This window comes from Zea mays, chromosome 1, assembly GCF_902167145.1.
Source record: "Zea mays cultivar B73 chromosome 1, Zm-B73-REFERENCE-NAM-5.0, whole genome shotgun sequence".
Lineage (NCBI taxonomy): Eukaryota > Viridiplantae > Streptophyta > Magnoliopsida > Poales > Poaceae > Zea > Zea mays.
In genome coordinates this window covers 274,079,679-274,223,206 of record NC_050096.1, presented here as the reverse complement: position 1 = coordinate 274,223,206, position 143,528 = coordinate 274,079,679, and the positions used below count along the sequence as shown (strand labels likewise).

General features: G+C 45.8%; 5 protein-coding genes, 2 long non-coding RNA genes and 3 pseudogenes across 28 annotated transcripts in view; 7 read left to right on the top strand and 3 right to left on the bottom strand.

The window, feature by feature from the left end:
- Positions 1–23,360: 23,360 nt before the first annotated feature.
- LOC100384351 (coatomer subunit alpha-3) lies at positions 23,361–28,871 on the top strand. Its single transcript, XM_008648034.3, has 3 exons — positions 23,361–23,899; positions 24,728–25,222; positions 25,633–28,871. The coding sequence occupies exons 1-3, from the start codon at positions 23,692–23,694 to the stop codon at positions 28,584–28,586; spliced, it is 3,657 nt and encodes a 1,218-aa protein (XP_008646256.1). The 5' UTR covers positions 23,361–23,691; the 3' UTR covers positions 28,587–28,871.
- Positions 28,872–66,279: 37,408 nt separating this feature from the next.
- Positions 66,280–72,898, bottom strand: LOC103643894 (uncharacterized). 18 transcript variants are annotated; one of them, XR_004855577.1, is made up of 9 exons: positions 72,352–72,781; positions 69,591–69,643; positions 68,649–68,800; positions 68,398–68,454; positions 67,762–67,916; positions 67,405–67,474; positions 67,048–67,108; positions 66,733–66,957; positions 66,280–66,553 (listed from the first exon to the last, which is right to left on the bottom strand). XR_004855577.1 is itself a non-coding variant. In XM_020546894.1 (8 exons), exons 4-8 carry the CDS (start codon positions 68,404–68,406, stop codon positions 66,401–66,403), a joined length of 390 nt encoding a protein of 129 aa, XP_020402483.1. In that variant the 5' UTR covers positions 68,407–68,454; positions 68,649–68,800; positions 69,591–69,643; positions 72,352–72,797; the 3' UTR covers positions 66,280–66,400. The 18 variants fall into 18 exon arrangements, 5 of the variants coding, with proteins under 5 accessions (XP_020402483.1, XP_020402484.1, XP_020402485.1 ...); XR_002266531.3 differs by having other exon boundaries at positions 67,431–67,474; positions 72,352–72,510; XR_002266538.2 differs by lacking the exon at positions 66,733–66,957 and having other exon boundaries at positions 67,048–67,094; positions 72,352–72,795.
- Positions 70,062–70,951, top strand: LOC103643895 (uncharacterized). The gene is made up of 3 exons (XR_002266542.3): positions 70,062–70,219; positions 70,312–70,374; positions 70,923–70,951. It is a non-coding gene; the product is annotated as an uncharacterized lncRNA (long non-coding RNA).
- An 89-nt stretch (positions 72,899–72,987) lies between the features above and the next one.
- LOC100279548 (Pentatricopeptide repeat-containing protein) lies at positions 72,988–76,748 on the top strand. Of its 4 annotated transcripts, none has more exons than XM_023301935.1 (2): positions 72,988–73,859; positions 76,252–76,748. In XM_023301935.1, the coding sequence occupies exons 1-2, from the start codon at positions 73,192–73,194 to the stop codon at positions 76,382–76,384; spliced, it is 801 nt and encodes a 266-aa protein (XP_023157703.1). In that variant the 5' UTR covers positions 72,988–73,191; the 3' UTR covers positions 76,385–76,748. The 4 variants fall into 4 exon arrangements, 3 of the variants coding, with proteins under 3 accessions (XP_023157703.1, XP_008672721.1, NP_001146017.1); XM_008674499.4 differs by having other exon boundaries at positions 72,992–74,814; XR_004857096.1 differs by having other exon boundaries at positions 72,999–76,119.
- An 829-nt stretch (positions 76,749–77,577) lies between these two features.
- Positions 77,578–78,798, bottom strand: LOC100275265 (uncharacterized). Its single transcript, NM_001149394.1, is given in 2 exon segments — positions 77,578–78,521; positions 78,625–78,798. Coding segments are annotated over 2 exon segments (684 nt in total). The 5' UTR covers positions 78,700–78,798; the 3' UTR covers positions 77,578–77,912.
- LOC103645571 (auxin-inducible protein superfamily pseudogene) lies at positions 81,105–81,708 on the top strand (annotated as a pseudogene).
- LOC111590103 (transcription factor PIF5 pseudogene) lies at positions 81,992–83,365 on the top strand (annotated as a pseudogene).
- Positions 84,548–86,864, top strand: LOC100217226 (Noc2 pseudogene; annotated as a pseudogene). The gene is given in 8 exon segments (NR_146576.1): positions 84,548–84,600; positions 84,685–85,188; positions 85,268–85,311; positions 85,388–85,478; positions 85,662–85,762; positions 85,875–86,189; positions 86,279–86,334; positions 86,587–86,864. The product of NR_146576.1 is annotated as a Noc2 pseudogene (transcript).
- Positions 86,865–98,654: 11,790 nt separating this feature from the next.
- Positions 98,655–116,093, bottom strand: LOC103643892 (putative serine/threonine protein kinase IREH1). The gene is made up of 18 exons (XM_008667063.3): positions 115,197–116,093; positions 114,473–114,540; positions 114,194–114,379; positions 112,733–114,067; positions 109,225–109,397; positions 108,858–109,092; positions 107,652–107,744; positions 107,438–107,578; positions 107,274–107,366; positions 106,431–106,638; positions 106,249–106,334; positions 105,760–105,848; positions 100,545–100,596; positions 100,399–100,455; positions 100,137–100,307; positions 99,902–99,979; positions 99,339–99,502; positions 98,655–99,149 (listed from the first exon to the last, which is right to left on the bottom strand). The coding sequence occupies exons 1-17, from the start codon at positions 115,822–115,824 to the stop codon at positions 99,419–99,421; spliced, it is 3,777 nt and encodes a 1,258-aa protein (XP_008665285.1). The 5' UTR covers positions 115,825–116,093; the 3' UTR covers positions 98,655–99,149; positions 99,339–99,418.
- A 26,173-nt stretch (positions 116,094–142,266) lies between these two features.
- LOC103643891 (uncharacterized) overlaps positions 142,267–143,528 on the top strand; it is a 3,272-nt gene continuing 2,010 nt past the window's right edge. Inside the window, exon 1 of the long non-coding RNA XR_002266529.1 lies at positions 142,267–143,528. This exon is cut by the window's right edge and continues 1,400 nt beyond it. This is a non-coding gene — a long non-coding RNA (uncharacterized lncRNA).

Here is a 143,528-nt window from a genome sequence, read left to right as displayed (position 1 = left end):
AGCATCTTGTTCTTCCTCTCTACCACACCGTTTTGTTGTGGTGTGTAGGGAGCGAAGAACTCGTGCTTGACGCCTTCCTCCTCAAGATACTCCTCAACTTGTAGGTTCTTGAACTCGGAACCGTTGTCACTTCTTATCTTTTTCACCTTTAGCTCAAATTCGTTTTGAGCCCTACTTAGAAAGCGCTTTAGGGTCCCTTGGGTTTCTGATTTATCCTGCAAAAAGAACACCCAAGTGAAGCAAGAAAAATCATCAACAATTACTAGACCATACTTACTTCCCCAGATGCTAAGGTAGGCAACGGGTCCGAAGAGGTCCATGTGAAGAAGCTCCAGAGGTCTAGATGTTGTCATCACATTCTTGCCGTGGTGAGTGCTTCCCACCTGTTTCCCTGCCTGACATGCTGCACAAGGCCTATCTTTCTCGAAACAAACATTGGTTAGTCCTAACACATGTTCTCCCTTTAGAAGTTTATGAAGGTTCTTCATCCCAACATGTGCTAGTCGGCGATGCCACAGCTAGCCCATACTAGTCTTAGCTATTAAGCATGCATCTAGATCGGCCTCCTCTTTCGAAAAATCAACTAAGTAGAGTTTGTCGTCTAATACACCCTTAAAAGCTAATGAACTATCACTCCTTCTAAAGACAGATACATCTATATTTGTAAATAGACAATTATAACCTATGTTACATAATTGACTTACAGATAATAAGTTGTACCCGAGCGATTCAACTAAGAACACATTGGAGATAGAATGCTCGGATGTAATGCCTATCTTTCCAATCCTTTAACCTTGCCTTGGTTCCCATCTCAAAAGATGATCGAATCCTGGGAATCCTTATTCTTGACGTAGGAGGTGAACATCTTCTTCTCCCCCGTCATGTGGTTTGTGCATCCGCTGTCGATAATCCAGCTTGAGCCCCCGGATGCATAAACCTGTAAGGCAATTTACGCTTGGGTTTTAGGTACCCAACTCTTGTTGGGTCCTACAAGGTTAGTCACAATAGCCTTTGGAACCCAAATACAAGTCTTGTCTCCCTTGCATTTGGATCCCAACTTTCTAGCAACTACTTTTTCATTCTTACATAAAAGCGCAAATGAAGTATTGCAAGCATGGTAAATGGTGGAAGGTTCATTGCACATTCTCCTAGGCACATGAGGCACAACATTACTTCTCCTAGGCCTACTTCTACCATGCACAAAAGTAGAGCTAGAGGCAAACATAGCATGTGAATCATTATAAGAAACATGAATATGACTCTTATTATGACTAGCAATTTTCCTATCATAAATAAAAGCATGGTTTCTTTGAGGACTACTAGCCATAGGGGCCTTCCATTTCTCCTTGGTGAGAATGGGAGCCTTTTGGCTTGTTAAGTTCTTGGTTTCCCTTCGAAAATCAAGTCCATCCTTAATTGAGGGGTGTCTACCAACAGTGTAGGCATCCCTAGCAAACTTTAATTTATCAAAATCACTTTTGCAAGTCTTAAGTTGAGCATTAAGACTTGCCACTTCATCATTCAACTAAGTAATGGAAATAAGATGTTCATTACATGCATCAACATCAAAGTCCTTACATCTATTACAAATACTAACATGCTCTACACATGAATTTATGTTACTAACTTCCTCTAGCTTAGCATTTAATTCATCATTTAAACTCCTTAAACTAGAGACAGATTCATGGCAAGCAGACAATTCAAAGGATAGCACTTCATTTCTTTTAATTTCTAAAGCAGGAGATTTTTGAACACTAATAAATTTGTCATGCTCTTCATACAAAATATCTTCTTGCTTCTCTAGCAATCTATCCTTTTCATTAAGGGCATCAATTAATTCATTAATTTTGTCTACTTTGTTTCTATCTAAGCCTTTAAACAAATCAGTATAGTCTACTTCATCATCAGATGACTCTTCATCACTAGAAGAAGTATACTTGGGAGTGTTCCGAATACATACCTTCTTTTCCTTAGCCATAAGGCATGTATGGCGTTCGTTTGGGAAGAGCAAAGATTTGTCGAAGGCCGAGGCAGCCAATCCTTCATCATCGGAGTCGGATGAAGAGCAGTCAGAATTCCATTCCTTTCCAAGATGTGTCTCGCCCTTCGCCTTCTTGTAATTCTTCTTCTTCTCTTTCTTCCCATACTTTTCTTGTTCCTGGTCATTATCATTATCGGGGCATTGAGCTATGAAATGACTAGTCTTACCGCATTTGAAACAGGAGTGTTTTCCCCTTGCTTTGTTCTTGTTGGGGTACTCCTTGCGTCCTTTCAGTGCGGTCTTGAAGCGCTTGATGATTAGGGGCATCTCATCTTCGTTTAGCCCGACAGCCTCAACTTGTGCCACCTTGCTTGGTAGCGCCTCCCTGCTGCTTGTTGCTTTGAGAGCAATGGTTTGTGGCTCGTAAACGGGTAGTGGACCATTAAGCGCATTGTCTACGTATCCCGCTCACGAATTTTCCAAGAATCTCTTCGGGCGTCATCTTGGTGTACTTGGGATTTTCATGAATAAGATTTACAAGATGGGGTCAATAACTGTAAATGACCTGAGCATGAGTCTGACGATGTCATGATCCGTCCATCTTGTGCTTCCATAGCTTCTAATCTTGTTGACCAGGGTCTTGAGCCTGTTGTAGGTTTGTGTTGGCTCTTCTCCCCTGATCATGGCGAATCTCCCTAGCTCGCCTTCCACCAACTCCATTTTGGTGATCATTGTAGCATCATTTCCCTCATGTGAGATCTTGAGGGTGTCCTAGATTTGCTTGGCGTTGTCCAAGCCGCTAACCTTGTTGTATTCATCCCTGCACAAAGATGCTAGCAAAACAGTGGTAGCTTGTGCATTCTTATGAATTTGTTCATTTATCATCACAGGGTTATCCGTACTATCGAAATGCATTCCATGTTCCACAATTTCCCAAATGCTAGGATGGAGAGAAAATAGATGACTACGCATTTTATAACTCTAAAATGAGTAATCCTCTCCATCAAAGTGTGGGGGTTTTCCTAGAGGAATAGAGAGTAAATGTGCATTCGAATTGTACGGCATGCGAGAATAGTCAAAAGAGTAGTTTTGATTAACCGTTCTCTTTTTCGACGAGTCATCGTTGTTGTCGTCTCTTGGTGAAGAAGTGGAGGCGTCGCTGTCGTAGTAAATGATCTTCTTGATGCGCCTCTTCTTCTTCCCGTCCCTCTTCTTGTGACTCGATCCTGAGTCAGTGGGCTTGTCGTCCCTTGGCTCGTTGAAGAGGGACTCCTTCTCCTTGTCGTTGACCACCATCCCCTTTCCCTTAGGATCCATCTCTTCGGGCGATTAATCCCTTAGATGAAGAGTACGGCTCTGATACCAATTGAGAGCACCTAGAGGGGGTGAATAGGTGATCCTGTACAAATCCAACACTAATTGCCACAAAACTTAGTTATGAGTGTTAGTGTAGTCAAGTGGCTAAGAAACGTTCTCGTGCAAACAAGGCAATCACAATAAGCAGCACACGAGACAGGGGTTTTTATCCTGTGGTTCGGCTAAGTAACACTTGCCTACTTCTACGTTGTGGCGTCCCAATGGATGAGGGTTGCACTCAACCCCTTTCAAGTGATCCAATGATCAACTTGAATACCATGGCTTTCTTCCTTAGTCTTTCTCCCGTTTGCGAGGAATCTCCACAACATGGAGCCTCTCGCCCTTACAATGATGATCACAAAAGAAGCACAGAAATAAGGGAGGGGAGAGCAACACACACAAGACTCAAATCCACAGCACAACCACGCACACAAGTCACAACTTGAGCTCGAAGTACAACACACGGAGTTCGCAACTCAAATGGAGCTCAAATCGCTAACACAGAGAATCAAATGCGTGGGAGCGGAGTCTGGATGCTTTAGAATACTCAGAGAATGCTTGGGTGACTCCTTCATGTGCCTAGGGGTCCCTTTTATAGCCCCAAGGCAGCTAGGAGCCATTGGAGGCCAACTTGGAAGGCCAAACTTGCCTTCTGTCGGGTGGTGCACCGGACAATCCAGTGCACCACCGGACAGTCACTATAGTTGTCCGGTGCGCGATCTCCTTCCTTTTCTGGCGCATCCGACCGTTGGTCCTTGGGGGCAGTTGGCGCACCGGACAGTCCGGTGCCCCCTACCGACCGTCGGCGCGACCACGTGTCGCACGAAGATTGCGCGGCCGACCGTTGGCGCAGGCGACCGTTGGCTCACCGAACAGTTCGATGAATTATAGCCACGTCGCCCCTTTACTTTTCCCGAGGGCAACGAGTTCGCCGCGGATGACTCACCAGACAATCCGGTGCACCACCGGACGGTCCGGTGAATTTTAGCCGTATGTCGTCGTCGAGTCCTGAGTGCGGCCTTTTCACGCGGACCAGCCTGGCGCACCGGACACTGTCCGGTGCACCACCAGACAATCCGGTGCGCCAAGCGAGCTAGAGTTGGCTGCATAGAGCCAAGTCTTTTTCCAATTCTTTTCTACGTGTTTCTAGTACTTAGACAAAATATGTTAGTACTGAAAACAATGTACTAAGTCTAGAAACGTACCTTTTCTTTGATTTGCACTTCTCGCTTGTTTGGCGCAAAGCAACTCACTTACTATGTGTTGGACACTTAATCACCAAAACATTATTGAAATTGCCCAAGGGCACATTTCCCTTTCAACATTCCCTTAGGAACAACTTTGGAGCTTCGTGACTTACTCTGCGTCCCTTTAGGAACAACTTTGTAGCTTCTTCACCTCCTTAGGTGACATGTTAGCTCTGCATCCCCTTAGGGACGACTTTTGAGCTTCTCCATGGCCTCTTGCACTCGATGGTGCGATCCCTGTTGTTACATTTTACATGTGGGGGAATTTGGGCCTTGTATTGCATAGGACTAAACAAAAAATGAAAATTACAACCTATGGCCCTATTAAAAACCTTTCTCCCCTCTTGAAAGGAAAAGGGTGCCATAGGAAAAATAATAAAATTACATTGTTTACACGTAATACCGACGAAGCTCATCCGCATTCCAAGACCTTGGTATGTCGTTGTCGTCCATGTCTTTCAATCTGTAAGATCCAGATCTTGACGAAGACACCACCAAAAAGGGATCTTCCCACTTGAGCTGAAGCTTCCCCACTATATCAGGGTTGGCCACTCTTCGAAGCACCAAATGTCCTGGTTTAATATTCTTCAATTTTACCTTTCTGTCATGCCATTTGATTGTTTCGGCCTGGTACTTATTTATGTGCTCTATTGCTTGTAGTCTGGTCCCTTCTATGGTGTCTTTTGTTACTTGGCAATCACCTTCATCCTCTGTCGAGGCTAAGGTTCTTAATGAACCCGTTCTTGCTTCTTCTGGTGTTATTGCTTTGTCACCGAACAGAAGCTTGAAAGGAGTAAATCATGTTGATCTTGAAACAGTAGTGTTGTGGTTCCACACCACCTTTATTAATCCGTCTGACCGCTTCCCTTTGGGTTGGTTGAAGATTGACTTCATTATTCATGTTATTATAGTTTCATTTTCCCTTTCTACCAGTCCATTTGACTCTGGATGCCTCAGTGATGCGAAGTGTATTTTTGTACCAATCTGGTTACAAAAGGTTTTGAATGTTTCGACATCGAACTGAGTTCCGTTATCAACGGTGATAGCCTTCGGCACGCCGAAGCGACAAACAATATTCTGCAAGAAGAATTTCTGTATTGTGGCCGAAGTTACTGTAGCTAAGGGCTTTGCCTCAATCCACTTAGAAAAGTACTCCACCACCACCACAATATATTTCAAGTTGCCTTGCGCTGGTGGAAGTGGACCTAACAAATCCAAGCCCCATCTTTGCAATGGCCCAGTTGGCAGTATTAGCTGGGTTAGAGACGAAGGTTGCTTATGTTCTCTGGCGCATCTTTGGCAATTTTCACATTTTTGAACCAAATCTGCTGCATCCGAAGCTGCCTTTGGCTAGTAAAAACCTTGTCTAAAAACCATCCCCAGCAGAGGCCTAGACCCAATATGAGCCCCACATAACCATGCATGTATTTCCTTCATCAATTCTTGACCTTCGACTCTGGACAAGCACTTGAGCAATGGAGAGCAGACTCTATGCTTGTATAACTCTCCATCTATGATTACATATGGTCTTGTCCTTGCTTCCATTCTTTTATTGTAAACTTCATCATCCGAAAGACAGTTGCCTTGGAGGAAAGATACAATCTCAGTCCTCCAATGTTCACTATGTACTGGTGAAATTATGAGAACCGCTCTTTCCATGAGCTCAGCCAAAGGTGCTTTTATTATTTCGAAGAAAACCTCCGAAGATAACGAAAGCCCTTGTGCCGTTCACTTAGCTAGCAAATTTGTGTGCTCGTTTTCTCCTCTCGGAATATTTTTTACAGAAAAACCTTCGAAGGAGGCTTCCAACCTTCGGACTGCATCCAGATATTTTTCTAGCTTTGGATCTCTTGCTCTGCTGCTTTTATCAACATGGCATGTGATGACCTGAGTTAGATTTGAAAATTGCCCTTCTTATTCCCGTCGCCATAAGCTTTCGAAGCCCCAAAAGAAGGGCTTCATACTCTACAATATTATTTGTGCACTGAAGTCCAATCTTGCTGCATAGCAGGTTTCAATTTTTGATGGTGAAATCAAGACAGCTGCTGCTCCTTCGCCAAAGGTTCCCCAAGACCCATCACAAAATATTGTCCAGGTTTCGGCATCGGTTGTTTTCTCTTCGTCTTGAGCCCCTGGCATCCAATCAGCAATAAAGTCTGCTAACGTCTGTGATTGGATCGAAGATCATGAACGAAATCAATAGTGAATTCGTTCAGTTTTGCAGCCCATTTTCCAACTCCTCCTGTGGCCCCTCTATTCCTCATTATGTCCTTGAGAGGTTGCGAAGAAGGTACTGTGATGTGGTATGCTTGAAAATAATGTCGAAGCTTCCTGGAAGCCATTAGTACAACATATAGTACCTTATCTATCTCTCTATAATTTTTCTTTGATGCACTGAGCACTTCGGAAACGAAGTAAACTGGAACTTGTTTTCTTGCCTGGCCCTCTTGCTTCTCTTGCACCAATGTTGCACTAACCGCAGCATGAGAAGCAGCTACATACAACAGCAACGAAGTTCCTGACGAAGGTGGAGTTAAAGTTGTCAGCTCTATTAAAAATTGTTTCAGTTTTTCGAAGGCTTTCTACTGATTTGGTCCCCATTGAAAGACTTCGGCTGACTTCAGCACTTCGAAGAATGACAAGTTCCTCTCTGCTGACCTTGAAATGAATCTGTTCAATGATGCCAGCCTCCCTGTCAATCTTTGGGCGCCCTTCATTGACTTTGGTGGATCCATTCAAAGTATGGCTCCTATTTTACTTGAATTAGCTTCGATACCCTTTGTTGATACCAATTAACTAAGAAAATTTTCCTTCTTCACTCCAAAGATGCATTTTTCTGGATTTAATTTCAGACTAGCCTGTCTGAAGTTGGCAAATGTCTCTTGCAAATTAGCAACATGGTTTTCTTGCTTTGTGCCCTTTACTATGATATCATCAACATATGTCAGCACATTTTTGCCAATTTGGGAATGAAGAACTTTGGCAGTCATCCTACTGAAGCTTTCTCCAGCATTCTTGAGCCCCTCGGGCATCCGAAGGTAACAATAGGTTCCACTAGGAGTTATGAAGCTTGTCTTCGGCTCATCCTCCTTCTTCATCCTGATTTAATGATAGCCTGAGTAGCAGTCCAATAAGCTCATGAGCACTGAAGTAGCTACTGCATCCACAAGGGTATCTATTATTGGCAATGAGAATTCATCCTTCGGGCATGCCTTATTGAGATCTGTAAAGTCAATGCACATTATCCACTTTCCATTGGCTTTCTTTACCATGACAGTATTAGCCAGCTACTCTAGGTATGTCACTTCTTTGATAACAGCGGCACTCAGAAGTCTTTTCACTTTGTTTCGTGCACCTTCGACTTTATCATCGGACATTTTCCAAAGCCTCTGCTTTCTTGGTCTGAAGGTCGGGTCTATATTGAGTGAGTGCTCAATAATATCTCTGTTGACACCACAGAGATCATTGGTCGACCAAGCAAAAACATCTTTGTTGTTGAACAAAAATCTCAACAAGGTTTTTTCTTGTTCATCAGATAATTGAGAGCCCAATAGCACTTTTTTCTCGCTATGTATTCACACAAAAGCATGGGCTTTGGTTGATCTGCTGAAGCAACCTTTTCTCTTTTGTGCTTATATTGCTGATGAGCTTCGGCTTCATCTATATTGTGAATGGCCTTCGAATCCGTCCAGCTTCCTTCGGCTCTCCTGGTAGCCTCTTGGCTTCCATGCACAACAATGGGCCCTTGTTTCGAAGTTATCTTCATGCAAAGATATGCTGGGTGAAGTATTGCTTCGAAGGCATTCAGTGTCCCTCGTCCAATGATTGCATTGTAAGGATAGTCCATATCGACAATGTCAAAGACAACATGTTCTGTCCTTGTGTTGTGAACATAGCCAAATGTGACTGGCATAGTTATCTTGCCAAGCGCCACGATCTGTCTTCCTCCGAACGCAAAGAGGGTGTGTTGCATCATGCATCTTGTCATCCGAATCTTGCATCTGCCTGAAAGCCTTTTGTGAATATGATATTTGTCGCACTACCCGTGTCCACTAGGACGTTGTGGACCAGAAACCCCTTGATGACACAAGATATGACCATTGCATCGTTGTGGGGATAATCCTTGAGCTAAAGGTCTTTCTGGGAGAAGGTGATTGGTATATGAGACCACTTGGACTTAATGAAGGGTCCTTGCACCCCAACATGTGTACCCTTCTCTGTGCTTCCTTCTTCTGCTTCTTGTTGGCTGGTTTAGAACCTGAGCCACCTGTGATCGGGAGCACCAGCTTCGTAGCCAAAGGTGCCACAACTTGGTTGACTTGCGAAGTCATTGTCGCAATTGTGGAAGTGAGTTCACCAGAGGTGGGCGCCAATGTTGGTCACTTGTTCTCAAATGCTGTGAGTCAAGAACAAGGCAATGCAATTGTTAATCATTAAGAACCTTCGTCCTTCGAAGCATTATTTCCTTACGGGTATAATGCTTTTCAGACGAATGTCAAGAAATACATACCTTCATTATATTAATGCAAGGATAAGAATGCGAAGGAATAAATATGGTAATTATATCTTAATAATTCATTTATTCTTGCATTCCAATAAACATATATGAATATTAATGAAAGTCGCCTAGACGGGGTGGATAGGCGAAACCTGAAAATTAAAACTTTATCCCCCAACTAGATCCCTTGATTAGTGGTTAGAACAAGATATACAATTATCGGAGTATAAAAACTAAGTCCTTGCTTGTAAAGAGTATCAAATAATGCGGAATTGATAAATCAATACTACTAATAAGTCTATAAGAATAAATCACGAGGGCTTAGATAAGAAGAGCAATAACACAAGTTCTTTCTTGCAAAGTGTTGCTTCACCAAATGAGAACTTAACTCAAAGCAACACCAAATAATATTAGCAAAGAGAGTAGTGCAAGAAAAACTTAGAAAGGGGAAGAACAAACAAATCACAAGTAATAAGCACACGAGACACGGGTGATTTGTTTTACCGAGGTTCGGCCCTCGAAGGCTTAGTCCCCGTTGAGGAGTCCACTAAGGACGGGTCTTTTTCAACCCTTTCCCTCTCTCCACCGATCACTCAAGACCGGCGAGCTCTTCTTCTTCTCAAGGATCACTTAAGACCCCACAAGGACCACCACACTCTTTGGTGTCTCTTGCTAGCTTTTACAAGCCTCCAAAACTTTGGAGGAAGTTCAATGGGAGTCAAAACTCCACGCGCAAATGAACACAAAGATGTAGCACACACTATCTCTCAAAGAATCTCACAAGGCACTAGTGCTTAAACTCAAATGAGTAGCTCTCTCTTTCTTGCTTTCTCTTTTGTGGCACTTGTGTTGGTTGTGGTGGTCTAAATCTTGTGTATAGAATGGATCAATGAATATATGTGGTTGGGAGGGCTTGAGTATGTCAACTAGATGACTTGGAATGTTGCTTGGGCTCCCACACCTTGAAGTGGCCGATTGGGGTGGTATTTATAGCCACCAACCAAATTGTAGCTGTTGGACAAGGCTGCTGGCGATGGGCACACCGGACAGTCTGGTGCGCCACCGGACAGTGTCCGGTGCGCCGCCACGTCACCTCGTCGTTAAGCCTCTGAGCTGGTCGACCGTTGGAGGCTTTGTCCTCATGTGGCACTGGACAGTCCGGTGTCACACCGGACTGTCCGGTAACACTGAACTGTCCGGTGTCACACCGAACTGTCCGGTGCCCCTCTGACCTCTGCTCTGACTTCTGCCGCGGTACTGTTCATACGTCAGAGTCGACCGTTGCGCGTAGGTAGCCGTTGCTCCGCTGGTGCACCGGACAGTCCGGTGAATTATAGCGGAGCTGCGCCTAGAAACCCGAAGGGGAAGAGTTCGAGCTGATTCACCCTGGTGCACCGAACACTGTCCGGTGGTGCACCGGACACTGTTCGGTGGCACACCGGACGGTCCGGTGCGCCAGACCAGGGCAGCCTTCGGTTTCCTTTTTGCTCCTTTCTTTTGAGACCTAACTTGTCCTTTTGATTGGTTTCTGTTGAACCTTTGGCACCTGTAGAATGCATAATCTTGAACAAACTAGTTAGTCCAATTATTTGTGTTGGGCAATTCAACCACCAAAATCAATTAGGAAAAGGTTTGATCCTATTTCCCTTTCAATCTCCCCTTTTTGGTGATTGATGCCAACACAAACCAAAACAAATATATAAGTGCATAATTGAACTAGTTTGCATAATATATGTGCAAAGTTTGCTTGGAATTAAACCAATCTATATTTCATAAGATATGCATGGATGCTTTCTTCATATTTAATGTTTTGGACCATACTTGCACCATTTGTTTGTTTTTGCAAACTCTTTTGGAAATTCTTTTTAAAGTCTTTTGCAAATTAGTCAAAGGTATATGAATAAGATTTTGAGAAGTACTTTCAAGATTTGAAATTTTCTCCCCCTGTTTCAAATGCTTTTCCTTTGACTAACCAAAACTCCCCCTCAATCAAATCCTCCTCTTAGTGTTCAAGAGGGGTTTTAGATATTAGTTTTGAAAGGGTTGTACCAATTTGAGATTCTATCAAAAATAAGATACCGATTGATAAATCACCAATTGAGAAATCTTTTCTTAACTCAATTTTTTGAAAATTGGTGGAGGTGCGGTCCTTTTGCTTTGGGCTAATACTTTCTCCCCCTTTGGCATGAATCGCCAAAAATGAATACTTGAGTGAAATATAAGCCCTTGTACTTTCTCTCCCCCTTTGGCAAATAATATATGAGTGAAGATTATACCAAATTGGAGAGCTGGCGGAATACCGGCAAGGAAGGATAATACCAATGGAGTTGAGTGGAAGCGATGTCTTTGCCGAATACTCCATTTCCCTTTCAATCTAAGACTTAATACATGAGATGCTCATGAAAACATATTAGTCTTAGCCTTGGCACAAATAGAGATAAGAAATACGCAAATGTACCAAAGGAAAGAGACATGATTAAAAGGATATGTCAATTAAGCTTAAACAATTCTATATAATATAGATTGCTCCCCCTAAATATGTGCTTTGAGAGGAATACAAATTTTTGGTCTTAAATACCAAGTGCAAATAATTAGGTTAATGAGATCATGTCTATATCATAGAGAATGTAAAGTGCATTGTGTCATAGTATAAGTGTGATGCTCATGACAGTTTATGCACTTATGAAAGCATGTTATAAACATCTCAAGCATTTACCTTTAAGGATTTCAAAGAGGCTTAAGGACCATCCACCTTTGGAACAAAGGCAGCTTATCCTCGTTACAAGGTTAAGCTTTAAGTTCTTTGACAATAAAATTACTTCACCTAGTTTTAACAAAGATGCATGAATAAATGTTTGATAAGTTAAACTAGGTATGAAGCAGGGATAATGCATGGACATGCTTTCTCTTCCTTTTAAACATGATATGCAAGGAATGTAGGAAGATTTAGGTACATGTATGAATGAGATGGAGTAGTTTTACCCTTTTGTACCTTCACATAGAGATGCTCTCTTCATTGTGCTTTGTTCTTAGTCTTAGTCACTTAAGACCTGTATTCAAGACATAGTATGGAAATATTTTGCACAAGAGAGAGTTCTACAACTAGTGATCCTTTTCTAAGTCAGTGTTATTATATATCAAGTAGATCACAAATTGCATAAATATATCATGAATTCTCCTTTTAACTTAGTGCATATCAAGAGAGATATCCATTGATAGAATATGCGCCACTAAGAGACATAAGTGTTAATTGAAGTTATTCAATGATCAAACAAATATCAGATGTGATCAAAATAACAACATATGCATTAGATTATCAAATAAGCTCAAAAATAGGAGAATCCAATAAATATGCTACTTTAGCAATGAAAGCAACAATCCTTGATAAGAGCGACATTATTTTAACAAGTTGGATTGTCATGTAGTAGCATACATCATGAGAAACTTATTCTCGTGCAAGAGACTATATAAGATTACTAGGATAAAGCAATAGTCTCAACATAATCAAGATATAGACATAGGCTCCCCCTAGAGATATGCATCAAAGAATTTTAATGAGATGAATAGATGCATTCATTTTAGAGATGTGTAGGGAGAAGCATTATACATCTTGATCAAGGCTTATAAGATTTGCAATAAACAATTTATGCCTGGTATTCTCACAATGAAAAAGATTTAGAATGCTCACAACCACACCATGAATGTTTTGAAGATCTCATTATCCAAGTAGGTGTTGTTGCTCTTGATGTCTTTCTCTTTCATGTGAGTGTCCTCCCTTTGTAGTTGTTTATTTTTCCTTCCAAACTTATTGAAAATACTCAAGAAAGATGTTAATAGCACAAGGGAGTATATGATGAACAATGATTTCTTTAGATTGAAAATAAAAACAATTCATCATCCATAAGTCACATAGACATGAAGTAAACTTCTTAACATTAGTGCACATCTTTAAAAAGGAATATGCACTTTTTAAATATTTTGATCAAACATAGGAAATTTACTTCTTCATATTGAATTCATTAATCATTTCTTAGAAGCAAGTCAATATGAGAACATATATAGCAAAGGCATGAAATAGATTCTAATGGACAAGTGCATTTTATGAGAATGAGACTGAATGCACATCTAGCCGACTTTGGTCCAATAAAGAATCTATTCTTCACATAGGTATAATTAGAGTAAACAATCATTGATGGGAACTATATTTGATTAAGAAGATGAGTTCCCATACCTTTGCTTTTACCTTTCTTCCTTTGGGTGAAGATCAACCCTTTGAGGCTTGTGGCATTAAACTTGCACTTACTCTCTTGTAGATTTTCATAAGTAAGCTCAAGAGAGATGTTAATAGCAACACAAGCACTAGTTTCTCTTTTTGTAATCATTTTGATAAGGAATGAAAAGTGGATTACTAAACCATGGAAACTTTATAATATGAACTAGATTATTCCTTGAAGTATGCTCAGTTTTAACTTGTAAAACAAGCATAGTTAGTTCTTTAAAGATTATGGGAATAAATCTAATTCATAACATGGAGAGCGATAAATGAAGAAGAATCATATCCAATAGGCATAACAACATAAGTCATTGGATTGATTTTTCTTTTTATGTTATATTGCGCACTTCCAAAGAGAAACTTATTCTCTACTAGTGAGATTACATGGGTTACTTAGATAAAAGCATTAGTCTCACTATTCTAGTTATAGAGAGAATTTTCCTTTTATAAGTGTCCTAAGGATTTGAATTTCTTACATGACACCTTATTCTTTTACGAACTTGGAATATCTCTCTATATCCAGAATCATGGCAATAATAAGATAATTAGTGTAAAACATGCCATGGGGTACTTACAACAATTTAAAGTATGTAGATTGCTATGGTATCGAAATGATGAATGTACAATCTACCATATGAGAGGAATTTCTTCAAAGAATGGTGACATAAGTTAAAAACAGTTGAAGTGCTTTATTTTTCTATGTGACTACACAAGACACATAAGAAATGATAATTTAATATACTTGCATTAAAAACATAAATGTTACCATCCTTTGGCTTTCCTCCATGTTGTAGGCCTCGACTTTTTGGCATAGGATTAATTCCTTAATTCCTACAACAACAATATCTTCCCCGAGATGATATGAGTTTTAGATATAACAATTCAAAATAACTTTGGGTCAATCTTGGATATAGATCATTGAAGATTGATAACTTGAGTAAATAAAAATTGAATTGGCTTTCTCAAGCACCCAAAGCTTCATATCATCTCCTTTTCCTGTAAAGCTTGTCAAGCATATTTTGGTACCCATCGCTTGATGGGTCCATTACGTTTAGTCACCAAAGATCTAGGAACCCAAATGTCCTTTGTGTTAGCGCTAGGTAAACTCATTACCTTTCTAGCACAAGTTGCAATTTTGGGTTGCCTAGTTACATGAGAATCAATTAACAAGCTAGGAGTGAGGTTGTTACCAATGGGACAATCTTTGCATTGATGTCCCTTCTTTCGGCATATGTAGCATAGGCGATCCTCAAGTCTTGAAGATTTCTTCTTTCCTTGTTTCTTTCTTGCTACATGGTTAGTGAATATTTTCTTTTCTAACACTAAGCCTTTTTGTTTTAAATGGGGACAAGACCTAAACAAGTGTCCCTTCTTAGAGCATTTAAAACAAAGTTTATCATCCTTGTTTATAATCAAGTCATTTTTAATATAGGGACATGACCTAATAGAGTGCCCCTTTTCAAAGCATTCACTACACTTTTTACTACTTTTAGTGTGAAGTGTGACTTGATTATTACCTTGGATGTTACCTTTTATGGAGGCGTGGTTGAGGCTTTTGGAAGAGGTATTGATTTTATTCTTTTGTTCCTTCCTCTTGACAATCCTCAAGTCCTTGACATTTTCTCCAAGGGATTTAGTGCATGCCACGATTGTTCCCGTCTCAAGCTTCTTCACCATGTGATCACAGTTATCTTGAGACGGTTGAGCAATGCACTTCCCTTCTAGTTGTGTCAAGCTCATTTTTAGCCTCTCATTTTCTTCTTTGAGCTTTTGATATGAATCATCGTTTGTTCCTGCAAATTCTAGCTCAAAGGAAGATTTGCTTGTCGACGGACAACAAGCATTAGCACATGGTAATGTAGTTTCAATTTGAATACATGTGCATGAGTGAGGTTGTTGGGATTTGAAGTTTTCTATCATAACCTCATGAGCAATATTTTATATGATATGATCATTCATAAGATTTTCATGAGAACAGAGAAGCATATCATATTTTTCTTGAAAAGCTAGATTTTCATCTTTTAGCTTTTCTACTTGGTCCTTAAGCAAGGCATTCCTATTTACTAATTGAGCGATACAATGTAAAGCGTTATCTTGCTCAATTGAAATGGTTTCATACCTTTGGACCAAATCAACATGAGAGCACTTTAGCTCCTCATGTTCTTTAGTCAACTCGTCAAAGTATAGCATTTTCAAGGAGAGAACATTCTCTAGTCTTTGACGAGCTTCGCTTTGCTCTCTTGCTCTTTCTAGAAGTTTGAGCATGACCGCCTTATCTTCTTGGCTTAGGCGAGCATAGAGTTGCATGAAGCTCCTTTCTTCCTCCTCATCCTCATTTGTGCTTCCGCTATCATTTTCATTAGCCACACAACATATGTGGGAATCGAAATGGGAAGACAAACATTTTGGAGAGGTGGATTCATCATTTGGTCTCCATCGGTCATTTTCTTCTTCTTCCTTGCAAGGGTTAGTATCACAAAGACCAAAGGAAGTAGAAGTACAAAATGAACTATCATGTTTGGACTCATCAAATTTGCTTTTAATTCTAGTCCAAATATCATGCGCATCATGAATGGATTCATCATAATTTGATATGAAGGCACGATAATCTTCATTGCTAAGAGAATTACTTAAGATGTCATAAGCTAGGTAGTTTAAGCGAAAACATCTTTGATCCTCCCTGGAAATGATTTCTCCATTATAACTAGAGGGGAAGATACTCTTGTCTATAATTTGTTCTAATTGTGGATCTACGATTCTAAAAGCATTTATCACTCTAGTAGACCAAGAATTATAATTAGAATAATCGGAAAGTAAAATTTCAAGAGTTACCTCATTGTTCTCCTTCGGAGTTGTCTTCTTGTTCTTTTGGGATCTTCTATGAGCCATCACTTCGAGTTGTTAGACTCAATATGAAGTGCCTACCTCCGATACCAATTGAAAGTCGCCTAGAGGGGGGTGGATAGGCGAAACCTGAAAATTAAAACTTTATCCCCCAACTAGATCCCTTGATTAGTGGTTAGAACAAGATATACAATTATCGGAGTGTAAAAACTAAGTCCTTGCTTGTAAAGAGTATCAAATAACGCGGAATTGATAAATCAATACTACTAATAAGTCTATAAGAATAAATCATGAGGGCTTAGATAAGAAGAGCAATAACACAAGTTCTTTCTTGCAAAGTGTTGCTTCACCAAATGAGAACTTAACTCAAAGCAACACCAGATAATATTAGCAAAGAGAGTAGTGCAAGAAAAACTTAGAAAGGGGAAGAACAAACAAATCACAAGTAATAAGCACACGAGACACGGGTGATTTGTTTTACCGAGGTTCGGCCCTCGAAGGCTTAGTCCCCGTTGAGGAGTCCACTAAGGACGGGTCTTTTTCAACCCTTTCCCTCTCTCCACCGATCACTCAAGACCGGCGAGCTCTTCTTCTTCTCAAGGATCACTTAAGACCCCACAAGGACCACCACACTCTTTGGTGTCTCTTGCTAGCTTTTACAAGCCTCCAAAACTTTGGAGGAAGTTCAATGGGAGTCAAAACTCCACGCGCAAATGAACACAAAGATGTAGCACACACTATCTCTCAAAGAATCTCACAAGGCACTAGTGCTTAAACTCAAATGAGTAGCTCTCTCTTTCTTGCTTTCTCTCTTGTGGCACTTGTGTTGGTTGTGGTGGTCTAAATCTTGTGTATAGAATGGATCAATGAATATATGTGGTTGGGAGGGCTTGAGTATGTCAACTAGATGACTTGGAATGTTGCTTGGGCTCCCACACCTTGAAGTGGCCGATTGGGGTGGTATTTATAGCCACCAACCAAATTGTAGCCGTTGGAGAAGGCTGCTGGCGATGGGCGCACTGGACAGTCCGGTGCGCCACCAGACAGTGTCCGGTGCGCCGCCACGTCACCTCGTCGTTAAGCCTCTGAGTTGGTCGACCGTTGGAGGCTTTGTCCTCATGTGGCACCGGACTGTCTGGTGCCCCTCTGACCTCTGCTCTAACTTCTGCCACGGTACTGTTCATCCGTCAGAGTCGACCGTTGCGCGTAGGTAGCCGTTGCTCCGCTGGTGCACCGGACACTGTCCGGTGGCACACCGGACAGTTCGGTGAATTATAGCGGAGCTGCACCTAGAAACCCGAAGGTGAAGAGTTCGAGCTGATTCACCCTGGTGCACCGTACACTGTCCGGTGGGGCACCGGACGGTCTGGTGCGCCAGACCAGGGCAGCCTTCGGTTTCCTTTTTGCTCCTTTCTTTTGAGACCTAACTGTCCTTTTGATTGGTTTCTGTTGAACCTATGGCACCTGTAGAATGCATAATCTTGAACAAACTAGTTAGTCCAATTATTTATGTTGGGCAATTCAACCACCAAAATCAATTAGGAAAAGGTTTGACCCTATTTCCCTTTCAATTAACAATGTTAATACTACATTGATACCTTCGGCTTGCTCGAAGGCGAGAATGCGAGAGAGTGAATACAATGCAGCGTGAATAATACGGGGGTACTGTTCATCTATTTATAGGCACGAGACGCAGCCCGGATAAAATTACATCCATGTCCTTGAACATTAGTTTACAAACAATTTAAACTAAGAAGGTCTAACTAGTTCTTTTTCCTTCTTTGCTGGATCTGAACCAAAGCAACCGAGCTTCGGCATTCCGCATTGTTACTTCTACGTAGGATCTTCGTCTTGAGGACCTTCGGCAGAGTAGAAGACCCCCAACAAGGGGCCAAAATGATACAACTTCACAAGTTTAGGGATATGGATGTGCACTTTATGAGTTTAGGACCGAGATGATACAACACTATAAGTTTAGGTATGAGCAGTGTAATTTAGGGGGTATTTGGTTTCTAGACTAATTTTTAGTCACACTATTTTATTCTATTTTAGTCTCTAAATTGACATAGTTTTGGTATTTAGTAATTTAGGGACTAAAATAGAATAAAATGGAGGGACTAAAAATTAGTCCCTAAAAACCAAACGCGTCTCTATCTCTACTATATTAAAGCACCAGTTTCAACGGTCGTCTAACGTCATATTTTTACAAATAACCCCTCACATCTATTTCAAATTAACCCACTGCACGCCCGTTCCCTCCGCGCAACTAACATCTACATCGCAACCACACCTCCGCCGCATATAGATGGCCAAACGATGGCCCGGCACGGGCCCGCTAGGCCCAACGCCCGTGGGCCACAGCTCCGGCCCAGGCACGGTATGCCAGCCTGCTGACCGTGCCGGGCCGACTCGTTAGACCGTCGGGCCATTTGGTTAAATCAACGTAAAATATTCCCACGCCCTAATGGAAGAAGGGCAGGAGACACTGGGTGAAGTCGTCTAACCAGTAGAACATCATGCTCAGGTGTTTTAAATATTAATATAAATTATATATATATATATACGATTTTTTGTAAAATAAAAAATATATAATCATGTTGTGCAGGGCTAGCACTGTGGTCCAAGGCTATGACCAAAGCACGACACGACGCACGTGTCGGGCTAGCCCAGGCACTACTAAATCGGTCGTGCCTCGGGCGAGCCCACCAGACACGGTCCATTTGTCCATCTATACCTCCGCATGATAATGATGGTCCTCGCCTTAGTTGCCGCCACCTCGTTCACCATCCTGCTTCTTTTCTCTCTCCTCTCACGCCTCCGCCTCCGCGCCACTCGGCAGCCCGTATTCGTCTGACACCAGCCCCGACACCGACCCGCGCAGTGGCTATTGCACGCCCATGACGACGTTTCATAGCATGTGCGCACCATCGTTTTCGCCGTCATTGGACGTCCCGTTTGTATTCTCAGCCTTCGCCCTGTTCTTCCTCCCCAACCTGCTACCCACGCCTACTGTCGCAATCGCGAGCCGACTAACGCTCGTCGACGCGGGTACAGGGTGAGTCGGTCTTGCTCCTGGCCTTTCTCCGTGTGTGCCGCCGAGGAGGACATAGTGGCGCCTGCCACGCTTAGGTTATCTTGGCGATGAGGAGTCCAGGTCTGAGATATTGGACAACCAAGGCCCGTAGCGTGGCAACAGTCGGCATATGCTACGGAGTTGGTGGTGGTGTTGTGTTGCCTTGGCGGGTCGAGGGCTGGGAAGGAACTCACATTCTCTTGCCCTTCTCGGACTGACGCCTGGTGCGGGTGCCTCTAGGTTTGGAGTTGCTCTAGCTGGGCTTTTTTCTCTGCTTGCATGCTCTCTCCCTATATGTATCTAGCGGTATACTACCTATGTCGCCTCTAGATGCCCAGGTCTTCATTGTGTTCTTCTCCGGCAACAAACAAGTATGTCTGCCTCTTCCCTTCCCTTCCAGCTCTACGAAACCTTGGAAGTGGGGGAGGCGAGGGATGGGGGTCCCTGATTTGCTACCTATGTTATCCGTTTGATGGCTCGACATTGCTTGTCTACATGGCCTTTCCCTTACCATGATGTTGACTCGGTAGCCTTCTACCACTTCTATGTACCTATCACCCATCCTTACGTCATTGAAAAAACTATTGTGTTGTTCCTATGTTGTTTTGGGTGTTAGTTTTTTGTTGTGCTAAGGACTAAAACATAATTTGGATGTGTTAATACTTTATTTATTGTCTGCACATGGTTTGTGTTCTTCTGATGATGGCTCATGGATTCTGCAAAATATGTGTTAGGATTTGGAGATCCATGGGGGCACTACCACAGGGTGCTCGTCCCTTGTGTTCTTGGCTCTTGCATGTATTTGGTCGTTTCTAAGATCACATTAGCGCAATGGACTCCATGGTGTTTGAGGTTGCTGAAGTGGATGGAGCATCAATGATTTGTCACGCTAACAGTAAAAGGAAATGTTATTTGTTGGTTTTAAACATTAGTAATTGCTACGAAGTACCATAATCTGTATGAAGCGCATCCAGTTTTTATTGATGCATGACTTTAGCAACCACTCTATATTTTGATTTATCTTTTTTTATAAGTTTGAGTTCATGTGACTTATTTTAGAAACTTGAGCTCACAAACTTACTCTTATTTGGTCTCTGTATGGTGGAATTATGTCATTCTATAATCTCTGTTCGTTTAGTCAGACGTTGTGAACTCTCTTCTAATCGCTTCCTTCATTGGCTGTGTTGTACCAGGACATATTGGATGTAGTAAACAACAACATCAGTTAGTCAAATAAAAATATTATGTGGAGAGCGGAGACAGACAATGAAATCTTGAGATCTTTTTGGTGCAGAGTTTGCATGGGTATTGTTGTGAGCCGTCGCAATGCACAGACAACCGACTAGTCTCTACTATATTTAAAGCACCAGTTTCAATAGTCGTCCCGCGTCATCTTTTTACAAAAAGTCCTTACATTTCTTCTAAATCAACTCAGCGTAAAATGTTAAAAAGCGGTGCACGAGGTGGGGTTTGAACCCACACCTTGATGGAAGAAGGGTGGGAGACACTAGGCGAAGTTGTCTAACCAGTAGAACATTATGCTCAGGTGTTTATAATATTGAATATAAATTGTACATATGTATATATGATTTTTTGTAAAATAAAAAAATAATCGTGTCGGGCCGGGCCAGCACTACGGGCCGAGGCTACGGCCCAAGCACCGCACGACGCTCGTACCGGGTTGGCCCAGACACTATTAAATGGGTTGTGCCTCGGACCGACTCACCAGACACGACCCATTTGACCATCTATACCTCCGTACGATAATGATGGTCCTCGCCTCAGTTGCTACCACCTCGTTCGCCATTCTACTTCTTTTCTCTCTCCCCTCATGCCTTCATCTCCGCGCCACCCCATTCTTGGCAGAGGGCGTAGGAGCATGCGCCTCCTCCCTGTATTCGTCCGACACCAGCCCCGACACCGACTCGTGCAGTGGCTATTGCATGTCCACAAGGACGTTTCACATCATGTGTGCACCATCGTTTTCGTCGTCGTCGGACATCTCGTTCGTCTTCCTGGCCTTCACCCTGTTCTTCCTCCCCAACCTGCTACCCCCGCCCACGGTCGCAGCCGCGAGCCAACCGAAGCTCGTCGGGACGAGTCGGTCATGCTCCTTTCCTTTCTCCGTGCGTGTCGTCGAGGAGGACATGGTGGCGCATGTCATGCTTAGGTTATCTTGGCTATGAGGAGTCCAGGTCTGAGATATTGGACAACCAAGTACTGTAGCATGACAGCAGTCGGCATATGCTACGGATTGGTGGTGGTGGTGTGTCGCTTCGGTGGGTCCAGGGCTGGGAAGACACTCGCATTCTCTTGCCCTTCTTGGATTGACGCCTAGTGCGGGTGCCTCTCGGTTTGGAGTTGCTCCGGCTGGGCTTCTTTCTCCGCTTGCGTGCTCTCTCCCTATATATCTAGCGGTATACTACCTATGTCGCCTCCAGATGCCTAGGTCTTCGTCTTATCCTTCTCCGGCAACGAACATGTATGTCTGCCTCTTCCTTTCCCCTCCTGCTCTACGAAACCTTGGAAGTGGGGGGCGAGGGATGGGGGTCTCTGATTTGCTGCCTATGATACCTATGTGTTCATAAAAAATATTATGCGAAAAGCGGAGACAATTAATAAAAATTCTTGAGATCTTTTTGGTAGATAATTTACGTGGGTATTGTTGTGAGCCGTCGCAACTCATGGGTAACCGAGCATAAAATGTTAACAAATGTTGCAGAAGGTGGGTTATGTTAAAAAGCGGTGCAGGAGTTGGGGTTTGAACCCACACCCTGGTGGAATAAGGGTGAGAGACACTAAACGAAGTTGTCTAACCAGTAGAACATCATGCTCAAGTGTTTATAATATTGAATATAAATTATATATATATATATATTTGTAAAATAAAAAACAATCGTGTCGGGTCGGGCCAGCACTACGGGTCGAGGCTACGGCCCAAGCACCGCACGACGCTCGCGCCGGGTTGGCCTAGGCACTATTAAATAGTTCGTGCCTCGGACCGGCTCGCCAGACACGATCCATCTAGCCATCTATACCTCCGCACGATAATGATGGTTCTCGTCTCAGTTGCCACCACCTCGTTCGCCATTCTACTTATTTTCTCTCGCCCCTCATGCCTCCACCTCCGCACCACCCCATTCTCGGCAGAGGCGTAGGAGCACGCGCTTCCTCCCCGTATTTGTCCGACACCAGCCCCGACACCGACTCGCGTAGTGGCTATTGCACGTCCACGAGGACGTTTCGCATCATGCACGCACCACCGTTTTCGCCGTCGTCGGACGTCCCGTTCATCTTCCCGACCTTCGCTCTGTTCTTCCTCCCCAACCTATTGCCTCCGCCCACGGTCGCAGTCGCGAGCCGACTGACGCTCGTCGACCCGGGTACGGGGCGAGTCAGTCATGCTCCTGGCCTTTTTCCGTGCGTGCCGTCGAGGAGGACATGGTGGCGCAACGCTTAGGTTATCTTGGCGATAAGGAGTCCAGGTCTGAGATATTGGACAACCAAGGCCCGTAGCGTGGCTGCAGTCGGCATATGCTACGAAGTTGGTGGTGGTGTTGTGTCGCTTCGACGGGTCCAGGGCTGGGAAGACACTCGCATTCTCTCATCCTTCTCGGATTGACGTCTGGTGCGGGTGCCTCTCGGTTTGGAGTTGCTCCGGCTGTGCTTCTTTCTCCTCTTGCGTGCTCTCTCCCTATATATCTAGCGGTATACTACCTATGTCGCCTCCAAATGCCCAGGTCTTCGTCGTGTCCTTCTCCGGCAACGAACAGATATGTCCGCCTCTTCCCTTCCCCTCCTGCTCTACGAAACCTTGGAAGTGGGGGATGCGAAGGATGTGGTCTCTGATTTGTTGCCTATGGTATCCGTGCGTTCATAAAAATATTATGCAAAAAGCGGAGACAATCAATAAAATTCTTGAGATCTTTTTGGTGGATAATTTACGTGGGTATTATTGTGAGCCGTCGCAACACACGGGTAACCGACTAGTGTAACGTAACATAACAGTATAGTCCTATGATCCTATCATCAAATGACTTTAATGTGTCATTACGGAAAAGCAAATGCCTCACTGACAACCAGGGCACACACCTGACAATTTCCAACGGTTCAGATCATCATGCCCCAGCATCGAACGGTTATGACCCCTTGCAGCTCTGCTCACCCCACGGCGAGGCTCATCAGTCATCAGATCCCCTGCTCCGAGATCTAAAGCACCTCTCTCCCGTCGTCATTGCATTCTCCCCCCTCTGCCCTTCTCTCTCCCTCTCTCGCGAGTCCCGAGTCCCGACTCGCACCTCCAGATCCACCTCCTCCTCCCTCTTCCAGATCCACCATCTCTTCTCCGTTCCTCTCCGCAGCTACAGCTGGGGAGCTCAGCTTAGCCGCCGCCGTGGCCGGGCACGCCGGGCCGGGAGGATGCTGACCAAGTTCGAAACGAAGAGCAACCGGGTGAAGGGCCTGAGTTTCCACCCGCGTCGGCCATGGATCCTGGCGAGTCTCCACAGCGGGGTGATCCAGATGTGGGACTACCGCATGGGCACCCTCCTCGACCGCTTCGACGAGCACGACGGGCCGGTTCGCGGCGTCCACTTCCACGCCACACAGCCGCTCTTCGTCTCCGGAGGTAATTTGCTAGATCCTTCTGTCTCGCCCGTCTGGTGCGCTCTTCGCGTGTTCAGCTCATTTCTCTCGCGCGGATTGGAGGTGTTCCCGCAAGTTACGTGGATGTTTGATGGTTCTGCGATTCGTTGTTTGTGTAATCGTGGGCGCTTGGACTAGATTGCTTTGCAAGTTCGTTGATGAGATCGCTTTTGGTGGGAAGTGCGGTGGTTAATAAGGATATATGTAACAGTACGGTGCGATGGGTTGGTCGGAACTCGGATCTGGTGCTTGCTTTATCATCTGTGCGTGCGATGATCTGTATGGTAAATAAGTCCTAGTGCTTGATTTTTCCTGTGTCTATAGTTAGTGGATTCTGTGATCTTTGAAACATTAGGTAGAACACCTTCAGTCACAAATCACAAAGGTATTCTCATTAGCACACACAAAAAAAAAACACTTCTGTAATCGTGCTGTCAATCATCGAATTAAGACTAAGACATCCCTAAGCAGAAACAACTACTGTGTAAGCAGACCCTAGGTACATGTGTGCAAGGGAGTCTCCTAGGTGCGTACAAGCGAGTCTCCTAGGTCTGTAGATCATGATCCAACCGTAGGTGTAACTTTAGTTTGTCAAGGGAGTTTTTGATAAAGCTGTGCTAGCTAGTGGTGGAGGGGTTTAAGTGTTAAATGTGACCTACGGTTGGATCAAGATCTAAAGACTTAGGATGCTTGCTTGCAGGCTTGCACCTAAGGTCTACTTGGTACTTGCACAACAGTCGGTAAGAGCGTTACCATTGTTACTTGTAAAACTTACTAATATTCTGGTTTTGCTTACTGTCATATGATGCAGGTGATGATTATAAGATTAAGGTCTGGAATTACAAGACACACCGTTGCCTTTTCACACTTCACGGACACCTTGACTACATTCGCACTGTGCAATTCCATCATGAGTATCCATGGATTGTAAGTGCTAGTGACGATCAGACAATCCGGATCTGGAACTGGCAGTCACGCACCTGTGTGGCTGTGCTGACTGGGCATAACCATTACGTCATGTGTGCATCTTTCCATCCCAAAGAAGACCTGGTTGTATCGGCATCACTTGATCAGACTGTACGTGTCTGGGATATCGGAGCTCTGAGGAAGAAGACAGTGTCACCTGCAGATGACATCCTCCGTCTCACCCAGATGAACACAGATCTTTTTGGAGGTGTTGATGCTGTAGTGAAATATGTCCTGGAAGGCCATGATCGTGGGGTCAACTGGGCCTCATTTCATCCCACTTTGCCACTCATTGTTTCTGGGGCAGATGACCGGCAGGTGAAGCTATGGAGAATGAATGGTAATAGTCTTATTACTCACTTTGCAATTTGCATGTCTTGTTTGTAGTTTTTACGTAGTAAAACAATAACTATTCAATATGTATAATTTGATGTTTTCACATTATAGAATTGCCTAATAATATGTTTTTAATCATGGGTATTTTTTATTTGTTTTCTATAATCTTGCCTTCACAGAACTTTGTACCATTTAATGATGTAACAGGTTGCTAAATACAAGAGGCACAAGCACAATTAGTAACTTGATACTTTTGATTTATGTTTAAAATATTACAAGTAAAATGGCTCTTGGAGGTGAAGCTTATCACACAATTTAGCAGATCAATTAGTACTTAGCATATGTGAAAAAGAGTATACATTCTACAAGGAAATGTTTGAAATGCAATAATCTATATGTGTTCTTTATGGACAGATACCAAGGCTTGGGAAGTTGATACTTTAAGGGGCCACATGAATAATGTGTCTTGTGTGATGTTCCATGCGAAGCAAGACATCATCGTGTCAAACTCAGAAGACAAAAGCATTCGCATTTGGGATGCCACAAAGAGAACTGGTATTCAGACATTTAGACGGGAGCACGACCGTTTCTGGATTCTTGCTGCTCACCCTGAAATGAACCTTCTTGCTGCTGGTCATGACAGTGGCATGATTGTGTTCAAATTAGAGAGGGAACGCCCAGCCTTCTGCGTTAGTGGTGACACTGTCTTCTATTTGAAGGATCGGTTTCTCCGGTTCTTTGAATACTCCACCCAGAAGGAAGTTCAAGTGGCTCCAATAAGAAGACCTGGATCAGTCAGCTTGAACCAATCACCCAGGACGCTGTCCTACAGCCCAACTGAGAATGCTGTCTTGATTTGCTCTGATGCTGATGGGGGTTCATATGAACTCTACATTGTTCCCAAGGATTCTGCTGGCAGGTCTGATTACTTGCAAGAGGCAAAGAAAGGAGCTGGTGGTTCTGCTGTTTTTGTAGCGCGCAACAGGTTTGCAGTCCTTGAGAAGAGTAGCAATCAAGTTTTGGTGAAGAATCTTAAGAATGAAATTTTGAAGAAAAGCCCCCTTCCCATTGCGACTGATGCAATATATTATGCTGGGACCGGTAACCTGCTGTGCAAAGGTGAAGACAGGGTGGCCATCTTTGATCTTCAGCAAAGGTTAGTTCTTGGTGAGCTCCAAACACCTGCTATCAAATATGTTGTTTGGTCTAGTGACATGGAATCTGTGGCACTACTGAGCAAGCATGCAGTGGTTATAGCTAGCAAGAAGCTTGTCCATAAGTGCACACTGCATGAAACCATCCGTGTGAAAAGTGGTGCCTGGGATGAGAATGGTGTGTTCATTTACACTACACTGAACCATATGAAGTACTGTCTTCCCAATGGAGATAGTGGGATCATAAAGACTCTCGATGTTCCTATTTACATAACGAGGGTTGTTGGGAACAACATTTTCTGCTTAGATCGTGATGGAAAAAACAAGCTGATTGCAGTTGATGCATCAGAGTACATTTTCAAGCTCGCCCTTCTCAGAAAACGCTATGATCATGTTATGAGTATGATTAAGAACTCCCAGCTGTGTGGGCAGGCTGTGATTTCTTATTTACAACAGAAAGGTTTCCCAGAAGTTGCTCTACACTTTGTGAAGGATGAGAAGACCAGATTTAACCTAGCTCTCGAGAGTGGTAACATTCAAATTGCAGTTGCTTCTGCAAAGGAGATTGATGACAAGGATCACTGGTACAAGTTGGGAATTGAAGCCCTGAGGCAGGGAAATGTTGGTATAGTGGAATATGCTTACCAACGAACAAAGAATTTTGAGAGGCTTGCTTTTCTGTATCTTATTACTGGTTACTTGGACAAGGTGGGCTTCATGTGCAAAATTGCTGGACAGAATAACAATTTGATGGGACAGTTCCACAATGCATTGTATCTTGGGGATGCCAAGAAGCGGGTTGAGATCCTGGAGAATGCTGGACAGCTACCTCTTGCTTATGTTACTGCTGTCACTCATGGGCTCACAGAAATTGCTGAGAGGATTGCTTCTGAATTAGGCGAGAATGTTCCTTCTCTGCCTGAAGGAAAATCCCACTCACTACTGATCCCCCCTGCACCTCTCACAGCGTGTGGTGATTGGCCATTGCTTAGGGTAGTGCGCGGTATTTTTGAAGGTGGACTGGATGCTACTGGAAGGGCAGATCTTGAGGAAGACGATGAAGCTGCTGGTGCTGATTGGGGTGATGAAGACTTGGATATTGTTGATGTAAGTGAGGTGGTGGCAAATGGTGGTGATGGTGTTGATGTAGAAGAGGGTGAGCCAAATGAGGAGGATGGTGAGGAGGGTGGCTGGGACCTGGAAGATCTGGAACTTCCGCCTGAAACTGAGACTCCAAAAGCTGTTGGCAATGCTCGATCTGCTTTATTCGTTGCTCCTACACCAGGTATTCCTGTCAGCCAAATTTGGACCCAGAGATCTTCTCTGGCTGGGGAGCAAGCGGCAGCAGGGAACTTCGACACAGCAATGAGGTTGCTTAGCCGCCAGTTGGGTATCAAGAACTTTGTTCCACTGAAGCCCTTGTTTATTGATCTGCACATGGGCAGTCATACATATATGTGTGCGTTTGCCGCTGCGCCTGTTATATCAGTTGCAGTAGAGAAAGGTTGGAATGAGTCTGCAAGTCCTAATGTGAGGGGCCCTCCTGCACTTGTTTTCAGCTTCTCACAAATGGAAGATAGACTCAAGGCTGCCTACAAAGCCACAACTGAGGGCAAGTTCCCCGAAGCACTGAGACAGTTCCTTAGCATCTTGCATACCATTCCAGTTATTGTGGTGGATTCGCGGAGAGAAGTTGATGAGGTGAAGGAATTAATCGAGATAGTGAGGGAGTATGTTCTTGGTCTGAGGATGGAACTCAAGAGAAAGGAATTGAGGGATGATGTGACCCGTCAGCAGGAGTTGGCTGCTTACTTCACGAACTGCAAGCTTCAGAGAGTTCATATGAGGCTTGTGCTCGCAAGCGCTATGGCTCTTTGCTTCAAGCAGAAAAACTATGCAACTGCAGCACACTTTGCAAGGATGCTTCTTGAGAATAGCCCTCAGGAGGCCCAAGCAAAGAAGGCTCGACAGGTGCTGCAAGCCTGCCAGGACAAGGACGATTCTCACCAACTGAACTATGACTTCAGAAATCCATTCGTTGTTTGTGGTGCTACATATGTTCCTATCTATCGTGGCCAAAAGGACGTTTCCTGCCCATACTGTGGATCCCGATTTGTTCCTTCCATCGAAGGGCAGCTTTGTACCATATGTGAGCTTGGTGCGGTTGGGGCAGATGCTTCAGGTCTCCTCTGCTCTCCTACACAATCGAGATAAGCCATGGTAGTTAGAGCCCCCCTATATTCTTTCTAGTGTCTTAAGTTCCAAGACTTAATCATATATTTTACCAGGGAGTTTAGTGATTGTAAGGAATAAGTATTATACATGTTTTTATCAAGTTTTTTTTTTCTTTTTTCGTGTTCTGTTACCATAATTTTTGTTTGCCTAGAGGGTGCTGTCATCACCTGCCGTATGGTTTAGACTTCTGATCAACTTTGGAAGCTATGCTGGAAATTGATGTATGAGATGTCTCTTTCACTCTTTAAAATTCTTTTTTTGGGATGTCTCTGCGTTGCTTTTTAGTTTATAGTCTGGAGGTATTCTTTGCTCGGTACGCGGGCTAATGTGCTTTATGTCAAAATACATTAAGCATGGAAGAGTTTACCTGCTAGGGTGCCAATCCCATCTAAAGAGCAGTGTCTTCAGAAAAACTTGATATTATATGAACTGTGGAAAATCTTCTCTGTGATATGTGGTGTAATAAAGTCAAAACTCGTTTGGCTGGGTGTGTTTGGTTTAGATTTTGGTTTTGCTTTTTGCTCTCTAAAAGTCAAAATCAAACCAAAAGACTGGATCCAGAAAGCATTTTTTCCCCTAAAATCGGACTTTCTCGCAGTGTAAAACTGAAATGACGCTTGGACCCGCTTTTAGTGACTTTTGCATGAAACTATGAAAACATATATTGAAGAACTTTTAATGACTTTTAGTGGTTTTAACAAATGGGTTTTAGCTTTTTAATAGCTCACAATCTACAACTTTTTATAGCTTACAACATTTTTTTCACATCCTAAGAGCATCTCCAACAATGCATCAAACTAGTGCCTCAAATTGAAATATGGGGCTCTACACAGGAAAAACTACTCCAACAGTGCCCTATTTCATAAATTTTTGTCAAAAAACTATAGGACACCCTCTCAAGTGACTCAAATATACTATACCCTAGTTGGCTGCCCTATAATCTAGATTTAGGGCTTTACTGTTGGAGCGAGGTATTTTGTTGGTGCTCTAAATTCTATAAAATATACTTATTTTTAAATTATAGGGCATTTTTATAGGTCACGTTGTTGGAGATACTCTAACCAAACAGAACCTAAATCTCTCGCTAAGCCCTGCCGTTTTAGGATGCGCACGCGCAAAGTATATGTGCACATGACGAATGAGTGCGTGCAAAAAAAGAGGACGCTGCGCCAGTAGAGCGCATATGTAGATACGAATGTAGACCCGCGGAGGAGAGGGAACTTAGATTAAATTTAAAAAGAAACATGATCAACTAGACATGGTGGTATAATCTAAAAAAATTTATTAAGAGATGTTTTTTAATATGCGAGTGGCATTTTCTAGATGAAGCATGGAACCAAGGAACGTGCCGTTTCTTCCCCCTCTCTCTCGGTTAACTAAGCCAATCTACAACCATCCCCTCCTAAATCCCTCTATTCTCATTTTCTATTCATATTTAAATATCCCCCTCAACTATCTTTCTCATATTTCTCCCCTCTCCAATCATTCCTCCTATTCAGTTCTATCTTTACTCTTTAAATGAGCTATTTGCCTTATATATATATATTGTATATTAGGAGCCCTGGGCTTCCAATAACTAAAGAAAGCCCGGGCCAGACAGTGCAATCCGGTCGAGCCGGACCACATCCGGACGTCTATAAAACAGGACCCGGAGTGCTAGGGTTCAGTTTTTCATGCCCCATCTTGATTCATTAGCGACGACGGTTGCCTGATAGCGCGCGCGGCGGTGGACCCCGACCAGTGGCTGCGGTGGCCGTGACTCCCCGACCTCGACATGCGGTGGCGGCGGTTCCCAGGCCGGCGGTGGCGGCCCCCGATCCAGATAGCTTTAGTAGGTTGTTATTACGATCCTATTTTTATGATAGATCTGAAAAACATGGCAGCCGCATGCATGCGGTTTCTATTTTTATACAGATCCAAAAATTATGGCAAAATCGTGGGAGTTTCCATTGCATGCGCGCAAATTAAGAACAGCATAAATCAAGGAATTGTCTTTCCAATGTGCATGTAGTAAACTGATATACGAACTCTGTGTTAAAGCATAAAATCGTACAGTTTTTAGCGTAAATAATACATGTGGTAGGCATAAAACACAATAAACGAAAAGAAAAATGCGCCGGATCGGAGGATGTCACGCGCGATCATCGCTGCGCGCATCTCGCCCCTTCCGTGACGTCGCTCGCTCGAACATCGCGCCTCATGCGTCGCCGTCGCTACTCGCACGTCGACGGGCGTCGCTTGCTCGCCGGCCTTAGAAGTGCCGCCTTCTCGGGGCTTCGGGGACGCCGCCGCTTGCCTGCACAAGGGCCTCGCTGCGGATCGAGGAACCTCCGCCACCGCGCGTCGAGGTAATGGAGTTGCGGCCACCGGCCTGGGATCCGCCGCCGCCGCACAAGGGTGCTGCCGCCGCTCGCCCTCTGGATCGGGGGCTGCCACCGCCGGCCTAGGAACCGCCGCCACCGCATGTCGAGGTCGGGGAGCCACGGCCACTGCAGCCACTGGCCGGGGTCCACCGCCGCACGCGCTATCGGGCAACCGCTGTCGCTAATGAATCGAGATGGGGCATGAAAAACTGAACCCTAGCACTCCGGGTCCTATTTTATAGACGTCCGGATGTGGTCCGGCTCGACCGGATTGCACTGTCTAGCTCGGGCTTCCTTTAGTTATTGGAAGCCCAGGGCTCCTAATATACAATATATATATATATATATATATATATATATATATATATATATATATATATATATATCAATTTTTGAAGTTTTAAAAATACTACTATATTTATAGTATCGTAATACACATTGTTATCTGGTGATTAAATTTAATTTTGCAATTATTATCATTGTTTAGTGGAGAGAAGGAGATTAGAGCTCCCCGCTCCACAGGGGAAACTGTATATATGGGATGTCCGGCACGACATAGACCCACAGAGACATGGCCCGCAAAAACACATCTCTAATCCGGTATACCTGTAAATGTTTCTCTCATCGGCCTGTACATGGGGAGGGAGAGTTGAGGGAGCTTAAGAGCATCTCCCAGAGCTCCCTAAAAGTCTCCCTAAATTATTTTTTTGGAAAACAAATAAAAACATGTCTCCAACAATTCACCTAAAGAGCTCCCAACTTTTTCATAGCCCTTAATACTCCCTCAGTTGTTAGAGATGAAAACGGGACAGATACAGTCGGATACATGGTCATCCTGTATCCTACCCTAATGTATTTCTCTCGGATACGGGACCAAATACTGAAAGTCGCCTAGAGGGGGGTGAATAGGGCGAACCTAAAATTTACAATCTTTAAGCACAACTACAAGCCGGAGTTAGCGTTAGAAATATAAACGAGTCCGAAAGAGAGGGCAAAAAACAAATCACAAGCAAATAAGGACGATGACACGGTGATTTATTTTACCGAGATTCGGTTCTTGCAAACCTACTCCCTGTTGAGGTGGTCACAAAGACCGGGTCTCTTTCAACCCTTTCCCTCTCTCAAACAGTCACTTAGACTGAGTGAGCTTCTCTTCTCAATCAAACGGGACACTAAGTCCCCACAAGGACCACCACACAATTGGTGTCTCTTGCCTTGGTTACAATTGAGTTGGAATCAAGAAAGAATGAAGAAGAAAAGCAATCCAAGTGCAAGAGCTCAAATGAACACAAGTATCTCTCTCTCACTAGTCACTATTTGATTGGAATTGTCTTTGGACTTGGGAGAGGATTTGATCTCTTGTTTGTGTCTTGTATTGAATGCTATAGCTCTTGTATGAGGTGTGAAGGCTGAAAACTTGGATGCAATGAATGGTGGGTGGTTGGGGGTATTTATAGCCCCAACCACCAAAGGAGTCGTTGGTGGAGGCTGCTGTCGCATGGCGCACCGGACAGTCCGGTGCGCCACCGGATACTGTCCGGTGCGCCAGCCACGTCACCCGGCCGTTGGGTTCTGATCGTTGGAGCATCTGACAGCTGGGCCACCGGACAGTCACTGTTCATTGTTCGGTGCGCCTTCTGGCTCTGCTTTGACTTCTGCGCGCACTGTAGCGCATTAACTACTCGCTGCAGACGACCGTTGGTGCTGTGTAGCCGTTACTCCGCTGGTGCACCGGACAGTCCGGTGCTACACCGGACAGTCCGGTGAATTATAGCGGAGCGACTCCCAGAATTCCCGAAGATGGCAAGTTCAGACTGGAATTTCCTGGTGCACCGGACACTGTCCGGTGGCACACCGGACAGTCCGATGCGCCAGACCAGGGTACACTTCGGTTGTCTTTTGCTCTCTTTGTTTGAACCCTTTCTTGGTCTTTTTTATTGGTTTGTTGTGAACCTTTGGCACCTGTAAAACTTATAATCTAGAGCAAACTAGTTAGTCAATTATTTGTGTTGGGCAATTCAACCACCAAAATCAATTAAGAAAAGGTGTAAGCCTATTTCCCTTTCAATCTCCCCCTTTTTGGTGATTGATGCCAACACAAACCAAAGCAAATGTATAAGTGCAGAATTGAACTAGTTTGCATAATGTAAGTGCAAAGGTTGCTTGAATGAAACCAATAATTATTTATACTAGATATGCATAGATGGCTTTCTTCTAATTTAAAATTTTGGACCACGCTTGCACCACTTGTTTTGTTTTGCAATGTTTTGGAAATTCTTTTTCAAAAATCTTTTGCAAATAGTCAAAGGTGTATGAATAAGATTTTGAGAAGCATTTTCAAGATTTGAAATTTTCTCCCCCCGTTTCAAATGCTTTTCCTTTGACTAAACAAAACTCCCCCTTAATGAAATCCTCCTCTTAGTGTTCAAGAGGGTTTTAGATATTAATTTTAAAGAGGGTATACCAATTTGAAATAATATCAAATATAAGATACCAATTGAAAAAATCTTTTCTTAACACAAATTTGAAAGACTACATTTTTTGAAATTGGTGGTGGTGCGGTCCTTTTGCTTTGGGCTAATACTTTCTCCCCCTTTGGCATGAATAGCCAAAAACGGATACTTGTGAGTGAAATATAAGACCTTTTAACTAATTTCTCCCCTTTTGGCAAGTAATATATGAGTGAAGATTATACCAAATTGGAGAGCGGTGTGGAGCGACGGCGAAGGATGAATAATTCGATGGAGTGGAGTGGAAGCCTTGTCTTCGCCGAAGACCCCAATACCCTTTCAATCTATGACTTAGCATGAAATGCACTTGAAACCTCATTAGTCATAGCACATGAAAGAGACATGATCAAAGGTATATAAATGAGCTATGTGTGCAAAATATCAATCAAAATTCCTAGAATCAAGAATATTTAGCTCATGTCTAAGTTTAGTAAAAGTTTGCTCATCTAATGGCTTGGTAAAGATATCGGCTAATTGTTCTTTGGTGTTAACATATGCAATCCCGATATCCCCCTTTTGTTGGTGATCCCTCAAAAAATGATACCGAGTGGCTATGTGTTTAGTGTGGCTATGTTCAACGGGATTATCCGCCATACGGATTGCACTCTCATTATCACATAGAAGAGGAACTTTGGTTAATTTGTAACCATAGTCCCTAAGGGTTTGTCTCATCCAAAGCAATTGCGCGCAACAATGTCCTGCGGCAATGTACTCGGCTTCGGCAGTAGAAAGAGCCACAATAACTGGCAAGTCCCTGATGTCCTCTTTCTATTAATTTTACACCCTGCCCAATCAGCATCGGAATAACCAATTAAATCAAATGTGGATCCCCTGGGGTACTGAAAGGGAAATGTGCCCTAGGGCCATTTCTAAGTATTTTGGTGATTAAGTGTCAACACAAGTGGACTTATGCAAAGTGATGGACAAAGTGCAAATCAAGAGTAAAGGAATGTTTCTATGACTTAGTACATTGTTTTAGAGACTAATGTATTGTGTCTAAGTGCTGGAAACATGAGAAATCAAGTTGGAAAGAGATGGCTTTGTTCAGCCAAAGACATCTCGGTCTAGGTGCACCGGACAGTGTCCGGTGCGCCAGGCCGGAGTCTGTCAACTGGCTGCTCTCGGGAAGTAATTAACGGCGTACGACTATAAATCATCGGACTGTCCGGTGGTGCACCGGACTGTCCGGTGAGCCAACAGTCGGCCGGGCCAACGGTCGGCCGCGGAATCCGCGCGCGACGCGTGGCAAGAGCCAACGGTTAGAAGTGGCACCGGACTGTCCGGTGTGCATCGGACAGCGTCCGATGCGCCAACGGCTCCCAAGTGCCAACGGTCGGCTTCGCCAAATAAGGAAGGAGATCCGCACCGGACAGTGTCCGGTGGTGCACCGGACTGTCCGGTGCGCCAGGCGACAGAAGGCAAGAATTGCCTTCTTGAAATGCTCTCAACGGCTCCTAGCTGCCTTGGCGCTATAAAAGGGACCCCTAGGCGCATGGAGGAGAACACCAAGCATTCCTTGAGCATTGTTGACCACTCACACTTCATTCTTGTGCACTTGTTCGATATTCTTAGTGATTTGAGCTCCGTTCTAGTGAGAACCTCGAGAAACTGTCTTGAGCTCAAGTCTTGATCTTGTGTGTGCGTATTTGCTGTGGTTTTGAGTGTGTTGCTTCCCTCCCTTACTCTTGTGCTTCATATTGATTCTTGTTGTAAGGGCGAGAGACTCCAATTTGTGGAGATTCCTCGCAAACGGGAAAAGAGTAAAAGAAAGAAGAACACTGTGGTATTCAAGTTGATCATTGGATGACTTGAGAGGAGTTGAGTGCAACTCTTGTCCGTTGGGACGCCACAACGTGGAGTAGGCAAGTTTTGTACTTGGCCGAACCATAGGATAAATCCTCGTGTCTCTTGTGCTTGTCTTACTGTGTCTATTGTGTTTTACAAGAGCTCTCCTCTCTACTCACTTGATTCCATTGCTCTAACTGTTAATCAAGTTTGTGGTGTTAAGTTTTGAGTTTTTACAGGATCACCTATTCACCCCCCCTCTAGGTGCTCTCAATTGGTATCAGAGCCGTTCTCTTCAAGAAAGGGACTAATCGCCCGAAGAGATGGATCCTAGGGGCAAGGGGATGGTGGTCAATGATAAGGAGAAGGAGTCCTTCGTCAATGATCCAAAGGATGACAAGCCTACTGACTCAGCCTTGGCCCACAAAAGAAAAGACGAGAGGAAGAAGAAAACAAGGCGCATCAAGGAGATAGTCTACTACAACAGCGACGAATCTTCCTCTTCCCAAAAGGATGACGACATCGACTACGAGAAAAAAAAGACGGTTAATTCAAACTTTTCCTTTGATTATTCTCGTATTCCGCAAAGTTCCAATGCTCATTTGCTTTCCATTCCCCTCGGAAAACCCCCCACTTTGATGGAGAGGACTATGGATTTTGGAGTCACAAAATGCGTAGCCACTTGTTCTCTATCCATCCAAGTATATGGGAGATAGTAGAAAATGGAATGCACTTTGATAGTACGGATAGTCCCATGTTCATTAATGAGCAAATTCACAAAAATGCACAAGCTACTACTGTTCTTCTAGCTTCATTGTGCAGGAATGAATATCATAAGGTGAGCGGCTTGGACAACGCCAAGCAGATTTGGGACACCCTCAAAATCTCACATGAGGGGAACGACGTCACCATGCTCACCAAGATGGAGTTGGTGGAAGGCGAACTTGGGAGATTTGCAATGATCAGGGGCGAGGAGCCAACCCAAACGTACAACCGGCTCAAGACCCTCGTCAACAAAATAAGGAGCTATGGAAGCACGCGATGGACGGACCACGACGTCGTCCGCCTAATGCTAAGGTCTTTCACTGTCCTTGATCCTCATCTTGTGAACAATATTCGTGAGAATCCTAGGTACACCAAGATGACACCCGAGGAGATACTTGGAAAGTTTGTAAGCGGGCGGATGATGATCAAGGAGGCTAGATATGTTGATGATGCGTTGAATGGCCCAATCCAAGAGCCTCAAACCATTGCTCTCAAAGCAACAAGGAGCAAGGAGGCGCTACCTAGCAAGGTGGCACAAGTTGAGGCGGCCGGACTTAATAATGAAGAAATGGCCCTCATCATCAAGCGCTTCAAGACGGCGCTAAGGGGTCGCAAGGAGCATCCCAACAAGACTAAGACAAAGGGGAAGCGCTCATGCTTCAAATATGGTAAGATTGGTCATTTTATCGCTAATTGTCCCGATAATGATAGTGACCAGGAACAAGGGAACAAGAGGGAAAAGAAGAAGGCTTACAAGAAAGCTAAGGGCGAGGCACACCTTGGAAAGGAGTGTGACTCGGATTGTTCGTCGTCCGACTCCGACAACGAAGGACTCGCTGCCACCGCCTTCAACAAGTCGGCCCTCTTCCCCAATGAGCATCACACCTGCCTCATGGCAAGGGAAAAGAAGGTAAGCACTCGTGATACTAGTACTTACGCTTCCTCAAGTGATGAAGAATCTAGCGATGATGAAATAGACTATTCATGTTTATTCAAGGGCCTAGATAGAACTAAGGTTGATAAAATTAATGAATTAATTGATGCATTGGATGATAAGAATAGGTTATTAGAGAAGCAAGAGGATCTTTTGTATGAAGAACATGATAAGTTTGTAGAGGCACAAAAATCCCTTGCTTTAGAAATTAAAAGGAATGAAATACTTTCTTGTGAATTGTCTTCATGCCATGACTCTATTTCTAGCTTAAAGAGCATAAATGATGATTTGAATGCTAAGTTAGAAGTAGCTACTAAATCAACATCTTGTGTAGAACATGTTGCAATTTGCAATAGGTGTAAAGATTTCAATATTGATGCTTGTAGTGAACACCTAGTTTGCATTTCTAAACTAAATGATGAAGTGGCTATTCTTAATGCTCAACTTAAGACTAGCAAAAATGATTTTGACAAACTAAAATTTGCAAGGGATGCCTACATGATTGGTAGACACCCCTCAATTAAGGATGGTCTTGGCTTCAAGAGGGAAGTCAAGAACTTGACAAGTCATAAGGCTCCCATCTCCATCAAGGAGAAAGGGAAGGCCCCTATGGCAAATAGTATTCAAAAGAACCATGCTTTCTTATACCATGATAGGAAATATTCTACGAATGTTCATCATGATAGAAGTTGCAATGATGTTGTTTCACATGCTTATGATTCAAATGCAATGTTTGCTTCAAGTTCTTCTATGATGTATGATAGAAGTTTGGCTAGGAAAAATGTAATTCAACATATGCCTAGGAGAAATGCTCATGTACCTAGGAAAACAAGTAATGAACCTTCTACAATCTATCATGCTTTAAATGCTTCCTTTGCTATTTGTAGAATGATAAGAAGATAGTTGCTAGAAAATTAGGGGCAAAATGCAAGGGAGATAAAACTTGCATTTGGGTCCCTAAGGCTATTTTGTACTAACCTTGTAGGACCCAACAAGAGTTGGGTACCTAAGACCTAAGCCTAAATTTGCCTTGCAGGTTTATGCATCCAGGGGCTCAAGCTGGATTATCGACAGTGGATGCACAAACCACATGATGGGGAAAAAGAGGATGTTCTCTTCCTACGTCAAGAACAAGGATTCCCAAGATTCAATCATATTCGGTGATGGGAACCAAAGCAAGGTGAAAGGGTTAGGAAAAATTGCTATTTCATCCGAGCACTCTATTTCTAATGTGTTCCTAGTTGAGTCGCTTGGATATAACTTGTTGTCTGTGAGTCAACTTTGTAATATGGGATATAACTGTTTATTCACAAATGTAGATGTGTTTGTCTTTAGAAGAAGTGATGGTTCATTAGCTTTTAAGGGTGTATTAGACGACAAACTTTATTTAGTTGATTTTGCAAAAGAGGAGGCCGGTCTAGATGCATGCTTAATTGCTAAGACTAGCATGGGCTGGCTGTGGCATCGCCGTTTAGCTCATGTAGGGATGAAGAACCTTCACAAACTTCTAAAGGGAGAACACGTAATAGGTCTAACAAATGTTACTTTCGAAAAAGATAGACCTTGTGCAGCTTGTCAAGCAGGTAAACAGGTGGGAAGCTCTCATCATGCCAAAAATGTGATGACAACATCAAGACCCCTGGAGTTACTTCATATGGACCTCTTCGGACCCGTCGCCTATCTAAGCATAGGAGGAAGTATGGTCTTGTTATAGTTGATGATTTTTCCTGCTTCACTTGGGTATTCTTTTTGCAGGATAAATCTGAAACCCAAGGGACCCTCAAGCGCTTCCTAAGGAGAGCCCAAAACGAGTTTGAGCTCAAAGTGAAGAAGATAAGGAGCGACAATGGGTCCGAGTTCAAGAACCTTCAAGTGGAGGAGTATCTTGAGGAGGAAGGAATCAAACACGAATTCTCCGCTCCCTACACACCACAACAAAATGGTGTGGTAGAGAGGAAGAACAGGACGCTACTAGACATGGCGAGGACGATGCTTGGTGAATTCAAGACGCCCGAACGGTTTTGGACGGAAGCCGTGAGCACGGCTTGCCACGCCATAAACCGGGTCTACCTTCATCGCCTTCTCAAGAAGACTTCATATGAGCTTCTAACCGGTAACAAACCCAATATGTCTTACTTTCGTGTATTTGGGAGCAAATGTTATATTCTAGTGAAGAAAGGTAGAAATTCTAAGTTTGCTCCCAAAGCTGTAGAAGGGTTTTTGTTAGGTTATGACTCAAATACAAAGGCGTATAGGGTCTTCAACAAATCATCTGGTTTGGTTGAAGTCTCTAGCGACGTTGTATTTAATGAGACTAATGGCTCTCCAAGAGAGCAAGTTTGTGATCTTGATGATGCAGATGAAGAAGACGTTCCAACGACCGCAATACGCACCATGGCGATTGGAGATGTGCGGCCACAGGAACAAAATGAGCGAGATCAACCTTCTTCCTCAACAATGGTGCATCCCCCAACTCAAGACGATGAACAGGTTCATCAAGAGGAGGCGTGTGATCAAGGGGGAGCACAAGATGATCATGCAATGGAGGAAGAAGCGCAACCGGCACCTCCAACCCAAGTTCGAGCAATGATTCAAAGGGATCATCCCGTCGACCAGATTTTGGGTGACATTAGCAAGGGAGTAACTACTCGTTCTAGATTAGTTAATTTTTGTGAGCATTACTCTTTTGTCTCTTCTATTGAGCCTTTCAGGGTATAAGAGGCCTTGCTAGATCCGGACTGGGTGTTGGCCATGCAGGAAGAGCTCAACAACTTCAAAAGAAATGAAGTTTGGACATTGGTGCCTCGTCCCAAGCAAAATGTTGTGGGAACCAAGTGGGTGTTCCGCAACAAACAAGACGAGCACGGGGTGGTGACAAGGAACAAGGCTAGACTTGTGGCAAAAGGTTATGCCCAAGTCGCAGGTTTGGACTTTGAGGAGACTTTTGCTCCTGTGGCTAGGCTAGAGTCAATTCGCATATTGTTAGCCTATGCTACTCACCATTCTTTCAGGTTGTTCCAAATGGATGTGAAGAGCTCTTTCCTCAACGGGCCAATCAAGGAGGAGGTGTACGTGGAGCAACCCCCTGGCTTCGAGGATGAACGGTACCCCGACCACGTGTGTAAGCTCTTTAAGGCGCTCTATGGACTTAAGCAAGCCCCAAGAGCATGGTATGAATGCCTTAGAGACTTTTTAGTTGCTAATGCTTTCAAGGTTGGGAAAGCCGACCCAACTCTTTTCACTAAGACATGTGATGGCGATTTATTTGTGTGCCAAATTTATGTCGATGACATAATATTTGGTTCTACTAACCAAAAGTCTTGTGAAGAGTTTAGCAGGGTGATGACTCAAAAGTTCGAGATGTCGATGATGGGCGAGTTAAGCTATTTCCTTGGGTTCCAAGTGAAGCAACTCAAAGACGGCACCTTCATCTCCCAAACGAAGTACACGCAAGACTTGATCAAGCGGTTTGGGATGAAGGACGCCAAGCCCGCAAAGACTCCAATGGGAACCGACGGACACACTGACCTCAACAAAGGAGGTAAGTCCGTTGATCAAAAGGCATACCGGTCTATGATAGGGTCTTTACTTTATTTATGTGCTAGTAGACCGGATATTATGCTTAGCGTATGCATGTGTGCTAGATTTCAATCTGATCCAAGGGAGTGTCACTTAGTGCCCGTGAAGCGAATTCTTAGAGATTTAGTCGCTACGCCTTGCTTCGGGATCTGGTATCCAAAGGGGTCTACCTTTGACTTGATTGGATATTCAGACTCCGATTATGCTGGATGTAAGGTCGATAGGAAGAGTACATCGGGTACGTGCCAATTCTTAGGAAGGTCCCTGGTGTCATAGAGTTCTAAGAAACAAACTTCTGTTGCCCTATCCACCGCTGAGGCCGAGTACGTTGCTGCAGGACAGTGTTGCGCGCAACTACTTTGGATGAGGCAAACCCTCAGGGACTTTGGCTACAATCTGAGCAAAGTCCCACTCCTATGTGATAATGAGAGTGCTATCCGCATGGCGGATAATCCTGTTGAACACAGCCGCACAAAGCACAGTGACATCCGGCATCACTTTTTGAGAGACCACCAGCAAAAGGGAGATATCGAAGTGTTTTATGTTAGCACCGAGAACCAGCTAGCCGATATCTTTACCAAGCCTCTAGATGAGTCGACCTTTTGCACGCTGCGTAGTGAGCTAAATGTCTTAGATTCGCGGAACTTGGAGTGATTTATAGCATACATGTGTTTATGCCTTTGATCATGTTCCTTATGCATTTTGTTGTTTATTTATGGTGCTCAAGTTGTACAATCGTCCCCGGACCTCACAAGTCCTTTTGCAAGTGATGCACACATTTAGGGGGGAGATGTGCTACAACTTGACCCTTTGAGACTAACCATGTGCTTGAGTTTGCTAGATTTAGTGGATTGAAAGGGAAAAGATGGACTTGGACCATGCAAGACTTCCACTGCACTCCGATGAGAGAGTAACTCACTCCAAGTTCATCTATGTACTCTTATTGCCTTTTTACTCTTAGTTGAAGATTTTGGTGAGACAATGGGGTTAAAGGGCCAAAATTGATCCCGTTTTGGTGCTTGATACCAAAGGGGGAGAAAATAAGGCCAAAGCAAGAAACGGATCAGCTACCACTTGAGAATTTTGAAAATAGTAGAGTTAGAGCTTTTGTTTGTCAAAATACTCTTGTTTGTCTCTTATTGTCAAAAGTTGGTCTCTTGTGGGGAGAAGGCTTGATTATGGGAAAAGGGGGAGTTTTTGAATTCTTGATCAATTTCTCGTGAAATATCTCTCTTTATGTTCCAACAAGTGTGTTTGACTTAGAGATAGGAAGTTGAGTTTGATTTGCAAAAACAAACCAAGTGGTGGCAAAGAATGATCCATATATGCCAAATTTGAATCAAAACAATTTTGAGTTCTCATTTGTAGTGATGTTGCACTTCTTTAAGTTGCTTTTTGTTGTGTTGGCATAAATCACCAAAAAGGGGGAGATTGAAAGGGAAATGTGCCCTTGGGCCATTTCTAAGTATTTTGGTGATTAAGTGTCAACACAAGTGGACTTATGCAAAGTGATGGACAAAGTGCAAATCAAGAGTAAAGGTATGTTTCTATGACTTAGTAAATTGTTTTAGAGACTAATGTATTGTGTCTAAGTGCTGGAAATAGGAGAAATCAAGTTGGAAAGAGATGGCTTTGTTCAGCCAAAGACAGCTCGATCTGGGTGCACCGGACAGTGTCCGGTGCGCCAGGACGGAGTCTGTCAACTGGCTGCTCTCGGGAAGTAATTAACGGCGTACGACTATAAATCACCGGACTGTCCGGTGGTGCACCAGACTGTCCGGTGAGCCAACAGTCGGCCGCGGAATCCGCGCGCGACGCGTGACAAGAGCCAACGGTCAGAAGTGGCACCGGACTGTCCGGTGTGCACCGGACAGTGTCCGGTGCGCCAACGGCTCCCAAGTGCCAACGGTCGGCTTCGCCAAATAAGGAAGGAGATCCACACCGGACAGTGTCCGGTGGTGCACCGGACTGTCCGGTGCGCCAGGCGACAGAAGGCAAGAATTGCCTTCATGAAATGCTCTCAACGGCTCCTAGCTGCCTTGGGGCTATAAAAGGGACCCCTAGGCGCATGGAGGAGAACACCAAGCATTCCTTGAGCATTGTTGACCACTCACACTTCATTCTTGCGCACTTGTTCGATATTCTTATTGATTTGAGCTCCGTTCTAGTGAGAACCTCGAGAAACTGTCTTGAGCTCAAGTCTTGATCTTGTGTGTGCGTATTTGTTGTGGTTTTGAGTGTGTTGCTTCCCTCCCTTACTCTTGTGCTTCATATTGATTCTTGTTGTAAGGGCGAGAGACTCCAATTTGTGGAGATTCCTCGCAAACGGGAAAAGAGTAAAAGAAAGAAGAACATCGTGGTATTCAAGTTGATCATTGGATCACTTGAGAGGAGTTGAGTGCAACTCTCGTCCGTTGGGACGCCACAACGTGGAGTAGGCAAGTTTTGTACTTGGCCAAACCACGGGATAAATCCTCGTGTCTCTTGTGCTTGTCTTACTGTGTCTATTGTGTTATACAAGAGCTCTCCTCTCTACTCACTTGATTCCATTGCTCTAACTGTTAATCAAGTTTGTGGTGTTAAGTTTTGAGTTTTTACAGGATCACCTATTCACCTCCCCTCTAGGTGCTCTCAGGTACCAAAGGCCAAACTTAGGAGTATAAACTAAATATCTCAAGATTCGTTTTACGGCCCTAAGGTGAACTTCTTTAGGATCGGCTTGGAATCTTGCACACATGCATACAGAAAGCATAATATCCGGTCGAGATGCACATAAGTAGAGTAAAGAACCTATCATCGACCGGTATACCTTTTGATCTACGGATTTACCTCCCGTGTCGAGGTCGAGATGCCCATTTGTTCCCATGGGTGTCTTGATGGGCTTGGCATCCTTCATCCCAAACTTGGTGAGTATGTCTTGAACGTACTTTGTTTGACTAATGAAGGTGCCCTCTTGGAGTTGCTTTACTTGAAATCCTAAGAAATACTTCAACTCCCCCATCATAGACATCTCGAATTTTTGAGTCATGATCCTACTAAACTCTTCACATGTAGATTCGTTAGTAGACACAAATATGATATCATCAACATAAATTTGGCATACAAACAAATCATTAGCAAGTGTTTTAGTAAAGAGAGTAGGATCAGCTTTTCCGACTTTGAAGCCATTAGCGATAAGAAAATCTCTTAGGCATTCATACCATGCTCTTGGGGATTGCTTGAGCCTATAAAGCGCCTTAGAGAGTTTATAGACATAGTTAGGGTACTCACTATCTTCAAAGCCAGGAGGTTGCTCAACATAGACCTCTTCCTTGATTGGTCCATTGAGAAAGGCACTTTCCACGTCCATTTGGTAAAGCTTAAAGCCATGGTAAGTAGCATAGGCAAGTAAAATGCGAATTGACTCAAGCCTAGCTACAGGTGCATAGGTTTCACCGAAATCCAAACCTTCGACTTGTGAATACCCCTTGGCCATAAGTCGGGCTTTGTTCCTTGTCACCACACCATGCTCATCTTGTTTGTTGCGGAAGACCCACTTGGTTCCTACAACATTTTAGTTAGGACGTGGAACTAAATGTCATACCTCATTCCTCATGAAGTTGTTGATCTCCTCTTGCATCGCCAGCATCCAATCCGAATCTTGAAGTGCTTCCTCTACCCTGTGTGGCTCAATTGAGGAAACAAAAGAGTAATGTTCACAAAAATGAGCAACACGAGATCGAGTGGTTACCCCCTTATGTGTATCGCCGAGGATGGTGTTCACGGGATGATCTCGTTGAATTGCTTGGTGGACTCTTGGGTGTGGCGGTCTGTCACACCCGGTTTTAGAAGGCAAACCCAATGCGAACCATGTACGTGCCAGGATCAGTTATTCACGTACACAGCAGTTACATAACATGGACATCATCACACGGTGCTCAAAATAGTATTAATAAGGGAAATAGTCGATTACATCATACGTCTGAGACGTCCATATAGTCCTTACAATAAATCAAAGTGCGAAAAAGAAACGTAGATAACCGCGGCCTTCACAGGCAGCCGACTGGGGGTTGCCGCTAACCCACACCTAGAACTCGTCGTAGTCTTGGAACTCCCGGAAGTCTCCTTCCACAGCTTCATCTTCTCCTGAGCAGTGGTTGCAATGCTGACAACCTGGGGATGGGGGGGGTTTGGTGTGTAGAGCAAGGGTGAGTACACATCAACATACTCAGCAAGTATCCTGTTTGGCTGTAGTGGACTAGCTTTATGTGGGGATAAGTCAAGCAGTTGCTTTTAGTTGGTCAGATTATTACTTACTAGTAGAAAGCCAAGTTTTAGCATTAACCCAAGTTATTAACCCAAACGTACTCCTTTCCAAACGGAAAGAGTACCACTTACCAGCACCATAGTCATAACCAAAATCATCGATCTCATAACCACCTGTAAACCAAAGTATCTCTGATCAAGTACCACTAATCACTGGAGCTCCCTTGGCCGCTCATAACCGCGAGCACGGCTGATATATCAGTTTTCAAACACTCTGCAGAGGTTGTGCACTTTACCCACAAGCCGTGATTCCCATTCTGCCCGGAGATCATGACTCTCCATTGATCACTACCAAGGTGACCCAGCAGGGCATCACTACGTAGCCTTTACAAAGATTCCCCGGGGCTGTAGCCACCCGTTAGGTTTCCTAAATGCACCGCACTCCTCCCCAAGGGGCGAACCCAAACTTGGCAGAGCGAGCCGCATACACCGAGCCCCATTGACGGCACGACGGCTAAGTGAACTACACCCCGGATCCTCTAATTATTCAGCTAAGGGCATCCCATTCCACCCTTATGGTTGCACTGTTTTCCCGGGCGGTCATCCATAGAACAGGTCCTTACGGAGAGGCACTCGAGAAACCGCTCGAGCCCCCTTGAAGACCACAAGTATAACATCATAATAAGAGAAGGGAAAACAGCGTATCATAGATAATCTCATCATGTTCATTGATTAGAGTTAAGCAATAGCATAAAGCTAAACAATAATAATCCAACCCAAATAGGTAAGCAAGGATAGGGATAACAAAAGCTAGTCAATCCTTAGGCATAATTGTGTAAAGCGGGAAGTGAATTAAATAATGAATAGGACATAGATAGGTCAAGGGACACTTGCCTCCACCAACCGACTGCTGCTCAGGGGCTTCTCCTGCGAGTTCCTCGGGCTCCTCAACCGGATCGTTCTCTATGCGAGCGCAAACATACATACATCCACATATTTAATACAAAAGAACAGTACACCATACAATAGAATGCAATAAGTAAACAGACGTTCCACGCGGGCTCGCGAGTACGGTTAAGAGAGAAAGAGGAAAAGACAGTCGAGAAACGATCATGTTACATGATTATAAATTAACCACTCGCTTAATGGAAGGAAATTTAATGTAGACACTATGTTTAGCGTAAAGTAAAGTCATGTTTCATGTCTAATTATTATAAGCAGGTGGAGATAAATAAAAAGATGGTCGCGCGGCGAGACGCGCGACAAAGCTCTCTAAAACAAATTAAGAAGTTAACGACTCGTCGCACGACCGAGCACGCAACGAGACACTTCGCCTTAGTTAAGAGGAGACGTTAAGCGTCGCGCGACGAAGCGCACGACGACATACGTCGGCTAAACTGAGTCCAAAGTGGAACGTCGCGTGAATACACACGCGGCGTTACACCTTAAACAACCTGAAACAAAAATGGATCGTCGCGCGACGAAGCGCACGACGCAACACAAGATAGAATCTGAATTTAGACAAATCCGTCGCGCGGCGAAGCGTGCGACGCAACACGCTAATTAACAAATAATCACCGCGAGCGCGGGCGAGCGAAGATACGGTCGGGCGAGGCCGGGACGGGGAACGGGCGGCCGAGCCGGGGCCGGGGCGGTTGAACCGGCCAGGGGGCGGTTGAACCGGCCAGGGCCGCACCGGGGACACGCCGGGGGCCGGAGGCCGCGCCGGGGTCGCGCCGGCGAGCAGGGGCCACCGGGGCCGCGCCGGGCCACGCCGGGGGCGCGCCGGGGCCGCGCTGCGCGCGAGCAGGGGAGGAGCGGGGGCGGGCGGGCGCCGCCGCGGGGCCGGGAAGGGCGGGGAGCGCCGCGCGGGGCCGAGCGGGGGCCGAGCGCCGCCGGGGAGGGAGGTCGGGCGGGCGAGCGCCGCCGGGGAGGGAGGGGGAGGGGCCGCGCGAGGGGAAGCCGGGGACGGGCGCCGAGCGCCGCCGCGGGAGGGGGCGGGCGGGCGAGCGCCGCCGGGGAGGGCAGCCGGGCGGGGCCGAGCGCCGCCGCGGGCGAGCGGGGAGGGGCGGGCAGGGGCGCCGCCGCGGGCCGGGGTGGGGTCGGGGTCGGGGTCGGGCGCCGCCGAGCCGGGCAGGGGCGGGGATGGGGTCGCGCGCGGGCAGGGGGAGAGGGAGGGCGCGCGCGGGGGGGGGAAGAAGAGGAGGGAGAGGGAGAGAGAGAGAGAAGAGAAGGGGAGGGGAGGGGAGCTCACCTCGGGGTCCAAAATCCGGTGATCGCCGTCTCCAAATCCTAGGGCACCACGGGGAGAGAGAGGTGGAAGAGGGAGAGGAGAGGTTGTTGCGCGGGAGATCCAAATGAGAGAGGGAGAGGGGGGGCGCATGGGGGGGGGGGTTGGGCGCCAGGGGCGCGCAGGCCGGGGCGGGCCGGGCCGGTTGGGCTGGGCTGGACTAGGTTGGGCCGGGCCACTTCGCGGATCGAAAACCCACGACGAGCGCGGACCACTAAACGGAATTAAATCGCGAATCGAAATCCGGAACGGAACGAGACGAACACTCAACATCAGACAAAGAAATGTGCTTCGGCATGATGCAACACCCATGACACTTAGGTTTTGGTTTATACATGACACAGACACCTGTCGCTATACTGGTTTGAAATTGGGGAGAAGGAGCAAACGGGGAAAGAGAAAAGAGAGTAACGCCCGAATTTGGTGAGAGAAAAGAAGAAAAAATTCTACCCCCAAATTCAGGGCGTTACAAACCTATCCCTCTTAAAAGAATCTCGCCCTCGAGATTCAGGGTTGGCTAGCAAAGAGCTCAGGGTATTTAGCCATCAGATCATCTTCACGCTCCCAGGTTGCTTCTTCCTCAGAGTGATGATTCCATTTGACTTTGCACATTCTGATGGTCTTCCTTCGGGTGACTCTGTCTGCAACCTCAAGGATTTGCACTGGTTTCTCAACGTAGGTCAAGTCCTCCTGGACTACAAGACCTTCCACTGGCAACTGCTCTTCTGGCACACGCAAGCACTTCTTCAACTGAGACACATGAAAGACATCATGCACAGCTGACAAATTCTCTGGCAAACTGAGCTGATAGGCCACTTCTCCATGTCTTGCAAGAATCTGATACGGACCAATGTAGCGGGGTGCTAGCTTGCCTTTGACTCCGAATCTTCTGACTCCTCTGATCGGTGACACTTTCAGATAGACAAAGTCTCCGACTTCGAAACTCAGCTCTCTTCTTCTTGTGTCTGCATAGCTTCGCTGCCTCGATTGCGCTATCTTCAGATTCTCTCGGACCATCTTGATGTTCTCTTCGGCTTCAAGTAAAATGCCTGGCCCAAACACTTGCTTTTCTCCAGGCTGATCCCATTGCAACGGAGTTCTGCAACTCCTTCCATAGAGCGCCTGAAATGGTGACATCTTCAAACTGGCCTGGTAACTGTTGTTATAGGAAAACTCTGCATAAGGCAATCGCTTGTCCCATCCGGACTGATCTTGCAACGCACAGGCTCTCAACATGTCTTCAAGAATCTGGTTGGTCCTTTCGGTCTGGCCATCTGTCTGCGGATGATAAGCTGAACTGAAATTCAGATGCGTGCCCAAGGCTTCATGCAACTGCTGCCAGAAATGAGAGGTGAACTGCGTTCCTCTGTCTGACACTATCTTCTTTGGCACACCATGAAGACAAACGATTCGAGACATATACAATTCTACCAATACTGCACTGCTGTAGTTGGTCTTGACAGGTATGAAGTGGGCTGACTTGGTCAAGCGGTCCACCACTACCCAAATGGAATCGTAGCCGGCTCGAGTGCGAGGCAATCCGACTATGAAATCCATACCAATTTCATCCCATTTCCACTGAGGGATCTGCAACGGTTGCAACAGTCCAGCAGGTCTCTGGTGCTCTGCCTTAATTCTTCGGCAACTATCGCACATAGCCACATGCTCTGCGATTTCCCTCTTCATTCCGTACCACCAAAATTTCTTCTTCAGATCCTGATACATCTTCTCACTGCCAGGGTGAATCGAATAGGCTGTCTCATGAGCTTCCTTAAGAATCAATTCCCGAATGGACTGGACATTGGGAACACATAAGCGGTCTTTGAACCATATCACGCCTTCTGCATCTTCTCGAAAATCTTTGCCTCTGCCATCTAGAATCAGTCGCCGGATCTCACTAATCTTCTCATCATTCTTCTGCGCTTCTTTGATTTCTCGTTCCAAGGTAGGTTCCAACTCAACTGTGACTCCTCGCGAATTATTCAGGAATCCGAGACTCAACTTGTCGAACTCTTTGGCCAACTCATAAGGCATCGGACGAGCAACCATCAGATTGATTTGACTCTTTCTGCTCAAAGCATCTGCCACTACGTTTGCTTTGCCTAGATGGTAATGAATCTCCAACTCATAGTCTTTTATCAACTCTAACCATCTTCGCTGCCTCATGTTCAACTCTGACTGAGTGAATATGTACTTCAGACTCTTGTGGTCTGTGTAAACATCACATTTCTGCCCATACAAATAGTGCCTCCATGTCTTCAGTGCGTGAACCACTGCTGCCAACTCTAGATCATGGATTGGGTAATTCTTCTCATGAACCTTCAACTGTCGGGACGAGTAAGCCACAACTCTTCCCTCTTGCATCAACACACATCCCAAACCTGTGTAACAAGCATCACAATACACCGAGAAGGGCTTGTGCACATCAGGCAAGACTAGGACAGGCGCTATAGTCAACTTCTCTTTCAACGCTTCAAAGGTCTCTTGGCATTTCTGGGTCCACTTGAACTCAACTTTGTTGCCTAGCAACGCTGTCATTGGTTTCGCAATCTTCGAAAACCCTTCAATGAATCGCCGATAATATCCGGCCATTCCAATGAAACTCTTGATTCCTCGGGCATCTGTTGGCGCTTTCCAGTTCAAAATGTCTGCCACTTTCTTCGGATCCACAGCCAATCCTTCTTTGTTGATTATGTGACCCAAGAACAGGACTTCACTGATCCAGAACTCACACTTGCTCAACTTTGCATACAACTGGTGCTCTCGCAATCTCTGCAATACCATCCTCAAATGATCTGCGTGCTCTTCTTCGCTTTGAGAATAAATCAGAATGTCATCAATGAATACCACCACAAACTTATCAAGGTAATCCATGAAGACACTGTTCATCAAGTTCATAAAGAACGCTGGCGCATTGGTCAAACCAAAAGACATCACTGTGAACTCATACAAACCATACTTGGAAATGAATGCCGTCTTCGGAATGTCCGAAGGTCGGATCCTGAGCTGATGATAACCTGACCTCAGATCAATCTTGGAGAACACACTGGCTCCTCTCAACTGGTCGAACAGATCTTCAATTCTGGGCAAAGGATACTTGTTCTTGATCGTGACCTCATTCAAAGCTCGATAATCAATACACATCCTCTTGGTGCCATCTTTCTTCTCCACAAATAGGACAGGGGCGGCCCAAGGCGAGGTGCTTGGCCGGATGTAACCTTTCTCTGACAGCTCATCAATCTGCTTCTTAAGCTCAACCAACTCTGGTCCGGATATTCTGTAAGCTCTCTTGAAGATAGGGGCGGTTCCAGGAAGAAGCTCTATGGCAAACTCAACTTTCCGCTCTGGTGGCATACCCGGTAAGTCCTTTGGAAACACATCTGGGAACTCGGACACAACCTTGATCCTCTCAATTGGGTCTGCTTCCCTGCTATCAACAGCTATCTGATAACAACTTCCTTTCTTTGGCTCAGGCGGGACTAACTCGGTCACCACTTCCTCTCCTAGTGGGAACACCAACTTGATTGTCCTCTTATCACAACTGATAACTGCCTGATACTTATCTAGCCAATTCATCCCTAGGATGACATCTATTCCCTGAGTACCCATTACTATAAGGTTGGCGGGAAACACTATCCCCCTTATTTCCACACTTATATTCAAACAAATGCTATCGGCTCGAATTCTACCACCGGCTGAGTCAATTTGAATGGGGGTTGACATGGTAGTAATTGGAAGATTATGTGCTTCTACCCATGATGTAGTAATGAAAGAATGCGTTGCTCCAGTATCAAATAACACTTTTGCAATATGGGAGTCGACTGGGAACATACCTACTATCATGCCGGGGGTCTCCTGAACTGCTTCAGCCTCCAAGTGGTTCAGCCTTCCATGATTATAGCGCGGCTGAGAGCGATTGCCTGATCCAGGCTGAGGCACATTCTGCTTTGCTGGGGCATTGAGGCCTGACTGCTGCTGGGCTGCCTTCTTCGGACATTGCATCACCCAGTGGCCTTGCTCTCCACAGTGGAAACATGCTCTGTTTCCAACCTGAGCTGGTGCTGCCTGATTGTTCTGCTGGTTTGCTGGGGCAGGAAGACGAGGTGCTTGTGGATTCTGCCTCTGAAACTGACCTCCTGACTGATTGCTCTGACGGTTCTGGTACTGATGCTGAGGATACTGCCTTTGAAACTGCTGATACTGCTGAGGTGGACGCTGGTTCTGCCTGAACTGCTGAGGTTGATTGCCTGAGAAACGAGGACGATTGCTGCTTCCAGGCTGGGGTCCACTGATCTTGCGCTTACGATCCTCCATCTCCTTACGCTTCCTTTCTGTCATGATTGCCCTGTCAATCAGGTGCTGGAATGTCGGGAAGGTGTGATTCATCAGTTGGTACTGCAGAGGGTCAACCAAGCCTCTCAGGAAACGGTACTGTCGCTTGGCGTCGGTGTTGACATCTTCAGGAGCATAGCGAGACAATTGCAGAAACCTGTCCCGGTACTCACTGACAGACAATGGCCCTTGCTTGAGAGCCAGGAACTCCTCCTTCTTCACAGTCATCAGACCTGCAGGAACATGGTACTGACGAAAGCTCCCTCTGAACTCTTCCCAGGTGATGGCGTCAGGATGGGCATGGGTGGCGAGGTAAGACTCCCACCATGACTGGGCTGCTCCTCTCAACAGACGGGGACCATACAGGACCTTCTCCCTGTCATCACACTGAGCGGTATGCAACTCCCGCTCCACAGTGCGCAGCCAGTCTTCAGCATCCATGGGGTCAGAAGAATGAGCGAACGTTGGTGGATGACCTCTCATGAATTCAGCACGCTTGTCTCTGGGCATCTGAGGCATCTGAGGCTGAGGTGGGGCCTGCTGCTGCTGCTGAATGGCGACCAAAGTCTGACCGATAGCTTGAACTGCCTGAGTCTGCATCAGAAACATCTGCTCGATGGACATCGGGGGCGGGGGCGGCAGGTGCTGCTGCTGGGGCACCTCATCCTGTTGAGCGGCTCGCTCCTGCTGAGCACGCCTTCCTCCTCTGCGCCTGTTCTCTGACATCTGCAGAATGCAACCACACATCAGAACTGATCTGGCAAATCTTGCAGCATAAGAAAAGAGAATAGAGTTCCTCAACAGCACTGAACAGATGAGCATCTTCACTGATCTCCAACACAGACCACACAGCTTCTCAGATAAAGAGGAAAGTGGAATAAAGGGTTTCCCAACTATATAACTAACTCTATTAACATAATAGGTAAACCAAAATGCAGGGGATACCCACACTCTGGTGACAGTCATTACAAAGATCCAAACCAAACATAGTTCATCATGACAAACATAAATGCACATGATATAGCAAACTACCCTGTCTAACTAAGACTAACTAAGACCGAGATTAACGCTAAGACTGAAGCTTCTATGTATATATTTCATATTAATTACAAGATCCAACTCTAACGATCTATGGTTCTAGAGTTATCTTGGTCTTGCAGTCGGGATTGCCATAAGACTGGTGTCCACGCTGAGGTGAGCGGTACGGGTGCTGAGTCCCGACGGGAGCGGGGGAACCACCATCCAGGTGACGACGTTCCGCGCGCTCAGCCCGCAGCAGGGCGATCTCAGCACGAGCCCTACTCAGCTCGTCTAATGCATGGTCCAGCTCCATGTTTAGCACGGCGGCTAGGTTGACTGTGCTGCTCAACCTAGGATTGCCCTCACCGACAGGTGAGACAATCGCGCCTCCTGTGCTGCCAGATGGACGGCGGGGGTAATACTTCAGGTCAAGACCGTCAGCTGCCCCACCGAAAACCGAGCAGTAGTGCGAAAGCGCACGCCGTGCAGCGTCTTGCATGGCTGCCTCAGCTGAGTCCCGCTCAGAGATAGAATAGTGCTCTGAGCAGGCCTCCGCACCCTGGAGACTGTTCTCCGGGCAGCGCACCAAGCAGGTTGCCTCCCAGCGGTCCGGGTAGACCCCGCGACTATGCTGGTAGACCACACAGCGATACTCGACGGACCAAGTATGCCGGTTAAGTGCCCGACGTAGCAGGGTGTCGAGCGCATTGTGGAAGTGACACCCGCGAGCAGCGTCGCGAGTGATGGGTCGAGCAACCCATCCTTCCGGCTCAAGGTTAGCAGAGAAGTCGGTGTCGTGGCTCGAGCTGTCGTCGCCACCTCCGTCGTCTGGGTCTCCTCCAGCAGCTACTCCAGAAGCTGGGACGCCCAGTGGTGGTGCAGGGGGCGCCTCCAGAGGAAGCACAGGGGAGCAGCTCCTCACAGACTCTATCTCCTGGTGGAGCGAGAAGGAAGAGCCCTGCTGCTCCTGTCGTCGACGTTCCTGCTCCTCACGCAGGCGGTGGTGCAGTCTCTCCAAGTGGCTGGACTGTCCGGCCACGGGACGGCGAAGCGGACGCTCAGCAAGGCGGGAGGGTAAGAAGGGGATGACTGACTTTCGTGCAGTGTGTCTAAGTCGAGCCATCTACAAAAGACATCGCAAGCAAAAGGGTGAGAACAGAATCAATATGACCAGCAAATAATGAACCATAAATAAATGAAGGATTAGGATAAAACATGATTTTCATCAAGGTATAATATATAGTAGAACATAGGTTTGGTCGGTATGACCAACTTTTGAAGGGATATCAAAGTCAAGGCAGAGACAGAGGTCTATAGTCCTTAGAACGACCATTCTATTCTAGGTTAGCAGTCCTACAGTCAGCACGGCTTTGATACCACTTATGTCACACCCGGTTTTAGAAGGCAAACCGAATGCGAACCATGTACGTGCCAGGATCAGTTATTCACGTACACAGCAGTTACATAACATGGACATCATCACACGGTGCTCAAAATAGTATTAATAAGGGAAATAGTCGATTACATCATACGTCTGAGACGTCCATATAGTCCTTACAATAAATCAAAGTGCGGAAAAGAAACGTAGATAACCGCGGCCTTCACAGGCAGCCGACTGGGGGTTGCCGCTAACCCACACCTAGAACTCGTCGTAGTCTTGGAACTCCCGGAAGTCTCCTTCCACAGCTTCATCTTCTCCTGAGCAGTGGTTGCAATGCTGACAACCTGGGGATGGGGGGGTTTGGTGTGTAGGGCAAGGGTGAGTACACATCAACATACTCAGCAAGTATCGTGTTTGGCTGTAGTGGACTAGCTTTATGTGGGGATAAGTCAAGCAGTTGCTTTTAGTTGGTCAGATTATTACTTACTAGTAGAAAGCCAAGTTTTAGCATTAACCCAAGTTATTAACCCAAACGTACTCCTTTCCAAACGGAAAGAGTACCACTTACCAGCACCATAGTCATAACCAAAATCATCGATCTCATAACCACCTGTAAACCAAAGTATCTCTGATCAAGTACCACTAATCACTGGAGCTCCCTTGGCCGCTCATAACCGCGAGCACGGCTGATATATCAGTTTTCAAACACTCTGCAGAGGTTGTGCACTTTACCCACAAGCCGTGATTCCCATTCTGCCCGGAGATCATGACTCTCCATTGATCACTACCAAGGTGACCCAGCAGGGCATCACTACGTAGCCTTTACAAAGATTCCCTGGGGCTGTAGCCACCCGTTAGGTTTCCTAAATGCACCGCACTCCTCCCCAAGGGGCGAACCCAAACTTGGCAGAGCGAGCCGCATACACCGAGCCTCATTGACGGCACGACGGCTAAGTGAACTACACCCCGGATCCTCTAATTATTCAGCTAAGGGCACCCCATTCCACCCTTATGGTTGCACTGTTTTCCCGGGCGGTCATCCATAGAACAGGTCCTTACGGAGAGGCACTCGAGAAACCGCTCGAGCCCCCTTGAAGACCACAAGTATAACATCATAATAAGAGAAGGGAAAACAGCGTATCATAGATAATCTCATCATGTTCATTGATTAGAGTTAAGCAATAGCATAAAGCTAAACAATAATAATCCAACCCAAATAGGTAAGCAAGGATAGGGATAACAAAAGCTAGTCAATCCTTAGGCATAATTGTGTAAAGCGAGAAGTGAATTAAATAATGAATAGGACATAGATAGGTCAAGGGACACTTGCCTCCACCAACCGACTGCTGCTCAGGGGCTTCTCCTGCGAGTTCCTCGGGCTCCTCAACCGGATCGTTCTCTATGCGAGCGCAAACATACATACATCCACATATTTAATACAAAAGAACAGTACACCATACAATAGAATGCAATAAGTAAATAGACGTTCCACGCGGGCTCGCGAGTACGGTTAAGAGAGAAAGAGGAAAAGACAGTCGAGAAACGATCATGTTACATGATTATAAATTAACCACTCGCTTAATGGAAGGAAATTTAATGTAGACACTATGTTTAGCGTAAAGTAAAGTCATGTTTCATGTCTAATTATTATAAGCAGGTGGAGATAAATAAAAAGATGGTCGCGCGGCGAGACGCGCGACAAAGCTCTCTAAAACAAATTAAGAAGTTAACGACTCGTCGCACGACCGAGCACGCAACGAGACACTTCGCCTTAGTTAAGAGGAGACGTTAAGCGTCGCGCGACGAAGCGCACGACGGCATACGTCGGCTAAACTGAGTCCAAAGTGGAACGTCGCGTGAATACACACGCGGCGTTACACCTTAAACAACCTGAAACAAAAATGGATCGTCGCGCGACGAAGCGCACAACGCAACACAAGATAGAATCTGAATTTAGACAAATCCGTCGCGCGGCGAAGCGCGCGACGCAACACGCTAATTAACAAATAATCACCGCGAGCGCGGGCGAGCGAAGATACGGTCGGGCGAGGCCGGGATGGGGAACGGGCGGCCGAGCCGAGGCCGGGGCGGTTGAACGTTGAACCGGCCAGGGGGGCGGTTGAACCGGCCAGGGCCGCACCGGGGACACGCCGGGGGCCGGAGGCCGCGCCGGGGTCGCGCCGGCGAGCAGGGGCCACCGGGGCCGCGCCGGGTCACGCCGGGGGCGCACCGGGGCCGCGCTGCGCGCGAGCAGGGGAGGAGCGGGGGCGGGCGGGCGCCGCCACGGGGCCGGGACGGGCGGGCGCCGCCGCGGGGCCGGGACGGGCGGGGAGCGCCGCGCGGGGCCGAGCGGGGGCCGAGCGCCGCCGGGGAGGGAGGCCGAGCGGGCGAGCGCCACCGGGGAGGGAGGGGGAGGGGCCGCGCGAGGGGAAGCCGGGGACGGGCGCCGAGCGCCGCCGCGGGAGGGGGCGGGCGGGCGAGCGCCGCCGCGGGCGAGCGGGGAGGGGCGGGCAGGGGCGCCGCCGCGGGCCGGGGTGGGGTCGGGGTCGGGGTCGGGCGCCGCCGCGCCGGGCAGGGGCGGGGATGGGGTCGCGCGCGGGCAGGGGGAGAGGGAGGGCGCGCGGGGGGGGGAAGAAGAGGAGGGAGAGGGAGAGAGAGAGAAGAGAAGGGGAGGGGAGGGGAGCTCACCTCGGGGTCCAAAATCCGGTGATCGCCGTCTCCAAATCCTAGGGCACCACGGGGAGAGAGAGGTGGAAGAGGGAGAGGAGAGGTTGTTGCGCGGGAGATCCAAATGAGAGAGGGAGAGGGGAGGGGGGGTGGGTTGGGCGCCAGGGGCGCGCAGGCCGGGGCGGGCCGGGCCGGTTGGGCTGGGCTGGACTAGGTTGGGCCGGGCCACTTCGCGGATCGAAAACCCACGACGAGCGCGGACCACTAAACGGAATTAAATCGCGAATCGAAATCCGGAACGGAATGAGACGAACACTCAACATCAGACAAAGAAATGTGCTTCGGCATGATGCAACACCCATGACACTTAGGTTTTGGTTTATACATGACACGGACACCTGCCGCTATACTGGTTTGAAATTGGGGAGAAGGAGCAAACGGGGAAAGAGAAAAGAGAGTAACGCCTGAATTTGGTGAGAGAAAAGAAGAAAAAATTCTACCCCCAAATTCAGGGCGTTACACGGTCTTGGACCCTCCTCATCTTTCTTGTCTTGATCATTAGTATCTTCCCCTTGATCATTGTCCTCCTCTTGAGGTGGCTCCTCTTGATCTTCATCATCATCATCTTGAGCTTGATCCTTATCTTGAGTTGGTGGAGATGCTTGCATTGAGGAAGATGGTTGATCTTGTGCATGTGGAGGCTATTCGGATTCCTTAGGACACACATCCCCAATGGACATGTTCCTTAGCGCGACGCATGGAGCCTCTTCATCATCTAACTCATCAAGATCAACTTGCTCTACTTGAGAGCCGTTAGTCTCATCAAACATAATGTCACAAGAAACTTCAACTAGTCCAGTGGACTTGTTAAAGACTCTATATGCCCTTGTGTTTGAATCATAACCAAGTAAAAAGCCTTCTACAGCCTTAGGAGCAAATTTAGATTTTCTACCTCTTTTAACAAGAATAAAGCATTTGCTACCAAAGACTCTAAAATATGAAACATTGGGCTTTTTACCGGTTAGGAGTTCATATGATGTCTTCTTGAGGATTCGGTGTAGATATAACCGGTTGATGGCGTAGCAAGCGGTGTTGATTGCTTCCGCCCAAAACCGGTCCGAAGTCTTGTACTCATCAATCATGGTCCTCGCCATGTCCAATAGAGTTCTATTCTTCCTCTCCACTACACCATTTTGTTGTGGTGTGTAGGGAGAAGAGAACTCATGCTTGATGCCCTCCTCCTCAAGAAAGCCTTCAATTTGGGAGTTCTTGAACTCCGTTCCATTATCGCTTCTTATCTTCTTGATCCTTAATCCGAACTCATTTTGAGCCCGTCTCAAGAATCCCTTTAATGTTTCTTGGGTTTGAGATTTTTCCTGCAAAAAGAACACCCAAGTGAAGCGAGAATAATCATCCACAATTACAAGACAATACTTACTCCCGCCGATACTTATGTAAGCTATCGGGCCGAATAGATCCATGTGGAGTAGCTCAAGCGGCCTGTCGGTCGTCATGATGTTCTTGTGTGGATGATGAACACCAACTTGCTTTCCTGCTTGACATGCGCTACATACCCTGTCTTTCTCAAAATGAACATTGGTTAGTCCCAAAATGTGTTCTCCCTTTAGAAGCTTATGAAGATTCTTCATCCCAACATGGGTTAGTCGGCGGTGCCAGAGCCATCCCGTGTTAGTCTTAGCAATTAAGCAAGTGTCGAGTTTAGCTCTATTAAAATCTACTAAGTATAGCTGACCCTCTAACACTCTCTTAAATGCTACTAAATCATCACTTCTTCTAAAGACAGTAACACCTATATCCGTAAAAAAGATAGTTGTAGCCCATTTTGCATAATTGAGAAACAGAAAGCAAATTGTAATCTAAAGAATCTACAAGAAAAACATTGGAAATAGAGTGGTCAGGTGATATAGCAATTTTACCCAATCCTTTGACCAAACCTTGATTTCCATCCCCGAATGTGATGGCTCGTTGGGGATCTTGGTTTTTCTCATAGGAGGAGAACATCCTTTTCTCCCCTGTCATGTGGTTTGTGCACCCGTTATCAATGATCCAACTTGAGCCCCCGGATGCATAAACCTACAAAACAAGTTTAGGCCTTGTTCTTAGGTACCCAAACGGTCTTGGGTCCTTTGACATTAGAAACAAGCACCTTGGGTACCCAAACACAAGTCTTTGACCCCTTGTGTTTGCCCCCAACATATTTGGCAACTACTTTGCCTGATTTGTTAGTGAGCACATAGGAAGCATCAAGAGTTTTGAATGAAATGTTATGATCATTTGATGCAATAGGAGTTTTCTTTTTAGGCAATTTAGCATGAGTGGATTGACTAGAACTAGATACCTCACTCTTATACATAAAATCATGATGAGAGCCAGAGTGAGACTTTCTAGAGTGAATTCTCCTAATTTTGTGTTCGGCATAACCGACAGGGTATACAATGTAACCCTCATTATCCTGAACCATGGGAGCCTTGCTCTTAACAAAGTTTGACAATCTTTTAGGAGGGGCATTAAGCTTGACATTGCCTCCCTGTTGGAAGCCAATGCCATCCTTAATGCTAGGGCGTCTCCCACTATAGAGCATACTATGAGCAAATTTAAATTTTTCATTTTCTAACTCATGCTCGGCAATTTTAGCATCTAATTTTGCTATATGATCATTTTGTTGTTTAATCATAGCAATGTGATCATGAATAGCATCAATGTTAACATCTCTACATGTAGTGCAAATAGTAACATGCTCAACGGTAGATGTAGAGGGTTTGCAAGAATTTAGTTCAACAATCTTAGCATGTAAAATGTCATTCTCATCTCTAAGATTGGAAATAGAAACTTTGCAAACATCTAATTCCTTAGCCTTAGCAATTAATTTTTCATTCTCATTTCTAAGGCTAGCAAGAGAGGCATTCAATTTTTTCAATCTTAGCAATTGAACTAGCATTATCATTTCTAAGATTGTCAATTGATTCATCACAAACATTTGATTTCTCAACCTTAGCAATTAATTTGGCATTTTCATTTCTAAGGTTGGAAATAACATCATGGCAAGTGCTTAGCTCACTAGATAATTTTTCACATTTTCTACCTCTAGAGCATAAGCATTTTTAACCTTAACATGCTTTTTGTTTTCTTTAATTAGGAAGTCCTCTTGGCTATCCAAGAGTTCATCCTTCTCATGAATAGAACTAATCAATTCATTTAATTTTTCTTTTTGTTGCATGTTTAAGTTGGCAAAAAGGGTGAGCAAATCATCCCCATCGTCACTAGAGCTAGCCTCATCACTAGAAGTTGCATATTTAGTGGAAGCTCTAGATTTTACCTTCTTCTTTTTGCCGTCCTTTGCCATGAGGCACTTGAGGCCGACGTTGGGGAAGAGGAGGCCTTTGGTGACGGCGATGTTGGCGGCGTCCTCATCGAAGGAGGAGTCGGTTGAGCTCTCGTCGGAGTCCCACTCCCGGCAAACATGGGCATCGCCGCCCTTCTTCTTGTAATATCTCTTCTTTTCCTTCTTCTTCCCCCTCTTGTCGTTATCCCTGTCACTATCACTAGACAAATGACATTTAGCGATAAAATGATCGGGCTTACCACACTTGTAGCAAACCTTCTTGGAGCGGGACTTGTAGTCTTTCCCCCTCCTTTGCTTGAGGATTTGGTGGAAGCTCTTGAGGATGAGCGTCATCTCCTCATTGTCGAGCTTGGAGGCGTCGATGGGGACCCTACTAGGTGTAGAGTCTTCTTTCTTCTCCTTCGTTGCCTTGAATGCAATGGGTTGTACATCGGGTGTGGAGGAGGTGCCTTGCTCGATGATTTTCTTGGAGCCTTTGATCATCAACTCAAAGCTCACAAATTTTCCTATCACTTTCTCTGGAGACATTAGTTTATATCTTGGATCACCACGAATTAATTGAACTTGAGTGGGATTAAGAAAAACGAGTGATCTAAGAATAATCTTGACCATTTCATGGTCATCCCACTTGGAGCTCCCGAGGTTGTGCACTTGGTTCAACAAGGTTTTTAGCCGGTTGTACATGGCTTGCGGGTCTTCTCCTTGGTTGAGCATAAAGCGACCGAGCTCCCCCTCGATCGTTTCCCGCTTGGTGATTTTGGTCACCTCATCTCCTTCGTGCGCGGTCTTGAGTACATCCCAAATCTCTTTGGCGCTCTTCAACCCTTGCACCTTATTATACTCCTCTCGACTTAGAGAGGTGAGGAGTATAGTAGTTGCCTAAGAGTTGAAGTGCTCGATTTGGGCCACCTCGTCCTCATCATAATCTTCATCCCCTACGGATGGTACCTGTACTCCAAACTCAACAACATCCCATATGCTTTTGTGGAGTGAGGTTAGGTGATATCTCATCATATCACTCCACCTAGAATAATCTTCACCGTCCGTCGGTGGTTTGCCTAATGGGACCGAAAGTAATGGAGTATGTTTAGGAATGTGAGGGTAGTGTAGGGGGATCTTATTATACTTCTTGCGCTCTTGGCGCTTAGAAGTGATGGACGCGGCGTCGGATCCTGATGTAGAGGGCGATGAAGAGTTGGTCTCGTAGTAGACCACTTTCTTCATTTTCTTCTTCTTCTTGCCACTCTTGTGCGTCCTAATGCGTGAAGGGGATCCCTCCTTCTTTTTGTTGTCGGGCTCCCTTGATGGAGCCTTCCCGTGGCTTGTGGCGAGCTTCTCGCCGGTCACCATCTCCTTTTTGGCGTGATCTCCCGACATCACTTCGAGCGGTTAGGCTCTAATGAAGTACCGGGCTCTGATACCAATTGAAAGTCGCCTAGAGGGGAGGGTGAATAGGACAAATCTGAAATTTACAATCTTTAAGCACAACTACAAGTCGGGGTTAGCATTAGAAATATAAACGAGTCCGAAAGAGAGGGCGAAAAACAAATCACAAGCAAATAAGGACGATGACACGATGATTTGTTTTACCGAGGTTTGGTTCTTGCAAACCTACTCTCCATTGAGGTGGTCACAAAGACCGGGTCTCTTTCAACTCGTTCCCTCTCTCAAACGGTCACTTAGACCGAGTGAGCTTCTCTTCTCAATCAAACGGGACACTAAGTCCCCACAAGGACCACCACACAATTGGTGTCTCTTGCCTTGGTTACAATTGAGTTGGAATCAAGAAAGAATGAAGAAGAAAAGCAATCCAAGCGCAAGAGCTCAAATGAACACAAGTATCTCTATCTCACTAGTCACTATTTGATTGGAATTGTCTTTGTACTTGGGAGAGGATTTGATCTCTTGTTTGTGCCTTGTATTGAATGTTATAACTCTTGTATGAGGTGTGAAGGCTGAAAACTTGGATGCAATGAATGGTGGGTGTTTGGGGGTATTTATAGCCCCAACCACCAAAGGAGCCGTTGGTGGAGGCTGCTGTCGCATGGCGCACCGGACAGTCCGGTGCGCCATCGGACACTGTCCGGTGCGCCAACCACGTCACCTGGCCGTTGGATTCTGACCGTTGGAGCATCTGACAGCTGGGCCACCGGACAGTCTGGTGGTGCACCGGACAGTCACTGTTCACTGTCCGGTGCGCCTTCTGGCTCTGCTCTGACTTCTGCGCGCACTGTAGCGCATTAACTGCTCGCTGCAGACGATCGATGGCATTGTGTAGCCGTTACTCCGCTGGCGCACCGGACAGTCCGGTGAATTATAGCGGAGCGGCTCCCAGAATTCCCGAAGGTGGCAAGTTCAGACTGGAATTTCCTGGTGCACCGGACACTGTCCGGTGCGCCAGACCAGGGCACACTTCGGTTGTCTTTTGCTCTCTTTGTTTGAACCCTTTCTTGGTCTTTTTTATTGGTTTGTTGTGAACCTTTGGCACCTGTAAAACTTATAATCTAGAGCAAACTAGTTAGTCCAATTATTTGTGTTGGGCAATTCAACCACCAAAATCAATTAAGAAAAGGTGTAAGCCTTTTTCCCTTTCAAATATGGGTAGTTAAGATTCAGGGCGGATACAAGATGGAACCGGGTAATAATCCGGGCAGGTAAGAAACGGATAACGGATACTACTCGGGTAGGTACCAGATAGTTGTCGTGTAGTTCGTCCTGATGATATTAATTGTCGAACCATCCAAATGAGAGCACCTAGAGGGGGGCTGAATAGGTGATCGTGTAAAATTCAACAACTAATAGACACAAAACTTGGTTAAGTGTTAGAATGGCTAAGTAGCGAGCTCCTGTGAACACACAAGTATCACAGAAAAACAATCACAAAAGACACACGAGTTTATCCCGTGGTTCGGCAAGTATAACACTTGCCTACCTCCACGTTGTGGCGTCCCAATGGACGAGGGTTGCACTCAACCCCTTTCAAGTGATCCAATGATCAACTTGAATACCACGGTGTTCTTCTTTGCTTATCTCTTTTCTCGTTTGCGAGGAATCTCCACAAGTTGGAGTCTCTCGCCCTTACAACAAATATCAAAGTGAAAGCACAAGAGTAAGGGTGGGAAGCAACACACACAAATCCGTAGCAATACGCACACACACAAGCCAAGACTTGAGCTCGAATGAAGCACAACGAGTTCACTACTAGAACAGAGCTCAAATCACTAACAAAGTCAATCAAGTGCACGGAGACGGAGTGTGGAAGACTTAGAATGCTCAAAGTATGCTTGGATGACTCCTCCATGCGCCTAGGGGTCTCTTTTATAGCCCCAAGGCAGCTAGAAGCCGTTGGAGGCATTCTTGGAAGGCTAATCTTGCCTTCTGTCGGGTGGCGCACCGGACAGTCCGGTGTGCCACCGGACAGCCACTGTTCATGTCCGGTGCGCAATTTCCTTCCATTCCTGGCGCATCCGATAGTTGCAACTTCGGGCTGGTTGGCGCACTAGACACTGTCTGGTGCCCCCTGGCGACCGTTGGAGCGGGCCACGCGTCGCCCGCGGATTTGGCGGTCGACCGTTGCGCTGGCGGTCGTTGGCTCACCGGACAGTCCGGTGCACCACCGGACAGTCCGGTGAATTATAGTCGTACACCGCCGAAGTTTTCCCAAGAGTGGCCAATTCGCCGGAGACCAGTCTGGCGCACCGGACACTGTCTGGTGCACCACCGGACAGTCCGGTGTGCCAGACTGTGCTGAGTCTTGGCTGCACACATGCACTCTCTTCCAATCTTTTTCTTTTCCTGTTTCTAGCACTTAGGTAACTTCATTAGCACCCAAAACAAATGTACTAAGTCTAGAAACATATCTTCTTGTTGATTTGCACTCCATTCATCATTTGGCATATAATAACCCACTTAATATGTGTTGGACACTTAATCACCAAAATATACTAGAAATGGCCCAAGGGCACATTTCCCTTTCACCAACAAACACATGAATTAAGCAATACATAATCATGTATATGATAGATCAAATATAAGAAAGGAAATCGATAAAATTGACACCATGCAGTTCAAAGTTACTAATCACAAGGACACTGTAGAACCAACACCATAATATTAAAAATTCATAAAATATTCTAGTTTCACTCAAAAATTAAGTTACAAAAACTAATAAACATTTTATACGAAGATAACTCAAGTTCTCATATAAAAATGATAAAGTAAAATAGTGATTATGTTGAAACTTCGGTACTTACACTGATTTCACATGTAACTCATATAAATAAGTGAAAGTGAAATGGAAGAAAAAAACGGACATCTTATAGATCTTATGGTACAAACATTTTTATGGTTATATATGGACATATGTTGCGCCTCTGTAAAATTACACGATTTTTTGAGGCTATTTATGTATTATTAATTTTTATTGTCGTAGAAAATCATCAAAATACAATTAAATCTATAAAATATTGTAGCGTCCAACAAAAATTGTAAATAAGTTACCAATACTAATAAATAGTGTATAAAAAGATAACCTTAAGTTCCCACATAACATAACCTTAAGCCCCCACATAAAAATGATAAAGTCTATTAATTTTATATAAATTTGGACATTATTTCAATGATCTTGGTCTAAAGATGTGTTTAAACAAAAAGTTGATGTACTACAAAGTTATAGATCTCTTCGAACTCTACAATTTTCATATAAACTTTATCTTCATTTGATTTAACATGTAAAAGTTATGATTTTATAACTATATTATGCAGAAAAAGAAAAAACGGTACCCGAATTCCGGGTACCCGTATCCGACCCGAATATCCGGGTATTTACCGGGTAGTACTCGCCCCGTATCCGACCCGAATCTGAAGCTGCAGTATCCGGGTATTACTCGTATCCGTCTCGAATATAAAAATACTCAAATCCGTATCCGGAAAAACGGGTATTTGCACTATTCGTATCCGGTACCGGACGGGTATACCCGACCCGTTTTCACCCCTATCAGTTGTAGCTACAAATGGGGTTTTTTAGCTCCTCAGAAACAATCTAGCGCTTTAAGGGATTTGTTGGAGAAAGTATTAAAATCTATCCCCACTAATTTTTTAATACCCCTTAAAACTAATTTTCAGGAGTCATTTTCGGGGAGCTCTTGTAGATGATCTAAGAGCATCTCCAAGAGCTCTCCAGAAAATTACTCCTGAAAATCAGTTTTAAGGGTCATCTTAAAAATTAGTGGTGGTAGATATTAATCCTTACTCCAATAGATCCCTTAAAGCGACAGATTGTTTCCGCAAGCACAAAAAACCCCTCATTTATAGCTATAAATGAGAGAGTTTTAAGAGCTACGAAAAAGTTGGGAGCACAGCCTAAACCCTTCCAGGACAAGGATCAAGTGAATCCAGTTGGTTCACTAAAACCTGGTCTCCAGTGAAATTCAGGCAGGAATAAAAATTGTAGAACATATGATGGTTGTTCGTTTAAAGCAGGAATAGAAACACTTGTTTCACAACAAACTGGTATTATCTCGTGATGCTTTGTTGTCTCACCTCATCAAGATTCGATCCAGAGGGCACATGACTAGGATTGGTACCGAGCCTATGAAGGAAGGAGAAACTTCAAATCGAACCATATTCGTTTTAAATTCAGATAGAAACGAACAGTCCGGAATGAAACGGTCAAAGTCCAAACCAGGCTGATTGTTTCCATCTGGAACGAGGACAGGAACAGACTGAACCGCTAGAAATGAACACGCTCTTGTCGCTGTTCGTTTCTACCGAAATGGCTCCGGAATTTTTCTAGTTAATTAAAACTTATATAAATTAAAGAAGTAATCCGGTTTAGAATGGTTTCGTGTCACCATTACAACCGAACCGCTCTTTAGGGAGCTCTCGAGGATGTTCTAAGGAGCCGCCATGGCATACAAATATGCCCTTGTCCCCCTCTTCTCCGTTCTTCGCCGCTAGCCGTGTTCACGCTCGCGTCCACACCGCCGGCCCGTGGTCCTGCTCACGACGCCGTGCCCCCGCTCTACTGCCGCTGCCGCCCAGCCGTACCTTCCTGTCTGCGCCTTGGCCAAATTGGCCGCTAGCAGCCATCTCCGCCGCGCCCCCGGGACCTTGCGGTTGTAACTCCGTACTAGTCATGTGCCTGTGCGTTGCTACGGTCTCTATATATCACATATATAATATATACCTTGTTTAAAGAAACAAACTAAATGTTATGCAAATCTACATGCCTATAGTGTCAGCTTGTTTTGAACTTTTGCTAGGAGCCCTAGAAACTTAGATTCCGAGTCTCCAAACTTGCTAATGGAATGCATTTTTTCATAGCTAAAGCATTAAATAATGTGTTTTCACATAGGGTGAGAGAGACTAAAGCAAAGCGTCCAAATTCCAGCGAGCACTACAGAGTCAATATATATAGATTCTAGATGCAAGAGCAATAAAAACATTCCTTTAGTTTTTCTTTCAATAAAATTTGTACAGGGCTAATCACTGATGGTATAGAGCCAGAAAATGTGTTCCCTTGCAAAGACCATATAAAGATAATTTACATATTTCAGATCACTGCTTGCAATAATTAAACCAAATACATTTCTTGCTTTGAACGTTGAATGCCACTATAACGCAGATGTTACTCACTGCTTCACCTGCAACCATACTGCTCTTGGCATGTATCTTTGTCGCAACACCAGCAAAGCCCTTCATTAAAAGTTGCTGAAAGCATAAAAAACAATGTTATCATTTCAGAGATAGTGTGGAAGTTTTTATTAGTACATACATTCTATTATTCAAATCCATCTTTAAGAAAACATGAATGCATCACATCTTGCTAATCTTGTTGTTGCTCATTTTGTCTACAGATGACACCGCTTAAAAGTAGGCCAAGAAATTACCTAAGCAAAGTTGGCAAGCACAAGTAGTGGCCAGACTAAGTATTGCCACTCTCCACTTGATGATAAATCCAACAACGAAATAAGTCATATGGGAAGACATATTTCTGCAGGATGACTAAAATTCTCTCGGCTATAGCCGACTTCTCATCAGCTGCATCAACAGCTAGACGCACAGCCACAAGACTAAAAATGTTTTCTTCTTCGTCAAATCAACCAACTTCATTCCTAAGTATTGCCACAAGTAATATTGTAGAGATTCACAACATACTCAAATGACACCACAAAAACTGATTAAGGAATGGAGAAAATACGTACCGTACAACATCCTCTGAACCCTGACAGTAAGATTTTCTCCCATGATGCTGAAGAAGTAATGCTGCACAAGATAAGCATTGACAGCATAAAACAACCTTTAGAAATTAATAATATTTATCCTTTTAATTTCAGGTGGACAGTTTGTCATGTTGTAAACTATTCCATCCATTGTCATTTTACAAGGCATATTAGGATTTAAGAAGTCTTTCAAGGAATGCTTTCACCATTAATTCATCTTGAAATCATTCTCAATTACTACAAAACCACGTGAATTATGAATCTATATGTATTTTATTTACTATTTGATGGTCAATGTTTATAAAGTTTCGTTCTTAAAAGAAATTTAATATGCCTTACACATTATGAAATGGAAGGAGCATTACTATTTAATATGCCTTATCCATTGAGGTTGTTGCTTGAGAGGTCCCTACAAAATAAGAGGAAGTAAACATAAAAAGAGGAGTTTTGAGCAATATTAAAGTATGTAGGTCGATCAGCAAGAAAGCTTATATAGAAATGTAAGTGATGGCATTTGACATAGAAATCTGGTATTGGTCCATTTAGATTGTTGTGAGACAGATCCCTTGGAATCACAAAAACAAAATGAAACACTAAAAAACAAGTTTTGAAGTATATATAGGTGGAAAAGGTATGGTATATCCAGCATGCAAAAAATAGAAGTCGGCTCTCCCAGATTTTGGATTTCACCATTACCTGTGCATGTGATACATTGTATCATATTTACTTAATCTAGCCAACCTCTGTATCAGTTTGCTCACATAGAAAGTGTGATTTCCATTAGTCATGGCCTTAGCACTGGCATAGAAGGCTGCACCTGGACCGTCGTCTTCAATAATTTTCATGTGATCCTGTATGAATAACATTTCTTCAATTAAATCATAAATTGGACAAGAAATTATCCAGAAAGGGTCCTTCACAGTGGATGGTTTTGTGTTGCGAGACCCCACATATATATGCCTAATCGTATATGAAGTCTATGATTCATGTTGCATGTCCCATGTAATTAATTGTGTTTGTGTGTTAATGTGCAGTCTATGATTGAACTAAGTCATGCACAGGATGAAAAGTCAGTGACACCACTACATCTATTATTGTTCTAGGTATAGATATTTTTCTGTGACATTTGTTTTGGGGAAGTTGGTGGCTATGACGAACACCATTGCAATTTATTTGCATCAAACTAAAGCAGTGTTGTCTGCTATGTTTGGCTCTGACGAACACCATTGCAATTTATTTGCATCAAACTAAACAGTTACAGAATGAAAGAAGTTAGAACCAATTGGCAAATGGCATTACTTGAATGATTAAAAAAATGGACATGATGTGCACCTGCAGCATCTGAGACTGTATGCTATGTTTCGCTCATTTCCTTTGGTACCTCCTACCCTAATCAAAATGTTGCATGTTCAGACATAAGGCAAGAAGGTTCAGCGAAAAAAGGATACAAAATATAAGTATTCAATAATGATAGAAGTTATGAAAAAAGATTACTGACACTTACAACCCATATAAAAAGCAAAGTCACATCAGCGGTAGTAATAAATTACAGAAGATAAAGAGGAGAATTACAGAAAACGCACCTGATCCTATGGCTGCTAGGAGAACACAATCCTCATGACCAAACCAAGCATCCAAGACTTCCTTTTGGAATGCTTTGAGACTGGAAAATCCAAAATGCTTTTGCAAAACAGCACTAATTATGTCCATTTGGTTGAACATATATAATCTTCTACTGTAAGAATATAAAGCATAGAATATAGTTGTTAATAAATACTAAAGAATGAACGATCATGCTTACAACAACCTTTGGAGTGACACATTGATTCTTAGATGATTTCAACCAGAAAAGTCACTCTAATGCAATAATAGACCACACTCTATGATGACAAGAACATTGATCCATAAAACAAATAAAAATTATAAAATGCAGATATCAAGGAGAGACAATCGGTATGGACCTATTTGGGCTATCTGGGAGAGACCAACATCCAATGAAAAATAGACCTATTTGGGCTATCTGGGAGAGACCAACACAACCAGTTGACAGTATAAACAAAGGTAGAAAAATAGACTTTGGCTGAACTTGCAGAAGAAAAGGACCGGTATGAATCTATCTTTGTTTATGATCACAAAATGATTAACAGATGACCATCTCTCTCTTATAACGACACCAAAGAGGACTATCTCTTTGATGAATCAAGGGCAAGCAACAAATACATACATCCTAGATCAACAAATACACTACTCTGGTTCCACCATGATGCCAAAGGTAGCTTACAGTGAGACACAGCGAAAGGAATTATTTAGTCCAGATAAATTAATGTACATATATACATAGCAAGGAATATAAACAACCATTGTTTTACATTTGTCGATTGGGTGTTAGTATTAATTTGGTACAAGAATCATATAATACAAGGAACTTTAAAAGGAATCAAATAGTTGTAGCCATTAATATGCTATCTAGTCCTAAAAAATACACAAGACGCTAACTGGGTAGTTAAAAAAAGGCATGTATGTACCTTGTCAAACGAAATGGATTGATTTGCTTCTATCGATGTGGAGGCTTGTCCTTCTGTTACCCGGTGAAACGAACTATAATATCAGTGCAGTTAAAGTATAATCTTGAAAATACAAGATGATACAAGACTCCTCACAGGAATGAAAAAGGGCTATGCTGACTTATTAAACAGCAGTCAACACTTATTCCAGGTTGTAATGTTCGTTGTCACATAGTCATATTACCTCTTCTAAATTGTTCCTAGACATTGGAGCTCGTTGCAAGTGGCAAATCTCTTATACTTGAAGGTTGTAATGTAGTGGCCCCGTTGCAACGCACGGGCACTGACCTATAACACTGAAGTCTGGGAATGAAACACTTTTGGACAAGAGATTGCATGGAATATTACTAACTTAAATGTCTTCTAGATGGCATAATTAGTTTTCAAAGATATGTATTTTAATACATTTCCTTCTTTTCACTATTTGATAGCTTATCTGTGTAAATAGTTTCTCATTTCTGTCTATAACTGTGCATACAGTGATATTGATACTTTTGTATTTTTTATTAGGTAACTGTATTCAAGGTGCAAGCCAGTAGGTTGCTTGCTCTTAACAAGCGGTTGTTTGGGATTAAAGTTGGAAATTTCTGGTATGTGATTAGTATTATCCAGTTGCACATATAATCATGATATAGCAGTCTTGAAATGTTGATACTTTTGGCAACTAACTAATCCTTTTCAGTTACGTGAAGGAGGGACTTGTTCTTGGTCAGCTCACAGGAAATCGATTTACAATTACTCTGAGGTAGTGTCTTTGCTTATAATTCAATATTTTAGCATGCCAGACTACAGTATTTTCATGGTACCAAATTCTCATCACTTGACTCCAACCATAGTAACTTCTTAGGCTAAAAATATATATGCAACACAAGAACTTGGGATAATGTTTTTTTTAACTTTACCAGGAGCAGTGGTTTTCATTTTTAAGAATCCTGTGGACACCTACGCTGACCACACACTCAGACATAGATGAGGCTATTCAAGTAATCTTGGAACGCGCGCAACACACATGCTCCATTCTCCCTGAGAAATAAATCTCGATGCAGCACTGGCGTTCATTCTTGACAAGAATCGAATGTGGGCGGGTAGCGCTCCACCCGAGCGTCTCACTGCCGAGCCTGTTTTTAACATTCTATTGTTTGTAAAACTGCATGACATGTGCATTTGCGACCTATATTGTTTGCTATGATACTTCGGTCCACAATTTCACATGAGCATACCTTGTAGTCTTGTACATTCTCTTTTAGGAAAACAGAGCAAATGGAGATCTTATGTTTCCTTATATTGATCTAGGGGTGTTACTGCAGAATCTGAAGACATGACAAAAATTGCAGTAGATGGTCTAGGAAAGAATGGATTTATCAACTACTATGGTTTGCAGGTATTATATCCTCAAGTTTAAAACTATTGCCCTGTTATTTCTGAAGCTCATCGATTTTATCTTTTCATCTGGTTAGCAGTTTGGAAGTGGTTCAATACCAACACATCTTGTTGGGGCTGCTTTGCTTAGAGGAGAGTGGAAGGTTGCTGTAAACTTGATTCTTGATCCAAGGGAAGGAGATATCCTACAAATATTTTATATGTGTCCAATTAGGAGTTTGTATTCAGTCTTGCCAGCTTTTGTTTAAACATAACTAAGTTCGTACAGCGTGATGACATCAATGAATTGCGCAAACATTACAAAGAACATGGTGACATTGATATGGCACTGAGAAACTTCCCTCGACACCTCGTAGCTGAGAGGGCCATAGTAAGTATAGTTAACCTTTTTTAACGTACACTTGTTTTCAAGTCAGACAATTTGTTGGCCGTTCTGGCTGACCAACTTGGACGATTAATTGCGATTGGTCCAAACCGACTTGGACGATTGATCACGACTAATCAGACTTGAAAACAGCTGTGATATTACTTGAATAAAATGTGGCCTTATAATTCTTTGTGCCTTGTTTAAAGCACATAGTTTTGTACATTTTAACTGATTATTTTTTTCTTTTCTTCCGTTGTTTGCATGTTTCCAGCTTCAATGTCTGAAGAAATGCCCTGGTAACCATCTACAAGCACTCAAGGGTATACCAAGAACACTGAGAATGATGTATGTTGCATTTTTTATTTAAATATACTCCATTTTTCTTTGTATTATTATTAAGTGCAAATTAAGGTATGTAACTTTAGGTGGTTCAGAATATGCTGCCTATCCCATCTTTCTTGGGGAAAAAAGGCTTTGTTGTTGATGTCTCGTGTTTATCCCCAGTAAGAATATATAGCTGTTATTCTTGACTTGTGCTTAAAATTGTTTCTCGGTCTCTAATAACAGCTCTACCACTGTGTCTAGCTCTGCATTCATATTATGCATTTATTTGTTAATGCCATCAACTGTTAAGTTATTCAGTCACAGCAAAGGAGGTAAGCAGAAACATTTGTGTTAGAATACAAGAAACCAGTGACCTCATCAAAAACAGAACTTAGTATATTGATGCTCACTGCTCAAAACATGAAACATCTTCTGATTAAAAAATCAGGGTTGAACATATTACGAAAAAGTGCATACAACAAAGTTTCTAGATGAGGGCAATGCCTCATAGCTTTCATTCAGTTGTTAGACTGCAAAATCAGTGTTGAACGTATTACGGAAAAAGTGTAGACAACAAAGTTTCTAGATCTAGCGACAGGGAAGACGGACGAAGAGAGAGGGAGAGGAAGAAAGCGGGGAGGCGGATCTTACACTTGCGGATGCGGGCGGCAGTGTAATCGCAGGAGGAGCAGGTGCTCTTCTGGAGGTGGAAGCTGTGGCGGCTGCAGCGGATGCAGAGCGTGTGCGTCTTGTTCCGGCGCTTGCCGAAGCTGCTCGTACCCTTCCCCTGCAAGCCACAACAACTGCACGTTAGTGAGCCTGCTGAGCGTGGGGGCTGAGCACGGGATCTGCGGCTGTTCAGGAGTGGCCGAGATCCCCGTCCGGCGTGATCTGCGAGATCCCCGCCTAGTGGAATCCGAGGCTAGCCGCTGGGAGTAGGGTCGGCTGCTGGGCACCATGCCGCCATCAGCGGCTGCGGAGGCGTAGCACGGGTGTACGGGCGAGGACAAGGCGGGGGCATTTGGTTGCTGGGAGTTGGGCGAGATCCGCGCTTGGCGTGCTGGTCGTGGGCGCGGCTGCACGCTGGGAGTGCGGTTGCTCGGAGTTGGGCGAGATTCGCGCTGGTCGTGGGCGCGGCTGCAAGCTGGGAGTGGGATCGGTTGCTGGGCGCCATCGCCGGGGTAGTCGGCTGCTGGGCGCCATTAGCGGCTACGGTGGCGTAGCACGGGTATACGGGCGGGGCGAGGCGGGGTCATTTAGTTGTGGACGCTGACACTAAATGCAATAGAGTAGTATAGATTGGGTCCGACGGTTCCCCGGCCGTTGCTCCGATTGCCACAGGCCGGCCATCTCCCTTCTTTCCGGCAACGGCAAGGGAGAAGGCGGCGTCCTTTGCCTCCTCCTCTCACTCCTGTAGCGTGGAGTCAATAAGAACTTTGCGGCCGGCGAGGGGTGGCAGTCCCGCGGAGGACGCGGGGCGCCCGCCCGGCCATGCGCGCCCCGCCCTCTGCCGGCGGCTTCAACTCGCCGTGGACGCTCGCCATTCGCGCGGCGGCAGACCAAGGCCGGCCCCGCCGCGCCATCGCTCTGTACCTCGCGTCCCTACGCTCGTCCTGCCGCCCCTGCCCCTTCGCACTCGCCGCCGTCCTCAAGTCTGTGCCCCGCCTTCCCGAGCACGCCGTTCTCCCCGCGGCGGCCTCCCTCCACGCGCACCTCCTCCGCCTCGGCCTCCTCTCCCACCCCTATCCGCACGCCGCGCTCTCTCACCTCTACTCCCACCTCCTCCCCCCGCACCACAACCACGCCCGTGGCCTGCTTGATGACGCGCCAACGCCGCTGAACCGCCACTCCCTCGTCTCGTCCAATTCGCTCCTCGCTTCCCTCCTACGCGCGGGTGATATCCCTGCCGCGCGCGCCATGTTCGAAGCAATGCCCGCGCGGGACGTTGTGTCGTGGAACTCCATGGTTGCTGGACTCGCCAAGGCCGGACACCTGGACGAGGCCATCGAGATGTTCGACCAAATGCCCGAGACGAACGTCGCATCCTGGAACGCCCTCGTGTCCGGATTCATGGCACAAGGCCACCTAGCCCAAGCGCAGGAGCTGTTTGAGCGGATGCCCACCAGGAACAACGTTTCCTGGATCACGATGATCTCAGGGTACGCCAAGGCCGGTGACGTCCAAGCTGCTGCTAACCTGTTTGATAGGATGGGCAGTAAGGACCTTTATGCATGGAATGCGATGATCTCATGCTATGCACAAAATGGCTGCGCAAGGGAGGCACTTGGCATTTTTAACAGAATGTTGAAGCCACATATTTGGGTGGTACCCAATGAGAAGACTTTTTCCTCTGTGATCTCGGCATGTTCACAGCTGGGGGACTTAAGGTTCGGCTTGTGGGTTGAGAATTTCATGGGCTATGTGGGGGTTGATCTGGATGATCACTTGCGTACAGCTCTGGTTGATTTGTACACCAAGAGTGGGCGAATGGATAGGGCTTTTGATTTGTTCAGAGGATTGAGATCAAGGGATGTGGTGTCTTACAGCGCAATGATAGTGGGCTGTGGAATGCATGGCAAGTTAAATGAAGCTGTTGGCTTGTTCAAGGAGATGTCCAAAGCAAGGATTGATCCTAATGCGGTGACCTTTGTGGGGTTGCTATCTGCATACAGTCACGCGGGACTGCTGGAAGAAGCTCGTGCTTGTTTCACTTCCATGACAAGCAGATACAGAATTAATCCTTCAATGGAACACTACACTATTATGGTAGACATTCTTGGGCGCTGTGGAAAGTTGGAAGAAGCATTCCAGCTGGTCATGCAGATACCTGTATGCCCAGATGCCAGTGTTTGGGGTGCCTTGCTTCTTGCTTGCAGGTTGCACAACAACATTGAGCTTGGGGAAGTTGTTGCTTCCAAGTGCTTTGAACTGGAGCCACAAGAGAGTGGATATTACATTCTCTTGGGTAACATATATGCGCAAGCAAAGAAGTGGGACAAGGTTAAGGGTTTGAGGAAGATGATGGCAGAAAGGGGTTTGAGTAAGACACCCGGGAGTAGCTGGGTGCATGTTGCATGAATCCATTCTATTGATCTTGCTCATTTTATCATTTGGGTCAGTTACTCAGATGACATATTAGCATGCAACTCAGATTTTGGGCACTAAATTTGGGAAGATGAGGAATGTCAGCGTTGGGGAACTAAGACGCGCTCAAGGATCCCCATCCAGGAGATTGACTTTAGGGTCCACAGTAGAAGAGTCATCGCTCTCGGGACTTTATGAATAGGGAGCCGCCCTTAACTCAAGAAATGGAAGACTTCGAGACTAACTATGCCTTATACAAGGGTACCTCTAGCTTAGCCTGCTAGGCCACATGACGTGGCGTACAAAAGTAAGCCCCAGGGCCCCTCGTGCCTCGGGCTGCATGCCGGTCTAACCCCTAGGGCTCCCTACGCACTGGGGCACTTGACAAATAAAGCCCTCAGGGTCACTTGCGTCCCGAGACACTCGACAATATATGCTCTCGATGCCCCCTGTGTCCGGGGCATCTAGCAATATGAGCCTTTACGACACCTCATGACCTGGGGCATCTAATGTATAAGCCTCCGAGGCCCCTCGCGCTTCGGGGCAACTAGTTGTATAAGCCCTTGTGTTCCCTCACGACACAAGACAACTAGCGGTATGAGCCCCTGGGGCCCCTCATGTTATGGGGCGTCTAGCAGTATGAGCCCTCGAGCCCCCTCGTGAGGGAGCCCATACTTCTAGATGCCCCGAGAGCCCATACTTCTAGATGTCTCAGGGCACGAGGGGCCTCGAGGGTTTATATCATTATACGCCCTGGGGTACGAGGGGCCTCGGGGCTTTATACCATTGGCCACCCTAGGGCGTAAGGGGCCATGGGGGTTCATACTGCTAGGTGCCCTGGTGCACCGGGAGCATATAATGTCGAGTGTCTCAGGGCACGAGTGGCCCTAAAGACTTAATTTGTTGGGTGCCTCGTTGTGTAAGGAGCCCCGGGGTTAGACAGGCATGCATCCTAGGGCGCGAGGGGTTGTGGTGCTTACTTATGTACGCCACGCCATGTGGCCTCACAGGCTAAGCTAGTGATACCCTTGTATAAGTCGTAGTCAGTGTCGAAGTCTTCCATTTAGGGGTCGTGGTGCTTACTTATGTACGCCACGCCATGTGGCCTCACAGGCTAAGCTAGTGATACCCTTGTATAAGTCGTAGTCAGTGTCGAAGTCTTCCATTTCTTGAGATCAGGAGAGGTCCCGAGAGCGGTGACTTCCATCATGGACCTTGAAGCAGTCTTCTGGACAGGGATTATTGAGCGCGTCATGGTAGCAGTCGAGGGTATGTTCTTTCTGTGGGGAAAGATACGCTGTTCTTGTGTGTTACATGCAAGGGGAGTGGGTGATGGTGAGTTAAAAATAGTGAGCACACGGTGATGCTAATAAGTTATTTCCCTGCTATTTTTCCTGCAATGTTTTTTGGTGGTAGATTATCGTTACAATCTCCTTATTTCCCTGCTATTTTTCCTGTGATTTTCAGCACGATGACACATCTTGGTGGTAATGCATCCACCGCCAGCATAGACAATGATGTGCTGGACAGAAGCAGAAACTTTTACGAGAGAAGAAGGGAAGGCAAGAAGATGGTAGCGGTAGCTATTGTAACCCAGTAAGTAAGCAAAAAGAAAAGCCTGGCTGGCCTGCATTCCCTCCCTGACGCTTCTGAAAACCAGAGATGAAAGGCTGCAGTTATGTTCTGTCGTCTGTTTGAGTTCGTCATTAGCCTGTTGTTCTGGAATTCATAATTAGTGTGTGGTTCATGTTTGCATGATTGTAACCCTAGAACAGCACAGCATCTGCAGGCGTGAACCACAAACTTATTACGAGCTCCAGGATAGCACAGCTTAAATTCAGTTATTCTAATCATGTCTGCAGATGCTGTACATTTCCTTTCCTGCATAGCGTAGTCATGTTAACATGTTAAACCGAACAAATTTGCTCCTTCAACAAAAAAAGAGAGCAGAACAAATTTCATGACACCATAACATAGCTTTCAGCAGAACCAAGATGTACCGTACCATGCCTTCGTTTGCCGAATCCAATGAGCGAAATATTCGGACTTTCATATGCCACTCCATCCGTTTCACCTTCATCTCTTTGCACATTCTCTTGAAAACTCAACTTGCACATTCTCCTGAAAACTCAACTAGGTATGGTGAACTGGCAGAAACATTGAAGGCGACGCCCAAACAGCCTGTAACTACAGCCAGACTGGAAGTTCCCAACAAACTTCCGTTAATTTCAAGGCTGCCACATTGAATCAGTCTACTACTACTCAACTCAAGTAAGATTGTATAACAGATCGTGATCTTAAGCTAACATGACTACGCGAGAAACATCACAGCCAGTGGCTGAAGTTGCGTAACAGGCAAGCATCAGAACGTGTCATGCTCAGGCACGTACCAAACTGGGTCCTCTATTCAACAGCCAGCCTTCTGCTGCTGTAGCTGACTGGGTGCCTCCATGAAACCTAGGACCAGCCAGTGTCGGTATCACCATCGCCAGAACTGGTACCAGACCACCGGTGAAGGACGTTTCGCGACGTCAGCAGATCAAGCGCGTTTCATCAGACACAGTTGCGTGTCATCTGCCACAAACAGGCGTGGGGCCACACACCGATAGTGTTCGTCACTTCATCGATCCGTTCACTAATGTTCACCAACGGAGCGGCAGATCGAAACAGACTGACAGCAAATCTCGAAAAGAACTACACAGGCATATTCCATGTGACCTTTAGAACACCCATCAGTCTCTGCAATTGTGGCTGAGCTAAACAGAATTCCATGAATCACAAGACAAGACTAGCAAATGGAACGATCAGACTACTGCATTGCATTGCGCGAGCGCGACAAGGAGACACAGAATACAGCGCCGGAGCAACACCACTCCGGCCACCACCACCCCCAAACGTAAGGTAGAGAAATACTACGAACCACTGACACACCGCCGGCCACCGCCGCCGAAGCTGCCTCCACTCGGACTCCTGCCCCTACACGCTCCCCGGGATTAGACAGTAACACACGAACTGAGACGAAACCCACACCAAACAGACAAGAGCTGGAACACAGGGGCAAAATGTTAGCTTGCGCCAGCTCGCCGCCGCCCCCTGGCCGGCTGGCCGGCGGGCGAGACCTCCCCGCATCAGACGAAGCCGACCTCGGCGAACTGCGGGCGCGCCGCCTTGGCCGACGCTGGTGCGCCGGGGCGCGGCCGCGGGGCCATCCCCTCCGGGAGCGGGTTCTTGCGCGGCCGGCCACGCGGGCGCGGAATCTTGGGCGGCGCGTGCGGGTCCCGAGGCTTGGGCGGGCGGCCGCGCCGGCGCGGCGCGGCGGCGGCGGCGGCGGCTCCGGGGACGCCGATGGGGCCCGGGCCAGCAGCTCCGGGCACGCCGGCGGGGAAGCCCGTGGGCCGCGGCTTCGGGGGCCTCCCGCGCCCGCGCTTAGCGGGCGGCTGCGGCAGAGGCTCCGGCTCCGGAGCCTCCTCCTCCTCCTCTTCGTCGTCGGCGTAGTCGTCTTCTTCGTCGTCAGCCGGTGACTCCGGCGGCGGTGGGACCGGCGGCGGCAGCGCGTACTTTCCCCCCGCAACGGCGACGAGCTCCCCGGCGGCGGACATGCGCGAGAGGTGGGCTGCGACGAGCGCCGGGTGCGAGGCCGGCAGGTCGCCGCGGGCCTCCGCCTCGATGCGGCGCGCGATGGCGGCCTGGCTGGAGCCGTTCTCCTCGGCGAGCGCGGCGAGGGCGGCGACGATCATCTGCAGCAGCCAGGGCAGGCGCACGGGTCAGTCAATTCGGCAGATCGGCACAGATCTGGCGGAAAGGAGCAGCGCAGAGCAGAGGGAAAGTAGGTAGGGTTGCCTCGGGGTAGGAGGGGGGCACGAGGTCAGAGGAGCCCGGGGGCGAGCCGTCGCCACTGGAAGTGGGAGTGGCCATGCCTGCGCTGGCCGCCTCGGCTGCTGGCTGTCGCTTCCTCTCCCCTCTCGGCGTGTCTGGGCGCGTGGGAATTGGGGGCGCAGCGCACGGGGACTCGGGGGTGGAGGGGAGGGGCCGCGACGACGCGGATCTGAGACTGGGGGGCGCTGCCGCTGAGGCCTCAGGGAATGCAAGTACAGTTTGGACAAGGAATCTGTCGGGGATTCCGCGCGTGGTACCGGAGTGACCCGGGCCAGGCCAGGCTCCCTCCCAACGATAGTGGGTTCGGATAGGCTGGACTCGACCGTTCGCCGCTGCTGCTGCCGCCTGCCGTCGGCCGTGGTGCTTGACCAAGGCATTGTTCCTTCTCTTTTTTTTTTTGGCGGCTGACCAAACCAGGACACCGGAGCGCCGTGGGAGAAATGATGATGCAAAGGAGGGAAACTTCGTGGGTGGCGATTCTATTTTAACCGGTTGAGAAATACACATTGCACAACAGTCGACGGCAAACCGTAAGAGTGTCCGTTGTCAGGGGCGAATCTAGGGGGTTTATCGGGGTCAGCCGACCCTGATAAATTTTATAAATCCTTTAGTAAAATACTGTTAAAGTTCATAAAAATTTATATGATATAGCAAAGCTGCTCTTGATGATCCCGATCATATTATCGGCTAGATTCGCTACTGTCCGTTGTTGATTCTAAGGCTGGTGCCAACGCGGGCGGCAGCGCGGGCGAGAAGAGGCCGCTGCCGCCCGCGCGCGGGCGATAGGCGGGCGAGAGGCCGACGCCGGGCGATGGCGCTCGCGCCCGGCGAGAGCGGGCGATATCGCCTTGCTCTCGCCCGCGCTGGAGCGCCCGCCCGGGCGAGAGGCGGGCGAGAGGGAGGCGAGAGGGAGGCGAGGCACTGGCGGGGCGAGAGCGCGGGGCGAGAGCGCGGGCGAGAGCGACGTGGCGCGATCTGATTGGTCCACGTGTCGCGATCTGATTGGTCCACGTGTGCTAGCCGTTGCAACTAGCCGTTTTTGACCGTTTGGAGTCCAAAAAAATCGAAAAAAATGCAAAAAAATCACAAATTTCATCCCCAATCCCTCTATATATTTTAATTATATAATTTTATTATGTCATTTTATTTTAATTATCATGTCACTGGAGGAGGAAGGTGAGGATGAGATCGAGGAGTCCGATTAGAGTTATGTAATTTTATTTTAATTATCATGTCATTTTATTTTAATTAATATGTACTTTGTAATTTTTAATTCAATAAAAAATATTATGTTGTGTGTTTTCTGAGCGTTGAAATAAATCCGCGTGAATTACTTAATTCTGAAATAGAAAAGCTGACGTGGCTATAGCCTGAGGCTGTAGCCTGCTGCAGCCTGTGTACTGGAGCAGCAGGGGCGAGAGTGGAGGCGAGAGCTGACGTGGCAGGGGCGAGAGGGAGGCTGTGCACTGGACTCAGCCTAAACGAGTGGAGATAGATGGTGGTTATCCACGACCACGTGACTACGTGAGCGAAGAAGCGGTGCGTCACTCCACTTTAGAGCCGCCCGTCGTTTCGCTTTATAAATTGACACCTTCTTTACTCCACTGCTTTTTATGCTATTCATATAATGCCGGTGCGTTGCGACAGTCTACTTGCTGCTTGTCACGACAGCGATGTCTCGCTTATTAGTTTGATATGTGCACTAAGAAACGAAAATAATATATATTTTTTATGTTTGGTGAGATTTTCGTTTGTTTCCATCTATAAATAGGATTATAAGCGAAACCAAACAGGATTTAAATGTATTGTCACCTTCTCGTTGGTTCTTGCCCAGAGCTGTGGTTCTCGGCGGCACCGGCACCTCGATATTCGGCTTCCTTGGGCTGTGTATCTAGTGGCGATTGAGGGCGGTGGGGTGCAGTCGTCACTGGCGCTGTTCGACGCGGAGCAATTAAACGACGACAATCCGGTGGACCAATCTCTTTAGTTGAAATTGGAATAGAAAATGTGACAAATAAGACCACTAGATATAGCCTAACGTGTAATAATGAACCATGATAAAAAAAAATTCGGACGTTGAAAGTTAATTGCGATAAATGTTGCCGAATAAGGGGACTAGCCTTAGGCCGTCTTCATCGGCTCACGGAGCCTCTCCCACTATCTGCTATAGCGTGTACGTGGGGGTGAAGTCCGGTCCAACACCCCCCTCACCCCCTGGCGCTGGTGTGCAGTTGTTCTCACCCGTTGAGACGGAAGCTCTAATCTCTCCCCTCTCCACTAATCCACAAGAATAATTGTAAAAAATAATTATTTTGAGTTTAATTAGCAGATAATATCTCTACTAACTATTAAGTTAGTAATGTAGACCGCCCCCGCCTCCTCCCGCCTGCCCGCCCGCAAACCCCGTGGGAGTTACAGGATGCCCCCTCCGCATCACTAACCCCATGCCCCCAACTCCAAATCCTAAAAACCTAGCCGCCTCTCTACCCATCCTCACCCTCGGCGGCGGTGCCTCTGGCGGTGGCCGACCGCCATCCAAGTTCGAGTCCGCGACCGTTGACCTCCCGACTTCAGTGATTCTTCTTGCAGCAGTAGATCGAGGCTCCGACGAGATGGCTCCACCAGATCCAGAAGACGGAAGTAGAGAAGAGAAGCGAACCAAAGCAAGCAAGCTTCAAGAACAAGGTACTGGATCAACAACTCCTAGCTGATTCGATTCTTGAGTTTGTTCTGATCCGATCTTCCCTTCCTACTCAGCGCTGCCCTATTCGATTCCATTTCGTGTTCCTCTGTGCTGCTGCAGGGGAGGGGGAGGAGGAGGCCACGGGGCTACCGTCCGACGTGCCGCGCGGCCACTTCGCGGTGTACGTGGGCGAGCGGCGGCGCCGATTCGTGGTGCCCATCACGCTGCTGGACCGCCCCGAGTTCCGGTACCTGCTGCGGCGCGCCAAGGAGGAGTTCGGGTTCACGAGCGCCGGCGGCGCCCTCGTCCTCCCCTGCGAGGAGGTCGCCTTCTGCTCCCTCACCTCCGCGCTCGCCTGCGCCCGGTGAACGCGTGCCCGTGTCCTGCCGCCGCATGCTTGGGATTTACATGCCCGACCCTGGCCCTCGCCCGCCGTGGCGCCGCCTATTCGTTCGGTTCATTGGTTCGGCGAGAGCACCGTACCTACGATGTTAATGGCGTGTGTAAATATCGATTATTAGAGAAGAGGAACAGGTCCGCAGCTTCGACGAAGAAGTTTCTTCTTCTGGTTAGTTCGCTAACGCCGACTGTTCTTGCCACACGGCTTCCTTCTGCAGGAGAGGAGACGTTCTCCACCGGGTCATAGGAATCCTGACGAGATGGACGGCAATATGAGGTCCGCAGCGGCGAGTCAGAAGAAGCCCTTCGTGTAAGGATTCTGTTTCGCCATTCACCTCCACCCACAAAATAAGTCTACTTTCATGTCCATTGGTTGATTGCACGTGCTCCCTCCAATGGCGCCCGCACCGCAGCCTGGACGACGACCTCATGGAGCTGTTGTGGCACAATGGGAGCGTCGTAGCGTAGCCCCAGGCCGGCACCGCCCTCCGACCGCGACCCTCTGGGCACCAGCGACATCACTGCCGAGGAGACCGCCGCGTGGTTCCCGGACACCCTCGACGACCCGCTGGAGAAGGACCTGTACACGCAGCTCTGGTACAGCACGATCGCCGACGCCGCCCCGCAACACGAGGGCACGTTCCCCGGCCCTACCTCGCATCCTTCGCCGCCACTGCCACCCGTTGGGAGCAGCAACGTCGAGTCTAGCTGGGCCGGCGACATCTGCTCGACCTTCTGCGACAACAACCAGGTGCCCAGGACGTCGACAGGGATCAGGGGGAAGGACGCGGCATTGCAGTCGAATGTGCCAAGCGGTGCCGGCGCGCACGACGGCACATCGTCATCCGGTGGGTCCGAAAGCAACTATGGGGGATCCGGGCTGCCCAGTGACAGCGTCCATGGCCACAAGAGGAAGGGGATGTGTAGAGACGAGTCATATAGTCGGAGTGAGGCATTTACTTTTGTTTTTGTATGACCTATATCCTGAACGAACTGCTAGAAAATAGAGTCAAAATAGAGATGTTTGAGTGGAATAGAATTGATGAGGAAATTGCAGGATGTCGAGTGTAAGGAGGCAAATGAGGAGACCAAACCCTGGCAGCGCAATGGGCCGAAACGTCGGACTCGTGCAGCTGAAGTCCATAATCTCTCAGAGAGGGTGAGATCAGAATCAAATTGTGCTAGCAAAGCAAAGCCTATTTTCAGAAAGGCAGACAGCTACTTGATAAATTGTTCTTACAGCGTTATTGGCTGCTGCTGATGTAGAGAAGAAGGGACCGAATCAAAGAAAAGATGCTTGTGTTGCAAGAGCTGATCCCACACTGCAACAAGGTAGACTAATACATGTTATGCATATTTTCTTGTCAGGTGCAAGTCCCTTGAATACTGAAATTCAGGTGCCATTGATCATTGTCAGTATGTTTATTTTGTTTTCCGTCGCTCTTTTGTCTTACTTTATTAGCTCCAATTGTTTTCAGACTAACAAAGCATCTATACTAGACGAGACAATTGAGTATCTGAAGTCCCTCCAAATGCAAGTTCAGGTCAGCAGCTACTACTTAAACTTACATGATCCCATATGAGATAATTTTCTGGTACCAAAACTACGACATAAATAAGTTTCAGATCATGTGGATGAATTCAATAAATATGAGATCATTTTCTTATAACAATATAAGACACATTTTGTATATAAGTTATCATGGTATTATATATTCCCGTTGCAACGCACGGGCACTCACCTATAAAGCAAGAAGGGAGTATTTACCTGCAATAAATTATACAAATAAATCTAGCAAAGCTATTCATCATATCTTCTTGTAATAATGCAAGTGAACAAGTTGTATCTAGGTCAGACAGTCGTTGCATGATCACTGCTATTTTCAGTTCATCTTTTAAACCATCAATGAACCGAGCTGTTACCATGGTAGATGTCAATTGATGCTCATGAGCCATTAGTAGGTGTAATAGCACGTCGAACTGTTTAATGTACTCAGACACAACCCCAGTCTAATATATATAGTAAAATTGTTGAATCAGTAAGTTGTGTTGATCTCGACCAAAACAGGTTCGAAACTGTTAGTATGTTGCTGTGGCTAGCATGAGTATAATCCCATTACTGGGAGATTTTTTTACTAGCATGTTTGGGATGTGCCGCTGAAAGTTATCTGGTCAGGCCAGTGAGAGAGAGGCTCGCAAGTTGGCAACCCAATCTTTACTCTTATCTGCCCAACCCCGTCACTGCACCGTCAGCAGAACAACTGCTGCTCCGACTCCTATTTAACAAGGCAGCAAGCCTATGCACTGCACACTTCTCTGAGGACCTTGATAACGATTAAGTTTTGGTTTACAGGAATGCACATGCACTTAAGTACTGTACACATCTATATCTAATTGGTCAAGATGCAAGTGGGTACCCATTTTGTAGCTCTGGGTCACTGTCAAGAGCCTGTTTGGTTTATGCCTATGCGACAGCTAAACTTAGGCAAAACATGTTAGCTGGTAGCTGCAAGAAGTGGAGAACAATTAGGACCTATTTAGATCACAGCTAAAAATTGAACCATTTTGCAAAAATAGATTAAACATTAGCTAATTATGGGCTAATAAAGACTAATGTACTCTAACCACCGATTAACAATCATTAGCTCTAATAGCTCAGAATTAGCCTATGTTTAGTCTTTCAAATTGGTATTTAAAAAACATGGGCTAATTGTTATCCCCATGTATCCAAACATGCCTTTAGTTCATTTACATTCTATTTAAAAAGCAGCATGACCGCATCATAGTGATTTGAGCGCTACGTATGTCGATGATTATAAGGGGGAAAAAAGAAATTGATATGCTTTAAAGAAAACATCGTAATTAAGTTTTTCATTCTCCGATTTTATTGGCGTTTATTTCTGGTTCTGTCCATCCTCTGACTCTGGTTTTTGTGGTGCTAGCCATCCTCCTGTCTCTCGGGAATAAAAAGCATCTGCTTCTTCATATATAGCAGAGGTTGGTTCCGCAGACGCAGCCACCACTGGGAGGAATCGTTGATCGTCTGGTGGCTACAAGGTGAGACAACTGGGTTACCAATTTTTGTGTGTTGCAACATCTCCCACATTCCAGATACAGGTGACATGCCTAGCTGAATTGTGAATTTGTTTCTATCTGTATTTTGTCTGTGAACTCGTCCAACACTATATGTGAACACTATATGTGTATGTTTCAGGTTGTAGACAATTTGAGTTTGAATGCAGTTTCAGATTTTGTTGGGGTTAATAACTGCAGTGCAGTATGTTAGTTTCTAGAGAATTATGTTTCTGTGTTTTAGTGAGCTCTGTGTATTTTTTTGTCATGTCTTTCCGGAGAATAAGTTTGAGGCGGATCAGAATTCCGACAGAGCTTGTACTCTGTGCTTATGGACATGTGTAAGCAGATGGAGATCGATTGCCACTCTGGAGGTAGGGTTGATTAGCATCTATTTATTGTCCTAATAATATGAAGTAGAACCGCTTAGCATGATCCTGGTGCTTTCTATAGAAACCATTGATCTGCCTCCTCACCAACCTGTTTACTGCCCCAAGGTCGACCTTCTTTATCAATTTTACCGTAAATTGTCAATGCTTCAGATGTTGGGAGATCTACTGAAATTCATTTTAGTATGGGAAATTTTCTATTTTGTCTTATGGGCGACATGAGCTACACGCTGCACCACCATGAAGTTGTTGGAAAGCACCTCTCCATTGTTCAGGTGAACGAAAAGACCTCCATTGCAAGGTCTTCGCTAGCTAGGCTGTATATCCTCTGAGCTGGTTGTCCATTAGAGAGCTTGTGCTATCGTCCCGCAAGGAGAGCTTGAAATATGTTTCTTGACCTTGATTCTGCTTCTCTCTTATGAGGATCTATCTTGCCAATGCGCTTCATATGATAATAGAGATGACTGATGAGCAAATGATAGCATTTATTGTACACCGTGTCACAGCATCAGCTGTTTTTCTGACAGCTTTCCCATCGCTCCCGAGGAAGTATGTTAAGGTGTGTAGGTTACAATTTCTACTTTACCTTGGCTTTGCGTTATTTTCGGTATTGCTCTACTATCTATCTACCAAGTTTGTTATTTACTTCTGTTTGCACGCTTCAATTGTAGGCTCTGCTCCATACCTGGGCTAGAGGACGAGGTGCAATGCCTCTTGTTTCTTTTATGTTCCTTCGAGACTTGTCATTCAAGTAGGTTCAAATTGCCTTGATACTTGCCTCAAGGGTATCTATAAGGCTTATTTGGTGAACTGCAAACTGTCCAAATCTATAAGCGGATCAAAACAACAACACATTCAATTCCTTGGAAATTTGTGTCAGAGAATTGTATAGTCTGGATCCACAAAGTGCGTATCAGCATGCTTTTATTTTCATCCATCAACTGGGGGTTATCCTAAGAGGAGCTCTTACTGAAAGGGGGCCAAAGGTATCCATTGAACTCATTGCCATGTACTGGAACTTTGTTGTCTAACTATGACCCGACAGAGATATCTGCTTCTCATTTTATTTTGAAAGTTAGTGAAGGACAAAAGGCAGAAAGAAAGTAGCAAATCATCGAAAAAACAAGTGAGGTATTATTCATACTACCACTCAATTACTGATACTCTATAACCTTTAAAAATACATTCGGAGACCTTAAATAACTCCCTTATTCTTCTTCAATAAGTAAATCCCCGTATTCTTCCACCTGTTTTATTGAGAAAATCTCACATTTACAAAATGTTATCCCCCACCTCCAGTATTAATAGTATACCTTCCGTTGTCCAACATTTTAGGAGTTTTCTGTTGCAGGCTGCTATAGAGTTGACATTTTTCTTTTGCAGAAATCTTACCAAAAAAATTATGATTGGCAACACATTCTGCCTTGAGCTTTGGACCAGTGTTGTGTGCGGATGTAGTTCCGAGGAAGAATTATGACCTCTAGCTTATCCGTTGACACAAATAATAATACATGGTGTGGCATGCCTTGTACCTAGCGCGCGTTACTTCCCTGTGCGCTTTAGGTGTGTTAGAATGCTTAATTGTATTGCTGAAGCCGCTGGTACCTTCATTCCCATGTGCTCCTTGCTGCTTGATATGCTTGAAATAAAAGAACTTAGATATGTGTCTTAACACGTTTGGCTTCCGAGTAGACTTTCTCTAGATCCCAAGGAAGAAAATGATCTGTCGATGCTCATCCCCAGCTTACATAAGTCACCAATGATATTATATGTTCCCGTTGCAACGCTCCCAGATCCCCAAGGAAGAAAAAGATCTGGTTAAATATGCGTCGATGGTCATCCCCAGCTTACATAAGTTACCAATGATATTATATTTTCCGTTGCAACGCACGGGCATACACCTAGTTGTGTATTATGGTACTACAAATATGATAGTATTTTTAAAACTCCAAAAACTGATGTATAAAAGATAAATAACCTAGTTCAAAAGTCAAGAAGGAGCTGCATAGAGAGAATGGTTGAAGATGACAAATAGGGAAAAGAATGGTTGAGGAAGAGATATTTAAATATCAATAGAAAGTTCGAATAGAAGGATCTGGGAGGGGAAATGGTTGGATATAGGCTTAGAGATCATTGCTTCAAGGACACGGATTGAGAACAATGGCAAACAAAGCCGAACAGGAGAAAAATAGAATGTCCTTGTGCTGAAAATGTTAAGGACTATTATTCCATACACATTGTTATTCTTCACCGTCAAGCTACCACCTGTCCAAGGGTGGAATGAGCTCTAGATTTTACACTACAAACTTTAAGAATCGAATCGGATTAGGATCAGACCATATTTTTTATTAATTTTAAACTAAGATTATTTAAAAACCCTAATTTTTTTGTGAAGTGACATTTAGATCGTGATCCATTACTATCCCTATGACCTGTCACTATAGGTGGTAATAAGCTCTAAGTTTTACAATAAAATTAAAAAATCAGATCATATTATATCAGATTCTAATTCATCACTGCCAGCCATAAATGAACTACTGCTACTAGCGTAGAAATGTCATGTGGCACTTCAAGTTTGGCGGGGCCATTGGGCCAACATCGGGCCCATTAAAAACCATATACGAGGCCACCCAGGGTACGGCGGCGCTCGGTTCCGTGGCGGGGAGTGTTTTCCAGGCGGCGGCGCGGTAGCGTGAAACCGGGCGACCGAGCAAGCGACGGCCATGGCGTTCTGGCAGACGCGCGATTTTCTCTTCTGTGGCATATGCGGCACCCTCCTCACCTTCGACTCCGTCCGCTCCGCCTCCTGCCCTCTATGCGGCTTCAAGCGCGATGCCAAAGGTCTCTTTCTTCCTCCGCCGCATTCTCCTCTTGCGGTGTCTATTCGTTGATTTATGCGATTATAATCGATAATGACGCGGAATGTTTTTTCTTGCCGGTTCGCAGAAATTGAAGGGAAAGAAATACAGTACACGATGACCGCCGAGGTAAAACTCACGGCTCCCGTTCTAGTCCTGACTCCTGAGACTACTATCACCCCTTTAGAGCTTGTTTGTATACTTGTCTATTCACTTTAATCCATATGTGTTGAGGTGTATTTGAGTGTAAAGTAACTTCAATCCACGTCAGCACGTGTGGATGGGAGTGGATACGAGGATGTGTTGAGAACTTGAGATATGAAAGTGGAACTTAAACTAGCTTACACTCCAATCCATATCTTACACTCCAATCTACATCAACACATACGTGGATTGAAGTGAATACACAAGCATCCAAACAAGCCATTATATTTCAAGCTAGACGACGCATAGCCTATACGAACTTCTCTTCTGTGAGGGCTATATTATGAACTCTTTTTACATCAGTTCACCATTTTTTTTGCAATAACCTTCATTTGTCGAGCCAAATATTATACCATCAATGTAAACTTGATAAATAGAAATATCACATTATCACTGTGATTCTTCTTAGGGGCCATTTAGATCCCTTCATTTTGAAGGAATTGGAATTTACTTAATATAGTAGGTTATTTGGTTTGGAATTTGACATCCCACCACTTTCCAAAGTTTATATATAAGCCTATTCCAAATTCATAGAGAGAGGAGATGGAAATTGATTGTATGTATCACTAGTCCATGATTCTACTCTGTAATTTATGACACGCTCTTCGGTTCGCTCCTCTATAGTTAAAATGTAGCACACAAATATCCCCATATGACAAACAATATTATACAAATATTTTTTATATAAAACCATATTATCTTAATTGATCTATGCGTAAGTTATGATTATTATAATGGAATTCAATTCCAAGGATCCAAACGGGGCCTTAGTAAATAGTGTGATATCGATGGTTCCAATTTTGAAGCCCTTATTGATGAGGAAGTTCCAACTTCCAAAGATGCTCGTACCAATCCCTTGGATCATGCTTTAGCCCATATAGCGTCTTGGACAACCTGTAAACATCGTTAGAATATCTAGTGGCTTCAAACCCGGTGGTTGATCAACATATACGAGTTCATTTATAAAGCCATTTAAAAATGTGTTTTTTACATTATTTGATATATTAATGTCATGGTTGGATGCACAAGCAATTAGGATACTAATGGCTTTCAATCGTGCAACGTCGTCTCTCTACAATCCAAATCTTCTACTTGAGAGAACTCATCTGCAACAGGCCTCGTCTTGTTCTGCACTATGGTACCTTGACACCTTGATCATCTTATTTGTTTTGAAATACCCACTTTGTATCTATGACTCTTGCATTATGTGGAGGCTCTTCAAGGATCCATACGCCATTGCTCTCTATCAGCTGGTTCTTTGTCGCTCCGCCATAATTAATTGCTCACAACCGTGTGCAACACCCAAGTTGGGCATCCATAAGCTCTCTTGGTGATCACCGTATTTCAATCACCATTGAGTCATCTAGGTTATGTTGATCACCAAGAATAATAAGTACTAGACAAGCCTAATATGGGTGGTGGAGGCACACGAGTCTCTTACTAAATATTAATGGGATTGCTAATCGCAAGATCAACACTTCTATAATCTCCTCACATTGCAAGGATCTTTTTATCCCTCACAAGGTTGCTTCATATATTGGAAGGGACAAGATACCACATGGAGCTGATATGGGGGTATAAATAACCCTAAAGGGCCAAACTAGCCATTGCAAACACATCTAGAATTTTTGTGTGCGGCAAACATGTCTAGTGCAACTTTTCTCTCTGCACCGGATACGCCGGAAACGCCTCTCTAATAGGTAATTCTGGAACTAGCTGCTACTGTGCTAGACATCCGGTACAAGCACCGATTTCACACCGAACACGTCTGGTAAATATATTTGGACACAGTAAACATGCTCTCTGAGTATCGTGTTCGGTGGCCCAGACATGTCAGATGAGGGCTTGGCTCATGCACAATTTACATGCTCTCTAGGTGCCCTGTTTGGTGTGGTATTTGGTGCAGCACCGGACAACACCTGAGTGCAAATATGAAAATGCATAGTTTGCAAGCTCGTTGAACATGCCAATAAGTGCAAATGCGCTACTACATAGTTTGCAAGCTCTTTGATTGCCCTGCCCGGTGCCACATACCCGGTGCATACTGGACACATCTGTGCATTATATAACATTTCTTATCCGGTGCCATATCCGATGAGTAACCCGTACACGTCCAGTGCTATTGTAGATTGTGCAAAATATGGTCGTCATGTGTTCTTTATTTGGTTTTTTTATTTAAACTTTTTGTAGTCTCTCTTAGGTTCAACAACATCAACATCAATATAGCCTTTGTCCTAAGCAAGTTGGGGTAGGCTAGAGTTGAAACCCAACAAGAAGTCACCAAAAAGAGAAAGAGAGAGAAAGGGGAGGGGAAAAGCTTTTGAGAGAACTAAAATGAAAAAGGTCTAATCACGGTTCGAGCACGTGGATAACTTTTTTCCAAGCACTTCTATCCAAGCACAATTCCTTTGGGATGTTCCATTCATTCAAGTCCCTTTTGATTGCCTCCTCGCATGTCAAGTTTGGTCGTCCTCTACCTCTCTTCACATTATTGTACTGTCTTATGATGCCTCTGTGCATTTGTGTTTCTGGGAGTCTCTGGTGGACATGCCCAAACCATCTCAACCGGTGTTGAATAAGCTTTTATTCAATTGGCGCTACTCCTAGCCGATCGCATATGTCATCGTTTGTCACTCGGCCCAATCTTGTGTGCCCACATATCCAACGCGACATACGCATCTCTGCGACACTTAGTTGTTGGATATGCCGTCTCTTAGTAGGCCAACACTCAGCCTCATATAACATAGCAGGCCTAATCGCCGTCCTGTAGAACTTGTCTTTCAGCTTCTGTACACTCTCTTGTCGCATAGGACTCCCGATGCTTGATGCCATTTCATACACCCCGCTTTGATCCTATGGCTAACATCATCAATATCACCATCTCTCTGTAGCATTGATCCAAATAACAGATTGTGTCCTTCTTGGGTACTACTTGGCCTCCCAAACTTACATCTCCATCCTCACTAATTGTCGTACCAAAGTCACATCTCATATACTCGGTTTTGGTCCTGTTAATTCTAAAACATTTTGACTCTAAGGTCTGACGCCATAACTTAAGCTTTCCATTTACTCCTTTCTGGCTTTCATCTACTAGAACTACATCGTCAGCGAAAAGCATACACCAAGGAATATCTCCTTGTATATCCTTGTGTCCTCATCTATCACTAAGGAAAATAATGACTCAAAACTGAACCTTGATGTAGTCCTATGTTCATTGGGAAAACATTGTATCACCATCAGTTATTCGGATGCTAGTCACCTAGCATTATTTATTCACATGTGCACTATCGCACCTAACTAGACTCCAATAGGTCAAGCTAACCATCTTATTCCCTCTTTATAGTATGGCTAAAAGAAAAATAAAAGTCATCTGTCAAGGGCCTGGGCGTCTAGAGCAGGGGGGCCTCGGCTACGAAGGTCGTAGCCGCGGTTCGTCGTCTTCTCCGGCGTGGTTATCCCCCACAGCCGTAGGCTTAGTTGGTAGAGAGAGGTGGAGAAGAGATAACTTCTTTGCTGCCTTTATTCCTGTCTCCCTATGCCGCATATATAGCCATCGGCCTGCTGTCCTGGAGCCAATCGCTCCTTTATTTTAGGCAAGCTTAAACATGGTAACACTAATCAATCACTAATCAATTCCTCCTTTCCTTCCTTCTACTTTCCATTCTCCTATTTTCCTTCCTAGCCACTACTTTCCATATGCTCCTGCGGATCTCCCAGATCTGCGCGCTCTCCCAGATCGCGCTCCTGTGCGCGGCGCCTGTCACGGGCGCGATGCTGCCTGGCGTACGAGCGCCCGTACATGACATCTCCCCCCTCGTCGAAGACCAGCTCGTCCTCGAGCTAGAAGGCTGGGAATCGGGCGCGGAAGTCGTCGAACTCCTCCCAGGTGGCTGATGAAGCTGGTTCGCCGCTCCAGTGAACGAGGACTTGCCGCACGCCACGCGACAAGCGAGCCCCCGCTAGGGATGAAAGTGGTAATCCGAACTGTTAGAATAAATTTAATATTTTAAAAAAGATATGTATAAAATTTGATGCTGATCTTTTCTTATGTTATCAAACACATTAGTACAAATACGAATAAAATATTATATAAGTTGTTTTATGTATTATTTGCTCTCTACAACACAAAAAATTAAAAAAATTACCGAATTTGTTTCCGAATCAATACCGAAGTTTATATCTATTATTTGAAAAAATGTAGGATGAATTTGAGATTTACCTTTTATGAATCTTAACAAGCTGGATGTTAAAAACAAGAATACAAATTTATATTGTATATTCTATATCCTATTTATTTGCAATCAAAGAAAAAACTGATTACCGAATAAATACCGTTTCCGACCGTTTTCATCCCTAGCCCCCGCTATTCTTGCAGGCTCAGGCACTACCGCACCATTGAGCAGAGGCGGCAGAGCCGACGGTGTGGTGGGTGGCGAGCCCACGTACTTCGGAGCACGCCGACATGAAACACGTCGTGCAGGCGCGCGCCGGGCGGCAATTCTAGCCGAACAACCACGTCATTGATGAGCTCGGTGACATGGTAGGGTCCCACGTAGCGAGGCTTGAGCTTCCCCGTGATGGTTCGCCGCAGGGACACCGCCACACGTTGGCGAAGGCGAAGGAATGCCCAGTCCCTAACCTCATATGTGACCTCCCGGTGGTGCTTATCGTACTGCAGCTTTTGGACCGCCTGAGCCTGCTCGAGACGGAAGCGGACGTCAGCCAGAAAGGCTTCCCGCGCTTCCATTTCTTGTGCCACCGCCGCCACCCTTGTGTCGCCGGGCTCGTAGGAGCGGATGGAGGGCGGATCACGGCCGTAGACCACCCGGAACGGGGTGTCGTGGAGGAACGACTGGTAGGCCGTGTTGTAGACGTACTCCACCCAGGGGAGCCAGCGAAGCCACTGGCGACGACGATCCCCCGTGAGGCAGCACAGGTACATGACGATGACACGGTTGGCCGCCTCCGTCTGGCCATCCGTCTGCGGGTGGAACGCCGACGACATGAGGAGCTTGGTGCCCATGAGGCGCATTAGCTCGCTCCAGAACGACGAGGTGAACAGCGGGTCGCAGTCGGAGACGATGGATTGCGGTATCCCGTGGAGACGGACGATGTCGGTGAAGAAAGCCTATGCCACAGACTCCGCCGTGTACGGGTGTGCTAGGGGGATGAAATGGCAGTATTTGCTGAAGCGGTCGACGACGGAAAGGATGATCGTCTTGCCGTGCACCCGGGGAAGCGCTTCGACGAAGTCCATCGCAATGTCCGCCCAGACCGCTGAGGGCACCGACAGCGGCTGCAACAAGCCAGCTGGATGTAGATGTTCTGATTTGAACCGCTGGCACGTCTTACACGCCCGCACAAAGTCCTGCACCAGGCGTCTCATGTTGGGGAAGTGGAAGTCCCGGTGCAGGCGGTGAAGGGTGCGGTGGACGCCCTCATGCCCATCGTCATGCACGGCGGCCACGATCTCCTGCAGCAGGGGCAACGCCGGGGGAATGTACAGGCGCCCGTAGTAGGTGACCATGCTGTCAGCCACCGCCCACGGTGCATCGCGGGTCCCGGTGCCGACTCCTTCATGGATGGCTGCTAGAGCCGGGTCCATGGCCTGGGCCTGACGAAGGCGCGCGATGAAGTCGAAGCGGGGCGCGGAGATCGCTAGCAGCACGCTCTCCTCCGTGCCGCGGCGGGAAAGAGCATCTGCAACGACGTTCGTGGCGCCCGACCTGTACTCCATAGTGAAAGTAAATCCCAACAACTTATCGACCCAATGGTGTTGCGGGATCGTGGAGAGGCGCTGGTCGAGGAGGTATTTGAGGCTATAGCGGTCCGTCTTGACGACGAAGCACCGCCCCCAGAGGTACGGCCGCCAGTGCTGGACCGCCTGCACTAAGCCGATGAGCTCGCGCTCGTAGGCTGCCAACGCCTGATGACGAGGAGCGATGGGGCGGCTGAAGAATGCCACCGGGTGTCCCTCTTGGGTGAACACGACGCCAAACCCGTGTGACGACGCATCACACTCAACCACAAAGGTCTTTGTGAAGTCATGCATGGTGAGGACCAGTGCCGAGGTGACGGCGGCCTTGAGGACGCCGAAAGCCGCTGCTGCCTTGTCATCCCAGGCGAAGCCGTCTTTCTTGAGGAGGGCAGTGAGCGGTGCGGCGACCGTGTCGTAGTTGGGCACAAACTTGCAGTAGTAGCCCGCCAGGCCAAGAAACCCGCGCACCGCCCGAGCCGAGCGCGACACCGGCCAGTCGAAGATGGCCTGCACCTTTGCCGGGTCCATCCATGGCCACGCCCGTTGCCGAGATCACATGACCGAGGTAGGCGACGGACGGGGCTCCGAAGGCGCATTTGGAGCGCTTGACGAAGAGTTGGTGGCGTTGCAGTTCCTCGAGGACTATCCTGAGGTGGTGCAGGTGCTCCTCCCAATTCTTGCTATATATCAAGATATCATCAAAGAAAACAAGGACAAACCGGCATAGGAAGGGACGGAGTACATCGTTCATGAGCGCCTGGAATGTCGCCGGTGCGTTGCAAAGCCCGAACGCCATCACCAGGAACTCGTCCAGGCCGTCGTGTGTACGAAATGTCATTTTGTGCACGTCCTCCGGCCTCATGCGCACCTGATGGTACCCGGAACGCAGGTCTAGCTTGGAGAAGAACCGGGCACCATGAAGCTCGTCCAGCAGCTCGTCGACCATCGGGATCGAGAAGGCGTCCTTGATGGTGACCGCGTTTAGCGCGCGGTAGTCGACACAGAACCGCCACGACCCGTCGGGCTTCTTCACGAGGAGGACCGGCGACAAGAACGGTGAATCGCTACGACGGACGATCCCTTGCTCGATCATGGCGGCGCACTGGCGTTCCAGCTCGTCTTTGTGCGCCGCCGGGTACCGGTAGGGTCGGACCGCCATCGGCTGCGCGCCCTGCTTGAGGATGATGCGGTGGTCATGGGCGCGCAACGGGGGCAGACCGGCCGGCTCTGCGAAGACGGTCGCGAAGGTGTCCAGAAGAGCCGCGAGAAGAGGCTCGGCCGCGGTGGTGGCGCCCAGCACCGGAGCCGAGGACGTGGGCACGCCGGTCCAGCAGACCGTACGTTTGTGGTGCTGGAACGACATGCGCCGGCACGCGAGATCCCACACGATGGGCCCCAGCGCGCCCAACCACCGAGTGCCGAGGATGACGTCGTACCCGGCCAACGACATGACGAAGAGATCGGCCAGGAATGCGTCGCCGCCGACGGTGAGGGGCGCGTTGCGGATGACGCCCATGCAAGTGATGCGCTCGCCGTTGGCCACCATGGCCGATAGGCGCGGGTGCTGTTGCTGGGGAAGGCCGGAACGCCGCGCCGCTGCCTCGGATATGAAATTGTGTGTGCTGCCCGAGTCGAGGAGGGCGACGAGCGGGGTGGCCCCTAGCATGACGGCCACCTGCATGGTGTCGGCCACGGGGCAGCCCGAGACGGCCTGCAACGAGAAGCACGACGCCTCAGCGTTGGGGCCGTCGGGGTGGTCGGTGCCGTCTTCGTCCATGATCTCGACGCCTTCGACGAAGAAGATGCGCTTGCAGAACCTGTTGTGACCCCTGGAATACTTGTCATTGCAATTGAAACATAATCCGAGGCGACGACGTTCAGCCATCTCCTCAGTGCTGAGCCTTCTGCCCTCGCCACGGCCTGGAGCCGCGCCCGCCGGTGGTGCCGGGAGCGTCAAAGGCACGTGGGGCGCCGGAAGAGGCGCCGGTCGCGGCGGCGGAGGAGGCAGGACGGCGCGCGCGGCTGGCCTGGTCTGGGCTGGCGCTGGGGCCCTGTCGAGTTCCATCAGCTCCACTTGTCGCGCGATGCTCATAGCCGCCACGAGCGACTGGGGGTTGTGGATGCGCACCGCATGGCTGAGCGGTGGCAGCAGCCAGCCCGTGAAGAGTTGCACGCGTTGGCGTTCCTCCAGTGGTCCGGCGCGCGGTAGTAGCTCTTGGAAGCGGTTCTGGTACTCCTCCACGGTGCCCGTCCGCCTACACTCAGCGAGTTCGAACAGCGGCGCCGAGCGTAGGGGAGGCCCGAAGCGCAACTGGAGGATGTCCTTGAAGCGGTGCCAGCGCGGAGTCCCCTCGTCCGTCTGTAGCTGGAGGTACCACAACTGGGCCACGCTCTCGAGGTGGTAAGAAGCCATCCAAACCTTCTCCTCCATGATCCGCTGCTGATGAAAGTAGGACTCGCAGCGGTTGACGAAGAGCATGGGGTCCGACTTGCCGTCAAAACGCGGGAAGTCTATCTTTTGGAACCTTGGCGGTCGATCGATGTGGTGCTGGCCGCCGCTGCCGGATGGCGAGGAGGAAGGCGCCTTGTCCTTCTTCAACGACTCGACGTCATTTTGGAGGACAGAGATCGTGCCCGTGAGCTTCTCGATCATCGCAGCCAGATCGTCGATGGTTTTGGTGCTCATAATGGAGGAGGCCGACGATGGTGAGGGTGGAGGGCTAGGTGGTGGTTGGGTGACGTCGAGGGACTGATCGGAGGTGTGGGATCGAGAGGACGAAGATCGCCTGACTCGTGATACCAGGTTGTCAAGGGCCTGGTCGTCTAGAGCAGGGGGCCCTCGGCTACGAAGGTTGTAGCCGCGGTTCGTCGTCTTCTCTGGCGTGGTTATCCCCCACAGCCGTAGGCTTAGTTGGTAGAGAGAGGTGGAGAAGAGATAACTTCTTTGTTGCCTTTATTCCTGTCTCCCTGTGCCGCATATATAGCCATCGGCTTGCTGTCCTGGAGCCAATCGCTCCTTTATTTTAGGCAAGCTTAAACATGGTAACACTAATCACTTCCTCCTTTCCTTCCTTCTACTTTCCATTCTCCTATTTTCCTTCCTAGCCACTACTTTCCATATGCTCCTGCGGATCTCCCAGATCTGCGTGCCCTCCCAGATCGCGCTCCTGTGCGTGGCGCCTGTTACGGGCGTGACGCTGCCTGGCGTACGAGCGCCCGTACATGACATCACCACTCATTGATACTTAAAACTAACAGATCCTTCGTTTATTTGGACTTATCTTTTTTTAAACCGTTCGTTGGTTTTCATCAATAAAGGCATGACAACTTTTTAAGCCTATTTTTTCTATATCATTGTGACTTACCTTACTGTATAGCCGCAAACATATTTTAGTCATGAAAATCTTATGTTGTTATTAGTTACCAAAACCAATTAGGGACCTAGATGCTTTCAGCCAGATATAAGATATAATGAACTAGACTGGTTGAATCATCAATGTGCTTTTTTTTAACCGTGTGCTGTTTTTCAGGATATTCGAAGAGGGTTAAAGACACAAACGGAGGACGTTGTTGGGCAAAGACCAGTGGTAAGTTGTTTGTCCTTCAAATATATTGCAAGTCTAACAAGTTTTGTTCTTCTGGGTTATTCACAAATCTTGTTTCTTGCAAATAGACAAATAAAGCCTGTCCAAAATGCGACCATCCAAAAGCTGAATTTTACAACATACAGGTTAGCAACTAATCCTTCAGCATTGGATGACCAATCCTTCCAGGTTTTACGTATCCAATTATTGCTCTTGACACCGGAAATTGCAGATGCGTTCAGCAGATGAGGGAGAGACGACGTTCTACATGTGTAAAGGATGCGGCTGTAATTTCAAAGACGAATGAGGAGTTATCCTACCACTTCTACGGATATATGGCATTGGTGCCGAAGAAATTTCCAGCGTTGACAGACTAGTACTCCCTCCGCCCTTTTTTTATTTATCATCGTCTAGTTCAAAAATGAACGGCCGATAAATATTCGAGAATTGCAATCTACTCCTTGACATTGTTACATTACATGGATGCGCAGATCCATGCGTTGTGCAAACTTTCTTTTGATGGAACCTGTTTTGTATTTTATTCGAGTGTGTAGATGTCTACTTGCAACCTTTTTACATTTATTCCAAACTATAAGACGTTTAAAACTTTACTCTTTTCACGTTTTGGTGGTCTTTATAGATACGTATCATTTGCTGTGCATTTAGCTATGTGCTATACCTAGATACATATACTTCGAAGTAGAAGTAATATATATAAAAAGCTAAAATATCTTGTAATTTAAAACCGGGTCGTCTTCATTGAGGTCATTTGTCGGAGCCTCTATATTCGTTCTTCAGTACTCCAATTTCTAAAATATCCAAGCCAAAGGTAGCTGGATTAAATATCTCATCCGTGACATGGCAGTGCTCTTGGCGATGTTAAAAATAGTCTACGAGGGCTATTAAAAGAGTTCGAGTTCTGAGTTTAATAAACAGCAGGTAGTGCTACTACAGCATTTTGCAAGCGACATGACATCGGACAAACCGTTACGATTCCGACTAGCCTACAGATACTCACAATATGACTACTGGGCGATGCCCATCGAATTTTGAATTGCATAAAACGCCGCTTCCATTTGATATCCTTATAATGTCAATCGGTTAATATTCTTCTTAAAATGTCCCTGATTCTGTTGGACACTGGACACATTAAGCAAAATGTTATATTCCACGGCCATCAAAATGTTGTGGACAGTTCTGGCCGCAGGAAGTCCAGCGGGCTACCAGCTTAACGAACCAGAGTCAACTGTATGCCAGAATGGCAATTCTCTGAAACCCGCCTACGTCTTCAGGAGCTGTATTCTGAATACAGTAACCTTGACCAATCTCCGTAAACCCAAGGCTCATAATAGGACTAAAAAAAAAGGAAAGACGAACCAAAAAGACAGCGCTCCTAGGTCGAATGCCAAATTTGGTCAAGGGTGATTTCACTGATGATGGCATGGCAATAGTCATGAAAACAAGGCAACACCAAAACTGTACTCGGATCCGCGAGATGTAGGAACAGCCTCAATAGGAACAGACCATGCCTCACACTTTGATCTGCAGAAGTGACAGTAACAGATATTAACATTTTGAGAGTTAATCAACTTCAAATGGAAGAGGTGATATAACCCATATGGTCACTTAAAACACAGTTTTGCACTTTGTATGAGTTTGAAATAGGAGATGTGATGGAAGATAGTATGGGTAAGTTGCTGGAGGTAGTCTAAGAACAAAATGCCTACTTACATGTACAAGACCTACATCCCACGAGCACCTTGTAGACTGTCTGAGTACTCAAATGAGTCCATCCAAATTTAGATTAACTGCTACATTTCTGTTCTTGGCGGTGGATCATCCTTCAATCCTTTGGTGAGCAGATCGTAGTTGATGGAAGCAAGTTGTGATAGATTCTGCACCGAAAATTAAGTCAAAGGAATGTTGTGGTACAATCTTCTAGGCAACTTATCAATGGATAGTGACTTTTTCCCTCTCTCAAACACGCGAGAGAGCTGCATATATCATCATATTGAGAAGAAAAGAATACTGCCTCTGTAGCGTTCAAGACCTGGCTCACGGGTACAGCAGTACTACAATTGCAATAACATTGCAAATTTTGATATTTACTACTTGTGCAAATATAGATTTTGCCTATTGCTGAGCAGAAAAAGAAAGAGAAGAGTGAAGAGGCTAAGTTGAGAAGGAATAAAGTAAAAAGCGGACTGCCTGCTCTATGCTAATTTAATCTTGTAAATTGCCAGGTTTCGATTACGTCGAAGAGATGATATGAAACCATAGCCAAGTATATATACCTTGAACGAGAAGTTGCTGAAAGAATAATTGACATTTGCACTAGATTCAAACTCATTGAGGCCAGTGCTGTCCTCCCCCTGGTACAAGACATATTGAACAGTTAGAAGAAAAAAAACTTAAAAACAAAAGGCTAGATCAACTATGCACAAGCACAATACAATATTCTTTTGACTTTTTTCTCTAAGGTTATTTTTTATTTGTTGCTCAGCAAATAAATAAGAAAATTACTCATACCATGTCATCTTGGTTACTCACACAACTACTGCTTCCACTAAGGCTTCCATTATCACTGGAGTCCTCTAACTCATATGCTTCATATATGTTTTCATCTGATTGATTCCAAGAATAGCGACTGGTGAAGTAGCTAGTATCAAATGCACTATCGGAGGAAGGAACAAAGGCAGCCTGCAAATGAATTTATGTTATCCCTGGCATACATACAGAAAAATATGCACTACAAGTTTGAAGAGTTAGGTAAATTCTGCCCCTTCCTCACCTTCTGCCTAGCAAGGGTATCCCAGCTAATGTCTTTGAAAAATGGATGTTGTTTAACCTAAATGAAACAGGATTCCCATATGTCCATATAAAATTTTCTTTAAAAAGAATAACCAAGAAATATGGTCTGCAGTGTCATTAAAATACCTCTGAGGCACCATTTGCTCCTAGTCGTTGATGAGGATCTTCTGTCAATAATCTGGACAAAGTTGGTGCAAGATCTTCAGGTTAGTTTTATTTAACCATAGCTGAAATTAACTCGCTATAATAATTAGAAATTGAGTATGAACTAGATAAGTAGCACTGAAATTGAGATTTAGATTGTAGATAGCATATGCCCGTATTAACATATAAAATCCGAACAAATACAAGGGAAAAACCATACGAGGAAGAAACTAGAGTAATTTAAAACAACAGAACACAACTGATGGCATAGGAACACAACTGCTGGGCCGCTGGAATTTGATAGGCCTGTCTCGCCCCATTGTCAAACAGCGGATCTCGTACCCAAAGAAATCTCCACCCTCCCGCCCACTTCTTCCAGGTCGCTGGGGCTAAGTGGGCTGATCTCGCCTCAGCAATCTGGAGCTGAGCCGCTGGGATCAGTCAACTTAACCTCGCCCACAGTCCAGAGCTGCAGATTGCATCCTAATCCTGACAGGACAGCAGTTAAAGTCTACAGTAGAAGAAGACAGCATGATTCCATTAGCCAGGTTGAACCACCAGGGGAAGAATCTCCTAGCAAGCAGCAGTTCTTCAGGCTGCTGTCCAAAAAAATTGGCAGCTTACTACCTACTCCAAAGATTATGAAGAGGAAAAGACCTGCTAATCCTTCGCAGGAGCTCCGCAGAAGTCGACGGGTGGCCGGTCTGGGCGCTGAGCATATTCCGCAGATCCCCAGGGCCAAGAAAATGGTGATGAACGCTATTAATAATGGTCCAGGCAGGAATCAGCTCAACCACAAGGATCTGGAGGATTATGCTAAGCTTTTCAGCCATCCTCTATCCTGTCCACAGGTTCAGGCCCTTGCCGCACTTTTCGGTTGGACAGTCCCAGATGACTTGGGTGGGGCGGCCACCATGGTCTGCTAATATGGTGGATGTGGGTTGTTCTCTAAATATTATTTAATGGATCCCTCGATAATTCTACTCTGGAATGTCCACGGCTTAAATTCCGTCGCGAGACAGGATTCTGTAAGTCTAGTAGTTCGTGCAGATATAATTTGTTTGCAAGAAACCAAGATGCAAAGTTGCAGCCGTCGCTTTGTTCTCTCGTTATTGGGTCCTGACTTCGACAACAATTTTGTGGCTCTACCTTCTGTTGGTGCTAGTGGTGGTGTGCTGCTGGCGTGGAGGTCCAAATTGGGAGCTATTGTTGACTCCCGTGTGGATGTCTTCAGTGTTTCTGTCAAATTCTGTACAGCTATTGGTGATGACTGATGAGTGGTGGCTTACATGTGTGCACGGGCCTCAGGGTAACGATAGGAAGCTCCTGTTACTGCAAGAATTGCACCTAATTAGAGCTAATTGTGCTGGACCTTGGATTGTTGGTGGAGACTTCAACTTGATATATAAAGATGAAGACAAAAATAATCTCAATCTCAACTGAGCCATGATGGGAAGATCCAGGAAGTGTATTCAAGACTTAGGAATCAAAGATATTGATCTGCATGGAAGGAAGTTCACCTGGGCAGGGGCACATGATGTGTTGGTACGGCTGGACAGGGTGTTCTGTTCCTTGGAGTGGGAGCAGAAATTCCAAGATTTCTTGCTTCAATGTTCTTCTTCAGAGGACTCCGATCATTGTCCTCTCCTTCTTGGATTGAAGGATAATCATCGGGGCAAGAGGAGATTTCATTTTGAGTCATTTTGGCCAAAATTTGAGGGCTTTCAAGACGTGGTTTCTAATGCTTGGAACTCTGTCCAGAATATTTCTTGTCCCCTCAAATCCCTCTCCCTCAAGTTCAAAGCTACAGCCAAGGGGCTGCAGTGATGGAGTGACAAGAAAGTGGGAAATTTCAAGTTGCAACTTGAGTTGGCTAGAGAAGTGATGTTGCAACTGGAATCGGCAAGGGATGGTAGATCTCTTACTGACCTCGAATGCTGGCTGCTACAGAGATTGAAGAAGCATTCCTTGGTTCTTGCTTCCCTGCTCAGGACAAGTTCAAAGCTACAGCCAAGGGGCTGCAGCGATGGAGTGACAAGAAAGTGGGCAATTTCAAGTTGCAACTTGAGTTGGCTAGAGAAGTGATGTTGCAACTGGAATCGGCAAGGGATGGTAGATCTCTTACTGACCTCAAATGCTGGCTGCTACAGAGATTGAAGAAGCATTCCTTGGTTCTTGCTTCCCTGCTCATGACGGTGGCTAGGACCAGATCTCGGTTGTCTTGGCTCAAGGACGGCGATGCCAACACCAAGTTATTTCATACTTGCTCAAGGTTTCGTAAGAGGAAGAATTTTATTGGTGCAGTAAGGGATGGGGATCAGCTCATCACCTCCCATGATGGGAAGGCCGAGGTTTTCTGGGATTTCTATATGAATCTAATTGGAAGTGAGGTGCAAAGAAATCAAACTATCAACCTGGAAGCCTTAGGTTTGCAGCAGCATGATCTTAAGGCTCTTGATTACTGAGGAGATCTTGAACACTATCAAGCAGCTTCCCTTGGATAAGGCCCCTGGCCCCGATGGTTTCACTCGGCATTTTTATAAGTGTTGCTGGCCTATTATAAAAGACGACATTTTGGCGGCTGTTTCAACAGTTTGGAGAGACTTCAGGAATTTCAGATTTCTTAACACAGCCTTCATTACACTGCTGCCAAAGCATAATGATGCTCTAGTTGCCAAGGATTTCAGACCCATTAGTTTGATCCACAGTTTCGCCAAGTTGGTTACTAAGGTTCTTGCTAATAGGTTGAGGTGCCACATGGAGGGGCTGGTCTCTAAAGCTCAAAGCGCCTTCATCAAAGGTCGTTTCATATAAGACAATTTTATGCTCGTCCAGCACACGACAAGATTTCTGCATGCTAAAAATAAGCCTAGAATTCTCCTGAAGCTGGACATTTCCAAGGCCTTCGACTCGGTCTCTTGGCCTTTCCTTCTTGAAGTATTGGAAAAATTGGGCTTTGGTCCCATGTGGAGGGATGTGATAAGTGGTATTCTTATGACCTCTTCCACCCAGGTCCTGCTCAATGGGGTGCCTGGGAGCTTCATTTCTCATAAAAGGGGCTTGCGGCAAGGCGACCCCTTGTCTCCGCTGCTTTTTATTCTTGTTATGGATGTCCTCAATGTGCTTATGGTCAAGGCTGAGGAGCATGGGTTGCTGCAGGCCATTTCTTCTAATTCCATCCATCACCGGATCTCACTCTACGCCGATGACGTGGCGCTCTTCCTAAAACCAGAGCCCAGTGACTTAAATACTGATGTGATGATTTTGGATCTGTTTGGGGAAGCTTCAGGGTTGAGGACTAATATAGCGAAGAGCAGTATCGCGCCCATTCGATGCACCCATGTTGATCTGAATTTGGTCCAGCAGCTTCTTCCCTGCAGATTTGAAGCTTTTTCAATTAAATACTTGGGCCTTCCTCTCTCCCTGAAGTTGTCTAAGGCTCAGCTTCAGCCTCTCATTGATAAGGTGGTGGACCTCTTACCGGCTTGGAAAGCTGACCTGATGACCCGTGCTGGCAGAGCTACCCAAGTGCAATTTGTGTTCACTGCTACTGTTATCTATCATATGATGGCACTGGATCTGCCTAAGTGGGCTATTAATGTTATGAATCAATACGACATAAAGTAGATCAAACACAGAGAAGACACATATTTAACGTGGAAAACCCCTCCAAAGCGAAGGGGAAAAAACCACGGGCACCGGCCAGCAACAATCTCACTATTTTTCGGGTGGTTACAGATCCCAGGAGATTTTACAATGAGATAGCTATCTCATGCGGATTACAAGTGTATTTATAAAGGTGAAACCCTAAGGTGAGTAGGGAACGATTTGTACCGCCCAAGCCTCTCGGCGCCGGGCCTCCGCTTCGCTCGCCAACTTGGTCGCCTTCTTCAGAATTTAGATCACAAACTCAACAATTAAGGCCATTGATAAAATCAGTCGCGGATTCCTGTGGAGAGGGTGTAAAGAGGCTAATGGTAGCCACTGTATGGTGGCCTGGGGCAATGTAACACGTCCCAAAGAGTTGGGGGCCTTGGTATTTCTGATATTCAGTGTTTGAATAGGGTACTGCATGTTAGATGGATCTGGCTCCAAAAAACTGATTCTTCCAAACCTTGGGCAGATTTGCCTATCCGATCAAATAGGTTTTTGGATAGCTTGTGCTCTTTGGCAATGGCTTCAATGGTGGGCGATGGGCAGTCCACTCTTTTTTTGGCATGACAGATGGCTCATGGGTCAGATGATTGCAGACTTGGCCCCTCAAGTTTTTAGTTTGGTTCCCAAAAGACTGGTGAAGAGAAAAACAGTGGCTAATGCTCTGTGTAGCTCTTCGTGGCTTGGTGATTTAAGAGGAGTGGTGACGTGGGAGGTCATTGCTGACTTCATCATTCTTGCAGATGCTATAGTTGATGTTGCTCTTCAACCGAGGGTTCCTAATAAACATTATTGGAGGTTCTATTCCAATGGTCTCTATTCGACAAAATCTGCTTATGAGATAATGTTATGTGGCTCTACCTCCCTGGCGGGCTTTGAAAGAATGTGGTGCACCTGGGCGCCGCCTAAGTGTCATTTCTTCCTTTGGTAGGTCTTACATAACAAGTGTTGGACGGCTGACCGGCTCGCTAAGAAGGGTCTTCCCCATCCTAGTAATTGCCCTTTATGTGGCCAGGAAAGGAAGTCTATTCATCACTTGCTTGTTTACTGTGTTCTTGCGAGGCAATTATGGTTTCTCCTTCAATGAGTCGGCCTGGCCGCCCTTTTCCCGGTGCTGGATGATATAAATTTTGAAGCTTGGTGGAGTAGATCGGTTGAGGTTGTTCCTAAGGATCTCAGAGATGGCTTTAACTCCTTGGTGGTCCTAGGGGCTTGGAGTATCTGTAGACATCAAAATGATTGTGTTTTCAATGGTGCTCAGCCTTCTATAGCTAGATTGCTTGCCTCAGCCGGTGATGAGTTCAATATGTGGTGTTTTGCGGGGGCCAAAGCCTTGACCCGTCTTTCGTACCTAGCCTTTGTGTTCAACCCCTGTTAGGAGGCGGTTGTGCCTCTTGTTGTATGTGTGCGTGAGTGTTTTGTTAGGTCCCTATATATAATGTGTTTTGTTTTTCTTCCTTCTGCTAATGAAATGATATGCAACTCTCATGCGTGTTCGAGAAAAAAAATTGAGTAATGAAAAAAGGTTTGAAATATTTCTTACCTGTCAATTAAATCTTGTGCATCAAAACTCATCTCTTCTGGGACATGTGGCCAAGGTATTTTGCGATTCATAATATTTTCAAAAATTGCCTACAGAAACAAGTAGAAAATAAGCTAACAAAGTTTTCAGATCCTTGGTCTACAGAAATCTAATAGTACAATGGTGAATATTTGCTCCAATGGCCAACACACATTGATAATGAACGCTTCTTTTCAGAAAAATATCTAATAAGCCCTGATTGGCTACAACTGTGTTGATAATTTAATGTATGATCATGGTTCTTAAGGCGGTATGGCGAGACAAGACATTGGACCACTGCCTGGACGCCTAGGCGAGGTAGGCAAGCAAGGCGCCTCAGATTGTTTGGGCGCCTCGACGCCTAGGCGACGACTTTAAAACACTGGTTATGATTTATGACCATGTAAAAGTTACAGGAAGATTGGTAGACTAGCCACAAAAAAATTATTCACTTAACATAATGTACAGTACCTCGGGGTGTTCTGCATTGAATGGAGGTATGCCAACAATGAGCTCAAACAGAATGACACCAACAGACCACCAATCTGCACTGCAACCTAGGAGTATATACATAATAATAAAGTAATTAGTATCAAATGGATCAAAAGGAATAGGTATAGTGAGCCTAAAAACTGACTTTACTCAGAATTTACCATGTCCTGTCCCCAAAAGGATTTCTGGTGCTAAATAATCAGGAGTTCCAACAGCAGAACGATTTTGTCTCCGTGCTCGGTGATCCATTTGTTCGAGCTCATTCATCTGAGGCTCATCATCTCCATACAGTGAAGCCCCACTAACAGCAGGACCAGACAGATCTGTGCTGTTGATCAAACCAACCTTGGACAACCCAAAATCTGTCAACTGGATAAATAACATTAATAAGCAGCACATAGAAAACACACTAGTACAAGTGACCATGTCAAATCAAGAACATAAATGAATTTGCATATCCATGGAAGTATAAAAGGAAAAGGATATTAAATTAGTGACATGGGAAATAAACATTAAAAAACAGTTGGTACTTTTTTTTGTGAAATACAACAAAGTGCTGCTTTTGATCAAGGGAAAAAATATCCAAGAATAAGCATAGCCTTATATTCAGTATGTGAAGTTCAAAATAAAACAAAGAGGCACCATTCTGACATCCATCATGATCTCTAAAAAGTTAAAACGATTATCCTCAATAGTTGTGTGTTCTCTCCTATTACAAATCCAGTACATGCCAATAGCTGTGACCATTATGCATTTTGATGACAAGAACATAACATATATACATAAAAAAAATCAACCAGCTAGACAACACAAGTTAGAGCTTGCCTTTGCAAGGCATGAGGAACAAACTTTCGTTTGCCGTATCTAACAACAAACAAATAAAATACTACCTCCATTTGTTTTTATTTGACGTTGGATAGTGTAAATTTACACTAGGAAACATCAAATAAAAAAATCGGAGTATAACGAGAGAAGGTTTAATGAGTATGTGCATGTCTCCAAACCTTAATATGTCCATCATGGGCTATCAACAAGTTGTCAGGCTTTAGATCCCTATGGACTATGTGCATAGAGTGCAAATATTCCAAAGCTAGTACCTGCAGAACAAACTGATTATGAGACCGAGGGAAGGAAAAAGATGGAAAATTAATGGATACTACAAACTTACAACTTCTGCAAGATATACACGAGCAACGTCTTCATCCAGGCACCCTAAATTCCTCAGTAATGAGTAAAGGTCCCCTCCATTCAGGTACTCCATGACCAGATACAAATTCTCCCGTGAGGTAAACGAATAGAAAAAGCGTACCTTCCAAAAGCATGAGGATTTCAGAATCAAATCACAGCGTTTCAGAACAGGGCAGATTTTTATGTTCACTTACCACAAAAGGGTTCCTGACTGTAATCAAGATATCACGTTCAGCCAATATACTCTCGACAGCATTTTTCCGAATCATATCTGCCTTCCTAAGAACCTGCTTAGAGTAGACATCTTATTAAATCGACCAATAAGATAGCAATGTATGCACTGAAATGAAAGAAAGCAGCACTGAAGTATTTGTGAGAATTTTCTATTATGGTTATACAGGGAAAATGCTGATAAATGGTAGTGAAACTGGTGCCATGGTATTCCGTATTTCTACTTGCTAGAAATCCACCTACTTTGTTTCAGCAGTCAGATCACTCCTATGTTGTTTCAGCATTGCTAGTAGCAAGCCCAGGTGAAAGAGGAGGTTTGTCAATTGCCACAGACTTGGCGGGCCAGCTTAAAACACACCCACTCTTATAGAGATGAAACTGAAATTAGAACTTGTTGTATTGCTACTTGCTAGACTTCTTAGAATAATGCTTGCAAGAAGCAAGCAATATGTTATATATTCAACAAGAAACCCATACCAGATGTATTACCATTTGCATTCAAGGTAGTTCAGCATAAAAGCTATCATGCAAAAGTTATTCCAAGAATAGCACAGACATGACAAGGGTGCAATCTGTTTGTAATAGACACTTGCCGGCACCACTTGTGAGCTCTCAGATGATATGCAGTAGGGAAAAGAACACTGAAATTGTTGCATATCAAGACAAAGCCATGGTCCAGAAAACACAATTACAACTTGCAGACAAGAATGCTAATGTTTAATTGGATATTCAAATCATAAAGGGTGTGTAAAGTGATCAGACAAGCTGCAATAATTGTTTCCTCTTTAAAAGAATTGTTCAAGTTCAACAGAAACTTATTACTGGATAGGCTTGAATGACAGCCATTAGGTTTAAGTGTAACGTGTAACTTCTTGAGAACAGTTAATGAATCGATGGTGCAGGGACCAGGCAGACTCACATTGTGGATCCGAAGGTGACACAAGGACATAAAACTAGTTGGACAACAATCACAGCACTAAGAAATATGTGCATGCGACTTGGAAACAAAGTAATTGGATGCCCATGCTATGAAGCAATACGAAAAAGTTTCAATTTCTGGGGTAGAACTACTTGCACAAGATCTGCCAGGGTATGAACCATAAGGCTAGTGCCTAACAAAAGGTACTCATGGTTGTATGAAAGAACAAAAAAGTTTGGCCAATGAATACCTTTATAGCAAAAAGATCTCCTGTAGTTCTTTTCTTGGCCAAGAAAACACGTCCAAATGCTCCACGGCTAATAGGTTTCATGATTTCAAAGTCATCAATTGAAGTGCGATCCTTGACTGGATGGACAGGACTTGCGCGCAAGCTACGAACAACATCATCTTCTTCATCCATTATGGTGCTTGCTGAATCAACCTTGTCCATATCAACTGAGTCACAGAGCTGCAGATACTTCTCCCTGAAGGATTATACAAATGTGAAGGATGAATTAATTAGAGCAGTTAAAATGAAGTAGCCCACAAGAATAATTTTTATTATGTGGTCAGGATATCAATGAAAACAGAAGGCCAAATCCAAATAAAAATCTCACCTGTGTAGTTTTTCTATGCGTGTTCCAAATGTCTGGACTGTGAGGGCCTCATGCTTCCTGCGGTTGACAATTTCTTGAAGATCTTCTATGCAGGTAACCATTTGGGATAATGCGCTTTCTTCATCCAGAGGGGTATTTGCTATGCATCGTGCAATATCAGCAAGTTCGACAATCTGCACAAAGTGAAGGAAATCATTATTATAGCAACTCCTAAAGTTTGATATCTAGACTCTACTGTAGGAAGGAGAGATTGTGTATAATGCGTGGAATGGTAGGATGTATTGCATTGAGCCTCTAGGGAGGGGGAATATATAGGAGTACATAACTTGGAGGCCAAGAAGCCTATCCTAGAGACGAGGAATGTTATCCTATAGATAAGGAGGTTATCCCGGGATTACAATCAATCCTAAACCAACCATACCGGGAGTTGTCTAATATACTCTAACATCCCTCAACAGTCGTAGGCTCGTAGTGTTAGCAACACGAACGGACAGACTAGAGAACAATGGAGTTATCCCCCCTCGGTCGGAACGTCAGTGTGAATGCTGCGACTGGAATAGCTCATGCAGATGATAGCCCTTTGTGCCGATGATGTCGAGGTAGCCGAGTGCAAGAGAGCGGAGCCGTTGGAGACGACGATGGTGATGTCGACATTGGAGCCTCTCGATCGGTGGTGGCGACGGCGTGCCGGCATAGATGGACGTGCAGACAAAGAGGAGTGGTACATGCAGATCCGGTTACGCCGTAGGCCACGTCAGTTGCATTGTTGAAGAAGATGAAGAAGCCATGTTGTCTAAGTTGATGTCGAGGACGTGCAAGTCAACTGGCTGTGGGAGATGGGGACACAAACCCGATCATAGATCGGGAAAAAATGATGCAGTGTGCGGCGGGATCAGATGGATCTGTCGCGGACTCGAGTACGACGATGAACGCGACGGTCTGAAGGACCTGTCACACATCCTAGGAGGGTGCTGCCCCCTGTTAGAATACCCGATTAGGGTTTGGGGTTCTCCCCGTGTAATTATTGTCTCGCCCCTCTGTAATGGGCCTGGCCTAGTTACTCCAGTCTATTTAATAGATTGTCCAACCCCTGTTAGGGTTTCACAATTCAACATGGTACCAGAGCCAAGTTAAATTATTTTTTTCACAGCCACCTTCCTCTCCGGCGCCGCTAGCCCAGCCCTTTCCTCCCTCCAGCCGACGCCGGCCCTTCCCCTTGCCCCGGCCGCCGCCCCCTGCCCCTCTGCTTCCTGGACACTCAAGCGCGTGAGTCCCTGGAGTAGATCCGCATGAGCACCGTCGCTGCCACCCAGCAGCAGGCGCACACGAGCACTTCGGGCGGTGCCGCCGCCTGGGAGTAGGCACGCACGGGTGCTGCTGCCAAGGCCGCTAGAGACCAAGCGCAGGCGTCACTGCCACCGCCGCTCGAGTGCAGGCGCAGGTGGCGCTGCTACCGCCGCCGTCCCGCTGCAGACGCGCGCGTCGTCGCCCCAGAGGCTGGCTGGTTGCGCTAGCAGCCACCCCAACATCGGTGACAGGCAGGCGCGGACGCCGCCGTCTCCCCTGCTCCGCCGGAGCGCGCGCCCCCTATCCCTCTGCTCCTTCCCGTCGCCGAGCTAGGTCGCGGGTCCACTGCCGACGGCCTCGCTGCTTCAGGTTTGGCCACCCCAGCGTGCTCCGCATCCTCTGCCCCGTCGCCGACTTTTGCGACCTCCTCCTCCGACTCTCCTCCGCCTGCGCCGCCGCAGACCACCTCATCGACGACGTGGCGGCGCTCTGCTTCTACTGCTAGGCTTCGGGCGCTTCACCGGATCCTAGTAGTTGACGACAAAGTGCGCATTGGAGGTTGCGAGTGACAGTGGTGCTAGCGGTTGGTGACGATGGAAAAAAGAAGTGCAGTGGGGACAGAAGAAATTAACCCTAGGATTTACACTGTTGTAGGTGAATGAATGATGGAGATATGCCAATCGCTCTGCGTTTTCGTCCAAAATCACATGGTTCACGTTCCAAGTTGTGATGGGACACTACAAGGTATGCACCCTTCATTCCATAATTCTAAAAAAAAGTGTTCCATGTTTCGTGTTCCCATTCCTCAATCCCATTGTCCTGGGAACATGGCTTCTTAGCTTAGAGAAGCAGACACAACTAGGAAGCTTCGGCGACGCAATTGATACTCCGCCTCAGCGCTCAAGCGGAAGACGATGTTCTGACTACTTGGAGGACCAGGAGACAAGGTTGTCACCGATAAACACAGCATAGCCCGAGGTGGACCAATGTGTATCTAGAATTATGGACAACCCGTTCAATCAACGTCAGTATAGACGACAAGCTCAAAGGCGGAGGAGCATCGATGAAGCCCATGAATTGGAGTGCCCTGAAGATAGCGTAGAACGCGCTTCATCCCATAGATGGGGCTCCCACGGATCATGCATGTGGAGACAAACATGTTGAACAACATAAGCAATGTCAGGCCTGGTGAACATCAAGTACTAAAGGGCGCCAGTGAGACTCCAAAATTGTGTGGCATCCGCCATAGGAGGGCCGAAGTTGGCAGCGAGCTTGGCCTGAAGGTAAACAATCGTGGTGCAACGCTTGCAACCTACCATCCCTGCGCGTTCAAGAATGTCATGTGTGTAGAAGCACTGATGCAGGAAGAGCACGTCAGATCGTCGTTACACTAAGATGTTGAGGAAGTGCTGAAGAGATTCTAGCACCCAGGTCCTTCATGGTGAATTCCCGCTAAAGAGCTGAGATGGTGTGTTGCAGAAGCTCGGTGCTAGAAGTTGTAAGGACAATATCATCAACATATAGCAATAAGTATATTGGTACATGGCCAGTTGGCCCTGCCAACCTCTCGCACAGTCCTCTACACAACAATCTCCCGACGCTTTGGTGAATAGGACTGTTACAGAGTCCTCTCTCTACCTCCGCCTGAACCGCTCGCGTCTTGGGACATCGCCGACGATCACCATGGCTCTAATACCACTTGTTGGCAACCTAGCCTCCTGCACAGATGAGCAATTGGCTCACTCACTCTCACAGCTCATGGCTAGAGGTAGAAGAAGAGCCCTGAGATTAGAGCACACACAGTACAAACACAAGCCTGAAATGTGTTGCAACTGAACTGCTCTACTCCATTGAAGCACAGGTCTAAGGCCCGGTCGTGGTCGTTCTCACATGGGCTACGGTGCCGTTGTGTATGAGTGAGGCAGGGTTCGGGGGTTTTCTGGACCTGCGTGAGGTCTTTTTCTTGATATAATACCGTGGGGGCGGTCTTACCCCCGCAGGTCGAGTTTTTTTAGTACATTAGCTCAGCCTTCAACTACTACAACATGGCTGATGTATGCCACTACAAAGTTGGCCTATTGCCATATTCCTACAACACAATAGATGGACAGCAAGAGCTTAGCACAATACCAAATCTCTGCTGCAGCAAAAAGATGCAAAGGGAGCAGCATGATCATACAAAGAGAAAAGAGAAGCAAAATACTGAAACTGTATCTCTTACCTGCGGAAGATCACCACTCTCATTAATTGCATTTTTACCAGCTAAAAGCATGTCTATATGATTTGATCTTGGAGTTAATGGAGACCTAGGAGTCATACTTCCAGCGGATGATGTGGCCATTCCATGATCAGATTTTGGTCCAAAACGAGTCTTACATGTCATTGAAGGAAGATTTTTAATGTCATCCAATGAAATAGTGTTATCAGTCTCTTGGAGATAGTCAAGCATATCAGCAGATCCTCTTCTAGACCAATCAGAGAGTTTAGGAGAGGGACCATCAGATTCTTCATTGATGCTTGAACTTGAAACTTTTGCAACATCTGGGCTGACTGCAGCATTTGGCAGGTCTTTCGGTGAATAAGATTCTACCATCTTTTCTAGCATTTCCGCAACTCTGATTAAGCGTTCATCAACACTAACACCTTTTTTATCGCACCTGTCAGCAATTGCACAGACCCTTGAATGGTCTTCTACATACTGTGTTGGAACATACTCTTCACATATGCGACACATTATTGAACCCTCTTCAGAAATATTTGGCTGGTCAGACCAGTGGCCCCATGAAGTTTTATGTTGATGCTTGACAGGAAGCTGTTGTTGTGGTAAAGATTCAACTGGACTGCTTAATTCAACATGGCTACTAACTGTAGAGTGTGCATCTGTTTTCTTATTAGGTGATTCCAATTTAGTAGGAGTAGATTCTTTTGGGACCTTCGTAACAGGAGATGGAAAAGGTTTCCAGGAAGATATTCGTTCTTTGGTTGGAGAATCAGCCACTTTCTTAACATCCGTATCAAGTGGTGGAAGAAGGTTAACAGGCTTTATCTCCTGGCTACGCTTCCATTTCAAATTATGCTGCTCCTGACTGTATGATTTTCTTGCCTCACTTTTACTGGCTCTGGATGTTGTGTCACCCACACCTGATTGAGTTAAAATCTGCCTATCTGCAGATTGTATAATCTTATCACGCTGATCAATAACAACTTCATCCTCAGCAAAACCACTTTCTTTGTGGAACTGGAGCAGCCTTGTGCATCTTGTAAGGATAAAAAGCATCCGGGTGTATAGTTTCTTCAGCACACCCATTGAGAGTTCCTGACGATGGTCATCCAAATCTTGCACTATACCTTCACACTGAAGCCAGAATTCCCCAGGTGTCATGACACAGCAGGTACGTGCAAGTATTAGCAAGTCCTCCAGGGCATCTTTCCACTCAGGATGAGAGTCTGCATACTTTTCCATTACGCTAACCAAGTCTCCTGCAAAAACTGCCAAATCTGAATTTACCTCTTCCTTTGCCTTCTCAAATCTCACATGGATAACTTTTATTACCTCCTGCATAGATAACAGGAGAAAGTATTGTTATTAACAAATATTTAAGAAACTGGAATGGGTAGAGTAAAAAAAACAAGGTGACGTATGAATGACCCTTGTCTCACACAAACGGTGGACTCGGATTACCTTTAAGTTGTAAATGCCCCGAGGTTTCAAAAAAGGAAATGGGCGCACCCCTTTGGAGTTCAGCTCGTGTGAAAAACTTTTTATATCTGCAGGGAGTCTCTTCCTCGGTGCACTAGTAGCCTGCATAATGGCTTTAAAGCGTGGGGACTCGGATTCCTTTGGTGTCTCACACGGATCATATGCACACTAAAAATGCAAGCAAAAAGATGTAAGGATGGATTAGCCATTGTTTACTTAAATGAAAGTCATAGGGAAGAAGAAAAATAGAAATATCACTACCGCAGCCTCAGGTATGTGAGTAGGTGTCCTCAAATCTCCAGAATGGTTCCGCTGTGCACTAGGTTTAGCTGTGAATGAGATGGATTAGCCCATGTATCACAAAAGGTTGTGGAGAGAGAAAAATAGAACAAAGCTCCAAAAGGAGAGCCCACCAATTAGTTGTCAAAAATAATTTTCATAACAGACAAAAAGAAGGGGAATTGGAGAAATTACTATGCGCATACACAAACAATATCTCTGCTGCAGAAGTAGCATTTGACTAATATTTTTAGAAATCAAACGTACCCTTAATGAAGCATATATACAATAAGATGCATATATAGAAACAATGTTTATGAGCCTGCTCATTAGAAATGCCTTGCGTTCAAGCAACAAAAAGAGCAAGCACTTGCTAACTCGACTTATAAACTATAACCCTCCTAGCTTGCTGATTTCGCTTTAAACAGCTAGAAACTTGCTTCGTTTGCACGTGTTTCAAGTGTAAACGGCTACAGCGGAGTAAGACGAATTGTGCAATCTCAACTCATAGCATCTTAGTAAGCATTTGAGGGAGTAACTAACAACTATTGTTTGCTCACATGTTTTCCCCCATCCCTTCCCAAGCTCAAAACAGCAAAAAATTAACTCCTAGCTTTGACAAAATCAATAGCCAGCTTCCAGGCCCATACTTGATAGCTAAACTAAACTAGCTTGGAAAAGAAAAAACAGCATACATAATTGTTACCTTTTACAGCGCTCTTCCCTACTGGTCCCAAGCTCGTCCCAGCTGTACTTCGCATCGGCAGCTCGGTCGTCTTCCCTTTTCCGCGGCTGCTACTACTAGTATCCGCCCAGGAGGTGACGCCCTTTCTACCGCCGACGCCGGCTGAGGCAGCCGACGGTTCCGCTTGGCCCTGCCCGCGCGAGAGGTTGCTGCTCCCGATCACGGCAGCCATGCGTTGGCCCTCCTGCGGCAGCGGCCCGGATCTCGTCTTGATCCGGTTGAGCCCCAGCGAGGACGCCAGGATCGGCGACAGCGCGGCCGCCGACGCGCCACCCCCGCCCCCGACGCCCGCATCCCTATGATGCGGCACGGACCCCTTCCTCCCATCACCCGCCGGGCTTGACGAGGCCGACGATGCGGCGCTCTTGGGTGCGGTGGCCGCGGAACCGAAGAGCTTGTCGCGCTTCTTAGGAGTCTCCGATTTAGTCTTCTTCTTGTCGGATCTAGACGACGACGACGACGCCGGCGACGCCGCGGATGCCGAGGCCGGGGCCGAGGTAGGCGTGCGTGGGCTGTTGCTGCCGTCTGGGCTGGAAGATGACTCCGATGACTTGTGTCGCGACGAGAAGAAGCGCCCCTTGAACACCATCACGCCCCCTCGCCCCGGCCGCCGGGCAGGGGTTTGCAGAAGCGAAGCAAGCGACACGGACAGGCAGAGGGGAGCGTGCGGGAGAACCGGGAGTGCGGGAGGAAATTGCAAGGACTGAAGGACCCAATCACCCAAGGAGAGACTAGCAGGCTAGATGCAAGTAGCAGTGTAGCGTACACAGAGAACTTAAAGTTGCAACAAATTACAATATTTACACTATATTTAGATAGAGAGACGTAGATTGTGTGCTAATAAGGACCTGTTTAGAAGCAACACAGTTTTTAAGAAAATAGTTTTTATCTTTTAGTTAGAAAGACCAGCTTATTTCTTAAAAATCAAGAAGTTAGTCTCTCGTATCTAAAAGATAAAAATTGATTTATTAAATACGGGATACTTTCAAACAGAGCCTAAAATTGGTAGTAAACACGCGATGTTGTAGATTTATAATGTTAGAGATTTGTAATATAGAGAGAGGAGAATATGAGTGGAATCAGAAATGCAAGCAACACGGACATGAAGAAATTATATGTTTTTTTTTGAAAAGGAAAGGCAAAAGATTTGTCATTCCAATATATTAGAAGAAATTAAAAAACTTTACAAACTGACATAGTCCGAAAAACTTAACAGTAATGACCTAGATAGAACACTGACGCTTAAATGTAATGACCCAAAAAAACCCTCTGACCGGGACCCCAGCCGCTACAGACAGGCTACACCTCCACCAATTAGCTCTTTCACCACCTATATCATTTGTTCTGTCGTTCTCTGCTGACCCTTAAAGATTTTGTTGTTTCTTTCCAGCCATAAACTCCACCAGAAATAAATTATGAGGCCATCGAAATTTTTTCTTGATTGCTTACTACAGAGCATCCTCAGTCTAAACCACCACGCGTGTAGTGATCCGGTTTTGGAAATACTGTCCAGGAACCGCAAATCAGCCCAAGTCAGGATCATGCTCCATGCTTCCTCGGTGAAGGGGCAATCCTTACAGAGGTGAGCCGCTGTCTCCGGAGATACATTACAAAGCGAACAATTTTGGTTGCAATGTCAGCCCCGTTTTTGCAGATTGTCTGAAGTTAATATTTTGTTGTGCAACAATTTCCAAGCAAAGAAACGACATTTTGGTTCAGTTTTGGCTTTCCAAATGGGATTGATGTGGGTTTTACAGAAGTTCGTTGTGAACTGAATTTTGTAGGCGCTACTTGAAGTCTTGAACTGTATTCCCCATCTGCCGACCATCTCCAAGAAATGGTGTCTTCGAGGTCATTGAGACCTTGCGCGCTGCTGATTGCTTGCCAAAGTAATACGAATTCTCTCACTTCCTCCTCCCGAGAGAAAGGCGCACAGAACTGCATCCAGTAATTGTTCCTAAGAGCCTTGAAAACCGAGATGTTCTTTCTTCTTGCTTTCTTATATAGCTTAGGTGCAATATTCTTTGGAGCATGTCCTTCAATCCAACTAGATCCCCAGAAATCTGCCATCTTCCCATTACCAATAGTCACAATTGTTGATGCGTTAAAGAGATCTACATCCACCTTGTCACACGGTAGCTGCATGCAACCCATGCTTTTTCTTTAACTTTCCACCATAACCACAACTATCTTAGCCTTAGCGCTCTTGCAAAACGCTCCAGATCTAGAACTCTCAGACCCCCTATTCTTTGGTAGGCAAGTTGTGGACCAGTTAATCAAACAATGACCCCCATTACAAAATTCTGGACTATTACCTTTCCAAAGGAAGCTTCTTCTTAACTTGTCAATTCTTTTAAGTAGCCATTTCTGCGCCGGAAAGACCGTCAGATGGTATATAGGCTGAGCAGATAGCACCGCTTTAACCAAGGTTTCCCTACCTGCCTTTGAGAGTAGTCTGCCTTTCCATCCTGCTAGCCTTTTATTAATTTTGCCAATTAGTGGTTGGACATCAATTCTCCTAACGTTTCTGAAATGTAGAGGTAGACCAAGATACTCCCTCGGAAATTTTGAGTATTTGCCAGGGAACACATCCATCAGATCTGGCCAAAGAGTTTGGGGATATCGAATCGGGAAAATTTCAGTTTTATCAAAATTAATCTTCAGCCTTGAAAACCCTTCAAAAACTTCCAGAATCTTTTTCAAAACCTTCAGATCCTCTTTATCTGCTCTAATAAACACACCTACATCATCTGCATAAAGAGAATAGCGTTGTTTAGCCTTATTTGGCAGAACCCGCCCCAGAAGCCCTACATCTGCCGCCATCTCAATCATCCTCTGCAGAGGGTCCATTGCTAGAATAAACAGGAACGCCACACATGTGCTTAATTGCATTTGTTTATTGACCGCTGATGATGTTTTTTGAAGAGGAAGATCCTAATATTGTTGCGATCCAATTCCTCCATTTCTGGGAAAAACCTAGAGCTCTCGGAACCTCTAACAGATATGCCCAGTTGATGGAATCAAAAGCTTTTGATATGTCAAGCTTGACAAAAAGGGCTGGCTGATTGTTCTTATGAAGTTTCTGAATAACTTTTTGGACGTAGAGAAAGTTATCGTGAATTGAATGTTTTTAATGAACGTGTTTTGAGCAGTGGAGACGATCTAATTCATTCTTGGCGCAAGCCTATTTGCTAAAATCTTGGTCAATATTTTCATGAAGCTATTGATGAGACTGGTCGGTCTAAACATGTCAATCATGTCAGCACCCTCCCTTTTTTGTAAAAGTGTGATATTTGTCTCATTAACGAGGTTCAGGTTTTTGCATCTATGGTGATAGAAATCATGAATTGCACTTGATAGATCATCTTTAATCAGTTCAAAACAACTCTTATAGAAAATCCCTATGAAACCATCTGGACCTGGCGCCTTTTCAGAGTGCATCCCCATAATCACATTTTTAATCTCATCATCATTGAACATAAGATCCAGATCTGATAATTCAAATGGACTATAACCTAAGTTACCCCACCGAACAGCCCTTTGCCTAGTTGAAAGTCGCCTAGAGGGGGGTGGATAGACGAAACCTAAAAATTATAATTCTAAATACAAACTAGATCCCTTGATTAGTGGTTAGAACAAGATTCACAAGTTATCAGAGTATAAAACTAAGTCATTTGCTTGCAACGAGTATTGTTTTCAAAGAGTGCGGAATTTAATCAATAGCAATACTCCTAGAAATGTTAGTGGATAATAATGCAAGAGGGCTTAGATGAGAAGAGAATAAACACAAGTTCTTTCTTGCAAGGAGTTGCTTCTCTAAATGAGAATTTAACTTGAAGCAATACAAAATAATATTATCAAAGAGTAGCGCAAGAGAACTTAGAAAGGGAGAGAACAAACAAATCACAAGCAATAAACACACGAGACACGAGTGATTTGTTTTACCGAGGTTCGGCCATCGAAGGCCTAGTCCCCGTTGAGGAGTCCACTAAGGACATGTCTCTTTCAACCCTTTCCCTCTCTCTACCGATCCCCAAGATAGGCGAGCTCTTCTTCTTCTCAAGGATCACTTAAGACCCCGCAAGAATCACCACACACTTAGGTGTCTCTTGCTAGCTTTACAAGCCTCCAAAACTTTGGAGGAAGTTCAATGGGAGTCAAAACTCCACGCACAAATGAACGCAAGATGTAGCACACACTTTCTCTCCTGAATCTCACAAGGCACTAGAGCTAAACTCACACGAGAGGCTTTCTTTTGCTTGCTCTCTCTTTTGTGGCACTTGTGTGGGTTGTAGTGGTCTAAATCTTGTGTATAGGATGGATCAATGAATAGAGGTGGTTGGGAGGGCTTGGATATGTCAACTATATGACTTGGAATGTTGCTTGGGCTCCCACACCTTGAAGTGGCCGGTTGGGGTGGTATTTATAGCCACCAACCAAATTGTAGCCGTTGGAGAAGGCTGCTGGCGATGGGCACACCGGACAGTCCGGTGCGCCTCCAGACAGTGTCCGGTGCGCCGCCACGTCATCCTGTCGTTAGGGCTTGGAGCTGGTCGACCGTTGGAGGCTTTGTCCTTGTGTGGCACCGGACAGTCCGGTGCCCCTCTGACCTGCTGCTCTGACTTCTGTCGCGACACTGTGCTGCACTGTTCATCCGTCAGAGTCGACCGTTGCGCGTAGATAGTCGTTGCTCCGCTGGTGCACCGGACAGTCCAGTGGCACACCGGACAGTCCGGTGAATTATAGCGGAGCTGCGCCTCAGAAACCCGAAGCTGAGGAGTTTGAGCTGATTCACCCTGGTGCACCGGACACTGTCTGGTGGTGCACCGGACACTGTCCGGTGGCACACTGGACAGTCGGGTGCACCAGACCAGGGAACACTTCGGTTTCCTTTTTGCTCCTTTCTTTTGAAGCCTAACTTGTTCTTTTTGTTGGTTTGTGTTGAACCTTTGGCACCTGTAGAATGTATAATCTAGAGCAAACTAGTTAGTCCAATTATTTGTGTTAGGCAATTTAACCACCAAAATCATTTAGGAAAAGGTTTGACCCTATTTTCCTTTCAATCTCCCCCTTTTTGGTGATTGATGCCAACACAAACCAAAGCAAATATATAAGTGCATAATTGAACTAGTTTGCATAAGGCATGTGCAAAGATTGCTTGGAATTAAACCAATTTATATTTTCATAAGATATGCATGAATTGCTTTCTTCATTTTAACATTTTGGACCACGCTTGCACCACTTGTTTTGTTTTTGCAAATCTTATTGGAAATTCATTTCAAAGTCTTTTTGCAAGTAGTCAAAGGTAAATGAATAAGATTTCGAGAAGCATTTTCAAGATTTGAAATTTTCTCCCCCTGTTTCAAATGTTTTTCCTTTGACTAAACAAAACTCCCCCTTAATGAAATTCTCCTCTTAGTGTTCAAGAGGGTTTTAGATATTAATTTTTAAGGAGGTTATACCAATTTTGAAATAACATCAAAAATAAGATGCCAATTGAAAAACTTCTTTAATACAAGCTGAAAGACTATATTTAAACATTTTTGAAATTGGTGGTGGTGCGGTCTTTTTGCTTTGGGCTAATACTTTCTCCCCCTTTGGCATGAATATCCAAAAACGGATACTTTGTGAGTGAAATATAAGCCCTTTGTACTTTCTCCCCTAGTGGTACAAATGAATATGAGTGAAGATTATACCAAATTTGGAGAGATGGCGGAATACCGGCAAGGAAAGATAATACCGAAGGTGTAGAGTGGAAGCGATGTCTTTGCCGAATACTCCATTTCCCTTTCAATCTAAGACTTAATACACGAGATGCTCATGGAAACATATTAGTCTTAGCCTTAGCACAATAGAGACAGGAAATATGCAAGTGTACCAAAGGAAAAAGACATGATTAAAAGGATATGTCAATTAAGCTTAAACAGTTCTATATAGCATAGATTGCTCCCCCTAAATATGTGCCTTGAGAGGAATACATATTTTGGCCTTTAAATGCCAAGCGCACATAATTAGGTTAATGAGAACATATCTATATCATAGAAACTGTTAAGTGCAATGTGTCATAATATAAGAGTGATGCTTATGACAGACTATGCACTTATGAAAGCATGTTGGAATCTTAAGCATTTACCCTTAAGGATTTCAAGGAGACTTAAGGACCCTCCACCTTTGAAACAAAGGTAGCTTATCCTCGTTACAAGGTTAAGCTTTAAGCTCTTTGACAAATAAAATCACTTCACCTAGTTTTAACAAAAAATGCATAAATGCAGGAATGAATTTTTTTGAGAGATTAAACTAGGTATGAAGCAGGGATATGCATAGACATGCTTTCTCTTCCTTTTATACAAGATAAGCAGGGAATGTATAGAAAAGGAAGATTTAGGTACGTGTATAAATGAGAGGAAGTAGTTTTACCCTTTTTGTACCTTCATATAGAGACACTCTCTTCATTGTGCTTTGTCCTTAGGCTTGGTTACTTAAGACCTATATTCAAGACAGTGTATGGAAATATTTTGCACAAGAGAGGGTTCTACAACTAGTGATCCTTTTTAAGTTATTGTTATTATATATCAAGTAGATCACAAATTGCATAAATATATCATGAATTCTCCTTTTAACTTAGTGCATACAAAGAGAGATATCGATTGAAATTATATGAGGCACTAAGAAACATAAGTGTTAATTGAAGTTATTCAATGATCAAACAGACAATAGATGCGATCAAAAGAACAACATAGGCATTAGATCATTAAACAAGTTTAAAACGGGAGAATCCAGTAAATATGCTACTTTAACAATGAAAGCTATAATCCTTGATAAAGGTGACATTACTTTACCAAGAAGGATTGATATGTAGTAGCATACTTCATGAGAAAATTGTTCTCATACATGAGACTATATGAGATTACTAAGATAAAGTGCCAGTCTCAATATAATCAAGATATAGAAATGTAACATCCCAAAATCCCAACCCAGGTTTGAAACCCTAACCCCCCCTAATCCCCCCTCCTTTATTTTTATTCTTCTCCCTTAACCCTACCCCTAGGTCACCCAAATCATATGCATGCACTTAAAATGATTTGAAGCACCTCACATAGACCATATTTATCACCAAGTTCATCTAGAGAATTTTTGTTAAGAGAAAAAGGAGCAAAAAGACACAAAAGTATAAAAGAAAAAGAAAAAGAAATAGAATAAGAAAAGGAAAAGGAAAAACCCTCTCCCCTCCCTCGGCTGGGCCGAATCCCAGCCCAGCTCGCGCGCGCTCGCTTCCCCCCTCTCTTCCGGCCCAGGCGGCCCAACCCGCGCGCCGCTCCCGCCCCCTGACTTCCGGGCCCCGCCCGTCAGTGCCTCACCGCTCTCTCTCTCGCGCGGACCTCTCTCACTGGCAGCCCGACCCCACCCGTCAGCTCCTTCTCCCTCGCCCATCCCTCACCGGCGCGATCGCCGCCGAGCGCCCCTCGCCTCGTCGCCTCGCCATTAATGCCCGCCAGCCCCCACGACAAACCCCGCCACTGTGCTTGAGCCGACCACTCACCCCCTAGCCTGCCCGAGCCGTCCCAATCGACGTTAGCGCCATGCTCGTACCCATGGCGAGCTCGCCGGTGCTCGCCGTCTCCCCCATCCCCCTCCCTCCCCCGAGCGCCTATAAAAGGGCCCGCTCGAGCCCCGTCTTCGCCACACCACTCCAGCCACCCCCACTGCCCTCCTCCCCGAGCTGTTCAAGCAAGCGCCGCCGTGCCCCTGCCTTGCTCCAGTGAGCTCCCTTCCCCCTCTCTAGCGTCTCTCTGTTCAATTAAACTATGGCCGAAGCTCCGCCACAAGCTCGTGATCACTAGACACCACTTTGCCTCCCCTGTCGTGGTCAGAAACCTCACCGGCGGCTTCGCCGCCGCGGGCGCCCGCCACTGCGCCGTGGACCGGCCGCCATAGGCCCCCGCAGGCCAAATTCGCCCCGCCATCGTGACCCACTCGAGCCGCCCGTGCTTCGCCACCCCTTCCCCACCAGAGGACCGGACCGACGGCGGAGAACCGCCGCGGAGCTCGCCGCCGACCGGCCCGGTCGAGCCCCCTTCCCCTCTGTTACCAAGTAGCGCCGTCAGCCCCCCCTCTCTCCCTGGCTGGTGGGCCCGCGCTACGGCGCCGTCCCCGCCGCCGTTCCCTCGCAGCTGGGCCTGCTGGGCCACAAAGCGCGCCCGCGCCCGCACGCCTTGTGGGCCAAAATCCCCCCCAGCCCGGTTGGATGGAGAATCCCTTTTCTTTTTCTTTTTCCTATTTTCCTTTCTCATTTTCTCATATATATTTAGATACTAATATTTTATGCACCAAAAATTGTCTAAATAAATTATTAGGGCACAAAAATAATAAAGTATAATAATTTGCACACCCCACAAAGGTCACTATGTTTGATGTATTGTTATTGTCTTGTTTAATTAGCGGAAGAGGGATCCGATCCTCCGGAACTCTTAGCTCCGGAAGAAGGGCAAGAACCCGACCCCTCCGAGATTAACCTCTTGTGCCAGGAAAGCTTCGACGAAGGCAAGTCCATCTTTCCCTTGATGCATTATTTACCTATCTCTCTCTACCACTGCCTAAGCCTGGATTATGGGATGGGAATCAAATTGCATGGTAAGCATGAGAGAGCCCGCATTTACTATTACTTCGATTAAAAGAAATGGGACAAGTAAAAAGGGGTATAAGTGAATTATTTTTCCAAAGGAGTGCGATGAAGGGTACTCACCCTCATCACCTGGTGAAGTAGGATGATCAGGGACTCCCTAGTTTAGGGGAGGGCCTAAGGTGTTGGCTCAGCTGGTTTAGGCGTGAGCAGAAGGATCGTCCTCTCATATAAGGACCGGTTTGTCATCTTTCATTACCTGTACTCTCAAAAGTACAACCACTCGAGGCTGTGTGGACAGCCACTCAATCTGAACTCGTACGTATACATGTACATGTGGGCTGGCCTGGCCTGGCACGACACAGGCCCACAAAAGCACGGCCCACAAAGGCACGGCCCACAAAGGCACATATCTAATTATGGGTCGTGCCGTGCCAGCACGTGTGCCCACTCATCGGCCCACGGCACGGCCCACAATTAGTTATGTGTGCCAGGCCGGCCCAAATAGCCCAAAATACCTTAATGTGCCAGACCAGCCCATATACATACAACAGTAATACATCAACAAAAAGTATAATATATATATATGACCAAAATAAAAATAAGATGTTTTGTGGATACACATTATAAACCTTTGGTCAGAAAGAAAAAAAATATTACAACTAGCTCACAAATAATATCCAGTTCTCTGTTTAGTGTTTAATTGAGTACTATACATCCATACATAATACATATACAATGATCATCATCACTATTCACTATCCATATCTAGGTATTGGTTCTCGATGGCTTATTGAAGCTCTAGATTCTCCAAGTTATGTTAGTCATGTGGGCTTTGATGGACCTTAGTTAAATACTGAGTCTATATTTAGTGGGCCTCGATGGGCCTTAGTTAAATGGGCCGTGCCAGGCCGGCCCGTGGGCTTAACTTGAGGCCCAGGCACGGCCCACAATGTGGGCCGTGCCGGCCCAGGCCCACAATTAGGTTGGGCCGTGCCAGATATGGGCCGTGCCAGAAATTGTGTGCTTTGGGCCGGCCTATTAGGCACAGCACAAATGTACACCTATACTCGTACGGTCCAACCCCAGGGTTATGAAGGCTGGGGTAGCACCGGGAGGATAAGGAGGGGGAATGTTTGTCCGATGTGGACATGGCGGTGGCCTGACTCCTTCCGGTATAACCGTTAAGGTTCGGACGTACAAGGAAGGAAAGAGTTTCGGATTCGGGTCTCATTGGCCATGAGATCGCAGAGCCGGACTAGTGGGTAAAGTGTACCCCTCTGCGCAGAGTCTAAACCTATTCGAATAGTCCGTGTCCACTGGTATGGACGAGTCTGGTATGGTATGACAATTAGTGTTTCTACTACAACTGGGAACAAGGAAATGTGTGTGTATGTTCTGGAAGGAAAGTGGTACCACGGGAGCAGGAAGCTCAGTGGTGGTCAAGCAAGTGTTACTTCTATTGTCTTGGGAAAACCCTAATCATTGAGTACTGCCTTTGCTCTGAAAAAGTATGAGTGACTTCAACTCCACCATATAAAGCATGTACAATATAGGCCACTTTCTCTTTACGGGAGCCGGGTGGGCTTGCAGAATACCTAGTGTATTCACCCAGATTTATTTATGTTTCTCAGCAGCTGAAGACTTCTTTTCTGCTATGCTTGATTGATGGGGCTATGTCTTCACCCAGTTCTGCCTGTGGCCTGGGCTATTTTATCTTCCACTGCGCTTTATTTTTTTTCGGCTCACTTCGAGCTTGTATCCCCGGTATTGTAATAACTTTATTCAGACTCTGTAACTATTTGAAGTAATGAATGTGATTACTAGCCTCCTGGGACTAGTAATTGTATCACATTTGAGTCCCAAAGGATCAGGACGCTTCAGGTGGTATCAAAGCCTATAGGACTGGCCGTAGACCACAGCCCTGACCTTAAAAGTTGCCTTAACAAGAAAACACCTCTTACCTCCAAGAAACACTCTTTCCCCTTTTCCCCGATATTAATAGACCTTTCTTTTCGTCTACTAGATGGAAAACCCCTGGGTGATTAGGACTTCCTATTGCTCAGAGGAGGAAGGCTTTCCTCACCTTCTTCGGAGCTGCGCGCTGCGCTTGGGGATCCGCAAGAAGCCCGAATATGTCTGGAAAGAGTACCATGAAAATGGAATGGAAAAGTGCTCTATGGCGGTCTACTTGGGAGAAAGCCAGAACTACCCAAACCACCCCCCCTTCCAAATTACCTTCATCGGGCACCGCTTCCCAGACACTTGCCAGAGCGTTGCCCGAAAAGCCCTCAAACAACTGTGCCAGAACTATAGCCGAGAGATCTTTGAGACTCCCCTCCGATATTTCCCACCTAGCAACAAAAACACCCCAACCTGGAAGAAAAGACTCCAGGCTCTGTCAGGAGGAGATCCCATAGAAGATGATCCCACTATCGTCTACATGGCCGGATACCTCCACACCCTCGACAACCACTACGATGAGCTCTCCTCCCACTGTACCCACCTAAACTCCCGAGTGGAAAGCCTAGAGCAGCAAGTCAAAGAGCTTAAGCAAGAGAAGGCATCCCTCCAGGAGAGTCTCAGCATAGTAGAAGGCGAGGAAGCCAACACCCGTGAGGCCTATCGGACCTTGAAGATAGACTTTGACAAGAAGCTAAAGGCACTCGCCCCCAAAAAGAAGATCCAGAAGAAGACCACTAACCAGGGATGCCAGACAGAGAAGAAGAAGAAGAAGGCCCCTCTAGCCCTACCTCCCCCCAGAATAGATGACTGGTCCGACGAAAAAGATGTATCCCTAGCCAGCCTCGATGATCTTCTCAAGGCATTTGGGGACACCTTAGACAAGGAACTCGCTAGTACCTCGAAGAACGCTCTCGTGTAGTCTCCCCCTGTAGTAGTCTTATGCTTGTAATGTGATGGTGTAATGAATAAAATAACTTGGTTGAAAACAATTTGCATGTGCATAATAGTGACTCTCTTCCCTGGCAGATGGCATCGGATAAAACCACGCCTACCGCCTCAGGGATTGGAGCAGGTTTCCCCCGAAGAGCTGAAGGGGAAGTCATTAGAGAAGAAAGTGAAACCCACTTCCCCGCACCTCCACCCCTACCCTTAGACTTAGCCCAAGTTCTAGCCAATCAGACCCGACTCATCGAGGTCCTCACTCGAAATCTAGAAAATCAACGGCCGAATGGTGGAAGACCGCAAGACAGAATGAGGGACTTCCTGAGACTCAAACCTCCCACGTTTGCCGGATCAAGCAACCCCCTCGATGCAGACGATTGGATGCGCACGATCAAAAGGAAACTGGAAGCCATTGGTTGCCCAGAAAACCAGTGTGTTCAACTGGCTGCCCACCAACTCTCTGGGATGGCCTTAGCCTGGTGGGACACCTTCAACGTCACCATCAGAGATGCTACCTGGGCGGAGTTTGAAGCAGCTTTCCGGGAGCACCATGTGCCCCAAGGACTGGTACAGCTTAAGGAGGACGAGTTCTGAGAATTGACTCAAGACGGCAGATCTGTCAGCGAATATGTGCACAAGTTCACTGAGTTAGCCCGCTACGCACCAGATGATGTCAATACTGAGAGCAAAAAGATGGCCCGGTTCCTGAAGGGACTCAGGCCAGAACTCAAGACAATTCTGGCTAGCCAAGACTTCCTCAACTTCTCTCACCTTTCCAACAAGGCCATGCAAGTTGAAAGAGCTAAGGAGGAAGAAAAAGGACATCTCAAAAGGAAGTTCCAGGTTCTCCGGGCACAGCAGCAGGACCGGCACCAGAAGACTCGATCATTTGGGTTTCCACCCAAGGGGCCCAACTTCAGTAGACCGGCTGGACCCACTCCATCACGATTCAGCCAGCAGAGTCAGAGCTCTTTCCATTCTCCCTTAGTGGCAAGCAACCAACCTCCGGCGAATGCATGTTGGCACTGTGGTGATCCAAGTCACTTTAAGAACAGCTGTCCGCAACTGAAGCCACCGGGACCCGCCTACTCCAACTCGGTGAATGGCCCCAAGAATACCTCGGCATCCGCCCCCAAGGCGCCCTCCGCCGTCAGCCAGTAGAACAAGACTCCGTACCAAGGAAGGGCACGTGTAAATCACATCGATGCCCAGGAAGCTCAACAGGCTCCGGGAGTAGTACTCGGTGAGTTCCTTGTTGAATTTACTCCCGCTACCGTACTTTTCGATTCTGGAGCATCCCACTCCTTCATAGCCACTAGCTTTGTGAAAAATATGGCATTCCCTCTACTCCTTTAGAGATTCCCTTGGTCACCCGAACCCCAGGGCCCGACCTCCTATGCCAGCTAAAATGCTCCCAAGTCAGAATCCTCTTAAGTGGGGTAGTATTCCTGGCGGACTTAACCGTCTTGCCATCCAAGGGAATTGATGTAATCCTAGGGATGGATTGGCTAACTAAACACAAAGACATCATCAGTTGCGCAGACAAGACAGTCCTCCTCACCGACCAGCAGGGAAAGTCAGTCTCTTGCCAGGCACAGCCACCCGCCAGTGACCCGATGATGTTCAATCTAACAACGGAAAGTATATCAGTAGTAGAAGAATTCATGGACGTGTTTCCAGAAGAATTGCCAGGAATGCCACCAGAAAGAGAAGTGGAGTTCTACATAGATCTGATTCCTGGAACAGCACCCATCGCAAAGAGGCCATACCGCATGGCTCCGACCGAGTTAGCAGAACTGAAGCTTCAAATCTCAGATCTTCAGCAAAAAGGGTACATTCGTCCTAGCTCATCACCTTGGGGAGCACCAGTCCTGTTTGTCTCCAAGAAGGATGGAAGCATGAGAATGTGTATTGATTACCGATCGTTAAATGAAGTTACCATCAAGAACAAGTATCCACTTCCTCGGATTGACGACCTCTTCGATCAGCTTCAAGGAGCCAAGTACTTCTCCAAGATAGACCTAAGGTCTGGTTACCACCAATTGAGGATCAAGGAGGCAGACATCCAAAAGACTGCATTCGTCACCCGGTACGGGCAATATGAGTTCACGGTAATGCCGTTCGGATTGACAAACGCACCCGCCTTTTTCATGAACCTCATGAATAAAGTGTTTATGGAAGAGCTAGATAAGTTTGTCGTAGTCTTCATCGACGACATCCTTATTTACTCCAAGAACCGCGAAGACCATAAGCGTCACCTTCGGATCGTCCTTGGAAAACTCAGAGCACACCAACTTTATGCCAAACTCAGTAAATGTGAATTCTGGTTGGAAAAGATAGCCTTCCTTGGGCATATCTTAACCGCAGAAGGGATAGAAGTGGACCCTTCCAAAGTAGAAGCAGTGTCAAAATGGAGGCAACCAACCAACGTTAGTGAAGTTCGAAGCTTCCTAGGAATGGCAGGGTATTACCGCCGCTTCATCAAAGGATTCTCCAGCATAGCAAGACCAATGTCAGAACTTCTCAAGAAAGATCACAAATTTGTGTGGACCCCAAAATGTGAAGGAAGTCTCCAAATCATAAAGGAGAAACTCACAACGGCACCCGTTCTATCACTGCCAGATATTCATCAAGATTTTGTCGTCTTCTGTGATGCCTCGAGGCAAGGCTTAGGGTGTGTGCTAATGCAAAACGAGAAAGTCATTGCTTACGCATCACGCCTACTCAAGCCGCACGAGCAGAATTACCCCACCCATGATTTGGAATTGGCAGCCATAGTGCATGCCTTAAAGATATGGAGACATTACCTAATCGGAAACAAATGCCACATTTTCACCGATCACAAGAGTCTGAGGTATATATTTACTCAACCTGATGTCAACCTCCGTCAGCGAAGATGGTTAGAGCTGATCAAGGATTATGACCTAGAAATTCACTATCACCCCGGGAAGGCCAACGTGGTAGCCGGCGCCCTCAGTCGAAAGCCATTTGGAATAAAAGGGACCAACTTTCTAGAAGACTGGAAGGAAGAATCAGCACAACTAAATGCATGTCTAGGAAACAACGACAGTCTCGAAGTCAAGCCAATGCTAGAAGACCTCATCAGCAAAGCTCAATGTCTAGACTCAGAGACAGCAAGGCTTGTGGAGAAAGCCCGTAAGGAACAACTCCCGGACCTCAGGACAGATGACCAAGGAGTCCTTTGGTTCAAACACCGTCTGTGTGTACCAAAAGGGGAGGCCCGAGAAGTCCTGCTCAAGGAAGCTCACGACTCAGCCTACTCCATCCACCCCGGATCTACCAAGATGTACCTGGACCTCAAGACCAGATACTGGTGGAAGGGGATGAAGAAAGAAATAGCTCAGTATGTGGCCCGATGTGACATCTGTCAACGGACGAAGGCCGAGCACCAAAAACCTGCTGGCCTATTACAACCCCTCCCGATACCTGAATGGAAGTGGGAAGAAATAGGCATGGACTTCGTAACCGGACTGCCCCGGACACAGAAAGGGAATGACTCCATCTGGGTAATAATAGACCGCCTCACCAAGGTAGCCCATTTCATTCCAGTGAAAACTACCTTTGGAGGAGCCACCCTTGCCCGGATTTACCTCAAGGAGATAGTGAGACTCCACGGCATCCCAAGGAAGATAGTGTCAGACAGAGGAACCCAGTTCACATCCAAATTCTGGACAAGCCTTCAGAAAGCCATGGGCACCAAGCTAGATTTCAGTACCGCTTACCACCCTCAGACAGATGGGCAGACAGAGAGAGTCAACAAAGTCCTTGAAGATCTGTTAAGAGCATGTGTGTTAGCTTTTGATAGAAGTTGGGAATCCAGTCTACCCTACGCAGAGTTCTCATACAACAATAGCTACCAGGCCAGCATCAAGATGTCGCCATTCGAAGCTCAGTATGGACGAAAATGCCAGACCCCTCTCATGTGGTCCAACGTGGGGGAAAAGCACTAGAAGGACCTGCCTTTGTCAAAGAGGCGGAAGAGAAAGTTGCACTGATCCGCAGAAGGTTGCTTGAAGCTCAAAGTCGGCAGAAGAGTTACGCAGACAACAGGCGGAGGGAACTCCGATTTGAGGAAGGAGACTTGGTCTACCTTAAGGTTTCTCCAATGCGTGGTGTCAGGAGGTTCCAAGTCAAAGGGAAGCTAGCCCCACGTTTCGTAGGTCCCTATCCCATCATTGGCAGGGTAGGACCCGCAACAACATACCGCCTGAAACTACCAGAATCCATGTCCGACATCCACAATGTGTTCCACGTGTCCCAGCTCCGCAAATGCCTGCAAGCACCAGAAAGTCACCTCGAAGAAGAGACAATGCAGATTCAGAAAGACCTTCAATATCGTGAGAAACCAGTGAAGATTCTTGATTCAGCAGTCAGAAAGACCCGCACCTCAGAAGTAAAGCTCTGTAAAGTTCAGTGGAGCAGAGAAGGAGAAGAGGAAGCCACCTGGGAGAGTGAGGACTTCTTGAGGAGGGAATACCCTTATCTTTTCCCAAATTCGGTCTAAATCTCGAGGGCGAGATTCCTTTAAGTGGGGTAGGTTTGTAACATCCCAAAATCCCAACCCAGGTTTGAAACCCTAACCCCCCCTAATCCCCCCTCCTTTATTTTTATTCTTCTCCCTTAACCCTACCCCTAGGTCACCCAAATCATATGCATGCACTTAAAATGATTTGAAGCACCTCACATAGACCATATTTATCACCAAGTTCATCTAGAGAATTTTTGTTAAGAGAAAAAGGAGCAAAAAGACACAAAAGTAGAAAAGAAAAAGAAAAAGAAATAGAATAAGAAAAGGAAAAGGAAAAACCCTCTCCCCTCCCTCGACTGGGCCGAATCCCAGCCCAGCTCGCGCGCGCCCGCTTCCCCCCCTCTCTTCCGGCCCAGGCGGCCCAACCCGCGCGCCGCTCCCGCCCCCTGACTTCCGGGCCCCGCCCGTCAGCGCCTCACCGCTCTCTCTCTCGCGCGGACCTCTCTCACTGGCAGCCCGACCCCACCCGTCAGCTCCTTCTCCCTCGCCCATCCCTCACCGGCGCGATCGCCGCCGAGCGCCCCTCGCCTCGTCGCCTCGCCATTAATGCTCGCCAGCCCCCGCGACAAACCCCGCCACTGTGCTTGAGCCGACCACTCACCCCCAGCCTGCCCGAGCCATCCCAATCGGCGTTAGCGCCATTCCCGTACCCATGGCGAGCTCGCCGGTGCTCGCCGTCTCCCCCATCCCCCTCCCTCCCCCGAGCGCCTATAAAAGGGCCCGCTCGAGCCCCGTCTTCGCCACACCACTCCAGCCACCCCCACTGCCCTCCTCCCCGAGCTGTTCAAGCAAGCGCCGCCGTGCCCCTGCCTTGCTCCGGTGAGCTCCCTTCCCCCTCTCTAGTGTCTATCTGTTCAATTAAACTATGGCCGAAGCTCCGCCACACGCTCGCGATCACTAGACACCACTTTGCCTCCCCTGTCGTGGCCGGAAACCTCACCGGCGGCTTCGCCGCCGTGGGCGCTCGCCACTGTGCCGTGGACCGACCGCCATAGGCCCCCGCAGGCCAAATTCGCCCCGCCATCGTGACCCACTCCAGCCGCCCGTGCTTCGCCACCCCTTCCCCGCCAGAGGACCGGACCGACGGCATAGAACCGCCGCGGAGCTCGCCGCCGACCGGCCCGGTCGAGCCCCCTTCCCCTCTGTTACCAAGTAGCGCCGTCAGCCCCCCCTCTCTCCCTGGCTGGTGGGCCCGCGCTACGGCGCCGTCCCCGCCGCCGTTCCCTCGCAGCTGGGCCTACTGGGCCGCAAAGCGCGCCCGCGCCCGCGCCCGCACGCCTTGTGGGCCAACCTCCCCCCCAGCCCGGTTGGATGGAGAATCCCTTTTCTTTTTCTTTTTCCTATTTTCCTTTCTCATTTTCTCATGTATATTTAGATACTAATATTTTATGCACCAAAAATTGTCTAAATAAATTATTAGGGCACAAAAATAATAAAGTATAATAATTTGCACACCCCACAAAGGTCACTATGTTTGATGTATTGTTATTGTCTTGTTTAATTAGCGGAAGAGGGATCCGATCCTCCGGAACTCTTAGCTCCGGAAGAAGGGCAAGAACCCGACCCCTCCGAGATTAACCTCTTGTGCCAGGAAAGCTTCGACGAAGGCAAGTCCATCTTTCCCTTGATGCATTATTTACCTATCTCTCTCTACCACTGCCTAAGCCTGGATTATGGGATGGGAATCAAATTGCATGGTAAGCATGAGAGAGCCCGCATTTACTATTACTTCGATTAAAAGAAATGGGACAAGTAAAAAGGGGTATAAGTGAATTATTTTTCCAAAGGAGTGCGATGAAGGGTACTCACCCTCATCACCTGGTGAAGTAGGATGATCAGGGACTCCCTGGTTTAGGGGAGGGCCTAAGGTGTTGGCTCAGCTGGTTTAGGCGTGAGCAGAAGGATCGTCCTCTCATATAAGGACCAGTTTGTCATCTTTCATTACCTGTACTCTCAAAAGTACAACCACTCGAGGCTGTGTGGGCAGCCACTCAATCTGAACTCGTACGGTCCAACCCCAGGGTTATGAAGGCTGGGGTAGCACCGGGAGGATAAGGAGGGGGAATGTTTGTCCGGTGTGGACATGGCGGTGGCCTGACTCCTTCCGGTATAACCGTTAAGGTTCGGACGTACAAGGAAGGAAAGAGTTTCGGATTCGGGTCTCATTGGCCATGAGATCGCAGAGCCGGACTAGTGGGTAAAGTGTACCCCTCTGCGCAGAGTCTAAACCTATTCGAATAGTCCGTGTCCACTGGTATGGACGAGTCTGGTATGGTATGACAATTAGTGTTTCTACTACAACTGGGAACAGGGAAATGTGTGTGTATGTTCTGGAAGGAAAGTAGTACCATGGGAGCAGGAAGCTCAGTGGTGGTCAAGCAAGTGTTACTTCTATTGTCTTGGGAAAACCCTAATCATTGAGTACTGCCTTTGCTCTGAAAAAGTATGAGTGACTTCAACTCCACCATATAAAGCATGTACAATATAGGCCACTTTCTCTTTACGGGAGCCGGGTGGGCTTGCGGAATACCTAGCGTATTCACCTAGATTTATTTATGTTTTTCAGCAGCTGAAGACTTCTTTTCTGCTATGCTTGATTGATGGGGCTGTGTGTTCACCCAGTTCTGCCTGTGGCCTGGGCTATTTTATCTTCCACTGCGCTTTATTTTTTTTCGGCTACTTCGAGCTTGTATCCCCGGTATTGTAATAACTTTATTCAGACTCTGTAACTATTTGAAGTAATGAATGTGATTACTAGCCTCCTGGGACTAGTAATTGTATCACATTTGAGTCCCAAAGGATCGGGATGCTTCAAGAAATAGGCTCCCCCTAAAGATATGCATCAAGAAATTGAATGAGTTGGATAGATGCACTCACTTTTAAAGACAAAATAGGGAGAAGCATTATTCATCTTGATCAAGGCTTATAAAATTTGCAATAAACAATTTATGCCTAGTATTTTCACAATGAAAAGGATTTAGAATGCTTACAACCACACCATCGATTGTTTTGAAGATCTCATTATCCAAGTAGGTGATGTTTCTCTTGATGTCTTCCTTTTTCATTTGAGTGTCCTCCCTTTGTAGTTGACTCTTTTTCCTTCCAAACTTATTGAAAATACTTAAGAGAGATGTTAATAGCACAAGGGGTATATGATGAAGGATGATTTCCTTTTAGATAAGGAATATAAACAATTCATCATTCACAAGTCATACAGATATGAGGTAAAATCCTTAACATTAGTGCACTTCATTAGAAAAGAGGAGTAGGCACCTTTTAAATATTTTGATCAATCATAGGGATTTTACTTCTTCATATTGAATTTATTATCATAACTTAAAAGCATATCAATATGAGAACAGATATAGCAAAGGCCTGAATTAGATTCTAATGGACAAGTGCATTTTATGAGAATGAGATTGAGTGCACATCTAGCTGATCTAAGTCCAATAAAGAATCTATTCTTCACATAGGTAGAACTTTAGAGTAAATAACCATTGATGGGAACTATATTTGATTAAGAAGATGAGTTCCCATACCTTTGCTTTTACCTTTCTTCCTTTGGGTGAAGAGTAATCCTTGAGGCTTGCGGCTTGCACTTACTCTCTTGTAGATTTTCATAAGTAAGCTCAAGAGATATGTCATTAGTAATACAAGCACTAGTTTCACTTTTTGTAATCATCATTTTTTTGATAAGGAATGAAAAGTGGATTACTAAAGCATGGAAACTTTATAATATGAACTAGACTATTCCATGATGTATGCTAAGTTTTAACTCATAAAACAAGCATAGTTAATTCTTCAAGATTATGGGAATAAATCTAATTCAAAACATGGAGAGCGATAAATATAGAAGAATCATATCTAATTTAAGCAAGAAGATATACAACATAAATCATTGGATTGATTCTCTTTGGCATGTTGAATTACGCATCTCCATAGAGAACCTTATCTTCTACATGTGAGACTACTTAGGTTATTTAGACAAAAGCATTAGTCTCACGATTCTAGATATAAAGAGAGATTCCCTTTATAAGTGTCCTAAGGATTTGAATTCCTTACATGACACCTTATTCTTTTAGGAACTTGGAATATCTTTCTATATCTAGAACATGGCAATAATAGGATAATTAGTGTAAGCATGCCATGAGGTGCTTACGATAATTTAAAGCATGTAGATTGCCATAGAATAGAAATGATGAATATGCAATCTACCATATGAGAGGAATTTTTCAAAGAATGGTGACATAATATAAAAACATGAAGTGCTCTCTTTTTCTATGTGACTACACAAGACACATAAGAAATGATAATTTAAGATACTTGCACTTAAAAGCATAATTGTTACCATCCCTTGGCTTTCCTCCATGTTGTAGGTCTTGGCACATGATAATTCTTTATTTCCTACAACATAAATATCTTCCTCGAGATGATATGAGTTTTAGACATAACAATTCAAAATAACTTTGTGTCAATCTTGGGTATATAGATCATTGAAGATTGATAACTTGAGTTAAAAAAATTGAATTGACTTTCTCAAGCACCCCAAAGCTTCATATCATCTTCTTCTCCTGCAAAGCTTGTCAAGCATATTTTGGTACCCATCGCTTGATGGGTCCATCAAGGTTAGTCAGCAAAGATCTAGGAACCCAAAAGTCCTTTGTGTTAGCGCTTGGTAAACTCATTACCTTTCTAGCACAAGTTGCAATTTTGGGTTGCCTAGTTACATGTGAAATAATTGACAAGCTAGAAGTGGGGTTGTTACCAATGGGACAATCCTTGCATTGATGTCCCTTCTTTCGGCATATGTAGCAAAGGCGATCTTCAAGTCTTGGAGATTTCTTCTTTCCTTGTTTCTTGCTTGCTACATGGTTAGTTAATATTTTCTTTTCTAACACTATGCCTTTTTGTTTCAAATAGGGACATGACTTAATTAAGTGTCCCTTCTTTGAGCATTTAAAACAAAGTTTATCATCCTTGTTACTAATCAAGTCATTTTTAATATAGGGACACGACCTAATCGAGTGTCCCTTTTCAAAGCATTCACTACACTTCTTACTTCTCTTAGTGTGAAGTGTGACTTGATTATTACCTTGGATGTTACCTTGCATGGAGGCATGGTTGAGGCTTTTGTCAGAGGCATTGATTTTCTTCTTTTGTTCCTTCCTCTTGACAGTCCTCAAGTCCTTGACATTTCTTCAAGGGATTTAGTGCATGCCACGATTGTTCCCGTCTCAAGCTTCTTCACCATGTGATCACGGTTATCTTGAGAAGGTTGAGCAATGCACTTCCCTTTAAGTTGTGTCAAGCTCATCTTTAGCCTCTCATTTTCTTCTTTGAGCTTTTGATATGTATCATTTTTTGTTCCTGCAAATTCTAGCTCAAGGGAAGATTTGCTTGTCGACGGACAACAAGCATTAGCACATGGTAATATAGTTTCAATTTGAATACATGTGCATGAGTGAGATTGTTGGGATTTTAAGTTTTCTATCACAACCTCATGAGCAATTTTTAATATGATATGATCATCTATAAGATTTTCATGAGAACATAGAAGCATATCATATTTTTCTTGAAAAGCTAGATTTTTCAACTTTTAGCTTTTCTACTTGGTCCTTAAGCAAGGCATTCCTATTTACTAATTGAGCGATACATTGTAAAGAGTTATCTTGCTCAATTGAAATAGTTTCATACCTTTGGACCAAATCAACATGAGAGCACTTTAGCTCCTCATGTTCTTTAGTGAACTCGTCAAAGTGTAGCATTTTCATGGAGAGAACATCTTCTAGCATTTGACGAGCTTCGCTTTGCTCTCTCGCTCTTTTTAGAAGTTTGAGCATGACCGCCTTATCTTCTAGGCTTAGATGAGCGTAGAGTTGCATGAAGCTTCTTTCATCCTCCTCATCCTCATTTGTGCTTCTGCTATCATTTTCATTAGCCACACAACATATGTGGGAATCAAAATGGGAAGACAAACCTTTTGGAGAGGTGGATTCATCGTTTGGTCTCCATCGTTCATTTTCTTCTTCTTCCTTCAAAGAGTTAGTTTCACAAGGACCAAAGGAAGTAGAAGCACAAAATGAACCATCATGTTTGGACTCATCAAATTTGATTTTAATTCTAGTACAAATATCATGCGCATCACAAATAGGTTCATCATATCTTATTATGAAGGCACGATAATCTTATTTGCTAAGAGATTTACTTAAGATGTGATAAGCTAGATAGTTTAAGCGTATACATCTTAGATCTTCCTCCGAAGCATTTTTCCTATCATAGTTAGAAGGAATGATACCCTTGTCTAAAATTTGTTCTAATTGTGGATCTACGGTTCTAAAAGCATTGATCACCCTAGTAGACCATGAATCATAATTAGAACAATCAGGAAGTAATATCTCAAGAGTTACCTCATTGTTTTCTTTCGGAGGTGTCTTCTTGTTCTTTTGGGATCTTCCTCGAGCCATCACTTCGAGTTGTTAGACTCAATATGAAGTGCCTAGCTCTGATACCAATTGAAAGTCGCCTAGAGGGGGGTGGATAGGCGAAACCTGAAAATTATAATTCTAAATACAAACTAGATCCCTTGATTAGTGGTTAGAACAAAATTCACAAGTTATCGGAGTAAAAAACTAAGTCCTTTGTTTGCAACGAGTATTGTTTTCAAAGAGTGCGGAATTTAATCAATAGCAATACTCCTAGAAATGTTAGTGGATAATAATGCAAGAGGGCTTAGATGAGAAGAGAATAAACACAAGTTCTTTCTTGCAAGGAGTTGCTTCTCTAAATGAGAATTTAACTTGAAGCAATACAAAATAATATTAGCAAAGAGTAGCGCAAGAGAACTTAAAAGAGAGACAACAAACAAATCACAAGCAATAAACACACGAGACACGGGTGATTTGTTTTACCCAGGTTCGGCCCTCGAAGGCCTAGTCCCCGTTGAGGAGTCCACTAAGGACGGGTCTCTTTCAACCCTTTCCCTCTCTCTACCGATCCCCAAGATCGGCGAGCTCTTCTTCTTCTCAAGGATCACTTAAGACCCCGCAAGGATCACCACACACTTAGGTGTCTCTTGCTAGCTTTACAAGCCTCCAAAACTTTAGAGGAAGTTCAATGGGAGTCAAAACTCCACGCACAAATGAACGCAAGATGTAGCACACACTTTCTCTCATGAATCTCACAAGGCACTAGAGCTAAACTCACACGAGAGGCTTTCTTTTGCTTGCTCTCTCTTTTGTGGCACTTGTGTGGGTTGTAGTGGTCTAAATCTTGTGTATAGGATGGATCAATGAATAGAGGTGGTTGGGAGGGCTTGGATATGTCAACTATATGACTTGGAATGTTGCTTGGGCTCCCACACCTTGAAGTGGTCGGTTAGGGTGGTATTTATAGCCACCAACCAAATTGTAGCCGTTGGAGAAGGCTGCTGGCGATGGACGCACCGGACAGTCCGGTGCGCCACCGACAGTGTCTGGTGCACCGCCATGTCATCCTGTCGTTAGGGCTTCGAGCTGGTCGACTGTTGGAGGCTTTGTCCTCATGTGGCACCGGACAGTCCGGTGCCCCTCTGACCTGCTGCTCTGACTTCTGCCGCGACATTGTGCTGCACTGTTCATCCGTCAGAGTCGACCGTTGCGCGCAGATAGCCGTTGCTCCGCTGGTGCATTGGACAGTCCGGTGGCACACCGGACAGTCCGGTGAATTATAGTGGAGCTGCGCCTGGGACAGTCCGGTGCGCCAGACCAGGGAACACTTCGGTTTCCTTTTTGCTCCTTTCTTTTGAAGCCTAACTTGTTCTTTTTGTTGGTTTGTGTTGAACCTTTGGCACCTATAGAATGTATAATCTAGAGCAAACTAGTTAGTCCAATTATTTGTGTTGGGCAATTTAACCACCAAAATCATTTAGAAAAAGGTTTGACCATATTTCCCTTTCACTAGTACCCCTTCTGCCAATAACTTCAAAGAAATGATGGTGGGCCTCATGCAGTTTCTCTTCCTGACTGGTGAGCAGCCTGTCATCGCGAACCAGTGATCTGATGAATTTTTTTCCTTCTTCTATGATTTGCCATGAGGTGAATTTTTTGTGTGTTTGCATCTCCCAGACGCATCCAGATAAGTCTTGAATGTTGTCTATCTCTTTCCTTTTGAACTGCCACTAGCCCTAGGATTTTCATTTTTAGACTTCTCCTGAACTCTAACTCGTCCCCGGATAGTTGCCTGGATTCCCGCGCTTTCTCAAGGAGGGTAAGGACGGTCTGAATGATTGCTAGTTGCACTTTAAAATTGCCTGCTGTCTTTCGTCTCCAGATCAATAGAGCTTTAGCCATGTGGGTCATCTTCACATGCAGCCGAAGAATAGCATCGGAAGAACGAACACTAGATGTCCACGCTTGCTAAACCACCTCATTGAACCCATCAATTTTTGTCCAAAAAGCTTCAAATCTAAACCCCTTATAGAAACTAAAGGCAGCCATACCTTGCATAACTAAGGGGCAATGATCCGAGGTCATGGACCCAATTGCCTGCAGATTAGCCTGGGGAAGAAATCATGCCATTCCGTAGTCGCTAAGAACCTGTCAATCCTAGACATCGTAGGGGTGTCCTGTTCATTTGACCATGTGTATAATTTACCGTTGAGGTCAAGCTCTAAAAGCTGAAGGTAATCAATTGTGTGGTTGAACTGCCTCATCAGTCTTCTATTAATTAATCCTTTGTTTTCTCCCTTGCTCTCCTTATCATGTTAAAATCACCTAAAACCAGCCATTCCGGCTTCATCAAATTACGAATATGGCGTAGCTCTGCCAGAAAAATCATTTTCTCATTTTCAGGTTGAAGACCATAAACCCCTGTGAGGTCCCACACCACGTCGCTCAGACGGGAGCAGATTCTGACAGATAACGAGTATACTGATGGATAGGGAATAGCAATTATGTCAAAAAGATCCGCATCACATGCAATTAGAATCCCACCTGGCGCTCCAAGAGATGGTAAATGAATCGTTTGAGCAGCTAACTTGTAACCCAGTGTTTCCTTTAGAAGGTTATTATTCCAACTCATTATCTTTGTCTCTTGAAGACAGACAATAGTTGCCCCAGAAGAGAGAATCGTATGTTTCACACTTGCCCTTTTAGCTGGGTCATTTAGCCCCCTCACATTCCATGACAGAATACAACAGTTGGCATTCATTAATCAAAAGTAGTTCCCCTACATAACCAAGTAGAGCCACACAAGAGGAACACTGATGAAGAAACAGGACCTGACCAGACAACCAGCGTCAGCAGCACGCTACCAGCTGGGAACAACATGCAACCCACGTCTGAAATAACGACAGACTGAAACACCGACAGAGCAAGCCAAATGAAAAAACACCGCTGACAATCCCACAACCTTCTACCCAAAGCAGTCATCAAAAGCAGTTGGGAGACCCACAGACTATTACACATGCGAGATAACATTCTGCACCAGACCGACCCACACAATTCCTAAAACCACTCAGATCCTCGCAGCAGTCTCTATGATAGGAGCCTTGAGAGGTGTCACCTTGCTGCCCTTCTTCTTGGTCCCTTCCTTTTCCTTTCCCTGAATTGCCAGCTCCATAATTGCCTCCATTTGTTCCTTAGTGAGGGGCCTCATGAAATGCCTTGCAAGCTGTTCCATCAAATCCACCTTGGAAGGACTAGCCAGTAGGGTGGAGCGGATGTAGTTTTAGGCTATCTCGAACAACTTTACTTATCTTCATCTATATATTCAAACTCTATTCTATAAACAATTCAGTTTACGTATAAAATAATGTTTTAATTAATCATATAGATAATTGTTGGAGACAATCTTACACGACTTTATGTAACTAAGGAACTTGTAACGTGTTTGACTAGAGGGTTAATATGTCAAAGTCAAGACAAATGACACAATCTATAAAAAGTTTCTCTTTGTTCTAAGTTAAAATTCGTTTTAGATAATTAATAAATTCATATAAATATCGGATACATGAGTTTTATATATGTGTTTAAATTTTTCATCATCTATCTGAATATAGACATAAAAATAAGAGCTAAAATGACTACTATTTTGGAAACGGGGCGAGTAATCTTTATAAAAAATTAGATAAGTTACTCTTTTAGCTTCATGTCCCCTAGTTTAATTCATGTAATCGGTTTACAAAATCACATATAGTCACTCTGTGCATACTATTTTGCATAATTTCTCATGGATTTATCTTAAAAGTAGTTCTAGAAGCTTTGCTAAAAAGGCACTAAAATGTTAAAAGAAAGAGTGAAGACAGTATAGATAAGGCATAAGGACTAGTAATTGGGAATTAATAAAGGCGATGGCTAAGCCGCTATTAGGAGTTTAGAAATTGAGTAGGTCACGAATTCATGTACGTGCAATTCGCTTGCCTTGATTATGACTATACAGGGAAATGCATATATAATAGTGCGTTTGGATGTTGGAATTTAGACTCGGAATTCAGAATTGGAATTGACAAACCCGAATTCTGGTGTTTGGATGGTCACAGTATTTGGAATTGGAAATCCACCAAATTCCAGCCGGTATTCAACTCTACACACGCCTCCACTCTCCAATTCCGACCTTCCACCCTCTGATTTGCTCGGAATTGAACTGGATTTGGTATTGGATCCGATTTCCAAAGCCAGGCTGATTTGGTATTGGATCCAATTCAATTCCACCATCTCCAATTCCAACATCCAAACGGAGCCTAAGTGAATAGGGACTTAGAGTTATATAGGATCGCTGACCGAAGAACTTGTAAGATATTTATAAAGAAAAGATCATAGGGGAGACAATATTTCTTATTATTAAAGCAGAACAGAAACGGCTTCGATGGTCCTATCCACGTCGCTCTAAAAAATCGTGGCCATCCGATCTAGGATCCTCGGTTCATTTCTTCTCGCTTTCGCGTGCACTCAAGGCCTCTCGAGACTTCTACCGAGGCTACTAACGGCTGCTACAACCACGAATCCTACTCTGGACCAGAAGCTTCCAGAGCATGACCAGAGCGGATTCGGAAGCTCCGCAACACGCATCCCAAATCCCCCGAATCCCGACGCCCACCTGAACCCATTCGCGCGGACCCGTGGTGGCGGCCCCAGGCAGCGTGGTGCATGACGTACACTTACCTCCCGATATCCTAAAGGCATGGTCATCCTGTCCCACTGTTTTTTTCACGAATCTGAGATTCTTGGCTGTTGGAGTTTGCTATTTTTGCCTGTTCTTGCAATGCTGTCACCTTCGTTGCGTGGTCTAGAAGACGTTCCTTTTGCCCAGTATGAATGGCAGAGCTGCCGTCGCTTTCTTTTTGAAACTGTTTGGCAGTCCGTGTGGTCTGTACATGGGTCCTATGTACAAGACGGCGATAGGCTCCCCTGGTTCCAGATTCAGCCATGGATAAGAGAACTCGCCTTTAATTTCCCACTCTCCCAAAACACAACCCAAATGTCGCTTTGAGGACACAGTCCAACCTGCATGCCCTCTCCCCTTAAAGTATTCTTATGGGCCAATACTATATGGAAATTAGAATAATAAGTGGCAATTCGACAAAATCTTTGATCTCTCATTAGTCCAAGCAACAAGCATCCATATATTTGACCATACAATTAACATATGCAAATCCACTGTTCTTTCCACTGCTCAGCAGAATACAATTGTTGATAGGCTGACATGGATAGGCTCCATAGCAGCCTCGTAAGTTCCAGCCATCCCCAAGTCAACATCTGAAGCTGTTGTGGCATTAGAAATAGCCCCCATCTTTTTTAAGTGGGAGCCAAGCAACATGTAAATTTAAATGTGTTGCGACTCATCATAACAATGGTCTGCTCTAGCTAAGCACTATGCCATCTTACACATTATGTAAACCCCTCTGAAAGTTAAAAAAATAATAGTCCACCATTGTTAACGCTTCACGGTGCAATATCATGCCTCTCTTCACTATTCAGTTTTGACACAATACATTGCAAGTGTCGACCTAGCTGGAACATACCAAGTGTGGGGTTTCAGTTCTGGAGTGCATGTGCTTTTTTACCCAATCGATGATATTGTGGCAGGTTAACCCATTCTTTCGGTTGAACAATCGATGTTCGAGTGTGTGCTTGTGCATGCTATGTGGGCTGCTTTTTCGGATGCAGTCAAGCCTGTTTTCCTTTTCCCCTGGATGCCTGCAACCTGTAGCTGATCCAGCCATGTCCTACCTATAGGTCCT

Bases quoted from the DNA above. Each gene is read 5' to 3' on its own strand.
- LOC100384351 (XM_008648034.3), top strand. From the start codon at position 23,692: ATGCTGACCAAGTTCGAAACGAAGAGCAACCGGGTGAAGGGCCTGAGT. The intron at 23,900-24,727 runs GTAATTTGCTAG...CATATGATGCAG, and splicing joins GCCGCTCTTCGTCTCCGGAG to GTGATGATTATAAGATTAAG. The intron at 25,223-25,632 runs GTAATAGTCTTA...CTTTATGGACAG, and splicing joins GAAGCTATGGAGAATGAATG to ATACCAAGGCTTGGGAAGTT.
- LOC103643894 (XM_020546894.1), bottom strand. From the start codon at position 68,406: ATGCTGCAGGTGCACATCATGTCCATTTTTTTAATCATTCAA. The intron at 67,917-68,364 runs GTAATGCCATTT...TTATTCATACAG, and splicing joins CCATTTTTTTAATCATTCAA to GATCACATGAAAATTATTGA. The intron at 66,554-67,047 runs GTACGTATTTTC...TTATGCTTTCAG, and splicing joins GGTTCAGAGGATGTTGTACG to CAACTTTTAATGAAGGGCTT.
- LOC100279548 (XM_008674499.4), top strand. From the start codon at position 73,192: ATGCGCGCCCCGCCCTCTGCCGGCGGCTTCAACTCGCCGTGGACGCTC.
- LOC103643892 (XM_008667063.3), bottom strand. From the start codon at position 115,824: ATGGTGTTCAAGGGGCGCTTCTTCTCGTCGCGACACAAGTCATCGGAG. The intron at 100,597-105,759 runs GTAAGAAATATT...AACTTTGTCCAG, and splicing joins GCACAAGATTTAATTGACAG to ATTATTGACAGAAGATCCTC. The intron at 100,308-100,398 runs GTGAGGAAGGGG...ATTCATTTGCAG, and splicing joins ATACCCTTGCTAGGCAGAAG to GCTGCCTTTGTTCCTTCCTC.